This window comes from Dendrobates tinctorius, unplaced genomic scaffold (assembly GCF_039654945.1).
Source record: "Dendrobates tinctorius isolate UK_male_01 unplaced genomic scaffold, ASM3965494v1 ptg000120l, whole genome shotgun sequence".
NCBI classification, from domain to species: Eukaryota; Metazoa; Chordata; class Amphibia; order Anura; family Dendrobatidae; genus Dendrobates; species Dendrobates tinctorius.
In genome coordinates this window covers 9450599-9594777 of record NW_027361788.1, presented here as the reverse complement: position 1 = coordinate 9594777, position 144179 = coordinate 9450599, and the positions used below count along the sequence as shown (strand labels likewise).

General features: G+C 46.3%; 2 protein-coding genes across 2 annotated transcripts; both read right to left on the bottom strand.

Annotated features, from left to right (window-relative positions):
- Positions 1-15628: 15628 nt before the first annotated feature.
- Positions 15629-20245, bottom strand: RPL35 (ribosomal protein L35). The gene is made up of 4 exons (XM_073590721.1): positions 20097-20245; positions 18187-18323; positions 17665-17746; positions 15629-15814 (listed from the first exon to the last, which is right to left on the bottom strand). The coding sequence occupies exons 1-4, from the start codon at positions 20097-20099 to the stop codon at positions 15665-15667; spliced, it is 372 nt and encodes a 123-aa protein (XP_073446822.1). The 5' UTR covers positions 20100-20245; the 3' UTR covers positions 15629-15664.
- A 12373-nt stretch (positions 20246-32618) lies between these two features.
- WDR38 (WD repeat domain 38) lies at positions 32619-88577 on the bottom strand. The gene is made up of 9 exons (XM_073590720.1): positions 88452-88577; positions 73473-73593; positions 61399-61515; positions 59641-59738; positions 58988-59068; positions 50896-51018; positions 43245-43394; positions 33306-33353; positions 32619-32847 (listed from the first exon to the last, which is right to left on the bottom strand). Exons 1-9 carry the CDS (start codon positions 88518-88520, stop codon positions 32758-32760), a joined length of 897 nt encoding a protein of 298 aa, XP_073446821.1. The 5' UTR covers positions 88521-88577; the 3' UTR covers positions 32619-32757.
- Between the last annotated feature and the right edge of the window lie 55602 nt (positions 88578-144179).

Genomic DNA, 144179 nt, shown 5'->3' with positions numbered 1-144179 from the left:
CAAGCTTTGCAAGAACTTCTCGCTGACACCATAGCTGCCACTCCACCAAGCTATGTAAGAACTCCTCGCTGACACCATAGTTGCCACTCCACCATGCTTTACAAGAACTCCTCGCTGACACCATAGCTGCCACTCCTCCAAGCTCTGCCAGAACTCCTCGCTGACACTATAGCTGCCACTCCAGGATTCTGACTGAGCTGCCAGGAACTCTAGCTCCTTCCTTCACCAAGGATGGTTGGAAAACACCAATATCACCAACAGCGAGTGAGAACACCTGACACACCTTTATAGTTAGGAGCCGGAGTCTCACACCTGTTAGAGATTCCCGTGCAATAACGCTCACCACCACCGGGGGCAAACTAGAACAAAAGACACCACTGTGTAATAACTCTAATGGCCACCGGGGGCAAAACCAACTCTAAGCAACCAGCTCAAAGGAAAAAAGGTTACTTATTGAAAACCTGTCATATCCAACCTGGATCATGACATTATCCTCTCTTGCTGACAACTTTATCTTCCAAAAGGTAGGGGAGAAAACAAAGGAAACTGCTACCTTGGATCTAATCCTTATAAACAGGGAGGAAATGGTTGAGGAGGTAAAAGTGGCTGGAACCCTAGGAGGTAGCGATCATGCTATTTTAGAATTTTGGATAACTAGAGGAGGAAGACCTGTGAAGACTCAGACGTCAAGGTTAGATTTCAGAAAGGCAGATTTCAAGGGATTCAGAAAGAAAATTGGAGGCATCCAATGGCTGGATATCCTTATGGACAAGTATGTCCAGGAAGTATGGGAAATCTTGAAAAATGAAATTCTCAAAGCACAATTGTTAACAATTCTGAAAAGAGGGAAGAATAGGAAGCATTTAAGGAAACCAGGATGGATGAACACAGAATTTAAGCACATGCTAAAAAGGAAGAAATAAATGTTTATAAAATGGAAAGAGGGAGGCATAGCTAAAGAAGAATATAATGCTGTCTGCAGAACCTGCAGGGCACAAATCAGATTACTAAAGCTGACAATGAATTGAGGCTTGCAAGAGATGTCAAAAGCAATAATAAAGGATTTGGGGGATATGTCAAAAGTAAAAGAAAAGTCAAAGATGCTATAGGATTTTTGCAGGATGAAAATGATGAAATGGTAAGACAGAATGTTGAGAAGGCCGAACTTTTAAATTCCTATTTTGCATCTGTTTTCTCTCAGAAAGGAAATGTAACATCAACTGTTCTTCACTGCCCTATTAAGGGAATAGAAGAATCCAGGATATCTATAAACAGAAAGATAGTGAGGAAACACTTAGCTAGCCTAAATGAATTCAAGTCACCAGGTCCAGATGAATTACACCCCAGAGTACTGAAGGAGATAGCAGAAAAAATTTTTGAACCCCTCTCCATAATCTTTGAAAATTCTTGGAGAAAATGAGAAGTCCCAGAAGACTGGAGAAGAGCAAATGTTGTTCCTATCTTTAAAAAGGGAAAGAAGGTGGACCCAGGCAACTATAGGCCAGCGAGTCTGACTTCTATACCAGGAAAGATCTTTGAACAAATTATTAAACAACATGTATGTAAGTACCTGGATAAGAATGAAGTGATTAAACAGAGTCAGCATGGGTTTGTAACTAATAAGTCATGTCAGACTAACTTAATTTCCTTCTATGACAGAATCACTGATTGGGTGGAACAGGGAAATGTTGTAGATATAGTATATCTTGACTTCAGCAAAGCATTTGACAAAGTATCTCACACAATCCTTATTGAAAAAATGGCTAAGTATGGAATGGACAAGGCAACTGTTAGGTGGATTCATAACTGGCTTAGTGATCAGACCCAAAGAGTGGTCGTAAATGGCTTCACATCCAGTTGGAAGAATGCCTCAAGTGGGGTACCACAGGGCTCTGTCCTGGGCCCAGTATTGTTCAACATCTTTATCAATGATTTAGATGAAGGAATTGAGGGTAAACTGATTAAATTTGCTGATGACGCAAAGCTAGGAGGGATACTAAAGAGAGAGAGAGGATTCAAAAAGATATAAATAAACTGGAGCAGTGGGCAGCAACTAACATAATGGTTTTTAACAGGGAAAAATGCAAAGTACTACATCTGGGCAATAAAAATGAAAAAAGCATATACAGAATGGGAGGAATAGGGCTAAGCAACAGCACATGTGAAAAAGACTTGGGTATACTAATAGATCACAGACTGAATATGAGTCAACAGTGTGATGCAGCAGCAAAAAAGGCAAATGAAATTCTAGGATGTATTAACAGAAGCATACAGTCTAGATCACGTGAAGTCATTATTGCCCTCTACTCCTCTTTGGTCAGACCTAATCTGTGTCCAGTTTTGGGCACCACATTTTAAAAAAGACATCAACAAACTGGAGCAAGTTCAGAAAAGAGCGACCAGAATGGTGACCGGTCTGCAAACCCTGTCTTATGAGGAAAGGTTGCAGGATTTGGGAATGTTTAGCTTGCAGAAGAGAAGACATAGAGGAGACTTAATAGATGTCTACAAATATCTCAAAGGCTGTCACATTGTAGAAGGATCATCTTTATCCTCATTTACACAAGGAAAGACTAGAAGCAATGGGATGAAACTGAATGGGAGGAGACACAGATTAGATATTAGAAAAAACTTTTTGACAGTTAGAGTGATCAATGAGTGGAACAGGCTGCCACAAGAGGTGGTGAGTTCTCCTTCAATAGAAGTCTTTAAACAGAGGCTGGACAGACATCTGTCTGGGATGATTTAGCCAATCCTGCTTTGAGCAGGGGGTTGGACCAGATGGACCAGGAGGTCCCTTCCAACTCTACGATTTTATGATTCTACCAGTGCAGTTGTGAGGTTTCCAGGTCCCCGTGTGGCCAGAGTCCTGAACCTGTTTCCCTGGCCCCGGTGTGGCTAGGCTATGAACCCAAAACCCTGGTCCCATTGCAGTCAGTGCCTAAACGTTGTCCCCTGGTCCTGGGGCGGCCATCCTTTTCCTGAAGTCTTCTTGTCCCAATGTAGCCAGTTCCTGAACGCTGTTGCCTGGTCCTGGTATGGCCAGTGTCTGAACGTTGTCCCCTGGTCCCAGTGTGACTAGTCCTGTTCCGGATGTTCCCTGGTCCTAGTTAGGCCAGTATCTGGATATTGGCCATATCCTCCTTCTCCTCTCGCTTCCTCAAGCTCAATGTGGACAAATCTGAACTCATCATCTTTCCTCCATCTCACAGATCTTCCTTACCCAACCTAGCTATAACAATTAATGACATCACGCTTTCCCCAGTACCGGAAGTCCCCTGCCTCGGAGTAACCTTTGACTCTGCCCTGTCCTTCAAACCGCACATCCAAGCTCTTTCTACCTCCTGTCGCCTCCAGCTCAAAAATATTTCCAGAATCCATCCTTTCCTCAACCCTCAATCTACTAAAATGCTTGTGCATGCCCTCATCATCTCTTGCCTCGACTACTGCAACATCCTTTTCTGTGGTCTCCCTGCTAACACCCTCGCACCTCTCCAGACCATCCTTAACTCTGCTGCCCGACTAATTCATCTCTCTCCTCGCTACTCCTCCGCTTCTCCCCTCTGCAAATCTCTTCACTGGCTCCCATTCCCTCAGCGAATCCATTTGAAACTACTAATACTGACCTACAAGGCCATCTATAACCTGTCTCCCCCATATGTCTCTGAACTAATCTACCAATACCTTCCCTCACGTAATCAGACGGAACCTGAAAACCCACCTCTTCAAGAAAGCCTACAGCCTGCAGTGACCCCGCTACCTCCTTCTCTCTCACCACTACCGGTGATATCACCTCAACCAACACCGAAACTGCTGCAACCCCTCAACCTACTGTCTCCTTCCCCACCATCCTGTAGCATGTAAGCCCGAAAGGGCAGGGTCCTCTCTCCCCTCTGTATGTCTGTCATTGTTAGTTTGTTTACTGTTTAGTGATATCTGTAATTTGTATGTATGTATCCCCTTCTCATGTACAGCACCATGGAATCAATGGTGCTATATAAATAAATAATAATTCTAGGAATTTATGCAGTCTCATATACTTAAGTGGGATTCTTTCTGTGTTCAGGACATATGGCACAGTTATGGAAATGTGTTAGATTTAGCTTCTGTACAAACAGGATTATTCCCCTGGCTTTTAGCCTAGCTATTCACCCATGTAGTTCAGATGCGGCCATAGGTGTCCCAGAAAGGTTGTAAAGCGCTCCTGTATGTGCTGTATGTGTGCGCCCCCTTGTGTTCTTTATTCCCACTGAATGTTTTTTGGCGGGACAAGTTGTACCTTTGAAAGCCACCGTATAATGTACTGGAAAGCAGAAAAAAAAATTGAAAGTGCGGTGAAATTGTGAAAAAAGTGCAGTTCCACAATTATTATTTTTTTTTTTACCATGTTCACTAAATGCTAAAACTGATTGCAATTATGATTTTTCATGTCATTACGAGGTCGTAGATACCAAAAATGTCTAGTCTCTTTTTCATTTGAATGGTGAAAAAAAATCTAAAGTTTGTAAAAAAAAAAAAAAAAAAGTCTCCATATTCCGAGACCCGTGGCGTCTCCATTTTTTGTGATCTCAGGTTGGGAGGTTGGGTGAGGGCTTATTTTTTTGTCATGCTAGGCTTTTTTTTTGTTACCATTTTGGTGTTTTGATCGACTGTTATTGCATTTTAATGCAATGCTGCAGCGACCATAATTTTGACGTTTTGATTTTTTTCTTCTTATGCCGTTTACCGATCAGATTAATCATTTGTATATTTTGATAGATCGGGCAATTCTGAACACGGTGATACCAAATACAGTGGGGAAAAAAAGTATTTAGTCAGCCACCAATTGTGCAAGTTCTCCCACTTAAAAAGATGAGAGAGGCCTGTAATTGACATCATAGGTAGAGCACAACTATGAGAGTCAAAATGAGAAAACAAATCCAGGAAATCACCTTGTCTGATTTGGCAACATTTATTTTGCAAATTATGGTGGAAAAGTATTAAGTTACGTACCGGTAACGGTATTTTTCGGAAGCCCATGACAGCACCACGAGAGAGGGGATCCACCCTTTAGGAACAGGAAACCTACAGATACAAAAAGGGCGGCACCTCTCCCACGCATCAGTTGGTTTACAGAGCTTGAGAGGCTACCATGGTTAGTACACAACATATAATATATACAACCTATCTACCCTATACAGCAGAAATATATATATATATTTTTTTTTTACACCATCTCCCACATACCGTAAATTGTGGACAATCTTCTAAAGGAGTGCACCCCTATATGTGAACAAGGGAGGGAACTAAGGGTGCTGTCATGGGCTTCCGAAAAATACCGTTACCGGTACGTAACTTAATACTTTATTCGGACTCCCATGACAGCACCACGAGAGAATTACAGAGATGTAAACTAATTTAGGGCGGGACTACAGCCTGCAGCACCCTTAGCCCGAAGGTGAGATCTGAAGAGGCACCCATATCTAATCGATAGTGGTTAAAAAAGGTGGAAGGAGATGACCAGGTGGCCGCCTTACATATCTGATCAATTGACACTCCAGATCTTTCTGCCCAAGATGATGCCATGGCACGAGTGGAATGCGCCCTCAGGTTCTGCGGAGCCGGACCTCCACCTGCTGTGTAGGCAAGAGAGATAGCCTCCCTAATCCACCTCGCTAATGTGCGTTTTGATACCCTACAACCTTTCCTGGGACCTTGGAAGGATAGGAATAATGCATTCTCCTTCTTCCAAGGATCCGTGGCTGCTAAATATTTAAGTAAGCATCTCCTAATATCTAATGCCTGAAGTTTTTGCTCCTTAGGGTTGGTCGGATTAGGGAGGAAGGAAGGCAGAACTATCTCTTGTGTCCTGTGAAATTGTGATGCTACCTTGGGAAGGTATGCTGGATCTGGCCTTAGGATTACTCTATCCTGTAAGAACTCTGTGTAAGGGGGCAATCTGGAAAGTGCCTGTATGTCGCTCACTCTACGTGCGGATGTTATCGCCACTAGAAAAGCTGCCTTAAGAGATATAATCTTTAATGAGGCCGAATCCAGAGGTTCAAATGGTCTTTCTGTCAAGGCCGTAAGGACTAAATTTAAGTCCCAAGGTACACATCTGTCTTTGTGTATGGGTCTCGATCTAGCCGCTGCTTTGATGAACCTTGCTACCCAATAGTTATTGGCAATATCACATGCAAACAAGGCCCCTAAGGCTGAAACTTGTACTTTTAATGTACTTGTGGAGAGACCCAATTCGAGACCCTTCTGGAGAAATTCCAGAATATGTTTCGTGGGAATTCCGTCTCTGGCGTCAAACTGAAAGGTGGACAGGAATCGCTTCCAGGTCCTAGCATAAATGTTAGTGGTAGTCAATTTCCTGCTTTTTAGGAGGGTATCAATTAACTTCTTGGAGAACCCTCTATCCTCTAACAGTGACCTTTCAAAGACCACGCCGTCAAATGGAGTCTCGCTACTTGTGGGTGGCTGACTGGCCCCTGGTAGAGGAGATCCGGAAGGTTCGGCAGCACCCAGGGATCGCATACAGACATGGTCCTCAACCATGCAAACCAGTTCCTCCTGGGCCAAAAGGGGGCAATTAATATGACTCTTGCCCGATCTTCCCTGATCTTCCTTACTACCAGAGGTAGAAGATTTAATGGCGGGAAGGCGTATGCCAGAGAAAAGTTCCACCTTATCAGGAGGGCGTCCACTGCTAGTGGATTTTCCCTGGGATTCAGAGAGCAGAACGATTTTTCTTTTCTGTTTTCTCTGGTGGCAAAGAGGTCTACCTCTGGCCGACCCCATCTGCGGACAATCTGGTGGTAAATATCCCTGTTCAAAGCCCATTCTCCTTGCTTTAGAGCCTTGCGGCTTAGAAAGTCTGCCTTTACGTTGTCCTTTCCTCTGATGTGGAGCGCCGTCAAAGATAGAAAACTTCCCTCTGCTATTTGAAGGAGACGTTCTGTTGTCCGCATCAGGGCGTCGGAGCGGGTTCCACCTTGGTGGTTGATATATGCTACCGCTACCTGGTTGTCCGAGAGTATCCTCACGTGATGGCCCTGTAGGTACATAATGAGTTTTTTGACTGCCTGCTCTATCGCCAATAGCTCTCTTTGGTTGGATGAGATCTCCGTATCCGAATCCCACTGTCCCTGTACCACTATGTCCCCCATATGGGCCCCCCAACCGAAGGGACTAGCGTCTGTCGTTATAACACGGGTTATCTGCGTTATCCAGGGCACCCCTGAGGCTAGGTTCTCATCATCGAGCCACAATCTAAGCGATGTGACAGTCGAGGGGCTTAGCAACAGTTGACCTTGTAAGGAGTGTCTTAAGGCCCTACTATTAAATAGGACATCCTTCTGAAGGGCTCTAGTATGGAATTGTGCCCACCTAACTGCTGGGATGCATGAGGTTAGAGATCCCAACAGGGACATGGCCTGTCTGAGGGTCATAGAAGGATTATCAACCGCCCGAAGAACCTGCTGCTGTATCTTTTGCATTTTATCCAATGGCAACAGACACTGCTGAGTTCCTGAATTTAATAGTAAGCCTAGAAACTTTTGTATTTTTGAGGGCTGGAGTCGGGATTTCTCGTAGTTTAATATCCATCCGAGGTTTTCTAACCTGGACTTAGCTCTTTCTATCTGGGATGTACAATGGCCCCCTGATTTTCCCACAATTAAAAAATCATCCAAATATGGAACAATCAGGATGTCCACCTCCCGTAAATGCGCCATCACTTCGGCCACTATCTTTGTAAATACCCGGGGCGCTGCAGAGAGACCAAAGGGAAGGGCTCTATATTGATAATGACGGACTGTGCCGTCTATTGAAACCGCCACCCTCAGGAACTGCTGGAAGTCTGCATGGATAGGTACATGATAGTACGCATCTTTCAAATCTATGACTGCCATAAAACACCCTTTAAACAATATTTTTATTGTCGTATTGATGGACTCCATCTTAAAAGTACGGTTCACCAAAAACTTATTAAGGAAACGTAAGTTAATGATCGTTCTAAATGTCTTATCAGGTTTTTGGATCAGGAATAAGGGAGAGTAGAACCCTCTTCCTCTCTCAGCTTCCGGAACCTCTATCAGGACGTTTTTCTGGCATAGGCTCAAGACCTCCGCTTCTAAAGCTGCTTGTTCAAGGGGTGAAGATCTTAAAGGATTGGATTTAAAGGTATCCCGCGGGACCTGGGTAAACTCCAATCTAAGCCCGGTGGATATTACATTGCGCACCCAGTCACTATTTGTAATCTGTGACCATGCCGGAAGGAAGGATGATAGTCTACCTCCCACGGGAATTGCTAGTCATTGATTCTGTCTCTTTTGATCTCTAGACGAGCGTCTAAACATGTAGCCCGTACCTCTTCTCCTTCTATCTTCCCATCTGGGACGGTCTCTAGTAGGCGAAGAATTGGGCCTTCTCCCCAGACGGAATCTCCTTCTACCAAATGGGCGTCGGTAGGATGTAGGCCAGAGATTTGGGAATTTTTTCTTGTCGTCCCCAGCCTTCTCAAGCAGTTCGTCCAGGACTGCGCCGAACAAATATTCCCCCTCACATGGAATAGTACAAAGCTTCGCCCTGGTCTGAATGTCTCCCTGCCAGCACTTTAGCCACAGGGCTCTACGAGCCGCATTAGAGAGACCTGCTGCTCTGGCTGCCATTCTTACTGCATCCGCCGAGGCATCTGCTAGGAAGGCTGCTCCCTCTTGGATTGTTGGTAGGGCCCCAAGAATTGTTTGTCTTGACGTACCCTGTTTTAATTGTGACTCCAACTGGTCCAACCAGACCATCATGGACCTGGCTGTGCATGTTGACGCCACTGCTGGTCTTAAGGAACCGGCTGCCATCTCCCAAGTATTCTTAAGGAAGGTGTCTGCCTTCCTGTCTAGGGGATCTTTAAGGGATCCCATGTCCTCAAAGGGCAGCGAGGATCTTTTCGATGCCTTTGCAATGGCCGCATCTAATTTGGGGGCCTTGTCCCAAGTATTTACCGCCGGATCGTCGAAGGGATATCTGCGTTTGAGGGCTGGTGGTAGCGACCCTCTTTTATCCGTTTTTTTCCACTCTCTGTGGATTAGATCCTGGATCTTCTGATTTAACGGGAAGACTCTATGCTTCCTCTGCTCCAGCCCCCTGAACATGACATCCTGCATGGATAATTGGGGCTTAGGCTCCTCTACTTCCATTGTCCCTCTGACTGCTTTGACCAGCTTGTCTACCCGGTCAAGAGGCAGACAAAACCGCCCAGAGTCCTCTTCTCCTGAGGAGGACGAGGGAGATGAAGCCTGGGAGTCTCTACTTCTCCTCCATTCTGCCGAGGAATCGGACTCCACCGGGGCCCCGCCCTTTATAGTTTCCGGCTGGGACAGTGACTTTAGGGTTTCCTTCATTTCTGCCCTAACAATGTCTCTCAAACTCGCTGCTACCGCGGGTGACTCTTCCGCCACTGTCTGCTGAATACAGGGGGGGCACAATCTTTTGGGGCATGAGTCCGGTAATGGGCATGCACAGAGTGCGCATTCCCTGTGTTTAGTTTTACTTGAAGCCTTCTTCCCCTAGAATAAAGCACAGAAGGGGGGCCCCGTCACTGAGTGAACTTTCACGAAGATCACTTACCAGTGCCACTCTCAAGTACCGGAGGATGAGGGGGATTCTTCTCAGACGATGCTCCTGTCTGCTTAGAGGAGCTTTTATGGCTGGACTGGTCATTTCGTCCCGCACGTTCACTGTCACGTGACTCTTTCTTTTTCTGCTTGACCCGCCGAAGGTCATCCAGGGGCGGCAGAGATGTTTGTCGCCGCTGCCGTCGTTGCTGCTGCTGCTGCTGCTCCTGCTCGCTCTCCATTACTGCTCGCAATAATGTGGCCAAGGCAAGGCACCCTGCCCGGGTCCTGCCTATATACCCCTCCTCCGGACAGCAGTATGCGTGCCGCGCCCCTCCCCCCCTAATAGGGCTCCCTTCCCCAGCTGGCGCCGCACCCGGCCGGAGAGCCGACGCTCATCGGCGTTTGCGATGGGCGCCGCCATCTTGTTTTTTTCGCGCATGCGCAGTGGCGCCGCCGACCCGGAAGCACCTCCTCCGGCCGCCCCCTGACGTCACCGCGACCCCGCCCGACCGGAAGTCACGCGGGACGCCCGCGAGCTTCGGGATACCGCGCTCCCCGGTCGCAGCGTCCCCCGCAGCGCGCCGGCCACCGCACCAGCGCCGCCGGATCCGGGGGCCCCCGGGGGGAAACATACTCACCGGCGGCGGCCTTTATTCTGGAGTCGGACATCCTCCGGACGCCGCTCCCTGCTGACTACGCCACCGCCGTGCTACCCATCCTGGGCCACCGTGGCGTCTTCCAGGGATCCGCACCAGGCCGAGGTAGGAGACCCCCTCGCTACCTGTATCGGCCGGCCGGCCTGGGATCCTGGTCTTCTGTAGGATCCCGTCCCTTCAGGAACAGGAAACCAACTGATGCGTGGGAGAGGTGCCGCCCTTTTTGTATCTGTAGGTTTCCTGTTCCTAAAGGGCGGATCCCCTCTCTCGTGGTGCTGTCATGGGAGTCCGAATAAATAAGTATTTGGTCGCCTAAAAACATGCAAGATTATCGGCTCTCACAGACCTGTAGCTTCATCTTTAAGGGTATGTGTCCACGCTGCGTACTGGCAGTGCTTTAGATGGAGCGGAAACCCCAAAGCGCCGCTCCCTGTTGTATGCGGGGTGATTCCGGATGTGTTCATTGAACAAATGCGGAATCACTGCATCGTATCCAGAGACTGGGTTATTTATCTTGCGGAGACGGAGCGTCTCCGCAAGATAAATACATGCTGCGGTCTGGAAAGACGCACCGCATGTCCGGATACGCAGGGCCGCTGGATGCGGCCCTGCACGCATAGTGGAGACAGGATTTCATAAAATCCCCTCGACTATGCTGTAACATCTGGACACTGCGGCTCTACGCAGCATCCAATCCGCAGGAAATCCTGATGTAATCCGGACAGTGGAAACATACCCTAAGAGGCTCCTCTGTCCTCCACTCATTACCTGTAGTGAACTTGTTATCAGTATAAGAGACACCTGTCCACAACCTCAAAACAGTCACACTCCAAACTCCACTATGGTGAAGACCAAAGAACTGTCCAAGGACACCAGAAACAAAATTGTAGCCCTGCACCAGGCTGGGAAGACAGAATCTGCAATAAGCAATAGGCAAGCGGCTTGGTGTGCTGAAATCAACTGTGGGAGCAATAATAAGAACATGGAAGACATACAAGACCACTGATAATCTCCCTCAATCTGGGGCTCTATGCGAGATCTCACCCAGTGGGGGTCATAAGAACAGTGAGCTAAAATCCCAGAACCACACGGGGGGACCTAGTGAATGACCTGCATAGAGCTGGGACCACTGTATCAAAGGCTACCATCAGTAACAATACGCCACCAGGTACTCAGATCCTGCAGTGCCAGAGGTGTCCGGGCCCGTCTGAAGTTTGCTAGTGAGCATTTCGATTATCCAGAAGAGTATTGGGAGAATGTCATATGGTCTGATGAAACCAAAGTAGAACGGTTTTGTAGAAACAAAACTCGTTGTGTATGGAGGAGACCGAATGCTGAGTTGTATCCAAAGAACACCATACCTACTGTGAAGCATGGGGGTGGCAATATCATGCTTTGGAGCTGTTTCTCTGCAAAGGGACCAGGACGACTGCTCCGTACACATGAAAGAAATAATGGGGCCATGTATCGTGAGTGCAAACATCCTTTGATCAGCAAGGGCACTGAAGATGAAACGTGGATGGGTCTTGCAGCATGATAATGATCCCAAGCACACCGCCAGGGCAACGAAGGAGTGGCTTTGTAAGAAGCATATGAAGGTCCTGGAGTGGCCTAGCCAGACTCCAGATCTCAACCCCATACAAAACCTTTGGAGGGATTTGAAAGTCCGTATTGCCCAGCGACAGGCCCAAAACACAGTGATGTTTTTGCTCTAGAGATCTACATGGAGGAATGGGCCAACCTTGTGAAGACTTACAGAAAACATTTGACCTATGTCATTGCCAACAAAGGATATATAACAAAATATTGAGATGAACTTTCGTAAATGACCACACTTATTTTCCACCATAAATCTTGCCAAATCAGACAAGGTGATTTTCTGGATTTGTTTTCTCATTTTGACTCTCATAGTTGTGGCCTACCTATGATGTCAATTACAGGCCTCATCTTTTTCAGTGGGAGAACTTGCACAATTGGTGGCTGACAAAATCCTTTTTCTTCCCCACTCTATGTGTATTGTTTTATTTTGAATGGGCCAAATCTGGAGAAATTTAAACTTTTATATATATATTTTTTTTTTTTACTTGCTTTGATTGCCTCCATGGGAGATTACAGCCTACTTTCTTCTGATCGCTTGTGTTACAAATAGCAGGATTTCAGCCGTGCTATGTGTCGCTACGGTGATCACCTGCTATGAACGCTGGCCACTAGGCACCACTCATAGCTATTCGGCAATGACAACCACAGGGGTCTCCTGCAGACCCCAGATTGTCATACCAACCCGTCAGTGAACCGCAATCATGGAAACAGGCGCCGATGGGAGGGGTTTGTGACGCGCTTCTGGCGCGATCATATTAAATGCCACTGTCAGAGATTGACAGCGTCATTTAACATGTTAACAGCCACGGGAGAATTGATTCCACCCGCAGCTGTTAGGGGCACATGTCAGCTAATGAAATCAGCTGACATGTGCCAGAAAGTTGCAGTCTCAGCACCAGAGCCTGCAACAAACAGGGGGAGGCAACCTTGGACATGCCTATACATCCAAGGTCATAAAGGGGTTTTCCCATGAACAAAGTTAATTTTAAGCAACATTTTAATCAATAGATCTTGGAATATTAATTTCCACAATTGGATGTTTAAATTTTTTTTCCTGTGCTGAGAACCTTATAAACGTGCCCCTGCTGTGTACCGCACAGGGTCATGGTCTGCACATACCACAGCTCCTAGGCTGTATACTGTTCTCCCCCTTCCTGCCCAGGACATGTGGTATGCTCAGACAAGGTCAGACACCGCCATTACACAGAAGGGGCTCATTTATAAGATTATCTCAGCTCAGGAACATTTTTTTATCACATTCAATTGTGGAAGTTATTATTCCAAGATCTAGTGATTAAAATGTATTTTGTAGGAAAACCTCTTAAAAAAGGAGAAATCCCATCCCGAAGATCCTATCCAAATATGCATTATGTGTAATAGAAACTTAGCAAATCAGAAGAACTATACATTTCTAACTAGAGGTATTTGCTAGATACTTCATTGATGCCTCTACCCTGTGTGTCACTGCCCTGGTTACGTATTCACTAGAGTCCAATATAAACTCATATCTCTCACCCACAAAGCGCGCCACAGTTCTGCACCACCTTTTATCTCTTCCTTCATCTCTGTCTATCCCCATCCTGTGCCCTCTGTTCTGCAACTAAGACTGGCAACCTGCCTAGTGCGAACCTCACACCTCCGCCTTTAAGACTTCTCTCATGCTGCACCATAGTTCTGGAATGCACTACCCAAGAAAATCTGACTAATATCTAGCCCCCATGTTTTTACATGTGCTTTGAAACCACGTTTAGACAAACCTATCAGCTCAATTCACTAACCAAACCCTCCTTTGTCCTCCTAAATGTTGATTATAATCTGCTCCCTCCCATTCATCAGCCTCCACATCCTCCATGCCACCAATAGCACTTGGATCATAGGCGGATGACGAATCCTGCAGCTTTAGATGAGAACCCTTACTTAATAGTAATGGCCGGGCCGTACAAGACTGCATTTTCTACCTATTGTGTACCCCCTATCTCCTTATAGATTGTAGCTTGCAAGCAGCCAGACCCTCACTCCTCCTGAAACTGTTGAATGTGTTAATTGTTTTGCCTGTACAGGTTGCCACTTACTTGTAAAGTGCTGCAGAATATGTTGGCGCTATATAAACTATTATTACACCTACAACATATTGTGATAGAATCTTGGAGATGGCAATACCCCTTTCAGTTCGCCAGTATAAATAATGGCATAATTTCATGAAACGGGCGATACAAATTTTGGATAGTTCTTTATATTAATGCATTTTTTAAAATAATGCAGGTTTTTTTTTCCATTTTTGAAGCAGTAAGGGCTCATTCAGACCTCCATAAAACTCGGTCCCAGCACAGGCACAATCCACTGAATGGCTGCAGATCTACTGACCTGAATTATGCAGTCTCATATGCTGATGTGTAAGCTACCAACCTCGCAGGTATCAATGGGAACAGATTTTTAGTAGCTGATATTTCCTAATAAAATGCAGAAACCACCTAGAGGATGCACAAAGAAATTGAAGTTCCTTACAGTGTTCGTGCGCATTATTAGTGTCAAAAAACTTTAGGAAAAATAGAAAATCTGGAATTGTTTCCAAGTGATAATTTATTCATAAGAGTGTGGTTAGTCTCTGGGGTTGTGCGTCTGGAGACTCTGCAACCGTCCACGGAGGAACAGCATCGTTTGCCCCTATCCCTAATATTTTTATAGTAGCATCTCTGTACATACATAATCCAAGAGTATGCCACAAGTTATTTTTTTCAGTCAGATTAGCTCAGAATTAATCTTAACTCGCATGCTATATTTACTTAAGGTTGAAGGTAGGCCATTCTATACCCTAGCATGTACTTTCATACAATTTACAAATCATATATAGCTAGTTATACTATACCCAGGTGCTAACCGCTTACAGCTGCGGTCCCACAATGACTTTGTCAAGTTTTTAATGTTGCACATTTTTTTTTTTTTTTATTATAAATATATATATATAAAAACGTCTAATGACTGGTAGAAGTCCCCATCATAAAGCAGCACTCTCCAAGCAAAAATGGTCTACGAGAGGCCATGTTCACAATAGCGTATTTTTCAGTCCGTAAAAGAAACCTGGAATCAAACACGGCACTATGACCAATATTATTCAATTAACTCCCCACACCCCACCATGGATCGAATCTGCAAATGAAGAAATAAAACAAAAATTATTTGCTACTTGAGCGAGTTGGATAACACTCACTCATTCAAGTCTATGGGTGCCAAAAGAAATAAACACAATTGGATCCCAGTTGAATCAACCATACGGCATCTGACTTTTACCAATACACTGCAATCCTTTAGCATAGGAAGCTATTTGTCTTGTAAATTTAAATAACTGCTGCATAAAAAAAAAATGTCATGGATAATTTAAATGAAAATCAGATGTCTTTTCTAGATTAAAATATTTTACACACTTGTGTGAACTTAGCCAGAAAAAAAAAAAAAAAAAAAAAAAAAAGTATAGGCCCAAGATGTACAAAGAAAAAAAAAAAAAAAAATTCTTAAATGGTAAGTGGACAGCTGATAAATGCCCAATCCCCAAGCAGCATGCATCAGACACTGGTACCATCATTCCAGCGAGGCATATCTGACTCAAATGCTGGCCGGGGACTGCACAGAATAGTCGGACAGGTGGATCACAAGCAGCTTCTCCCCACCCGCTGCCCTGGAGTGACAAGTCTCCCCGTGCATGCGTGTATAGAGCATGTATCAGCTGTCGCATTCCCTTCCCCTTTATATAGTAGGTCAATGAAAAACACCAGATAATTTACCCAAAAGAGTTTATTCAGTACATGAGACTTAAGCCTTAACAGCAAACTTGCGTACGGCGTACAAACGGTCTTTTCTTTGCCGTTTCTTGGTCCTCAGAGACTCTTCGTGCTTGTTCAGTCTGCGCCTCAGGGCCCTGGTCTTCTTTGGCCTCAGATCCAAAGGCTTGTACTTCTTGCCCTGGAGAGAGAAGGTACACTTGTTATAGTCCTGGCTATTACATCTGGAAGAGGCAACCAGCAGCCAGTAACTGGCTAGCCATTACACACAAGACTGCAATACTCGTGGTATAAGAACATCTCACATTGCTTTCCCGGCTTCTTTCTGACTAGGCATCTCACCCCGTAGGATTACACTGCCTCCTGTATCATGTATAGAGATTTATATGTATCCACCAGGAAGCTAAGCCAACTATTCATAGCTGGACATGAGCTACCCGGGGGGAAAATTACTATAGCAAGAACATATTCACACTGCAGCCATGGCAGGGCCCAGTGCTGGGTGATAGTCTTGCAGGATGCAGACCTTAAGCAGCACTTCAGTGAAATCCTCACTACCAAACCAGCTAAAATGTAGATGCATCATTTCTGTTAGAGGTTCTTATAAGTTCAAATCCTGCTGCATTTTTGCAACAGGAGAAGTGTCATTATATAAAACATTTCCTGCAAATTATTTCATGTTATACAACCATCAGGTGGTCTATAAAAAAAGGTTGTGTAGCGGTGATAACTTCCAAAAAAAAATTGATTTGATAGCACATGACATGGGCCGGCCAATTGTGTATGTGTCCCAGCAGGCATGTGTAGATGCAATGTAATCGGCACCTCTTAATGAAGATCCACTGCCACTCTTTGAATAATTACAGATGTGCAGGACCCGGCCGCTGACAGGATAGCTGACCTACAGCTGTGCAGCCCCACAACTGATCCCATCCGGCCGCAGAGAACAGATGGCCAGTGGGAATGACAGCTGTCTCAAACCCCAATCTGATATTGATGACCTATCCCAAGAATAGAAAAATAAATACACTAAAACAGACCCTCCTACGATTTACAATTGTTGTTAATAGAAGGGTCTTTTTAGTGTTTATTACCCTAAGGATAGGCCATCAATATAACATTAGCATAAATGGCAGCTATGTTAAGCTCCCGGGCGCCCATCCACACTGAGATGCCTTTACATAGCCTGCATTATTCTGATTTGCACTTTTGGCCAAAATAGTGCACAATGCTATTTTTTCCCCACACAATCGAGCTTATAATGGGTCTGTGCGCTCTCCGCTGTATACAGCACACACACTTATGTGAACGAGATGTTAGCACTCCTGAAGCGCCAGTCCTCACAGCCCCCAACTGATCATGTATTCAGTATTTCCTTAGTGTTACCCATGTGAGAAAGTTGTAACAGAAGCATCAGAAATTGGCAAAAAAATAGTCATTCACCTAAATAGGGTTGTTTTGGCAGCATGTGGACAGATTATCAGCAAGATAGAGATATATATATATATATCTGGCACAAATTTTTGCCACGTATGAACTTTCCCTTGGTTCTCATCGAACAGGGAAACAGGTTGCATACGTCATATCTAGTGATGAGTGAGTATACTCGTTGCTCGCATTTTCGCGAGCATGCTCAGGTGACCGAGTATTTTGGCGTGCTCGGAGATTTAGTTTTCATTGCCTCAGCTGCTGGACAGCCTGAATGCATGTGGGAATTCCCTAACAAACAGGCAATCCCCACATGTATTCAGCCTGTCCAGCAGTAGCAAATCATGCTGCCTCGGCGGCAGAAACTACATCTCCGAGCACGCCAAAATACCCGGAGGACACCCAAGCATGCTCGGAAAAACCAGAGCAACGAGTATACTCACTCATCACTAGTCATATCCAGTAATGGCTGCTCACACTTGGGCTTCCTACAAACATTATTCGTCAAATATATATATTTCTGGATAGGAAACAATTGGGAGAAAAGTTAAAGTTGGGTCTGCGTACAGGACACCTTCTCGAAGAGCAGCTCCGATTACTTACTTTGTAGAACTTCCTCAAGTTTTCTTTTTGTGTCTGATTGATCACGGTCAGGACTCTGGCGATGGACTTCCGGACAACGCGGCTGAGGGGAACAAGAACAGGCGATGAAGACAGAATAAGGAACAAATTGCTCAAGATACCGTTCACCACCTTGTCTATGAGAAAACAATTCTGACTTGTAGCTCAGTTGCTGGTGGGATGTGGGATGGTGGGTTGTGGTGGGATGGGGATACCCCTATGAAGGTTTATATGGATGCCAAAAGTGTCCGATAGGAGCAGCACTTATGGATAACGGGGAAGGGTGACTCAGGATGACCACGTGACCCACTCTTTCCCATCACTTAAAAGATTACACAACTCCCATAAAGCCACAGACTTGTGCTTCCACCCAACGAAGCAAGAAGAGGATAGAGGGGGGACTCGCACCACTGTAGTATCTGCACCTATCAAGACATTTATAGCATATAGTGTCACATTGCGCCCCTTCTGGTGGCCATTAATGTCTTGGCTGAATATACTCACATCTTGGACAGCTTGGACGCGGCGCCGCCTGTCACCTTGGCTACTCTCAGCTGGGACAGCTCCACTTTCAGATCATCCAGCTGTTTCAGCAGCTCTTCCTTCTTCTTGCCGCGCAGGTCTCGGGCCTTGATTTTTGCCTATTTACAATGAGATAAGTAGATTACCTTCCCGCTGTGTGTATCAGCCACATATCAGATTCTATACAAGGTTCAGGTCCGCCTCATATGTTCTCACTTTTAGGGCTCATCCACAAGCATTTTTCTACTTTCCATATGGATTCCAGTATCCCCTACATGGAGATCTAAAATCTAATCTGCGATAAGTCAAAGTGCATCAATTCCTGTTGTCATTTTTTACCTCTTCTAATATAGCCCACGAGAATTTGAAACAGATTATTCCCATCACTGGTGAACAATACCCTTGTGGCTGCCAGTCATGGTGCAAAACAATTCGCAAGACCCAGACTATCGGCAATCCATAGTCACTGGATGGGAACCCTTAGGACCACCTTTTACCTCCTGACAACTGTAGCTCCCATTCCCATCTCCAGGACTTTTCACGTGCTGCACCAATTTTTTGGAATGCACTACCCAGGTTAATACGATTAATCCCCAATCACAGTTTTAAGCATGCCCAAAAAACGCATTTGTTCAGACTGGCCTACCGCCTCAAAGCATTAACCTAACTATCCTTGTGTGGCCCATTCAAGAGTTTTACCATAACCAGGTTCCTCGCATCATGTTCTCACTTGCTTTATGCATTTAATAGCCCTCTGTGTCTGTACTGTTACATAGTTAGGCTGTTAACTGGTTCATGCAGCATCACAGGAACACCCGATTCTTACACTATGGCTGGTCTGAACAATAAAAGCAATTGTTACCACCCACCTTCCGTGTCTACCTCTTTCCTCAGACTGTAAGCTTGCGAGCAGGGCCCTCATTCCTCTTGGTATCGGTTATGATCTATGTGTTTATTGTTATGCTGTAATGTCTATCGTCTGTACAAGTCCCCTCTAATGTAAAGTGCTGCGGAATATGTCGGCGCTATAGAAATAATAAATCATCTAGGAAAATAAACCAGCATGTGAGTGATATATCTGAAATATCAGACTTTGCTGGCACTGTAAAACAGCTTAAAATTTGCACACAAAAAAAAGAGCTACAAAAAAAAGAGCTACAAAAAACAAAGTGTGAACATAGCCTAAATCGGCAATAGATCAAATGGGAATTTCCTGATATTTCGGGTATGTGGAGCCTGGCAGGGACCTGCAGCAGGGAAAGGGGGATCAGTGAGGGTAAGTAATGCTCAGCTTTTATCAGCTGGACAACCTCTTTAAGACGCACATCTCTAAGCAATCATGGCTGCCAAGATCTCTGCTCATCTGTCCTCTCAGGGCCTTAGTTCTGTAACACTCCAGTAGTTATGAAACTACAGCTCCCATGCTGCAGCAGCATGCTAGGACTTGTAGTTTTTGCCCTGCTGGAGGGACACTGCTCTGGCCTGTAAAGGATCTTAGTAAAACTTTAGAGCAGCAGCACCTGCAGTCCAGATCACGGTACGTTTTATCAGCCATTAGGCTGGGATGTGAAAGAGGAGGCAGAAATGTCTCCCCAACATGTATGATAACGTGCACTGTGCCTTTAAGGAAGCTCACTCAGATAAACAACGAGTCAGGACGAGACCATTCCACAGCCGGAGTAACAGCCCGGCCGGCCATACCACTACACAAGCAGGAGAGGGGACGATTACAAACACATTTATTCGCCCTGTCCCTTCCCGCACTGACACAATACCGCCCCGCACACAGGCTCCACACTCTCCGGTACACGATAACCAAACATAAACCGTGACCAGAAAGCTGAAACCGCAGGATGTCACCGGATTACACCGCACAAGCGCTCACTACTCACCATCGTCGCCGCTGGCCGCCAGAGGAAAGGGAGGGGTCACCAGGCAGAGGAGTACTTCCGGGTAACGGGCGGCTCCACTGTGCTGATTCCAAGGGGGGGGGGACGGTGTGTGTCTAATGGAACAGTCCATTCAGTGCCGTCTGTGGCTGGGATCATTGTGTATTACTGTCTGCTTGTTATGCTTATTTTTTTTATTCCCAAATATCCAAACCCGACTACTAAAATAAAAATGTTCCTTCCACTAAAGATATATATATATATATATACATACATATATATATATATATATTACAGGGACGAACTGGCACTGAAATTCAGCCCTGGCTTTGTAAATCACACAGGCCCATGGTGTTCCCACCCCCAAGCACCAGATGGGTATATATTAGGCTGGTTTCGCACTGCGCACCTATACTTAACATGACGTGCGCATGGTCTTGCGCATACTTGCGTTTTCGTGCGCATGCGTTTTTTTGTCTTTTGCGCCAGGCGCGCCAGACGCAACATGTTGCATTTTTGGTTCCGCCCTGTCTCGTCAAAAAAGCGCATGCGCACGGAATGCGCAAAAACACCACATTGGAGCCTATGGGAACGCATGCGTGCGCATGGTCTTGCGCACGCTTGCGTTTTTTTGCGCATGCGTTTTTGAGTTAAACAAGTCTAGAATGTTCTCTAGACAATGGAAAAAACGTCACACTTAAAAACGCATGCGCATAAAAAACGCCAACGCATGCAAAAAACGCATGTAAAACGCAAACAACGCTGCGTTTTTTTTACACATCAGCGTGCGCATGACGTTAAAAAAACGCGCGTTTGTTTTGCGTTTTTCTTTGCGTTTTTTATGCGCCCGATGCGCTGCGCAAAAAAACGCTAATGTGAAACTAGCCTAACTTAGGCTGGTTTCACACTTGCGTTTTTTTTCGCGGTAATTTAGCGCTAAATAGCGCATGCGTTTTTTTTCCCTATACTTTGCATGGGATGCGCTTATGTGCGCATACACATGCGTTTGTACGCGTTTTACCGCACATGCGTTTTTTTGCGGTATGCGCTCGGGCGCACAAAATGCAACCTGTTGCATTTTTTGAGCGTCCGACTTGCCTCAAAAAAACGCATGCGCGCGCAATGCGTTTTTTTACAGCAAGACACCCATTATAAGTCTATGGTGAGCATATGTGCGCATTGGCATGCTTATGTATGCGTTTTTTTGCACATGCGGTTTTTTTTTTACCATTAGTTTAGACAATGGAATTTAGGGGTTTGGGTTAGAGTTAGGGTTAGTTAAGGGGGTTTAGGGTTAGGGTTAGGGTCAGGGTCAGGGTTAGGGTTAGGATCAGGGTATGGTTTGGTTAAGGGTTAGGGTTAGGGTCAGGGTCAGGGTTAGGGTCAGGGTTAGGGTCAGGGTTAGGGTTAGGGTCAGGGTTAGGGTCAGGGTCAGGGTTAGGGTTAGGATCAGGGTATGGTTTGGTTAAGGGTTAGGGTTAGGGTCAGGGTCAGGGTCAGGGTTAGGGTTAGGGTTAGGGTCAGGGTTAGGGTTAGGGTCAGGGTTAGGGTCAGGGTTAGGGTTAGGATCAGGGTATGGTTTGGTTAAGGGTTAGGGTTAGGATCAGGGTATGGTTTGGTTAAGGGTCAGGGTCAGGGTTAGGGTCAGGGTTAGGGTTAGGGTCAGGGTTAGGGTTAGGGTTAGTAAAGTCATGGTTTGGGTTAGTGTGAGGGGCCACCTAATGTTGGAAAAAAACGCAAACGCGGTAAAAACGCACTAAAAACGCATACAAACGCATAAAAACGCTGCGTTTTTTTCATGCATGCTCATAAAAATGCTTGAAAAAAACGCAGCATCTGTATGCGTTTGTATGCGTTTTTTCAATGCGTTTTTTTGCGGGAAAAACGCGCTGCAAAAAAAAGCAAGTGTGAAACTAGCCTTATACTACCCTGGACTAGAGAAAGCAAGATTTACTACAAGACCAATATTTCTAATACTAACAATAATATTGCTATATAGGTTTAAATAATTATAATATAAATATAATAATGTTGCAAACACCAACAAACCATAACCAAATATTACCAGCATTTACAGTATTGATAATACCACCATACTGATAATTAAAGGGGTTGAGGTTAAAGTCTATGTAACTTCAGACTTCTGACTCCTCATAGCGTAGACTGTGAGGATTCTCCGTTGCCTGCATTGGGAGCGGACTGTCATGACTTTGCTAATTTCAATTGTATTGAGCGAGGCCGCACACATCTAGTCAGCACGTGACCGCATGCAAATCGCATACTTACAGGGGCAAAACTACAGTAGGTGTGAAGGTTGCAATCACACCCGGGCCCTGGAGCCTAGGGGGCCTTAAAAATACCTTTGGCCTATAGAAAAAGACTAATGCTATTAAAGACTTGCAGTAATTATGGGCCCCATTAGAGATTTTGCTTTTATGTCTCGCTGCATCTCGTTCGTTCTGGCGCCAGCAGCATTTCTGACAGAGTAATCACAGGGCCCCGCTCATTAAGGTAATGAATATGCACGCCTCTCCACTCCCATAGGTGTGGAGTGAATATTCATTACCTTAATGAGCGGGGCCACGTGATCACTCAGCAGCAGGAGCTGCAGGCGCTGGAACGAGATGCTGCAAGGGAGTGCAGGAAGGTGAGTAGGATGTTTTTTTTAATAGGAACCATGCATACAAGGATAGGGGATAAGGAGCCATGCATACAAGGACGGGAGGGGGGAGCCATGCATACCAGGACAGCGATGGGGGAGCCATGCATACCAGGAGAGTGACGGGGGAGCCATGCATACCAGGATAGGGATGAGGAAGCCATGCATACCATGATAGGGATGAGGGGACAATGTATACCCGGCTTTTACTCGAGTCAATAAGTTTACCATGTATTTCGTGGCAAAATTTGGTGCCTCGGCTTATACTTGGGTCAGCTTACACTCCAGTATATACGGTAGCTGTCACGGTCCATTTTTGTATTTTTGACAGATCTTGTTCTCAGATTAAAACTTTTTTCCTTTCAGGCCATCAGGGGTTAATGTCAGTCCCCCCACCCACCCCGCTGGCCTGCTGGTGTAATTGCATTGCTGCTGGGTCAGCTGATGTGGGTGGTGACCACTTCCACATCCTTTAAAAGGTTACCTGATGCATCAGCTGACTGTCGGTGTTCGAGCAATCTGCAGTGACCAAGCAGGAGTAAGGTGCTCTCTGGGTGCAGTGGTGCTTCAGCTGAATTTGTTGATCTGGTGTCTTGATCCTGCTGTGCGGTGCTTTGCAGTAGAAAGCTAAGTGTTATATTTGTGTTTATCTCGTCCCTTCGGTGTCTGTCTCTTCCCTGTGTTTCTTACCTGCAGTGGTGCGGCTAATGCCCGTCACCTGCCAATGCACTAGCTAGGGTAGTTTTAGGTGACATTTTAGGGACGAGGTAACCTGACATCGGCAGGGGGAAGGACCTGCATAGGGTGTTAGATTAGAACAGGGACAGGCTCAGGTTGGAGCTCAGAAGGTGACCATCCCTGGTTCCCTATTATCAGGGCCTTCCTCTCCCCTATTCAATCGGTGTTGATTAGTTGTGCCATTTGGTGACCGACCAACCGTAGGGTCGTGTCACACTGGGTCAATCACTCCGTGACAGTAGCACTTTTTGTTTTTCAATTTTTGCCCATTTTCTATGTCAGTAATGCAGTTTAAAAAATCTAGAGTAATCATTCTTGCGAATTCATGGTGCAACCTTTACAGTTTTTCATGTTGCCCTGTTGGTGCTGGCCTCGGTGTGAGGCTGGAAGGACTCCAAGGGTGAACCCACAGGACCGCGACGACGAACCTACCCCCGGGCGAGCGGGCCAGGTGTACCACCCCCTATACAGGGAGCGTTTGGGGCAGGCCCGGAGGAGACTATCGCCGCGGAAGCTGATACCTTGAGGACAACTGGAGGAGTAGACCGTCAGACACTGGGATGGAATGCAGACAGGACCGTCCGGAGGACACAGGAAGGACCGCTGCAGGACTAAATGGAGAGGAGGACCGGGGCACAGGAGCAGACAGGGTCAGACAGGAGAGGCACACAAGAGAGGAGGCAGGAACGGACTGGACTGGTGGGCTCTGGAAGACAATACAAAGGCGGTGAGAGTTCAGCTAGAGAAGCAAGGCGGTATGCTAAAGCAAGGCTGGGTGCTAGGCAGGATTAGGTGGACCCGAGAGTCTGTCATGGAATACCATAGACGATCAGGCAGCGATCAGGAGGAGAGGCTGCCTTTTATAGGGACATGAGTTCCGGGTCAGATCAGCAGGGTCATGGAGGCGGAGAGAAGGACTGGCTAGCCTGTGCTGAGACCTGGGGTGTGAGTTGCGCATGCGCCCCGGGCAGAGCAGTCAGGCTGACCGCGGGGCAGGAGGCTGGAGTGCCGGCGGGCGCGCGCCCGCCGTTCCAGCGCGCCCCTGCAGCCAGAGAAGGAGGACGCGGCAGGAGCCGAGAGCGCGGTGGAGGCGGCGAGAGTGGGACCAGCGGGAGCGGTAAGTGTGACACTCGGCAGGTCGCAGACAAAAAGGATGCCATGGCCTGCTGTGGTATGTGATGAAGCCAGCGACTCTGTGCTCTGTCACAACTGCTAACAGTGTGGGCGTCTTGAGGATGCAGATCCTGATAACAATGTAGCAGCCAGAATTGCCATATGGCCAATTTGGCCCTGTATATATACAGTATTTTAGTTGAAAACCACAATAACATTAATTTTTGTAATTAGCATTAATAAATTAATACCTCCTGTGCACGACTGGCACATCGGATCTTGACAAAAAATTGTTATTGTTTTTATTGGGGGACAATCATCAGTAAATCCATACTATATATACAGTGGGGAAAAAAAGTATTTAGTCAGTCAGCAATAGTGCAAGTTCCACCACTTAAAAAGATGAGAGGCGTCTGTAATTTACATCATAGGTAGACCTCAACTATGGGAGACAAACTGAGAAAAAAAAATCCAGAAAATCACATTGTCTGTTTTTTTTTCATTTTATTTGCATATTATGGTGGAAAATAAGTATTTGGTCAGAAACAAGCAATCAAGATTTCTGGCTCTCACAGACCTGTAACTTCTTCTTTAAGAGTCTCCTCTTTCCTCCACTCATTACCTGTAGTAATGGCACCTGTTTAAACTTGTTATCAGTATAAAAAGACACCTGTGCACACCCTCAAACAGTCTGACTCCAAACTCCACTATGGTGAAGACCAAAGAGCTGTCAAAGGACACCAGAAACAAAATTGTAGCCCTGCACCAGGCTGGGAAGACTGAATCTGCAATAGCCAACCAGCTTGGAGTGAAGAAATCAACTGTGGGAGCAATAATTAGAAAATGGAAGACATACAAGACCACTGATAATCTCCCTCGATCTGGTGCTCCACGCAAAATCCCACCCCGTGGGGTCAGAATGATCACAAGAACGGTGTGCAAAAATCCCAGAACCACGCGGGGGGACCTAGTGAATGAACTGCAGAGAGCTGGGACCAATGTAACAAGGCCTACCATAAGTAACACACTACGCCACCATGGACTCAGATCCTGCAGTGCCAGACGTGTCCCACTGCTTAAGCCTGTACATGTCCGGGCCCGTCTAAAGTTTGCTAGAGAGCATTTGGATGATCCAGAGGAGTTTTGGGAGAATGTCCTATGGTCTGATGAAACCAAACTGGAACTGTTTGGTAGAAACACAACTTGTCGTGTTTGGAGGAAAAAGAATACTGAGTTGCATCCATCAAACACCATACCTACTGTAAAGCATGGTGGTGGAAACATCATGCTTTGGGGCTGTTTCTCTGCAAAGGGGCCAGGACGACTGATCCGGGTACATGAAAGAATGAATGGGGCCATGTATCGTGAGATTTTGAGTGCAAACCTCCTTCCATCTGCAAGGGTATTGAAGATGAAACGTGGCTGGGTCTTTCAACATGACAATGATCCAAAGCACACCGCCAGGGCAACGAAGGAGTGGCTTCGTAAGAAGCATTTCAAGGTCGTGGAGTGGCCTAGCCAGTCTCCAGATCTCAACCCTATAGAAAACCTTTGGAGGGAGTTGAAAGTCCGTGTTGCCAAGCGAAAAACCAAAAACATCACTGCTCTAGAGGAGATCTGCATGGAGGAATGGGCCAACATACCAACAACAGTGTGTGGCAACCTTGTGAAGACTTACAGAAAACGTTTGACCTCTGTCATTGCCAACAAAGGATATATCACAAAGTATTGAGATGAAATTTTGTTTCTGACCAAATACTTATTTTCCACCATAATATGCAAATAAAATGAAAAAAAAAACAGACAATGTGATTTTCTGGATTTTTTTTTCTCAGTTTGTCTCCCATAGTTGAGGTCTACCTATGATGTAAATTACAGACGCCTCTCATCTTTTTAAGTGGTGGAACTTGCACTATTGCAGACTGACTAAATACTTTTTTTCCCCACTGTATATATATAGAGGGCGGGACCGGGCCCATGCAGGACGGGGTCCCGCCGACGCTAGCACCAATTTCAGCTGGCTTTTTGTCCTTGGACACACATTGAGTTGAAATCTACTGTACTTTAGCGCAGAAACTCGATGGCTCCCTGCATCACGATACACACCGTCGGCCAATCAGAATCTGGCAGCTGACACCAGCGGGCTGTGATTGACACGTCATTATCACCCTGCATCGGTTATGGAAGAGGACAATGCACTTTGTGGAACAGGAGGAAGGTAAGAAGAATCAATTTGTCATACGTGAATCATGGACCCATTGTGCCACAAGCCGGGCTTAGCCAGGAGGGGCTTTTCAAGAGCTCTTGATGGTGGAGTTAGGCCGGTTTCACATTTGTGTTTAGGGCCGCAGCGTCGGCCTGCGCACGGGCGCCGCTAAGCCCCACCCCCTGCCGCGCCTCCTCCGGTAGCTCCGTCTTCGGGCGCATGACGCTGCATGCGTCATGCGTCCCCTATCTTTATCACTGAGGGCGCAGGCCGTGCGCAGTATGCGGTTTGGCGGCGACTGCGTCCTTTTGACGGTGCGCTGACCAGCACCAAACGCAACCTGTTGCAATTTGGTTGCGCTCGGCGCACCGTCAAAAGGACGCAGGCGCCACCAAACGCATACTGCGCACGGCCTGCGTCCTCAGTGATAAAAGTAGGGGACGCATGACGCATGCAGCGTCATGCGCCCGGAGGCGGAGATACCGGAGGAGGCGCGACAGGGGGCGGGGCTTAGCAGCGGCCGTGCGCAGGTCGACGCTGCGGCCCTAAACGCAAATGTGAAACCGGCCTTAGGCTTGCGCTGCAGGTAGCCGCCGGGTACTACTCTTGAGCAGTCCCCGATACTGCAACTGCTGACCCCAAGGGTCAGGATCACAGTCATGGACTCAGAGTCATTGGCAGGACAGGATTCGGTTACTGGTATAATGGATTTTGAAGCCGATACTGACAAATCCTGGAACACTTGACAAGGACGGACACTGGCCCTAGTTCAGACAACATGGGATAGAGGAACAGGCTTCAGGTTCAAGTACCGCAGGAGCAGCTTCAGGTGTCAGGACCCCATGACCGAAATTCCAAGGGGTGGACATGGGTCCTGCGCAAAGCAGAGCGGGTTGGGTAGGCGGTATCACGGGCACAGCAACCAACTCACCCGGGTCCGTGCATGTCCTGTGTCGAGCGGGGGACAGCGGCATAGTGGTGCATGGGGAAGCAAGAGCAGCCCGACCACTGACTAACAGGACCTGAGGCACGTGACTGCAGGAGGCGGGACCAAACACAGAGACCTTGCTAGTTGGGGGAAAAGAGCACTAGAGGACAGGTTTGGAGGGGACCCAAACGAGAAATGCCGACAAGCACAAGAGAGAAGAGTAGTCAGGTGAAGGCGTGGGTCAGAGAACGGGCGAGCCAATATCAAAACCAAAGGTGCAGACAGGAGGATAATCAGAGAACAAGCCAGAGTCAATACCGAGAGAGCCACAGACAGTACCAAAACACAGGACAAGCGCAGCGCGAGGGATAGGCCTGGTCAAAAACGGGTAACACACTCAGAAACGCAGGCACAAGGCACAGGCACACAAACGCACAGGGGTCACTTAACTCAGCCGAGGGCAAAAGTATAACTGACAAGGATGCAAGCCTTGAACGGCCATAAAAGGCCCTACCCAGTTCAAAGAGAGGCCACATGCACTAACCCCTGAGGTTCCTGCTCAGATCCTTCCCATAGAATCATGACACAGGTTCAGAGAACGCCAGATCAGGTTCAGGTTCAGGCACCGCTTGGAGCAGCTTTATGTTCAGGTACCACTGAAGCGGCTTCAGGTTTAGGCACTGCCAAAGCAGCTTCACATTTAGGATCAGGCACTGCCAGAGCAGCTTCAGATTCAGGTACCGCCAGACCAGCTTCAGGTTCAGGCACCGCCAGAGCAGCTTCAGGCTCAGGTACAGGCACCGCAAGAGCAGCTTCAGGTTCAGGTACAGGCACCGCCAGAGCAACCTCAGGTTCAGGTACAGGTACCACCAGAGCAGCTTCAGGTTTAGGTTTAGGCACCGCCAGAGCAGCCTCAGGTTTAGGTTTAGGCACCGCCAGAGCAGCTTCAGGTTCAGGTACAGGCACTGCCAGAGCGGCCTCAGGTTCAGGTTAAAGCACCGCCAGAGCGGCCTCAGGTTCAGGTACAGGCACCACCAGAGTGGCCTCAGGTTCAGGTACCGCCAGAGCAGTTTCAGGTTAAGGTTTTTAGGCACCGCCAGAGCAGCTTCAGGTTTAGGTTTAGGCACCGCCAGAGCAGCTTCAGGTTCAGGTACAGGCACTGCCAGAGCGGCCTCAGGTTCAGGTACAGGTACCGCCAGAGCAGTTTCAAGGTTAAGGTTTTTAGGCACCGCCAGAGCAGCCTCAGGTTTAGGTTTAGGCACCGCCAGAGCAGCTTCAGGTTCAGGTACAGGCACTGCTAGAGCGGCCTTAGGTTCAGGTTAAAGCACCGCCAGAGCGGCCTCAGGTTCAGGTACAGGCACCGCCAGAGTGGCCTCAGGTTCAGGTACAGGTACCGCCAGAGCAGTCTCAGGTTAAGGTTTTTAGGCACCGCCAGAGCAGCTTCAGGTTCAGGATCAGGCACCGCCAGAGCAGCTTCAGGATCAGGCACCGCCAGAGCGGCTTCAGGTTCAGGCACTGTTAGAGTGGCTTCAGGTTCAGGTACAGGTACTACCAGAGCGGCTTCAGGTTCAGCCATTGCCAGAGTAGCTTCAGGTACCGCTAGGAGCAGCTTCATGTTCAGGTACCACTGGAGTGGCTTCAGGTTTAGGGACTGCCGGAGCAGCTTCATGTTCAACAACCGCCAGAGCGGCCTCAGGTTCAGGTACAGGCACCGCCAGAGCAGCCTCAGGTTTAGGTTTAGGCACCGCCAGAGCAGCTTCAGGTTCAGGTACAGGCACTGCCAGAGCGGCCTCAGGTTCAGGTTAAAGCACCGCCAGAGCGACCTCAGGTTCAGGTACAGGCACCGCCAGAGTGGCCTCAGGTTCAGGTACAGGTACCGCCAGAGCAGTTTCAGGTTAAGGTTTTTAGGCACCGCCAGAGCAGCTTCAGGTTTAGGTTTAGGCACCGCCAGAGCAGCTTCAGGTTCAGGCACTGCCAGAGCGGCCTCAGGTTCAGGTACAGGTACCGCCAGAGCAGTTTCAGGTTAAGGTTTTTAGGCACCGCCAGAGCAGCCTCAGGTTTAGGTTTAGGCACCGCCAGAGCAGCTTCAGGTTCAGGTACAGGCACTGCCAGAGCGGCCTTAGGTTCAGGTTAAAGCACCGCCAGAGCGGCCTCAGGTTCAGGTACAGGCACCGCCAGAGCAGCTTCAGGTTCAGGATCAGGCACCGCCAGAGCAGCTTCAGGATCAGGCACCGCCAGAGCGGCTTCAGGTTCAGGCACTGTTAGAGTGGCTTCAGGTTCAGGTACAGGTACTACCAGAGCGGCTTCAGGTTCAGCCATTGCCAGAGTAGCTTCAGGTACCGCTAGGAGCAGCTTCATGTTCAGGTACCACTGGAGTGGCTTCAGGTTTAGGGACTGCCGGAGCAGCTTCATGTTCAAGAACTGCCAGAGCGGCCTCAGGTTCAGGTACAGGCACTGCGAGGGCAGCCTCAGGTTTAGATTTAGGCACCGCCAGAGCAGCTTCAGGTTCAGGCTCAGGCACCACCAGAGCAGCTTCAGACTACAAGGAATGTAGAAACAAGTACTAATTCAGACAACACAGGAGACCTGTCAACTGACTAGTTGCACAACACTAATCAGTTAGAGGGAACCTGTCGGCAGTTTTGGCCAATATAAGATACGGCCACTGCCTTTCAGGGCTTATTCACAGCATTCTATAATGCTGTAGAAAAGTCCCCTATCCAACCTGAAAGATAAGAAAAATAACTTTTATTATACTCACCTGCAGGGTGGTCTGGTCCGATGGGTGCTGCAGGTCCGGTTCCGGGGCCTCCCATCTTCTTATGATCACCGCCCTCCTGTTTGCTTCATGGCTGCTTGGCATCGTGCTCCTGTGCAGGCGTACTTATCTGCCCTGGTGAGAGCAGAGCAAAGTACTGCAGTGCGCAGGTGCTCAGAAAGGTCAGAGAGGCCCAGCGCCTGCGCACTGCAGTACTTTGCTCTGCCTTCAACAGGGTAGATAAGTATGCCTGCGCAGGAGCGCAATGCCAGGGAGCCGTGAGGCATGCAGGAGGGCGGCATCGCAAGCTGATGGGAGGCGCCAGACCTGGACCTGCGACACCCATCGGACCGTACAGCCCCCCGGGTGAGTATAATAAAACCTATTTTTCTTATCTTTCAGGTCGGATCGGTGGCTTATTATCTTTCAGGTCGTGGCTATTATCTTTCAGGTCGGATAGGTATCTATCAGGTCGGATTGGTGGCTTATTATTATTGGCATTATAGAATGCTGTAGATAAGCCCTGAAACCTGGTGGTCGTTTCTTATATCGGCCAAACCTGGTGACAGGTTCGCTTTAATACCTGATGACTCCCAACTACTGGCTTGGGGTACTTCCAATGTACGAGCGCTTTCTCTTTAAGAATCGAGGAGCGCTCGCACTAGGCGGGGGCAAGTGAGTATGTTGGCATCCCTGCTAGGAGGAGGGAGAAAGGCCATGCAGGTATGCCGGCATTGTCGTTACACATTTATCGTTTTTTTTTTTTTTGTGTTGGAGATGGGCAACAAAAAGGGGGACATCATTACCGGATGGGGGCCAGGACAGGGGCATTATTCAGGAAGGGCCGGAATATGAGACAATACTCAGGAAGGGGCCAGAATGGAGACATTATTCAGGAAGGGAGACACAATTTCAGGAATGGGCCAGGATTTGAGACATTATTACTATGGGGGGGGTGAACATATATGTTTTTATAGGATCTAGAACGTATCAATAGCCCATTTATCTGACTAACATGCAGGTGGTAACCCACTCAGGTCTAAATTTTGCACATTGGACTCTAGTTGCACCAGTGCTGACAGGTTCCCTTTATGGTGACCAGTTATTATTAAAAAATGCTAAAAAAAAAGGCTGCAAATGATTTTTCACTTAGAATGAAAGAAAACTACTTCTCTAGAGGCACCAGTAGAGGTCAATCACTGGTTTTTAGAAGCTGTTGAGTAATAAAAATACAGTAGACCATTAGGCTGGAGTCACACTAACCTGCGCAAAATACGGTCAGTATTTTACATGCGTAATACGGATGACAGACCCCTAAACAGTGCTCCGTATGTCATCCGTAATCAAGGTGTGGTCGTGTATTTTGCGCATGTCAGCATCCGTATGGCATCCGTATGGCGAGATTTTCTCACAGGCTTGCAAAATGGACATATAATGGACCCCTATGACAGGGTTTCTAAAGACACCTTGTGCGTATTTCTCGCAAGTCACATGTGTGGTCCGTGTGTAATCCGTATTTTTTGCGCACCCATAGACTTGCATTGGCGTACTACGGGCGTAGTACGCTGACAATCGCAGCATGCTGCGAGTGGCACGGAGCGTAGAATACGCCCGAGAAATATACGGCTGGTGCGAGGGACCCCATAGAGAATCATTGGTCCGTGTCTAATGTGTGCTTTTTGCGCCTCTCACTCTCCCGTATTCCTCGCCAGTGTGACTCCGGCCTTAATGTTTCCCAAATGTTGCCCAGTACGTGAGATATCCCTAATATTTCCTTACCAGGTTCTGAGAATGCTCAGAGACCTTCCTTATTTAATGAAATGAAGCGTCTCTCCACTTTGGCAAATAGGGTGGCGCTCGTGAGCCGGGGACTCCCTTTATGTCATATGTAGGCCATAATGTTTTAATCCTTCTAAAAATGAAATAACTTGGCACAGAGAAGTTATCTTCAGAAAATGACCTATTGTTTAAAGTTTTTGCATTTGATATATTTTTTTTTAGAAATGCTTTTTTTTCCATATAACAATCTTTATTAAAGGCAGAGATATACAATTCCTCCCTTGTGTTATATCCCTGTATATATCACTGTAGGTTAGCTCATGTTATTGCAGCAATGGAGGTGATGCGTGGTAATAAGAGTTTATTTTGCAACTTGTTTGCCAATACATTGTTTTTCATTATGTCAATACTAGAAGTTTCTTTTTGTTCCTGGAAAGTTCGTATTCCCCAAGCCGTTGGTGGAGCAATATAAAACACATGTTACTACTGTGATTGGTAGAAGCCCATAGCACCTGCCAGCATTAGGGTGCCTTCCGGTGTAAAAATGCAGACGTGTGTCATCTCTAGCATGCCCTGCAATAGAGAGAGGCGAGATACTCAGAATATATTATTACATATTATAATATTATATATATTATATTATACATCTGGGGATTTATTCTGACGGAATATAGGCTGAACTGGATGGACAAATGTCTTTTTTCGGCCATGCTATCTGTGTTACTATGTTACTATACATACTAAATGGCAAAAATGATATCTCCAATACCATGGAAACCAGTGGAGAACCAGAAAAATGTCAGCATTGAAAATGGAATTGGAATAGGTAAAGCACGCATTATCCCATTTTTTTGTTTTTACATTTTTTTATACCATTGTAAGCAGTACTTAAAAATATGTTGGAAAAAAACTGCCAAAAATTGTAAAAAAAAAGTTTGAGAAAAAAATGCTTTTTTTTTTTTAAAGAAGAACAATAGAATCTGTGTTACTTCATGTTCCTAAAAGTAAGTGAACACTAATTTATCTCTTACCTTGACAACTTTTATACATTTTCCTTTTTCGCAGTCCCAGAGTCTTACCTGCAAGCGGAATTGAGCAGAAGTAATTAGTACATAATAAAATCTCAATTTCTGCTGTTTTGTTGCTTCACAGCCATTCAGTTGTTAATGGGTCATCATAAACAAGACTGCTTTCAGAAGACTCCCATACATATATATAATTGTCTAAGTCTGTCTGTTTGTCTGTATCGGAAATCCTGCCTCACTGTTTGGTCGCGGCCTATCAGCGACAGTTGCTTATTCGTCGCGGCAACCTGGCCGCATTGCTTATTGTACAGGCACATTACAGCCGTTAAAGGCATCACTGCTGCGTCGCTCATTACACAGGCACAGTCCTGTACATATTCTAGAATACCCGATGCATTAGAATCGGGCCACCATCTAGTACTTTATATAACAATAATCAGGGGTTACAAAGGCCATATCCAGGGTTTTTTTTTTTAAAATCAACCCCATAGGTTTTAAAAGGACATACCCAGGGGTTGCATGGGCAATACCCAGGGGTTGCATGGGCAATGCCCAGGGGTTTCAAAAAGCCATATCCAGGGGTTACAAAAACACATATCCGGGGGTTGCAAAGGCCATACCCAGGGTCATCAGTTGATCATTGAGGCAGCTGATGCTAGACAGGGAACTCTGATGCACAAACTCTGTATTTATAAAAAAAAAATCATATGACAGATGCTTGAGACGTTTTTATTTTTTTTTTTCTGGAAAGGGTTCGAGGCCATCTAAAAAAAAATCAATTCAGCTGCCAAAGAGTGGTATTCCCAGCTTGCTCTGGTTGGGCTGGTGCACGGACGGAACACCAGTGAACCAGCAACAAGGTCATTGATATATGGGGGAAGGCCAGACCTGAAAGATTCCACTGAAGTGCCCCTGAAGCCCAAAATGGTGCTAGTTATGATAAGAAGGTGCCATACCGCACTGTGCATTGTAGATTGCTGCCGACTGGTCAGAGTGCCCATGCTAACCCCTGTCCATCACCATTTACAATGGAGCATCGGAACTGAACCCTGGAGCAATAGGTCTGTTGTATCACTTTTTCTTGTGGACGGCTAGGAAATATGGCACCAGGATGTACTACAGGAAGATGAGAAGCCAGTTGAGGCGGTGTGATGTTCTGGGCAATGTTCATCAGGGAAGTCTTGGGTCCTACTATTCTTGGGGTCGTGACCGGTATTATTTATCTACACATACTACATATTACGTACACCTCTCTATGGCACAGTATTACCTAATGACAGTGGCCTCCTTTGGCAGGATAATGCCCGTGCAATACTGCAAACATTGCTGAGGAATGATTCATAAAGTTCAAGGAGTTGACTTGGCCTCTAAATTTCTCTGATCTCAATCCCATCAAGTATCTATGGGACGTCCAATCCATGGTGGCCGCACCTTGCAGCTTACAGGTCTTATAGGGAACCTGTCATGTTGAAAATGGTATGTGATCTGCAGTAAGGATACTATAGAGCAGGAGGAGCTGATGAGATTGATATATATTTTTGTGGGAGAAGTTTCAGCAAAACATTCATTTTATTCATTGAAACCCTGGTGTTCTTATGTATGAGTCCAGTGGACGGTCCCTGTATGACTGTGCATGCAGAGATAGCTGTCAGTCACTGTCATGTCCCACGACTTGGGAAATCATTTAATATTTGCATTGATGGTGTTGTATCGTTGTTGCTAGGCAGAAGTTTGCCTTTCTCTGTATTTTGTCCCAACTCTCTCCCTGTAGTCCTGTGATGTATGTTTGTTCCCTCCCTTATTCTCCATTTTGTGATCGTCCCTCCATCTGTATGCATCTTCTTACATGTCCTCTGAAGAATATTCATTTTTACCTGCTGCTTTCATCATAATACAAGAATTTCAGTTAAAGCATCCCTCTTTTCCTGGAGTCTTCTTACATGAGATCGTGGCTGAGTTAAGCTGTCTGATTAATCGGTATGAACGTGAGTACAGGTCGATACAGAAAGGGCCCAGAAAGAGAGGTCTATCCAGGCACCATATGTTCTACATATCCATGAGTCAGAACAGTAAAAAGGAATAACCTGCCTTCAGAGACAGTAACTCAAGGTCTGTGCTGAATCTCAGTAGAAAAGGACATTTTCCAGATAGACTGTAACCCAGTTCCAGCCAGACCCCAGCGTGCATAGAAGCCACACTGCAGCTGAACAGAGAGGAATATAACTCCCATCATTACACTGGACCCTGCAGCTGCTCCAGCATTAGATACAAAGTATCAACTCTGTGCAGAGTCTGTGTATTTCCTGTTGCTGAACAGTGAGAAGTATAACCCTCATCATCCACTCTTCCTGCCTGCAATCTAATCATGTCTGAAGCAAGGAATACAATGTCCCTACCAGACTTACAAGCACAGGAAAGAGACCCAGACCCCCATCCACCATCTAGCGAAAGGGGAAAACGTACAGTCAAACCCACATGGAAAGTCATGGAGAATTTAGAGACTGCAAAATGTGAATTATATAGTGATGTGTCTTCAGTATGGAAGAAAGTGCTGAGTCATATAGACACTGCATCAAGGCCTGCTTCTCATGAGTTACCACCAGAGGGAGTTCTAGAACAATTATGCACAGCATACCAAATGTATATGGAGAAGAGTGACCAATATATTATTCTCCTGAAGAAACTGAATCTCCCAGAGACTTTAAACGAATTGCAAGGTTTCCAGCAGCTTAATTCTGAAAGAGACTGCACTGTACGTGACATTAAAGCCAAGATAGAGGCTAGAATCGCACGGACACCAGATGCATCAACTCGCTCTTCCAAATCGTGTAAGCACTCAAAACGTTCATCTAGGTCAAGTTCATCAAAATATTCTACTCTTACTGAGCAGCTTATAAGAGCACGTGCTAAGGCTGAAACTACTAAGGTACAAGCTGCCTTTGCACAAAAGAGAGCAGAAATGGATGCAGCTGCTGCACAAAAGAGAGCAGAAATGGATGCAGCTGCTGCACAAAAGATGGATGCAGCTGCTGCACAAAAGAGAGCAGAAATGGATGCTGAAGCGGCACGCATGGAAGCTCTAGAGAAGGAATGTGAGCATGCAACAGCCATGGCAGAATTAAAGGTACTCGAGCAGGCTATCAGTGGGAGTCAAAGAGACAGCGTCAGTTTGTGTGAAATGGAGGCAGAAGACCCTATTGAACGCACAAGAGACTACGTGCTAAGCCAAGATGGCGAACCGCAGATCATCACTAACACTCCTGATGGTGTTGACGCTTCTCCAGAGTACCAGGATGCCGATCCACTTACAGAATCCTGCATTCAAGGTCAGTACAATGCTCCCAAACTTGAACTTCCTTCATATTCCAGTATGCGCCAAAACCCTGCATCTCACCAAAATCCACAGGCTAATACCTACATGCAACCCAATATGCCGGCAGGTCATTATACCCTCGACAACCGCACAGTGCCACCTCCGCAGGTAGCAGAAACTATACCCACCAAACCAGTTGCTGGACTAAATGCATATGCCACTCCATACTTCCCCATGTTTCAAGGCCAAGACGTCTCCACCCCTATGTACAACACCGCTCAGCCTACAATTGTGCATCCTAAGTCAGAAAGAACAGACATGTCCGACTTCGCAAGGTACATGATTCGCCGTGAACTTACTAAAACCGGTCTCACAAGGTTCGACGACCAACCTGAAAATTACAGAGGTTGGAAAAGTGCCTTTAGAACCGTAACTAGTGACCTCGGCATCACTGCTGCGGAAGAGCTGGACCTGCTGATCAGATGGTTAGGACCACAATCCACAGAGCGTGTCAAGAGACTCAGGTCTGTACATATCAGTAATCCAACGGCTGGTCTCATGGCTGCATGGGAAAGACTAGAGAGAAACTTTGGCAGTCCAGAAGCCATAGAGGATGCACTGTTCAAGCGACTACAGAGTTTTCCAAAGATATCAAGCAAGGACAGTTCAAAGTTCCTAGAGCTCAGTGACCTGCTGTTAGAGCTCCAGCTGGCCAAGGCAGACACCCACCTACCTGGCCTCAGCTACCTGGACACTGCTCGTGGAGTAAACCCCATTATCTCCAAGCTACCATACAATGTACAAGAGAAGTGGACTGCAATAGGGTCAAAATACAAGAAAGACCATCAAGTGTCATTTCCTCCATTCTCCTACTTCTGTGAGTTTATAAAAGACATTACAGAGCGTAAGAACGACCCAAGCTTTTCCTACGGAGAATCCAGTGGCCCAGCTTCACCTAATTCTAAATACGTGAGCACACGCTCGAATGACAGAAACCGCAGGGGTCCAGTGTCAGTGAAGAAGACGGATATTCTTCCCTTACCAACATCAGCCCCAGGCAAGAAGAACAAGGGTGAAAAGATAGAGAACCCAAATCGTGAGTGTCCCATCCACAAGAAGCCACATCCCTTAAAAAAGTGCATCGGCTTCAGGAAGAAACCGCTCCAAGAACGCAAGGAACTTCTAAAGAAGTTTGGGGTATGCTACAGATGTTGTGCTTCTACTGAACACCTTGCTAAAGACTGTAAAACTACAATTAAGTGTATGGAGTGTGACAGTGAGGATCACGTACAAGCACTCCACCCATACCGTCCTGACTCTACACGTACTCCTTCCCCCACCACGAGCCATGGCGGGGAGGACGCAGCTCAAACTGCAAGTCATACCACAATATCTTCTTCATGCACAGAAGTCTGCGGAGAAGGTCTCTGGGACAAGTCCTGTGCGAAGATTTGTCTGGTGAACGTATATCCCAACGGTCACCCAGAGAAAGCCGTGAAGGTGTACGTCCTCTTGGATGATCAGAGCAACCGATCACTTGCAAGGTCAGAACTCTTTGATATGTTTAACTTAAAGGGAAATGCTTACCCTTACACCTTAAGTACCTGCAGCGGTGTTACAGAGGTCTCTGGGAGAAGGGCCAGTGGTCTTATAGCGACATCCCTCGAAAACACCGTAGAGATACCCTTACCTACACTTGTCGAGTGCAACCAGATTCCATCCAATCGAGAAGAGATCCCAACGCCAGAGGCTGCTCTTCATCACCCACATCTCAAGGGGATAGCAAACAAGATACCAGCCCTCAACAACAGCGCAGATATCCTGATTCTGCTTGGCAGAGACATTCTCCGGCTGCACAAGGTACGTCAGCAAATTAACGGACCACACGACGCACCATATGCCCAACGCTTTGATCTAGGCTGGGTAATTATAGGTGATGTTTGCATACACAAGATGAAGAGACCTAATAACATCTCCTCTTACAAAACACACATCTTGCCAAATGGTCGCAGCACTCATTTTCAGCCATGCCCACATCATTACTGGGTGAAAGAGAAAGTGAGCAACACCAAGAGGCAACAGGAATCCTTCAACAACATGAACATTCTACAACCCTGGGACGAAAACCTCGGGTCAACAGTGTTCGATTCCACAAATGAAGACAACAAGTTAGCACCCACAAGGGAAGATAAAGAATTCATAAAGGTTATGGACAAAGAATTTGTTCAAGATGACTCCAACAGTTGGGTAGCTCCTTTACCCTTTCGTTTCCCAAGAGCGAGGTTGCCGAACAACCTGCAGCAAGCAACTGCAAGGTTCTCATCCTTAAAGCGTACCCTAAAGAGGAAACCAGAGATGGAGAAGCATTTCATTGACTTTATGCAGAACATCTTTGACAGAGATCATGCTGAACCTGCGCCACCACTGAAGGAAGGAGAAGAATGTTGGTACCTTCCATCCTTTGGTGTCTATCACCCTCACAAGCCTAACCAGATCAGAGTCTCTCTCAACAACCTGCTACTAACTGGACCCAACCTGAACAACAGCCTCCTTGGAGTATTGATCCGCTTCAGACAAGAACCTGTTGCTATAATGGCCGACATTCAGCAGATATTTCATTGCTTCATCATGAAGGAAGACAGCAGAAACTATCTTAGGTTCCTATGGCACAAAGACAACAATGTCAACAATCAAGTCATAGACTACCGGATGAAGGTCCATGTCTTCGGCAACAGTCCTTCACCTGCTGTGGCGATCTACGGACTGAGACGGACAGCCCAGGAAGGTGAGAGAGAGTACGGATCCGATGCTCGTCAATTCGTAGAGAAGAACTTCTACGTAGACGACGGGCTCAAGTCCTTGCCCACAAGTGAAGAGGCAATTGACCTACTCTCCAGGACACAGGAAATGCTATCCACATCAAACCTCAGACTCCACAAGATCATCTCTAACAGTCAAGAGGTAATGAGCGCGTTTCCATCTGAGGACCATGCCACGAACCTAAAGGACCTCAACCTAGGTTCTGATGTTCCTCCCACACAGCGCAGCCTTGGTCTACTGTGGGATATCAAACAGGACACCTTCACCTTCCAAGTGTCGCCCTGTGACAAACCCTTTACCAAACAAGGAGTCCTATCTGTCATAAACAGCATCTACGATCCTCTCGGGTTTGTAGCACCCATCACTATTCAAGGCAAGATACTGTTAAGACAGCTCACTGCCGAGAACACTGATTGGGACACCCCGCTGCCGACTCAGAAACAGCAAAGGTGGGAGACATGGAAGAAGTCCTTGAAGTTCTTAGAGCAATTCCAAGTCCCACGTTGTTATTCTCCAAGATCATCTTTGGCTGCAATCAGAAGAGAAGTCCATATTTTCTGTGATGCATCTACAGAAGCCATAGCCGCAGTAGCTTATCTGAAGACCTTAGAAGCTAATAAGGTGCATTGTGGTTTCATCCTGGGTAAGGCCAAATTAACTCCAAAGCCTGCACACTCTGTACCCAGACTCGAACTTTGCGCTGCAGTACTGGCAGTAGAAATTGCTGAAGTTGTAAGAGACGAAATGGACATTGCAATTGATTCCTTTACCTTTTACACAGACAGCAGAGTGGTACTCGGGTACATACACAACCAAACAAAGCAGTTCTATGTATATGTGAGCAACAGAGTAGAACACATCAGAAGTTTTTCTACCCCCGAGCAGTGGCATCACATCTCCACCGATCTAAACCCAGCTGACCGAGGTACAAGACTTACATCTGCTTCTAAGTTTGGTGACAACATGTGGTTTACGCCTCCCAGTCTCCTGTACGAAGATTTCTGTGCGAGCAACACCAACAATGCTTATGAGCTGGTGGAACCAGAATCTGATAAGGAAATCAGACAAACTATCTCTGTTCACTATACTTCAATGACACCTAGGCAAGGGTTGAAGTTTCACCGCTTCGAACGCTTCTCTAGCTGGTCCTCCGCTGTACGAACTATAGCTCGTCTCATCCACATTGCTCGCTGTTTTACAAAAGACAAGCCCTCAGGGTGCCATGGTTGGCATGTGTGTAAGAGTCGTCTCACTGCCGACCACATAGACCATGCTGAACAAGTCATCATCAGGTGTGTGCAACAAGAAGAATATTCACACGAGATTGACAGTATTACCAAGGGAGTCAGTATGTCCAGAAACAGCACTCTGCTTGACTTGAACCCAGTAGTCGATCATCGCCAGTTACTAAGAGTGGGTGGACGTTTAAATAAATCTGATGTATACGATAAGGAGCAGAACCCTATCATCATTCCAGGTCGACATCACGTCACTACTCTGTTGATTCGGCACTATCACGAACAAGTGCAGCACCAAGGCAGACATCTTACTGAAGGTGCCATCAGGTCTGCTGGCTTGTGGATCATGGGGATGAAGAGGTGCGTCTCCTCAGTTCTCCATAGATGTGTCAAGTGTCGAAGGTTACGAGGAAGACACCAACAACAACAAATGGCGAACCTTCCAGCAGATCGACTGAGCACAGACCAACCATTCTCATACGTTGGTGTAGACGTCTTCGGCCCATGGTCGGTTGTTGCCAGAAGAACCCGTGGAGGAGCCGCAAACAGTAAGCGGTGGGCTGTCCTATTCACCTGTCTCAGTATCCGTGCAGTTCACATCGAGGTAATTGAATCCATGGATACCTCTAGCTTCATCAATGCCCTAAGAAGATTCTTTTCCATCCGGGGACCTGCCAAGCAACTCCGGTCCGACTGCGGCACCAACTTTGTAGGAGCCTGCAAGGAATTGCAGTTTGACAATTTCTTGTCCGACAATGGATGCACTTGGGTATTCAACCCTCCACACTCTTCACACATGGGTGGATCCTGGGAACGCATGATTGGAGTTGCACGAAGGATCCTTGACTCCATGTTGCTGGACCATAAACTTCCCCTTACTCATGAAGTTCTGGTCACTTTCCTCGCAGAAGTGTCAGCCATAATAAATGCTAGACCTTTGGTCCCAGTATCATCTGACCCTGATGCTCCAATAATCCTTACCCCAGCTACACTTCTTACACAGAAGATCGGAGCTGCTACAGTTCCTCCCGGGAATTTCGATAACAAGGACATTTACAAACGTCAGTGGAAGCAAGTACAACACATAGCCAACGTGTTTTGGCACCATTGGAAGACCGAATACTTGCACCTGCTTAAAAACCGTCACAAATGGCAGACACCCAGTCCCAATCTCCAAGAAGGAGACCTTGTCCTCTTAAAAGACAAAGAGGCACATCGTAACGACTGGCCAATGGGTCTTATCACCAAGGTCATGCCCAGCGAGGACGGAAAGACTCGTAAGACAGAAGTTAAGGTGACATAAGGGGGCTCTACCCGAACCTTCCTCCGTCCGGTCACCGATCTCGTGCTGCTACTGCCAAAGGAGGACGTCACATGAACTGAACATTGCTCCTGGACGTTGCTCACGGCGGGGAGCATTCCTACTCATTCCCCAGTTTTATTGAACATTGACATTTTCCATTGGATTGAACTTTGAACATTGCCATTGGATTGCTGGGTTGGTGGAAGAGTTGGCATGTTTGCGGCTTCCCCAATCCGAAGATGGGTTTAATAGACTTGGACTTATCTTCCGGTGTGATCTACGGGTCAACAACAACGAGTTGGACTTTAAAAATGTTTGATGTTTATTATTGCATGCATGTTTTTCTTTTCTCTTGTTTTTCAGGTTCGAACGACTTCGAAGAGTTACGGACATCGTGAAATCCAAGGATTTCAGACGGGGAGTGTCATGTCCCACGACTTGGGAAATCATTTAATATTTGCATTGTTTGTGTTGTATCCTTGTTGCTAGGCAGAAGTTTGCCTTTCTCTGTATTTTGTCCCAACTCTCTCCCTGTAGTCCTGTGATGTATGTTTGTTCCCTCCCTTATTCTCCATTTTGTGATCGTCCCTCCATCTGTATGCATCTTCTTACATGTCCTCTGAAGAATATTCCTTTTTACCTGCTGCTTTCATCATAATACATGAATTTCAGTTAAAGCATCCCTCTTTTCCTGGAGTCTTCTTACATGAGATCGTGGCTGAGTTAAGCTGTCTGATTAATCGGTATGAACGTGAGTACAGGTCGATACGGAAAGGGCCCAGAAAGAGAGGTCTATCCAGGCACCATACGTTCTACATATCCATGAGTCAGAACAGTCACCGAGTAGGACTGCCCACTGGACTCCGTTACATACAAACACCAGGGATTTCAAGAAATAAAATACAAGTTTTACTGAATGTTTTCAAACAAACCTACTATATATATATCATTTTGCTCAGCTTCTCTATTCCATGGTGTCCACAGATTGGACTGTATGTACAACGTAACTGGTGCTATTGTCTTTGTGCCAGATATCAGAGGATTTTGTGGACGCCACACTTAGATATGGACCTACACAATATGTCGACGGTTCCTTGTAGGAGTCTAGGACAGTCATAGTTAACATAGAGAGAACATTTTGGTTACAAAGGATTAGCTGTCTATGAAGGCAGAGTAATATAATAAAATTGTATTTCAGCTTATTGACAATCATTTAACTTTACAACTGCAATTTACAATATGTATCATTACTCAGACGTCATAGCTCTTACCGTCTTGTCATGTCCTGTAGAAGCCAGAAGTATACCATCACGGGAGAAAGACAAGGTTCTTAACCAGTCCACGTGTCCTTTCAGGAGAAAGATCAAGGCTCCTCTACGAGGGTTCCAAACTCTTATTGTTTTGTCCCATGATCCAGAAGCCTGACCAAAAAATTAAAATACCTAATTAATAATGTATTCCAAGGTTCAGTGCTGTGTTTGTGATTTTTAACTTATTTATTTATTGTATAAAAGACGGCATTAATCATGTTTCTTTTTGCAGATGACTACAAGCCATCGTGCAGTCTATGGAAGACGTTCATACGTTACAGGCCAATTTGGATAAACTGAGGTTTTGCGCATCCACTTGACACATGAGATTCAATGTGGAGAAATGTAAAGTTGTGAACATGATAACTAATAATATGCGGTATCATAAAACTAGGAGAGTCACTTGTAGAGGAGGATCTGGATGTATGTGTAGATCACAGACTAACATCTGGCAATGTCAATCAGCAGCTTCTAAGGCCAACAGGATATTGTCGTATATTAAAAGAGGCATGGATTCGCGGGACAGGGACGTAATACTACATTACAAAGCGTTGGTGTGACCTCATCTGGAATAGGTAGTTCATTTATGGGCACCAGAAGAGCCACAAAATTGATAAGGGGCATAGAGGATCTTAATTATGAGAAAAGACTAAAAGAATTACATTTATTTAGTCTTGAGAAGTGACATCCAATGGAGGACACGATTAACTTGTACAAGCACATAAATGGCCCATAAAAGAAGTATAGTCAAAAACGGTTTCATATTAAACCCCCTAAAAAGACAAGAGGGCATTCTCTGCCTCGAGAAAAAAAAAGGTTCAATCTCCAGAGGAAACAAGGCTTCTTTACCAGAAGAATTATTATTACACTGGTCTACAAAAAAAAAAAAAAAAAAAAAATTTTCTGGCATGGACTTTAAGAACAGTTTTAGACTAATTTGAGGGTGCTGAATTCAAATCTGATCTTATAATTTCTCTATCACATCACATTTTTGTGCTATAGGTATATAGCCCATTTTCATGAATTCCATGAAAAATATAAGTAGTGTATGAAAAGTGCCGGTTTATACGGTTCACTAAGGTAAATTTAGTTTTCATTTAGTCTCCCAATAAATGTGAGAATATCTTTGTTTTCTTTGAACATGCATAATTCCCATTTGTTATGATAAGAAAGTAAACAAACAGTTTTTAACGTACACAACAGTCGTGCGCAGGTATTGATTTCCTGGTCTTAGTGAAGAGAAGAAAAAGGCTGGAATATTTGATGGACCTCAAATAAGAACACTTATGAGAGACCCACATTTTGTCACATCAACAAATGAGACAGAAGAAAGAGCTTGGAATGCATTTTGTAATGTGGTGCAGAATTTTCTAGGGAATAAGAAAGCAGACAACTATGAAGAAATTGTGGAAGAGCTACTAATGAGTCTGCGAAGTCTTGGATGTAGAATGAGTTTCAAGATTCACGATTTACACAGCCATTTGGACTTTTTGCCAGAGAAACTTGGGGATGTGAGCGAGGAACAAGGGGAGCATTTTCATCAGGACATTAACCCCTTTCTGTCATGTGACGTACTTCCCATCCATGTGCCCTGGGACTTAATTCCCAGGGACGGGATAGTATGTCACAGCGATCAGCGGCGCCCATGTGTTGAGTGCCGCTGATCGCGGCCGGGTGTCAGCTGATTATCACAGCTGACACCCGGCACAATGTATCAGGGGCAGTCACGGACCGCCCCTGACACGTTAACCCCTTGCACACCGCGATCAAACATGATCGCGGTGTACCGGGGGTTAAAGGGAAGCATCGGCAGGGAGGGGGCTCCCTCCGCGCTTCCCTGAGACCCCCACAGCAGCGCAATGTGCAGCGCTGCTGCGGGGGGCTCCATCCCTGCAGGTCCCCGAATCCAAGATGGCGACGGGGACCTTCGGGGGCCTGCAGGGAGCTGGCTTCCTCAGTGCCTGCAAAGCGCAGGCAAGGAGGAAGCCTTGTGCAGTGCCTGTGACAGATTGCTGATCTGTCACAGTGATCTGTGATGTGACAGATCAGCGATCTGTCACGGGACAGTGATGTCCCCCCTGGGACAATGTAATAAAGTTAAAAAAAAAAAAAAGTGGAAAAAATAATTTAAAAAAAAATCGCTAAAAGAAAAAAATCCCTAATAAATTCATTTTTTGGAAATAAAAAAAAAACAATAAAAGTACACATATTTGGTATCGCCACGTCCGTAACGACCCGCCCTATAAAACTGTCCCATTAGTTAACCCCTTTAGCGAACCCCTTAAAATATAAAAATAAAAAACGAAGCAAAAAATAATGATCTATTATCATACCGCCGAATAAAAAGTGCAATAATGCGCGATCAAAAAGACGCATATAAATATGCATGGTACTGCTGAAAACATCATCTTGTTCCGCAAAAAACGAGCCACCATACAGCGTCATCAGTGAAAAAATAAAAAAGTTATAGCTCGCAGAATAAAGTGATGCAAAAATAATTATTATTTATATAAAATTGTTTTCATTGCATAAAAGCGCCAAAACATAAAATGACCTAAATGAGGTATCGCTGTAACCGTACTGACCCGAAGAATAAAAGGGCTTTATCAATTTTACCGCACGTGGAACGGTGTAAACGCACCCCCCAAAAGAAATTCATGAAACGCTGGTTTTTATTCATTCTGCGTCCCAAAAATCGGAATAAAAAGCGATCAAAAGATGTCACGTGCCCGAACATGATACCAATAAAAGCGTCAACTCATCCTGCAAAAAATAAGACCTCACATGACTCAGTGGGTCAAAATATGGAAAAATTATAGCTCTCTATATGTGGTGATGCAAAAACTATTTTTACAATAAAAAGCGTCTTTTAGCGTGTGACAGCTGCCAAACATAAAAACCCGCCATAAATAGTAAATCAAACCCCCTGTTATCACCCCCTTAGTTAGGGAAAAATAATAAAATTAAAAAAATTTATTTATTTCCATTTTCCCGCTAGGGTTAGGGCTAGGGTTAGGGGTGTGTTGGGGTTAGGGTTGGCGTTAGAATTGGGGCATTCCACTGTTTAGGCACATCAGGTGCTCTCCAAATGCAACATGGCATCTGATCTCAATTCCAGCCAATTCTGCGTTGAAAAAGTCAAATGGTGCTCCTTTCCTTGCAAGCTCTGCCATGCGCCCAAACAGTGTTTTACCCCCACATATAGGGTATCAGCGTACTCAGGACAAATTGCAAAACAACTTTTGAGGTCCAATTTCTCCTGGTACCCTTGGGAAAATAAAAAAAATGGGGACTAAAAGATCATGTTTGTTGAAAAAATACGATTTTTTTATTTTCACGCCCGGGTGTTATAAACTTCTGTGAAGCACTGGGGGTTCAAAGTGCTCACCACACATCTAGATAAGTTCCATGGGGGGTCTAGTTTCCAAAATGGGGTCACTTGTCGGGAGTTTCAATAGTTTAGGTACATCAGGGGCTCTCCAAACGCACATGACACCCGCAGACCATTCCATCAAAGTCTGCATTCCAAAACGTCACTACTTCCCTTCCGAGTCCCGACGTGTGCCCATACAGTAGTTTTCTCCCACATATGAGGTATCAGCGTACTCAGGACAAATTGGACAACAACTTTTGGGGTCCAATTTCTCCTGGTACCCTTGGGAAAATAAAAAAATTGGTGACTAAAAGATCATGTTTGTGGAAAAAATACGATTTTTTTATTTTAACGCCAGGGCGTTATAAACTTCTGTGAAGCACTGGGGAGTTCAAAGTGCTCACCACACATCTAGATAAGTTCCTTGGGGGGTCTAGTTTCCAAAATGGTGTAATTTGTGGGGGGTTTTCACTGTTTTGGTACATCAGGGGCTTTCCAAACGCGACATGGTGTCCGATCTCAATTCCAGCCAAAAACATCAAATGGCGCTGCTTCCCTTCTGAGCTCTGCCATGCGCCCAAATAGTGGTTTACCCCCACATGTGAGGTATCAGCATACTCAGGACAAATTGCACAATAACTTTTAGGGTCCTGTTACCCTTGGAAAAATAAGAATTGAGGGTGAAAAGATAATTTTTTTGGAAAAAATATGATTTTTTAATTGTACAGCTGTATGTTATAAACTTCTGTGAAGCCCTTGGGGGTTCAAAGTTCTCACCACACATCTAGATAAGTTCCTTGGGGGGTCTAGTTTCCAAAATGGTGTCATTTGTGGGGGTTTCCACTGTTTTGGTACATCAGGGGTTTACCAATCGCGACATGATGTCCGATCTCAATTCCAGCCAAAAAAGTCAAATGGCGCTGCTTCCCTTCTGAGCTCTGCCATGCGCCCAAACAGTGGTTTACCCCCAAATATGGGGTATCAGCATACTCAGGACAAATTGCACAATAACTTTTAGGCTCTTGTTACCCTTGGTAAAATAAAAATTGGGGGTGAAAAGATCATTTTTGTGGAAAAAATATGATTTTTTAATTGTACCGCTGTATTTTATAAACTTCTGTGAAGCCCTTGTTGGTTCAAAGTTCTCACCACATATCTAGATAAGTTCCTTAGGGGGTCTAGTTTCCAAAATGGGGTCACTTGTGGGGGGTTTCCACTGTTTAGGTACATCAGGGACTCTCCAAACGTGACATGGCGTCCGATCTGAATTCTAGCCAATTTTGCATTGAAAAAGTCACGGCGCTCCTTCCCTTCTGAGCTCTGCCATGCGCCGAAACAGTGGTTTCCCCCCCACATATCAGGTATCAGCGTACTCAGGACAAACTGCACAATAACTTTTGCAGTCCAACTTTTCCTGCTACCCTTGGTAAAATAAAAAAATTGAACCTGAAGTATTTTTTTTGTGAAAAAAAGTTAAATGTTCATTTTTTTTAAATATTCAAAAAATTCCGGTGAAGCACCTGAAGGGTTAATAAACTTCTTGAATGTGGTTTTGAGCACCTTAAGGGGTGCAGTTTTTAGAATGGTGTCACTTTTGGATATTTTCTATCATATACACCCCTAAGGCTATGTGCACACGTAGCGATTTTTAAGCGTTTTTGCCGCGATTTTCGGCGCGAAAACGCTTAAAAATCGTGTACAGAACGCCCCCCATGCATTCCTATGGTATTCCGCATATGCTGTGCTAATGCTGCGCTTTTTTCCGCGGCGGAATCGCATCGCGGAAAAAATCGCAGCATGCTCATTCTTTTGTGCGGAATCGCAAAGAATTGCAGCGATTCCGCACCCATAGGAATGCATGAGAATCGCTGACTTCCCGCATGTGGCTATGCCCACCATGCGGGAAGTTAAGCGTCTCATGTGCGGTTGGTACCCACGGTGTGGAGGAGAGGAGACTGTCCTCCAGGCCCTGGGTACCATACCCCTGTAAAAAAAAGAATAAAAAATAAAAAATCGGGGTATATTTACCTTCCGGTGTCCCACGCTGCATTCCCGGCCTAGCGTTCCCAGTAATGCCTTGCGGCAAGGTCCTGTGATGACGTAGTCTCGCGTGACTTTAGCGGTCTCGCGAGATCGCTATAGCAACGCGAGACTATGTCATCACAGGTCTCGCAAGGCATTACTGGGTACGCTGTGGCCCGGGAATGCAGCGCGGGACGCCGGAAGGTAAATATACACCGATTTTTTATTTTTTTTTTAGCATTTTAACATCCTATCTTTTACTATTGATGCTGCATAGGCGGCCTCAATAGTAAAAACCTGGTCACACTTGTCAAACACTATGTTTGACGAGTGTGACCAACCTGTCAATCACTTTCCAAGCGATGCTTCAAATCGCTTGGAAAGTGCTTGAATAATGCACGCGAAAATCGCTGCAAAATCGCGATCATAATCGCGGTAAAATCGCGGTGAAATCGCGCGAAAAAAACCGCGCGATTTCTGGGAAGGAGTCCGGTTTTTAGTGAGCGTTTTAAAACGCTACGTGTGCACATAGCCTCAAAGTGGCTTCAAATGTGATGTGGTCCGTAAAAATAAAATTGTGTTGCAAAAATGAGAAATCGCTGGTCAACTTTTAACCCTTATAACTTCCTAAGAAAAAAAAATTTGGGTTCCAAAATTGTGCTGATGTAAAGTAAACATGTGGGAAATGTTACTTAAGTTTTTTGTGTGCCGTATCACTGTGATTTAAGGGCATAAAAATTAAAAGTTGGAAAATTGCGAAATTTTCAAAAGTTTCGCCAAATTTCCATTTTTTTCACAAATAAATGCAAGTTATATGAGTGAAATTTTACCACTAGCATGAAGTACAATATGTCACGAGAAAACAGTGTCAGAATCACCAGGATCCATGGAAGCGTTCCAGAGTTATTACCTCATAAAGGGACAGTGGTCAGAATTGTAAAAATTGGCCCGGTCATGAACGTGCAAACCACCCTTGGGGGTTAAATGGTTAAAACAATGGAAGAACGGTATCAAGGCCGGTGGGACTCACATATGATGGCTGACTATTGCTGGAGCTTGATGAGAGACAACCCAGAAAAGAAAGTTCAAATAACTGCCATTTGCCATTCATCTGTGTGCCATATATATTTGTGTTTGTATATTGTGTAGTTTAATTCTGTTAGTATATTTGATTTGCTGTACATAGACTTTGTAATCTTTGCTATTCCTTGATTAAAAATATACAAAATGTAGTACCGAAAATCATGTGTTTTTATCATAAAAAAACATTCGATAGGAGTAATTTTCATCAACAATTGAAAATATCTCGAAATCTTGATGTGATAGCCAAAAACGGAGTTCATGTTCGTAATTAGCAGCCAAAATTGACTTAAAATATGTTTTAAAGACCTTTTGCCAGAAAAATTGCGTTGACCAGTGTTATTAATCTGTGGAGTAGTATACCCCAGAAGCTGGTCACAGTGGGAACCATCAATGGATTAAAAACCAGCATAGCTTTTTTATAAGAAGGAAAACACATAATAAATACTAATGTAAAAATATAAAATTATTTTTCTGAATGTTGATTCAGTCAAATGACATTCAGAATCAGGAGGAAAACAAATACACCTTCCCTTATTCCTTCCCATCTCTTAGTTGAACTTGATGGACATGTGTCTTTTTGAGCCTCTGTTATTGGGATTGATGGAGATCCCAGCTGGCTGTCCTTCAGCAATTAAACACTTATAACCCAACCCTTAGATAGGTGATAAATGTTCTAAGTGGGAAATCCAGATAAAGAACGGAGAATTCATTAAGGCCCCCATACACATTAGACTACCACTAGCCAAACGCGCTGATATCGATGTATTCGGACAACAGTTGAACGTGTATGGTGGCGCCAGTTGACTGATTGTCAGGAGAGATGTTGATTGTGCATGTCCGATTTCAGACTGCCGATTGCATTGTTTTCCCTGAGATAAACCGCTGGCCAACTGGTCAGTTGGCCACTATCTCATAAAAAACACAGGAGGCCAAACAAGTCCTCCTGTGTATGGGAGAGTAGGCCGAGATTGCTGTTGGCTGAACGGTTGGCCAAGCATTCTTCTGCCATCTAATGTGTACGGCCGGCTAGAGAGCTCAAGACTAGCTCACACCAAACGTGTTCATAACACTATTTGTTCACTGCCCGATAAATGAGGGCCAGAGTTTAGAAATACGCAAGCCATATTCTCTTACCAACATCCCAGAAACAGAGAAGCTCACACAGCTGATATTTCCTGTATGTCCTTTCAGAGTTCTGTCTGATGCATCATTATGGAGACTCCACACTCTGACGGTATAATCCCAGGAGCCTGTGGCCTGCAATTATCATTAAAGAAATGAGAGCACCGCATTGTAATATGACATAGATTTTTAGAACTTTAGCCTTAAAAAGTAGCTAAAAGCTTAGTGTGAGACAGACTAAGACTGGGAAAAAAACTGTTGCACTCTAGAAATAGCATGGGGCTGTATCTGTTGTTACATGAGAGACCTGAGCAGAGCATGTATGGGAGAGCAAAACATAGCGTGATTATGGATGGGAGAACTGAGCTGAGCATGTGTATGGGAGAAACGAGATGAACATGCATTTACGGTATTTATTTTATTATGCTTTTGCTTATATAACGCCATTAATTCCACAGTTATACATACCTCATCATCACTGTCTCACAACCTACATTCCCCTACCAGAATGTCTTTGAAATGTGGGAGGAAACCCATGCAAATCCTTTGTTGGATTTGAATCTAGGACCCCAGCGCTGCAAATCAACAGTTCTAACCACTGAGCCATCGTGCCACCCTGTATATGAATATATATGACAGAGCCAAGCGGAGTGTGCATGTGAATGGAAGAGTTGAAACGAGTTGCATGCACACTGGGGAGCCCAGCCAAGCATGTATTGTATATGGTGGAGCCGAGCTGAATATGCATGTGTAAAGAACTCAGTATGCATGTGTATGGTGGAGCCAAGTCGAGCATGCATGTGTGCTGGGTAGTTGAGCTGAGTAAACATGTGAATGGGAGTTCAGAACAGGGTATGCATGTGTATAGCGGAGCTGAGTCAAGAGTGAATGTGTATGACAGAAGCCAAGTTGTGCATGCATGTGTATGAAAGAGAATGGGGCAGAGTATGTATGCGATTGGAGGCTATGAGACAAGCATGCCTGTATATGTGTGAGCTAGCATGCATGTGTAACAAGGTGGCACGGTGTGGTAGCCATGGGCGAGCCCACTAGATCAGTGGTCCCCAACCTTTTTTGCACCAGGGACCGGTTTCAAGCAAGACCATTCTTCCATGGCCCTGCAGGGCGGGGATGGAGGTGTGGCAGGGGCGGGGCTTTGGTCATAAGGGGGTGGGGCTATGGATGCGGTTGTAGTTTAGCAGTGCATACTTATTTAATTATAACATTTATAATGTGACTCAACTCACCATAGGTTTTGAATGAGTGGGAGCACCTGGCTTGTTTCTTTGTTTCGGTGGTCAGGTGGACCACTGTCCCTTGTCTATGGTACATTTCACTATATATGTGTTGTACCTTTCATATTGTATTAATTCACTAGATGTAATATTATTAGTATTTCTATCTGTGATTTTTTTAATATTGATGAGAGTTGGGGAATTTCGGGACATTATATTTGGACGCCTTTGTAGGGGGTGGGGTTTATTTTTTTTCTGCCCCTTTGTGAGCACACGCTATTGACAATAGGATGCGCCACCCTTTTTTATTGTGATCGGGGTGTCACTTGTCAGCGGTTGTTTTGCTGACAGCATTAGGGCGGTACCGTTACTGAATTGTCACTGGACTCGGGGCATTATTTGAATAAGTCCCCGCTCCGCTCATTGTAAGTGCGGCATAACTTCTGGAGGCGGGCCGATTGATGGATACTTGTCAGCGCTCTTTTCCTAATAGGTCGGCACCGCCGTATGATCGTCCCCGGAAGTGGGGCATTAATTTGCTCCGCAAACCGGAAAGTGTGGCATTCATGCTGGAGGCGGGTTGACTCACAAATGTCACAGTAAGTGGGGCATCCGCCAAGATTTTACCAGAAGTGGGGCATTCCCCTCCATTGGGATACGCTCTATACCCATGATGCTTTGTGTTTGTGACGTTTGTGGGGGCGTGGTTAGTGCCAATCTTGCCAAGCGTCACAGGGAAGTTATACTATCTAATGGTGGACGATCGGCATACTAGACATGAGTGAGTACACATATGTGATACATGATTTAATCAATTGATTGTGACAATGGGTGTGTGAACCATATAAATATGCCCTCTTTCCTCCGCTCTCTGCAGACAGCAGATAGCATTGAGAGCAGGATGTATGTCTCTTAGCTTTAGCACCATGGCACTTTTAAACAAGTTAGTCCCCTGAAGAGTTACTTGGATGAAACGCGTTGGTACGCTCCTTTAAGGGAAAGTGCAGGGCATGTGCAATATAGGGTTAGCTGTAGACTGCCCTTGTAAGGGCAGGAGTCTGGGGGTCAGATGATGATTAGTTTGTGAGGGAATTGACAGGGTATTGTCTTCCCATCGCTGCCTTCCTGTATGTATACAGAGTACCCTTGGAGACTCCTGACCGTCTGCATAAATTGGTGAGATTGTTCCTTTTTTTTTATATCTCATCAATTTGTACCATCGTGGCCTTTAACCTCTTTGGTCTATTTATATATATATGTGCAATTGGCTATGGCATTGTGTGCTAATTGTTAATCTATGCTGTATCCTTGATATAGATTGTTGCTTAAATTGCTACATTAGAAGCATCTATATTCCTGTATCATGTGGTTGGGTATTTTCAATTATCCTTTAGGGATTACCCATTAAACTGGCATTTTTTAACCACTATTGGGTGACACCATTGTTTTGGTACTTTTAAGTTACATATTAAAAGTTATATTTTATTTCACTCATTGCTGTATATATATTGTTTTTTTGGTGAGAAACAATTGTCATTTTTCTGACTGATATTGGCATTTTTTTGCTGTTTTTTCTCTGTTTCGGTGGCAGCACTGGGCTACTTGTACTGATGACCGTCACTGCTAATGATGATTGAAACCTACAAGGAAATAGAGCATTGAGCACTTAGAAAAAATTGTACTGGAGTACTGTACATGCTGATTATTTTCTAATCATCAGAAAATGCATGTGTGGTTCCCCCTGTCCTGTCCAGCTCTGTGTGGCTTCCCCTGTTGTATGCATGGCTCCCCTGTCCCATCCTTGTATACATGGCTCTGCTCACATGCTCCCATCCTTGTATACATGGCTCCGCTCCCACTCTCCCATCCTGTATACATGGCTCTTTTCCCACTCTCCCATCCTGTATACATGGCTCTGCTCTCACTCTCCCATCCTGTATGCATGGCTCCGCTCCCACTCTCCCATCCTGTATACATGGCTCCGCTCCCACTCTCCCATCCTGTATACATGGCTCCGCTCCTACCCTCCCATCCTGTATACATGGCTCTTTTCTCACTCTCCCATCCTGTATACATGGCTCTGCTCCCACTCTCCCATCCCGTATACATGGCTCTGCTCTCACTCTCCCATCCTGTATACATGGCTCTGCTCCCACTCTCCCATCCTGTATACATGGCTCTGTTCCCACTCTCCCATCCTGTATACATGGCTCTGTTCCCACTCTCCCCTCCTGTATGCATGGCTCCGCTCCCACTCTCCCATCCTGTATGCATGGCTCCGCTCCCACTCTCCCATCCTGTATGCATGGCTCCGCTCCCACTCTCCCATCCTGTATGCATGGCTCCGCTCCCACCCTCCCTCCCTTGTATATATGGCCCCGCCCCCACCCTCCCTCGCTTGTATATATGGCTCCGCTCCCACCCTCCCTCCCTTGTATATATGACTCCGCTCCCACCCTCCCTCCCTTGTATATATGGCTCCGCTTTCACCCTCTCACCCTTGTATATATGGCTCCGCTCCCACTCTCCCTCCCTTGTATATCTGGCTCCGCACCCACTCTCCCTCCCTTGTATATCTGGCTCCGCACCCACTCTCTCTCCCTTGTATTTATGGCTCCGCTCCCACTCTCCCTCCCTTGTATTTATGGCTCCGCTCCCACTCTCCCTCCCTTGTATTTATGGCTCTGCTCCCACTCTCCCTCCCTTGTATTTATGGCTCCACTCCCACTCTCCCTCCCTTGTATATATGGCTCCGCTTCCACCCTCCCTCCCTTGTATATATGGTTCCACTCCCACTCTCCCTCCCTCGTATATATGGCTGCGCTCCCACTCTCCCTCCCTTGTATATATGACTCCGCTCCCACCCTTGTATGTATGGCTGGGTTCCCTCATCCTCCCCCATCATACTCACCCTCCCGTCGCTGAACTTCCCTCCCTGCATCTCGCGGCGCTTCAGCTTCTTCCTGTGCGGAGTGGTCACGTGCTACCTCTCATTAAGGTCCATGAATATGGACGCCACGCCTATGGGATATGAGTGGCGTCCATATTCATGACCTTAAATGAGCGGTACACTTGACCGCTCAGCGCTGGATGAAGCCGCCGGGCCGACAGGGACTGCTATGCAGGGTATCAGCTGCTACTCAGCCGCCGGCTCCCCTTGTGTCCACGGACCAGCTAGAGCACTGCAACGGCCCGGTGCTGGGCCGCGGACCGGTGGTTGGGAACCCCTGCACTAGATAATAATAATCTTTATTTTTATATAGCGCTAACATATTCCGCAGCGCTTTACATTTTGCACACATCATCATCACTGTCCCCGATGGGGCTCACAATCTAAATTCCCTATTAGTATGTCTTTAGAATGTGGGAGGAAACCGGAGTGCCCGGAGGAAACCCACGCAAACACGGGGAGAACATACAAACTCCTTGCAGATGTTGTCCTTGGTGGGATCATAGTCAATGAGCACCCCGACCCTTTCACATGAAAAGGCAGTTCAAGTCCCATCCCTATGGCACAGTTGGTTACCTCTGGCAAACGGTTGCTCTCCATACTGGAACGGAATCCTCCGGATGCACCACAAGTCACACTTCTGTTTCTGAGCGGAGACCTCAGCATCCCAGCTTACCGTGGCTCTCAGACCTCGGGCTCCCTCGAAGCGGTGAGTGAGTTACCCTGTTCAGCCATGGCAAGTTGCCGACACTGACAGGGTTGTGATATCCACCCATTCGTGGGTGGGGTCACTTTCTGCTGCTCCACCCATTTCTTCTGATCAGGCTGAAAAGGCGGCAGCTTCTTCTTTGCCCGCACCCATTTCTGGCGGGCACTATTCACAGGGGGACGTGGCCCCCTTCCTTTTGGCGCCAAGTCTCTTCCATGATGCCCACGAAAGGTGGCACCATCCTCAGCTTTTGCGCCAACGGCCACCATCTTCTCGGCAGCAGTCAGCGCCATCTTTAAATCAACAGCCACCATCTTTGACTCTTTCACGACGGTCGCCAATTCACAAATCCTCTCTACCAGTCTTGCAGTTGTAGGCTGCTGGGGTCCATCATGCCAACTATGCCAAATGTAACAAGGTGGCATGGGGTGGTAGTCATGGGCGAGTTCACTAGATCACAGTGGGCACCCCAGCCCCTTGCACATGAAAAGACAGTTCAAGTCCCAGCCCTATGGCACAGTTGGTTACCTCTGGCATACGGTTGCTCTCCATACTGGAACGGCGTCCTCCGGATGCACCACACGTCACATTTTGGTTCCAACACTGGCAAAACTTTTAATAACAAGGAAATAATAGTTCCTGTGCTGTCCCTATCCAGCTATGCTGTTTCATCATTTCCTGTCCGGTTCCTAGGAGCAAACAGTCCTTGGGTAGGCACTTGCACAATCCTAGTGCCCGTTCCCACTGCCTGACAGTCCTCTGGCAGCACCTTTTCCCCTCCAGGGGTGTATTCCCCTCCCAGCAGTGGAGCACATCCTGCCTCAACCAAACCTGCCCAGGCTCTGCTTATAAAGCTGAAGTTTCCTGCTTCTTCCAGGCTGCTAATCCAGCCCCCTTTTGTTATTCTGTTCTAACCCTGAACTAATTATATACATGTTGTATAATACAGTACACTCACAATAGTACAATATCAGACATACAGACACATCAATAAAACAGTGATACACAATGTTAATACATTAACTTATAGCCAAACCGTCAGGGCAACGCATGGGGCACACACGCCGGGCATATAGGAGAGAGGAGGCATCTGAGAGTCCCCGCCACCTCCTTACACATGTGTAGCGTGATTAGAGGATAGTTGTGCACTGGGGAGCCAAGCAACAATATGTATGGGGGAGAGAAGTTGAGCATGCTTGTGTATCAGGGAGCTAAGAGCATGTATGTTTAGGGGAGATATCGGTCGGCTGAATAAGCATTTGGCTCTCTGCCTTCTAAGATGAATGGACACCCTCAGAATAAACTCAACTTTTTATAGAAACTATTACCCTGAAAGTCCTTGGCAGCCAAACCAAAGCCCTATGAACCTCCTCCTAACTACCAGCATCCTGATTAATAGTATATGTACATAATAGCACATAAACCAAATGCAATCACCGACGCCTCTTCTCCCTGAACCATATATACACTGCGTGCAGAATTATTAGGCAAGTTGTATTTGAGAGGATTCATTTTATTATTGAACAACAACTATGTTCTCAATCAACCCAAAAGACTCATAAATTTCAAAGCTTAATATTTTTGGAAGTTGGAGTGGGTTTTTTTTAGATTTGGCTATCTTAGGAGGATATCTGTTTGTGCAAGTAACTATTACTGTGCAGATTTATTAGGCAACTTAATAAAAACCAAATATATACCCATCTCATTTGTTTATTTTCACCAGGTAAACCAATATAACAACACAAAATTTAGAAATAAACATTTCTGACATTCAAAAACAAAACAAAAATATTAGTGACTAATATAGCCACCTTTCTTTACGATGACACTCAAAAGCCTTCCATCCATAGATTCTGTCAGTTGCTTGATCTGTTTACGATCAACATTGCATGCAGCAGCGACCACAGCCTCCCAGACACTGTTCGGAGAGGTGTACTGTTTTCCCTCCCTGTAGATCTCACATTTCATGAGGGACCACAGGTTCTCTATGGGGTTCAGATCAGGTGAACAAGGGGGCCATGTCATTATTTTTTCTTCTTTTAAATATTTACTGGCCAACCACGCTATGGAGTATTTGGATGCATGTGATGGAGCATTGTCCTGCATGAAAATCATGTTTTTCTTGAACGATATCAACTTCTTCCTGTACCACTGCTTGAAGAAGGTGTCTTCCAGAAACTGGCAGTAGGTCTGGGAGTTGAGCTTCACTCCATCCTCAACCCGAAAAGGTCCCACAAGTTCATCTTTGATTATACCAGCCCATAACAGTACCCCACCTCCACCTTGCTGGCGTCTGAGTCGGAGTGGAGCTCTCTGCCCTTTACTGATACAGCCTCGGGCCCATCCATCTGGCCAATCAAGAGTCACTCTCATTTCATCAGTCCATAAAACCTTAGAAAAATCAGTCTTAAGATATTTCTTGGCCCAGTCTTGACGTTTTATCTTATGTTTCTTGTTCAAAGGTGGTCGTTTTTCAACCATCCTTACCTTGGCCATGTCCCTGAGTATGGCACACCTTGTGCTTTTTGATACTCCAGTAACGTTGCAGCTCTGAAATATGGCAAAACTGGTGGCAAATGGCATCTTGGCAGCTTGACGCTTGGTTTTCCTCAATTCATGGGCAGTTATTTTGCGCCTTTTTTTTATCAACACGCTTCTTGCGACCCTGTTGGATATTTGCCATGAAATGCTTGATTGTTCAGTGATCACGCTTCAAAAGTTTAGCAATTACAAGACTGCTGCATCCCTCTGCAAGACATCTCACAATTTTTGACTTTTCAGAGTTCGTCAAATCTCTCTTCTGACCCATTTTGCCAAAGGAAAGGAAGTTGCCTAATAATTAAGCACACCTTATATAGGGTGTTGATGTCATTAGACCACACCTCTCCTCATTACAGAGATGCAAATCACCTGATTTACATAATTGGCAGTTGGCTTTCAAGCCTATACAGCTTGGAGTAGGACAACATGTATGAAAAGGATGATGTGATCAAAATACTCATTTGACTAATAATTCTGCACCCAGTGTAGACAATGCGATGAAGTTTTCCGATGCATCGCAGATTATTTTTTTTTAAACCAGTTATTTTTATTTAGGTTTCAAAAGATTTTAAACAATAAACAGTGGATATCAATATACATGTAACAATTCACATATCTTGTAGTAAAGCATCGCAGATTATACTATTGTCACTATAGGGCCGTACTTACGAAGCGAGAACCATCTGTGGAGAAAGCACCGCACTGAATGGCATCTTGATGTCCAACGTAAGTCTTACATCTCTGTCCGGTCTGATAAATAAATTATATAAATGGTAAATTTAGAAAAATGTACATTACCTGAGAGTGGTAGGTAGAGCAATAGTAGAACCCACTGTTAGGACCTATGTTGGGCCAATGTTTCCCTCATAGTGACTCTGCTGGATTAAGCAAAGTCGAGTGTGCTGCTGGTGAGTGACCAGCCAAAATGTGAGCTGTAGCTGAGGGAGAGATGTATTGGTTTTCTCTCTGAATGAACACTGTATGGGTCAGCTAGGAAAGCTGAGCAGTCTGTGTGTGCAGAGAACAGTGTGGAAGCTGCAGCCAGTGTGAACTGTGACTGTAGTTGAATACTTCTGATTGGCGCTGGATGCTACTGTATCTCAGGCTGAAGGGGATAACAAGACTGATGGGATTGTACCTCTTCAGTGTATGAAGTTTGCTCTGGGAGAGGTTTTGAATTCTTCTGAGTTTTATGGAAGCAATAAAACTGCACCTGTTTGTACCAAACCGCATTGCCTATGTGAACGGTACCTAATGCCTACCCAAGAGCGTGGAACCCTACAATATTTTCTTGCATGAGAATATAAATTTGGGGATCATACCTGCACTTCCCACAAGATGACAAGACGATCCCATCCGGCAGACAATAAATGTGTGCAATCTGGGCTGAAACTAACAGTTTCTACACTTTTTGAATGATCTGAAATAAAAAAGAGCTGATTAAAAAAAATGTTCGAATCAGAAATGATAGAAAACAATGGGAGCTGATAACGATGTTTTCATCCTGAAAACTCACTTGTCATCCGTATACAATCTGTTCTTTTCTGAAGCAAATATTAATAATATACACAACCATTTACAGTTTCCTATGTTACAAAATTGCAATGTATCAGTAAAAATCAGATGCTGTACTGAATTTCCGTATGGCATCTGATTTTTTTCTGCGCACTCAGACTTCAGTGGGTGAGTGTCATCCGATTTACAGAAGAAATTAGTGCATACTGTAAAAATTAAAAGTTGCAATGAATCCTTAAAAATCATGCAATACGGATGATCCATATGGCATGCGATTTATTTTTTTTGCTAGCCCATAAAACTTCTATGGGCAAGTCTCATCCGAAATACAGAAAACAGGTACATGCTGCAATTGTTTTCACGCAGACACTTATTCCATGTGAAAAAGCAGTCATCTGAACAGCCAAATTAAAAAACATTGGTTTCAGTGGTTGGACCGAACTTACGGATGAATCCTCAGAGTATTTTTCAATGTGCTGTTTTTATTGTTCAATGCAAATTCTGGAAATCCGCATTGGTTAAGGTACAGTTTTGCATCAGAAAAAGTAGAACCTGCAATTCCATGCACAAAAATTGGATATGCTGCATTTTATAATTCGCAACGCTGGTCAATTTCCACTTGGCTGAGTGTGCTTGTCCTAGCACATTGGTTACAGTTTGCCCATGTGTGGCCTGTCACGTGATCCAAAACACTCTCTTTTGAATGATCTCTAATTTAAATCCTGTTCCACCACGACCACAACTAGTGGCAGATAAGGGCAGATAAGTACGCCTGTGCGATGCCGGGGAGCCATGAAGCAAGAGGAGGGTAGCATCACAAGAAGATGGGAGGCGCCGGACCCGGACCTGTGACACCCCTTGGACCGGACCGTCCCCCCAAGTGAGTACAATGAAACTTATTTTTCTTATCTTTCAGGTCAGACCAGGGGCTTATCTACAGCATTATAGAATGCTGCAGATAAGCCCTGAAAGGCAGTGGCCGTATCTTATATCTGCCAAAACTGCTGACAGGTTCAATTTAATAAGGATATAGAGCAGACCTGGGCAAGGGGCGGCCCCCGGGCCGCATCCGGCCCGCCCACTGCCTGTGACTGGCCCGCAGAGGGGTCTGGGACTTCTCCACTTCCTGCTTTCCTCATGAATCATTCATGAGGAAAGCAGAAAGCAAAGGAGTCCCGGCAGACATGGCGGTGAGCGGAGGGAACCAGCCTCCTGAGAGCGCCACAGAAACATTGCCTCCAGCGCACCGCCCACACACCAGACCTGCGGCGCTGACTAGTCGAGGCTGGAGGGGGGCGTTGTCTGAGAGAGGGCAGCGTAGATGCCGTTGGTGGCATCTGCTTGCAGCAGTATAGATCACACCACACCTCCAACTCTGTGCTAAAACGTGCGGGCGTGGAGGCGTGGTGTGATCTATACTGCTGCAAGCAGACCAGTGACACTGTGGTGCAACGTAAGGCTAGCATCAATTAATTTAGACTGGGTCTGGACTGGGTGTTTACGAATTTTGAATTGTGAGACTCTTATCCTACACCTTATATTGCGGTGGACTTCTTCTAACATACCTTTTAACACATGAAGACAGTCCACAGTATCCAACCTCCATATTCGCACTGTACAGTCATGTGATGAGCTTGCAAACAAGGAGCCATCAGGGGAAAAGCAGCATGACTTCACTGGACCTACAGAGATACGCAGGGGGTCAGGGAGATTAGATTTCGTTAAATGAAATGAAAATTAAAAATATATATGAGCTTTATTTTACAACAAAATTTCACAACACTGCAAAAAACACTTAAAATTGCAAACAAGCAATGATAGAAACTAGACTCATAAGAAGGTCAAGCCCTTGCTGCTCCACAATAAGTGCTCGCTCTAAACCAGAGGGACACTGTAAGTAGATGGTAAATACTGAACATGCAGTATATAAGGCCTGTGATGTTACAGGTATTTAAGACGCTCTTTTTGCACACTGCACTAGCTTCCCCTGAGGAAGCCAGTTTCTCTGGCGACACGCATTGGGCTCACTCCTGCCCTTGCTTTCTCCACTGCACTCCACTTCCACCATTATGCCCTTGGGCTTATTTCAGGCACTTTAACCAGCCAATCTTCAATATACAGGTTGTATACCATCCCATCTCATTTGAGAGGGACAGAGATGCTTTAGACTGCTAATAGTATCTTGAGGTCCTAGGAAGTGGCCCCTTTCTTTGATTCATGAATCATAAATCGCTTTGATTCAGTGTGAATGCTAGGATTTTTCTGCTATATAAGCTTATTTTCTGGGCTCATTATCCAAGGTCCTCTTTAGTGGGCAATGTCAAGGGAGCTTTTTCGGATTAGTTAATATGTGCAGTTCTCAAGGAGGGTTCCAATACCAACATTAATTTGTGCATTGTATACTTAGCAAATCATTATTTTGGGGTTTCACTTCGTGCCTGTGACTTGCATTAGTTTGAAATCCTCTGCCTTATAGGCTGTGTGCACACGCTGCGGATTTTTCTGCGGTTCCGCAGCGGTTTTGGCCGCTGCGGACCCGCAGCAGTTTCTGCTGCGGTGTACAGTACCATGATTCCCTATGGGAATCAAAAACCGCAGTGCAGACGGTGCAGAATTTTCCGCGCGGATTATCTGCGGTTTTCAATCCGCAGAAAGAATTGACATGTCAATTCTTTCTGCGGATTCTCCTGCGGTTTGCCATCTCCTCTATTGAGGAGATGAAAACCCGCAGGGCAAAACCGCAGAGCAATCCGCAGGTAAAACCGCAGGTCTTTTGACCTGCGGTTTCACCTGCGGATTTTACAAAATCCGCGCGGATGAATCCGCACCTAATCCGCAGCGTGTGCACACAGCCTTATACTGCATGTTCAATATTTACCATCTACTTACAGTGTCCCTCTGATTGAGAGCGAGCACTTATTGTGGAGCAGCAAGGGCTTGACCTTATTATGGGTCTAGTTTCTATCATTGCTTGTTTGCAATTTTAAATGTTTTTAAAGTGTTTTTTGCAGTGTTGTGAAATTTTGTTGTATAATAAAGCTCATATATATTTTTATGAGACTATTGGGTGATCCCTGTTTTGTGCATGTTCTTTTCTTTATGGTGTTTAGCTGGTTGCTTAGCATGCATTAGGTGATCCCTAACAGTGGTGCCCTCCTACATCCTTACATTTACATAACACAAAAATTAACCAATAACCTTTCTGAATTACCGTATCTGGTGATGACATCCACAGCTCAAAATTAGGCCTCTCTGGCAATCAACTTGGAAGGCAACGTGTGATACATAGTTATTTGCAAAGTTTTTAGTTTTTACAAATATACCCATGTAAGAACAAGAGACTTATCCTTTAAGGAAGATCTGTCACCATAGCAAAAGTGTCCAGTTTTTGCTCATATTTTATTACCACAACTCCCCTGAGTATTCCATTTTTTGTATTTTTTTAAATCCACCATTTGGTTCTAGAGATGTGAGCCTTTTTATGTAGTGCTACTTTTTAATGGTCTTTACAAGAGGGTGTGGCTCACCGGGTAATTATGCAGAGCAGCCTAAAGATATGCCCTCAAGGAATCCTGTGAGTAACACCCCTAATCTAAATACGATAAATACCATAAAAATTGTTTGTTGTTCTGTACTGTAGAGAGATGGACCAGAGAGATCGAGTAACTGTCAGTGAACACTGCCATCTGCTGGACCAAACTGACAGTGAAAGTAAAAAAAAAGAAAGAATTGTGTTAGCAGGAACCAAGAAGGAAGTACATGGTCCCCAGGGGAAGTTATAAAAGAACGACACCAGGTCAGGTGACACCTGTGTTGCAGTGACTAGAGATGAAAGGCCTGGCCAGGCTGAGAAGAGGGAGTTGGCGCCACCATCGCCACAGAAGAGTCCAAGAGTGGTTATATGCTGGAGAAGACCTGAGTTGTGCCCCGCTCCAGTGGAAGGCTAAACAAGGCCCGTGGGACGCTGCCGCCGAGTTACTGGGATGTGCTTGGAGAGTGAGACTGTCACGGTTCCACCCTTCAGGGTTTCTGGAATGCAATTACTGACAGCTCAGCCGTCCAACCCGGTACAGGGGCGTGCTGAAGCTGTCAGTACTTTGATTGACAGCATGGCCATCCTATCTGGTTCAAGGGCGTGCTGAGCTGTCAGTTGTTGATGAGAGCTCGACTAGCCAATCTGTGACTGGGAGGCCTCGCCTGTCTCAGTTGTTCTCTGTCCCTGGTAATTGCAGTGCCTACTTAACTGAGCAACTTCCCAGACCACTGCCAGGTGTACATTCAACAAGCGAGGTTTGTGCTTCCCTGTGCCTTGAATTCTGTTAATCCCTGCCACTATGAGCATTATTTAAATTGTGCTAATGTGATTAACGCAGTGGAATACTTTTACCGCATTCATGTTGTTACATTTACAAAGCGGTTTCACTCTTGCTCTCTTGATAACTGGCTATGTTTCTGCTTTTATATTAATGGGTTAACCCTTGCCAAATCCTTTCATTAGGTGCACTTTGCTAAAATACGTTAATTTGATTAATGAGTAAGATACATCCTTATGCACTTTTTGCGACAGATTTCCCCTACTTATTTAAGTGTTGTGGAATAAACCTATTATCGGTTACTATAAAATATACAACAAGGGGATTTTTTATTAGTGAATTGAGATTCTAATTTAAGTACAATTCTGTGTTATTTATGCCTGTCTATGCCTACATTAGCAATGATACTCTGTTTATAATTTTTTGTTTAATAAAATTTTTCATGTTTTGCTAAAACTCTTTTGATCCCTTATTCTTGCATAATTGTCTTGATAAAGGGAAATTTTGGTGATATATGCTTGATCTGCTGCCTGACCTTGGACTTCGTTCTGACCATCCGCCTGTTTAACCCCTTCTGCTCCAATCTGTTATCCTCCCGGTACTCTGACCTCGGAACGTTAAATGACTATGCTTTTGCCTCTTCCTTCTGTTTATGAAGTACCCTCCTGGCTTCTGACCTTGGACTCCTTGACCACTCTGATTCGTGGCTTGAACGTGAGAAGTGACTAGCATCACAGAGGCATGTGGGACGTCATGAGCCAGTGAGCGAGATCCGAATGACTCCAGTCGAGGCCTGAGATCAAGTACCAAAGACCCAAGCAACGACTGTCAAGACCCGGAACTCAGACGATGCCAGTCAAGAATCAAGGAACAGGCCCCCACTTTACCAGATCGAGTAGACGTCCGTCAGCGGTCAAGCACCAAAGATACTAGGAGAATACGACCAAAGACTCTCACCTAGGCTGGTGATAGGAGGACCCTAGTGAGCAGGGCCGTTGCTTCCAGCACAGACTCATTGTACCAGGTGTCGGCAGGGGAAGGCTGCAGATGAGAAGGGGTCTGGCTGATGCTAAAGCGACACAGAAATCATTATTAGACTTTATCAGGGCCTGGAAATCTGCAAGAGTGCCCTATAGACTGTCCATGCCAAATGCTCCGTTTGTCCCAATCCCGGTTAGACCAAGGTTGGATTGTAGACCCTGAACTGATCGCAAGGTCTGTCTCATATCTGATCGCAAGGTCTATCTGATCTCAAGGCATATACTGTAATTGCCTGTAAATGATACTGTGAATATTTTTCTTGTGTGATTTATCTGTGATAATGATCTTGCACGCTTTTAAACCTGTTAAGTGGATAAAGTAGAAGTAAATTGTTGATCCTGCCTGTTGTCTCCGCTGTTGCTTTCTGATCGCCTGCATTACAGCTCCTCTTATGGAACCAGTGGGGAGGCCACAACACAAGTCCAACAAAGATAGAAGAAAGTGTGAAGGGAGACATCGGAACCCAGGGTGATAAACTATAACACGTTCACAAAGGGTAGACAGGGATAAATAAGGAGAGCAAAAAAAACCAAATAGAATAATTGAGTGAAACATCTCAGACCCCCAAACGTGGAGAAGGAGGGAAAGGTGCTGGGGAGGAAAACTCACAGATTTGGAGCAGGAAAAATAGTTGGGGCTTACAGGACAAGGTAAACCCCTAGCTGAGTAGCTGGAACCCCAAACACCAATCTATATGGAAGTACAGCCAGCAAGTGAAACAAGTGAAAGGTGAACATATAAAACCTATCCATAGGACAGAGCCAAAAGGTAAAATGGAAAACACCTGGAGAGAAGCCAACAAACAAAGAAAAACCAAGACAAAATAAACCATCAGCATTTGGACAGAGACAAAAAGGACTGTAACCCAGCAGTAAGGGAAACCAACCACGCAGCAAAAAGGTTATCGGATCGAATCCTGTAACAGAGTCATGACACCTCTTTGCCTTTGACATACTCTGGTCTTTGTTGCATGACTTTGGACTTTGCCATTTGATTATTTGTCTAGTCCCTTTGCATTTGATGTACACTACTGGTATTGAACACCGGACTCCTTTACTTCTCTGTCTCACGGCTTGTCCATGAGAAGTGACTATCCAGCGTCACAAAATGGTTTCATTAAAGGGGTACTCCAATCTCTCAGACTACTAGCAATTTTCAGAACCATATCTAGAGTCCCGTTGGCATTTCATCAGCACAAAAGAATAGGACTGTGCTGCATTTCTATGCATAGCAAGTTACAGGGGGTGCCAAAATGTGGCAAAACTTTCTCAGCACGCCTCAACATCTGGCACAAGCATCTGATACGGTCCGTATTAGCAGGATGCCTCGTTAGAACATGATGGAAGAGTATGTGTCCAAACGTCTCCATGTACTAACTGATGGGTCTGCCCCATTTAACAGCTGGGTCTCCAAATTGGACACATGGCCTGAGCTTGCCCTTTATGCCTTGGAGGTTCTGGTCTGCCCTGTGGCAAGTGTACTGTTGGAATGTGTGTTTAGCACGACAGGGATTGTGATCACAGAAAGGCGCATCTGCCTGTCCAGAGCAAATGTGGAGAAGCTAACATTCATTAAAATGAACCAGGCGTGGATCCCATAGAGCTTGTCTGTCACAAGGGACTGAGGACACCTACCCGGACCCTCAAAATAGGGGTACCCTAATCAATTCCTGTCACCGGATTACCCTGGATGGTGGGTGGAGACCCCGGGATCTCGTATCTTGCTATCCTCCTATCTCATGCACCCACCCAGTGAGGTCAAAGTGTATAGGAAAACAGTAACCAGACAGACAGATGTAAACAGGGATAAATGAAAACTACTATCACACAAATACACTCATCATGTAACAAAGTGGGAAACAGGGGACATGCATTGTGAGCTGTGAGGTCTTATATAGACAGATGTGTGCGCCTTTACAAGTCAAGTCCTATCAGTTTAATGAAACACAGCTGGACTCCAATGAAGGAATGGAACCATCTCAAGGAGGATCACAAGGAAATGGACAGCATGTGACTTAAATATGAGTGTCTGAGCAAAGGGTCTGAATACTTATGGCCATGTGATATTTCAGCTTTTCTTTTTTAATAAATTTGCAAAAATATCTACATTTCTGGGTTTTTTTCAGTCAAGATGGAGTGCAGAGTGTACATTAATGAGAAAAAAATGAACTTTTTTGAATTTACCAAATTGCTGCAATGAAACAAAGAGTGAAAGGGGTCTGAATACTTTCTGCACCCACTGTAGGAGGCCCAAACCAAATGGGAGAGGATAAGGATAAACACGCAAACCAACTCCTCGCAGAAATCTCCCGAAAAATTCTCCAACCGCCTACTCCAAACACTGAATTTCCCTTCAACTGCAAACCACGAAATGGAAAAACTATCATTGGCAACGCCCAAGTGCCAGTGAGCATATATACCAGAAGGGGGGTGGCCAACACAAAACAAGTGAGACAATTCAAGATGGAGAGCTCCAGGAGATCAACTGAACTGATTAACCCTTGCAATGACAGAGCAAGGAAAACCTGTTTAATAGGATGATGAAGCTGTTCTAATCAGTGCAGGAGTTCGTGTAAGCAGATGGCGTGATCCTCTGGCTCTCTCTGTTGTGGTATCCCTGTGACAATACCCCCTGTTAGGAAGGACCTCCCGAACCTCAGAATCAGGTTCATCTGGATGTGAAGAGTGAAAAGACTGGACCTACCTGATCACAGAACAGATCACAAAACAGAAAAGCAAAAAAAAAACACAAAAATGGTGTTGGATTACTACTCTACCCACACTTGGACCTAAGCCTCCTGGTTCTAGATTGCTATATTTTGTTTTGTTAATTTTAGGTTGTTTTAAGTCAGTTCCATTTAAAAGAAACACAGAAAAAAAAGAAAAACCCAGAAAAAACACAAAAAGAGTTTTGGATTACTCCTTCCTTGCCTTTATTACGTCCACCACCACAGCCACTTTCTCCTCCACTTGGACCTACGTCTTCTAGATTGTTATATTTTGTTTTGTTAATTGTAGGTTGTTTCAAGTCAGTTCCATAAAAGAAATAGATAAAACCCCAAACACCCCTCCAAAACACAAAAACAGTGTTTCAGTTCCATAAGAAAAAACCCACAAACTCCCCATCCCAGCAAAATACAAAAACTCCTCCTTTGCCTATTCCACAAACACCACCACGACCACTTTCACCTCCTCCACTTGGACCTACACCTCCTGGTTCTAGATTATAGAATGTTATGTTATATTTTTGTTCTAGATTGTTATATTTTCTTTAGCTAATTCTAGGTTTTTTTAAGTTACTTCCACAAAAACACAACCTCCCAAAAAATAGTGTTGGATTACTCCTCTCTTCTATTCCACCAAAACTACCGTGTCCACCTCTTCCTCCACTTTGATTTAACATGTCCCTTTTGTCACATTATTTTCAGGGGTACCATCATTTCTGCCAGGCCTATTTCATGAGTTTTATTTTTTTCTAAATTCTGTGGAAGCATGGTTGAAAAGCAATGTCTGACTTTCATTTGTTCATTTTCATAGATTTTTGATTTATTATTACTTTTGTCAGATTCAAGCTATTTCTGTCACTATTGTGGGTTTTTCTGTCATTACACGAGGGGTACCAACAATTTTGACCACATGTGTACCTCTGAAATGCTTCAACAGATCCCACTGATTCTAAGGCTGGTTTCAGATTAGCGCATTTTACATGCAGCGCACGGCGCCGCTAAGCCCCCCCCCGCCCACCCCATCCGGTCATTTCCTCCTACTATCGCACACGGCTGTATGCGATCTGTGCACCCTATCTTTAGCATAGGGTGCGCAGACCGTGCGCTGGCCATGCGCTAGTAGGATTTTTGTGCGCGCTGCGCAATTTTGAAGGTGCACCGATGTGCGCCGAACGCACCATGTTGCATTTTGGTGCGCTCAGCGCACCTTCAAAAGTGCGCAGCGCACGCAAAAATCCTACTAGCGCACGGCCAGCGCACGGTCTGCGCACCCTATGCTAAAGATAGGGTGCACAGATCGCATGCAGCCGTGTGCGATAGTAGGAGGAAATGACCGGATGGAGCAGGCAGGGGGCAGGGCTTAGCAGCGCCGTGCGCTGCATGTAAAATGCGCTAATCTGAAACCAGCCTAAGACTGTTTTTTTGTAACACTTCATGCTAATGGAAAAAATTCTTTGATATGACTTGCGTTTATGAAAAAAATGGAAATTTGGCAAAAATGTTGAAAACTTTGCAATTTTCAAACTTTTAATTTGTGTGCCCTTAAATCAGAGAGACATGTCACACTAAATAGTTAATAAATGACATTTCCCACATAAGGGTAAAATTTTACCAGCGATATCTCATTTTTCCAACAAAGTTTACAAAACCATTTTTTTAGGGACCACATTGCATTTGAAGTGACTTTGGGGGGCCTATAAGACAGAAAATACCCAAAAGTGACATCATTCTAAAAACTGCATCCCTCGAGGTGCTCAAAACCACATTTAATAAGTTTATTAACTCTTCAGGTGCTTCACGAGAACTAAAGCAATGTGGAAGGAAAAAGATAACATTTAACTTTTTTCAAAAAAATTACTTTGGACCCAAACTTTTTTATTTTCACAAGGGTATCAGGAGAAAATGGACCACAAAATTTGTTGTGCAATTTCTCCTGAGTACAGCGATATCCCATATGTGTGGGAAATCCACTGTTTGGGCGCATGGCAGGACTCAGAAGGGAGGGAGCACAGTATGACTTTTTGCACGCAAAATTGGCTGGATTCGATGGCGGGCACCATGTCGAGTTTGGAGACCCCCTGATGTGCCTAAACAGTGGAAACACCCCACAAGTGACCCCATTTTGGAAACTAACACTCCTCAAGGATTTAATCCAGGGAAATAGTGAGCATTTTTAACCCACAGGTACTTCACAGAATTTGATAACATTAGGTAATCATATTGAATATGTCGTCATTAGTGCTGAACGCAAGTGCTCGCTACTCTGGTTTGCATCTGGTGCTCAGGTATGCATCGAATATCACGGGTGCCCGAGTGACATGCTTGAGTCTCTGCCCTACATGTTTTGTGGCTGTTACCCACCCCAAAAAACATGCGGGGATCTGCGATAATCGGTGCATATCTGAACAACCAATGCAAACTCGTGTAGCAAGCACTTGCGCTCAACACTAGCCATCATACCATCATTTTTTTTAAACTTTTGAAACCCCCCAATTCTAACTCCAACCCTAACACAGCCCTAACCCCAACCCTAACCCAAACACACCCCTAAACTTAACCCCAATCCTAACCACAACCATAACCCCAACACAACCCTAACCCCAAATCTAACCCTAATACATTCCCAACCCTAACACAACCCCAACCCTAACACAGCCCTAACCCCAATCCTAACACAACCCTAACTACTGCCCTAACCCCAGCCCTAACCTCAAAAGGACAAAGGGAGGTTTGATTTACTTTTTTTTAAATTTTCATCACTGTGATAGGGTCTATCACAGTGATCAAATGAACCAATAGGAAAAATTTCCTATTGTTGCTGGGTACTGGCTGGCAGATCTCGTGCGCATTGTGCATGTGCCCACCATTTTCTTCCAGGAAGATGACATTGAGGACCAGGGGACAGAGTAGGAAGGTCCGGGGATGGCAAAGGTACTGGGGGACTTGGGGGACCCCATTTCTCTTTCCTCTGATATGCTAGCTCATTGATTGAAAATATGACTTTTTTTATGATCGCCCTTATTCGGTGAATAACGGCAATCACATGACAGGGAACAGTAAAAACCAGTCCTGATCATGTTCTTCAGGGTCTCAGCTGCCCCCAGTAGCCGATACCCCAGAGATTTTCAAGCTTTAAAAAGCATCAAGGAGAAATAGGTACCGTTAACAGTCGTGGATCGGCAGTTGTTAAGGGATTAAGTCAGTTCCATAAAAAAATGAAAAAAATATACACAGAAAAGCAACAACCCCTCCCAACCCCCAACCCCAAAATCAGTGTTGGATTACTCTTGCCTCTTCCACATACACCGCCACTTCCACCTCCTCCTCCACTTGGACCTTCGCCTCCTGGTTATAGATTATTAACTTTTTTTTGTGTTATTTTAAGTAATTTCCCTATCCACATTTGTTTGCAGGGCAATTGTCCTGCCCTTACCCCCATTTAGCTTCGTTTTGCAGCCCACTAGCCCTTAGGTCTCTTTCACATGTCTGTTTTTTGTATCTGCATGTGATCCGTTTTTTAAGGGCCGCAAATACGGACACGCGCACACTCATTATATTCAGTGGTGCGCACATGTCAGTTTTTTTCACACGGACCATGTGTCCATGTGAAAAACCTACAGAAATGTCAGTTTTTTATCAGCAGGGTGGACAAAATTTGTGCCGCACACGTGCACACTGATGACACAGGGATGACATCCTCATGTCATCAGCATGACACGCACCACTGCCTGGGAAGAAACGGTGCAGTTCGCGCTGCTCCCAGGCGCCAGCTGGCTGCAGGAATTTGTATTCAGCAGCAGGTGTGTACATTCTGTCTAAAATAAAGATTTAAATTATAAAAATGTTGTGGGCTATCCCCGTAATTTTCCTAACCAGCAGAGTGAAATCCCATGGCTATGGACTGATGTTAATAATCTGGGAAAAGGGACAATATCCCAAAAGGTTCCCAGGCTATGAATAAGAGCTCACAGCTGTTTGCTAAGCCTTTGCAGGTAAAATTACGGGGGACCCCATTACTAGCCCCATAAGAAGTTTGGAAATAAACACACAGCAAGAATAAAATCCTTTATTTGAAATAACACAAAACACCCTGCTTTACACATTTATTTAATACCTCTTCATTACTAACCCCTGGGTTTCGTGTCACCTGACAATAAAAAGGTGACATCAACCCCAACCCTATTACCCCACTTGACACCACTACAGGGCAAGTGGGAAGAGTGAGGCTTAGCGCCAGATTTGGCGCATCTTATAGATGCGCCATTTATGGGGTGGCTGAGGGCTGATGTTGGTAGCCTGGGGAGGGTTGCAATAACTCTGGCACCTTCCCAGGCTATTAATATTAACCCACTACTCACTGTTTACCATTTGCTGGTTTTAATTTGTAGGGGAACTCTGTCATTTCTTTTTCTGTGGTTCCCCATAAATTCACCAGTAAAGACTAAGCAAAACGACCCAGGAATCTCACAGAACTGGAAGAATTTTCCAAGGAAGAATGGGTGAAAATCCCTTAAACAAGAGTTGGAAAGTTCTTTTCTGGCAACAAAAAGCGTTTACAAGCTGTGATACTTTCAAAAGGGGGTGGTACTAGGTAGTAACCATGCAGGGTACCAAACCTTTTGCATCGGCCCACTTTCCTTTTTGTAATTTTTAAGCTGTAAAAGGTGGAAATAATTTTTCTCCCCCTAAAATACAATGGAATTGTGTCATCTTTAACTTTAGGCCTTCTAGAGATCATTTCATCTTCAACTTGCTTAACTGTTCACAATAACAGGAATTTTGACCAGGGGTACCCACGCTTTTACATGCCACTGTATATAATATGATGACTGCAATATGTTAAGAGGATTAAAATGTTGATGAGAGGAGGATTGATTCTTTAATTTCTGAATTACTTATTTTTTTCCAAGGAGATAGAAAAATGTCTAAGGGTGGTTTCACATTTGCATTTCCAGCAGCGTCGGCCTGCGCACGGCCGCCGTTAAGCCCCGCCCCCTGCCACGCCTCCTCCGGTAGCTCCGCCTAGGGGCGCATGACGCTGCATGCGACCTGCGTCCCCTATCTTTAGCACTGGGGACGCAGACCATGCGCAGGTATGCGTTTGGCGGTGCATGCGTCCTTTTAACGGTGCGCCGACCAGCGCCAAACACAACCTGTTGCAATTTGGTGCACTCGGCGCACCGTCAAAAGGACGCATGCACCGCCAAACGCATACCTGCGCACGGCCTGCGTCCCCAGTGCTAAAGATAGGGGACGCAGGTCGCATGCAGCGTCATGCGCCCCTAGGCGGAGCTACCGGAGGAGGCGCGGCTGGGGGCGGGGCTTAATGGCGGCCGTGCACAAGCCGACGCTGCTGCTGGAAGCGCAAATGTGAAACCACCCTAACTCTGTCTGATCTGCGTTCCTTTTTCTGCTGTGAAGTTAATATTACTATAAGAGATTTCTAAATCATTGCATACAACTTTTTTTGGAAATGGGGTTGAATAATTTGCAACCTATTGAGTAAACTATAATACCTCTTTATCTATACACATGAGCCTACTACCTGTAACGCACCTACCTGTGTGTCCCGTTACTTTATGCTTCAATAACCCGCTCCTGGCTTCCCAAACGTGGATTCGACTGTCATCAGAACATGTGAGGACAAGCTGAAAGTCTGGAGAAATAGCGCAGCAATTCACCTGTAAAAGGCACACTGAATGAAGAGTCAGCTCTTTAGACAATAAATTACCACCATCCACCTTCATATGTTTGCTAAATATATATAAAATTAAGTATTAGTTATTCCTTATGACTATTGCCAATTAGGACAGTCTGTATTCATCCTATGGAGTGACGGCCTACTGAAGCAGCGGAGAATTAGGGTCCTCATAAACAATAAATAGCTAGCAGTTGAACGATGGGTTGGCCATGTGTTCAGCCATCAGATATCCACGCCGGCTTTCCCCGTACACAGGAGTGTTCATTCTGTTGAGCGCGCCTCTTTTCTCTACGAGAGAGCCTCTACTAGACTCTTCTATTGGTGGCTTAGGCCTGTTTCACATATCAGTTTTTTTCGTCAGTTAAAATCCGCTAAAATGACGGACAACGGATCCGTTCCTGTACTGACCACAACGTCTGGCACCGGACCGTTGTATTAACGGATCCGTCGAAGGAAGAATTTTAAAGGAACCGCTGCCTGGGGTGGGGAGGAGAGAGAGAGAGAATTTTTTTCAGCCGCCAGAACAGGGTTTAGGGTTAAATTTGTGGCCGAGGCAAATCCTCCGGGCATGCGCAATGTAAACTGCGGATCCAGCCGCCCGAAAAAACGTTGCATTGTCCGTCTAGGCATGTCGGCGGACGCCAAAATTTTGGCGGATCCGCAAAAAAACGGATCCAACGGATGGCCATCCGTCAAGATCTGCCGGTAATGCAACTCAAAGGGAAAAAAAACGGATCCGCCAAGCAAAATGGCGGATCCGTTTTTTTTTGCAAAACGGCGGATTTTGACTGATGGTAAAATACGGATGTGTGAAACAGGCCTTATCTGATGGTGAACAAAAAGGACATGCCAGTTTCTAATGGACAACCCTTATCTACCCCAACATCCACTGCAGAGTCTTCTACTCTGCATACAGTTGCACAATCTGCAAGCACAGCTGGGCTTAGAGAAGTTAGGGGGCTCACCTGGATCTTCGGAGTGACAGAGTTTTCAACTGTATCTAAGTCAACAGGGCACCCATATAATAGAAAATAGTGGGAGAGCAGAGAGCGATTGGCTACTTGCCCCGCCACTAAATGGGGAAGCCATAGGCAGCGTTAAGCCTTTGGTCTGTGAGATGTTGGAAGTGTTCAGAGGACATCAGGCTGCATGATGATATCACGGGCTGTAGGGAGACATAGCAAAACCTTGCTATTTGTGGAGTCAACAAGGGGGCACTACTACTTTATGAAGGACGAAAGAGAGCATTTTTACTTTATGGAGGCATAAAGGGTGCAGAAACACTTTATTTGAGACTCGTGGTGTCGTTGATGGAAGCCCTGGTCCAAAAGTCGCCCTAGGGTCCAATGGCATAACTTGTGGTCCACAAAACAAGAGCTCCAACGGAGTCCCCACTTATTATAAGTCTTTAATAGTAATGTTAGTTTTTATGGGCCAAAGGGACCTTTTGGGCCTCCTACGCTCCAGACCCTTGATGCAGTTGCCACCCCTGCACCTTTTGTAGTTACGACCCTGCTACGATACATAAGACTCTAGCACGTTGTAATCTTCCTTACAGTTCACCACTGCAAATAATAATGCAGTATACAATTTTTTAATGGAAAAATGTGACTGTAATGAATATTATAGAATAGGTCTGAACTTTATGTTAGGCAGTAGATTTCTACGACATTTATATCAAATACAGTTGAAGTTACTCATAGTAACTTGCAGTAGAGCTTTCCACTATTCCAAGTGTCATGACCGCTCATTGCTAGGAAGTTGTTGCAGGAAAGCTTTTAATAAGAAATTGAAAACCCAATTCCACTTGCACAATTTTCATGGCAATGTTAAAAATTGTATTATTACCTATAGGGAGCAGCACTTCCCTTCCCACAACACAGAAATTAATGGGGAACACAAAACTCCTAAGCTTGGCTATCCCAAGTCTAAACATTAAAATTCCACTGAAGGTTTTCCTTATTTACTTTGTACATGGATGCTGATTGCAAATACCTTTTAGATGGAAATATCTGTTCAGTTAATTTGGTTTGCTGTTTGATTACGCATGTACCGTGAAGGTAATTTGCACCATAATGGTCAAGCATGCAATTTTTGGCTGGCTGATGACTTCAGGAGCTTCACTTTGTCTAATGATGACAAAACAACCCCCAGGGTGAACTCTCCATTAATATCTTCTGACATGGGTGTACACACTTCCTACTATGAAGATTATGTCACAACTTGGCAGTATTCCAAACTCTTAAAATCAATTTATAGCTTACGTCACAGGTCTCAAGCTCAGTCTAATGAGCAGGTGACGGTGATGCATTTTTAGGTAATGCACAACTGACGTTCGCTGACAAATATTAGCAAATTAAATATGGACTTGACCATATCGGTGACTTCTATATTCTGCGTAGTTTCAGGAAACCATTGTGTTACTTTTTGTAGAACATTCCTCAATGTGGTGGATAGGTTTAGATTTAGGTTCGTAGAGGCCACTGGTTCTTCTCATTTTTAAAGGAATCTGTCAGCAGGATTTCACATCCTAAACTACTTACAGTATATGCACATGTAGTTATTTCAAAGGCAAATCCAGCAATGCCTTTTGTTAGGGCTCACCAGGTAAGGCAGTTTCTCTAAGCCCTAGTTCCTGCTGGTCAAACAGACCCCAGGTGTCCATGTAGCTAGCAGAAAGGCACATGGGCAGCAAGGACTATAAAGAACAGGCCGGAGCAAGCCGCCCCTCCCTCCCACGGTGTAGGCAAAGGCTGGCATGACAGTGGGTTGGAGAGGGTAGGGACAGGTTCAGTGGGGTGGGGGTATGTGGGTCGCTCTCCCAGGGCTGTGGGGTACTCGGTACCAGGCCGTCATCAGCGGGATGTGTCACGGCAGCAGTGACCCGATCCGTGGCCCTGGGCACCCAATTAATAGGGGAGATTGAATGGTGCAATGTAGTGGATTAAATGAATAGTTCGTGACGCCACCTGTGGTGTTCGGCAATTGAGATGTTAAGCCGACACTGCATGCAGATCCTCTGGGACTAGTGGTGTGGTGCAGCAAAGATGTTGAAGCTCCCCACAGGTGGAGCTGTAGTCCCAGGGCAGTGTAAAGGAGATGATAGTTGGGAGACGTGAATGGTGCAGCAATGTAGCAGTGTTGGGGGTGTTGGTGCCGGAATGAGTAGAGGACACAAGGGCTTGTAGTTCCAAAGCTTTACTCACAGTCTGTTGTACAAACAGGTGCCTGCCTCCGTGCTGTGTCCTCCGGGTCAGGGGCTCAGTCAACCTCCAAGCAAGACGGAATGCTCCCTTCCAACACTCCGCCAACATGTGCCTTTCTGAATGTCTCCTCTATAGCGCCTTTGAGTGAAGTACTCCCAGTACTGAGTTACACTGAAGTTCCTCCTGTCAGATGTTCCCAAGAACTATACTTGTACGGCAGACAGCTGTAGCCTGCTTCGGGGACTCCTTACTCCTAAGTCCCGGCTCACTATCCAAGTTGCTGTTGTGCCCTCAAGTCTTAGATGGGAGTAGTGCATTTACAGCCCACTACTCCACCGGTGTCTGCTGTAGAACCCTTAGTATCCATACAACCTTGGGGATCGGGCCCCGGCCATGCGCTTAGAACTTCTAGGCAGGGTTCTCTTCTAACCCACGTCCTCTGTTCCCTTTTACTCCTACGTTCCGTACTAGTCTTTTCCTCCTTATGGAAAATCAGGGTTCTTTTCAATGTCTGTCTCCTTCTTTCCTTTCCCGTGCCAGCAGACCCAGGTCACTGTGATCTGCTGCAGCACTTCTTTTTTCCATCCCTCTACCGGGATCTCCTCTCCTCCACTCCGAACTCAACTCAACTCCCAACTGAACTGAACTGAACTCCTAAACCTTCCCACTCTTTTATGTATTCTAACTCCACCCGCCTCCCAGCACGTTTCGTGTTCCAAGCAGGGAGCCACCAAAGGTGCTCTGCTACACTCCAAGCAGGGAGCCGCAATGTGGCTTTGCTACACTACTTTGTGATGATGACTGCAGGTGTTAGAGCGTGATCAGGAGTCTCCAACATACCTGGATGGTGGGGTACCACACCTCAGGAGGAGGTGCAGTACCTCTGTGGCAACTGAACCCTCAGGGGTGCCACATATGCAAAAGGGTTTTTTTTATAGGGTCAGTTTGGAGAGGGGTTACTTAGTTCCCGCTCAGGAGAGTTCGGGAGCAGTCCCCTCATTGCCTTGCTGCGCTTACCTTAGGGTCGGTAGCGCAGGTCCTGGAGAGGCTACGTCTAGCAGTGGAGTTGCAGCCATCTGACTGGCTGGAGATGCAGGTGGCAGGGATCATCAGCAGTGGAAATGGGACGTGGCGGCCGCACCTCCTCGTGAGCGGCGTCCCTGTCAGGTGCTGCCCCCTGAGCGTTTGTCCACCGACGCGGCTCCTCGGACCCAACGCCAATGCAGGAGCCCCTCCAGGGGCCCTTCAGGCTGGGTGCCGGGCTGTCAGCGTTCTAGCAGGCCCCGGTCTGGAAGGAATCCAAGAGCCAGGCTGGGTCCAGCGGCGGATAGCAGGCCTCAGCCTCAGTCTCAGTTGGGGAGGAGCCTGCGCATGCCGAGAATACAATTTCCGGTGACGTCACGGCGGGTCATCATGGCGATGACCCTGTTGGGCGACCCGCCTCTTCCTCTTCTCATGGCTGTGGGATTATCCTGGATGCTTCGCCGGCGGGCGGTAGCCCTATGGAAGCAGGGCTGCTGGCCCTGTCCTTGGACACAGGAGTTTCTGCGATGTCGCCAGGTATTGGGTTGGACACCCAGCAGTTGATGTTCCCAGTGGGTGGATTGGGCAGCGGGCTAGTGCCTGGGGGGTCACTCTCTCGGGTGCAGCCTGCTGGTCCAAGAGTTTGCCATGGAGGTTCGGGTCAGGGTGTTGGGATTCAGGCAGATTCCGGGGGCGATGGGGTTAGAGAGATTCTGAGTAATGTGCGGGATTTACTGATGCGTCTGGAAGGGGGAAGGTCAACAATGGTGCATTTAGCTGCGTGGGTGGGATCGCAATCTCTTGGGCATAGATTTTTCGTTTATGGGATCGGTGGCGACCAGAGTTTCTGATCCAGTGTCAGTGTCTGTGCAGACAGAAAAAGAGAAGGAGTGTAGGATTAATTTAGATGATAGGGCGCATGGGGAGGTTTATGTGTGTTTTGAAGGTCTGCTTGGTGCGCACCTTAAAAAGGAGGTGCATGAAAAAATCTGAAAAGATGAATATGTCAAGATTTTTTGGCTGTTTCCTTTAGAGAAGTCTAATTTTGATAAAGGGAAGAAGGTTGAGAGTAAGAAGGAGGAGGAAGAAAAACGTAGGTGGCGCCTGATCCCTCAGACATTTGTCAATTGGCTTCAAGCGTTTGCTATTTTGGCAAGTGTTATAGGGGAAAACGCACTGGAGAAATGCTCTCCTCTGTTTTGTTATATGAACTCCATATGAGGGTTATGGCGCCAACTAGCTTTGGACATTCCGTTCAAGGGGGGACTGAGGTTGCCAGCCAGTCCACCATTCATGAGCGTACACAAGGGGCTGGGGGGCAGTCAGGGCTGCAGGGAGTTCAGAAGCCAGGATTATGCTGGCAGTTTAATGAAGGCCAGTGTAAATTTGGAACCAGCTGCAAGTTCAAGCATCTCTGCTCGCATTGCAGTGGTTCCTCACATGGAGCCGCCAAATGTTTTAGGAAAAACAAGGGAAAGGCAGAACATACTAATACCAAAGGGAGAGATGCCAGTGAAGCTGGACGCAATGGTCCCCTATCTAAGTAGGTTTCTGGATAAGGTTAAGGCGGAGCTTTTGTTGTCTGGTTTTAGGGATGGTTTCAAAATACCTGCTCCTCCTTTTGAGAAACATTGGGTTCTTAAAAATCTTAGGTCGGTCAAGCAATATGCGGAGGTGGTTGCAGAGAAATTGGGCAAGGAGGTTGCTTTGGGCTGGATGTCTGGACCTTTTAGTGTTCCTCCGTTTGTTGATTTGGTTGTTTCACACTTGGGTGTTGTTTCCAAAAAGGAGCCAAATAAATTCCGGCATACCCATCATCTGTCTTATCCTCATGGGAGGTCGGTGAATGATGGGATTGATCCGGAACTTTGCTCCATTGTTTATACGTCATTAGATGAGGCGGCGCACTGAGTTTGGAGTTGTGGGAGGGGGGCACTTTTGGTGAAGACGTATATTGAATCTCGATTGTTACTGGTTCATCCTGAGACCGTTAGACTTTTAGGTTGTTATTGGGGAGTGGAGTTTTTTGTTGACAGATGTTTACCAATGGGTTGCTCTCTGTCTTGTGCATTTCTTGAGGCATTCAGTTCCTTTATTGAATGGGTCTTTCGTGATGTGTCAGGTTTTGACTCCCTGATACATTATTTGGAAGATTTTTTGTGTATCGGTCCTGGTCAGTCCAGGTGTTGCGAGGTGATTTTGAGGGCAGTTGAATGGGTGGCGGAGGGTTTCGGGGTACTACTTGCTCCTGGAAAAACAGAAGGGCCCTGTACGAGCCTTTTGATTTTTGGGAATCGTGATTGACTCGGTCAATTGGGAGTTCTGGTTGCCGGAGTAGAAGGTGGTAGCATTGCGGGAGGAGGTGGCAGGGGCCAGTCATTTGAAAAAGTTGCCGTTGCGGGAAGTTCAGTCACTTCTTGGTAAGCTGAATTTTGCTTGCCGCATTATCCCAATGGCGAGAGTATTTCTCGTTGCCTGGTCAGCGCCACGGCTGGAGTTTCGAGCTCCGCATCTTTTATTCGGCTATCTAGGGAGCAAAAGGCTGATTTGGAGGTTTGGGATAGGTTTTTACAGCAATACAACGGCTGTTCATTGCTCAGGGAAGAGGCGGTGGGAAATGGAGATTTGGATTTGTTCACAGATGCCTCAGGTGGGGTTAGTTTTGGGGCATATTTTAGAGGTCAATGGTGAGCTGCTAGTTGGCCGGTGGATTGTTTTTTGTCGGGCCTAGTAAGAATATAGCATTGTTGGAGATATTTCCCATTCTGGTACATGTGACAACATGGGGGTAGTGTGCGCGATTAACAGTTTGACGGCATCTTCACCTCCGGTGATTAGTGTTCTTCGGCAGTTATTTTTGACTTGCTTGTCCATAAATGCATATGTTATGGCCTCTCATGTACCGGGCGTAAGAAACTCCACTGCTGACTCGCTATCTCGTTTGCCGTGGCAGCGGTTCTGGTCACTGGCCCTGGTTGCAGATGAACAGGGTTTGGAGTGCCCGGCGGAGCTTTGGGGTGTGGTCTCCGTTCTACAGAACCTTTGATTCGGTTGTCTCTGGCTCACAGCACGTGGGCCGCTTATCAATCGGTATGGTGTCCTTGTGAAGGCTGGTTGGTGTCGTGTGCGGGTAGCAGTTCTGTTGCAGATCAGGTGGGAGCTTTATTGTTGTGGTTGAGTTGGGGGGCTGTGGATGGTTGGTCAGCAGCGAAGGTTTCTTGGATTAGTGCAGGTTTGGCTTTTGGTTTCAAGCTTCGGGGTCAGAGGGATTTGATGAAAATGTTCTTGGTAAAGCAGGCATTAAAAGGGTTTAGACTAAGTGGTAGTCGGGGGGATTGTAGGCACCCGGTTTCTTTTAATGTACTAGAACAGTTAGTATGGACAAGATTTGTTGTTTCTTTTTAGAGGCTTGCCTTTTTCGTTTGGCCTTTTCGCTTGCCTTTTTTGGGGCTTTAAGGGTGGGGGAAATTGTGTCTCCCAGTAAAAGTAGAGGGGGAGGTCTATTAGCCAAGGACATGGTAATCACATGGGAAGGGTTGGAGTTTTCGCTCAGGTAGTCGAAAATGGATCAGGAGGGGAATGGTAAGCGGGTGGTGCTAAGTGCGGTGCCAGAATCTTTGATGTGTCCGGTGCGCTGTAGGTTTTTAATGGTTTTCGGCCTGGGAAAAAGGGGCCTTTATTGTGTCATGCTGATGGTTCCTTTTTGTCAAGGTTCCAGTTTGTTTCAGTTTTTAGGAAGGGTTTAGCTTTGTTGGGTTTGGATGCTTCAAGGTTTGCATCTCATTCTTTTCGGAATGGGGCAGCGACGGAGGCAGAGGTTGGCGGTTTGGGCCCTAAAGTAGTGCAGCGGATTGGGAGATGGGATTCCAGGTGTTATAGGTGTTATATTAGGCCTCAGGAAGTTGTGGCAGATCTGCATAATTGAGGAATTGTGATTGTCTTGTTTATGGGCAGGGTTTGTGGTCTAAGTTGTTTGTGTTTTATTGTAGGTTCCAATCCATTGTTGGTCCGGATCTTGAGCCTTTTGTATGTCCGTTGGGGAGCTTGGCGTGCGGATGTGCGGCGGAGGGAAGGCAGCTCGGTTTTTCCAGGGATGTGGCGGTGATCAGGTGAATTGACTTCAGGGGGATGGGGTGGAACAAGGTCCTTCAGGAGGTATATAGCAGTGGCAGGCTTGATAGGCCACCTGATATCTTGGTTCTTCATGTTGGGGGTAATGACCTGGGGGTTCGCCCGTTTCGGGAGTTAGCGAAGGTCATTAAAAGCATGATTTGCTTAGGTTATGGTTAGCTTTTAGAAGTCTGACTGTGGTGTGGTCAGAAATTGTTCTGCGGAAATGTTGGCGTTACGCGAGATCTGTTGAGAAGATTAACAAGGCCAGAATAAAAGTTAATCAGGCTGTGTCCAATTTTTTGGTTAGGAACGGAGATGTTGCGGTTCATCACTTTGAGTTGGAAAAAGGGGATGAAGAATTTTTGCTGGCGGATGGGGTACATTTGAATGCTGTAGGCATCGATCTATGGGCACTTGGTTTACAGGACAGTATTGAAAGGGCCACAACATTTCGGTGTGGGGGGTCTCATGCATTTGAGGGGGTTGTTGTGGTGGTTGGGGGAGTCCATGAAATTGGTGCTAAATTGGTCTGGGGGATCCGTGGCTATATGGATTCCTCAATTGGTATTATATTATGGTTTGTCGGCAGTGGTTTGTCGGATCCCCAGGGTTTAAGTGGACAATGGAACCCCTCGGGGTATTGGTGCTCCCGAGCCAGTGGGGTAACGGCTGGGAGTAATTTATGGTCTGTTATTTGTCTACAGTTTTGTATGGTTAATCACCAGATTATGGAAGCTTCAAGGACCCTTCCCGTGTTATTTTATTGTTAAATATTTGTATGCTTTATAAATAAAGGCTGCTGTGGCCAATATTATCCAATGTATGGTGTCATTGTCTTAATTTTGGGCCCATGGGTCGGGGGGAGATGTTGGGTTATTTAATCGGGGTAGGTCTAAGTAAAGGAGAGGTGCCCACCGGAATATCGACAATACCAATGTCAAGGATCCACAGGAATTTCAGACTCAGCAGGGCAGTTGTAGTGGAACCCAGCAGGAATGAATGCAAGCATGAACACAAAGCAAAGCACAAATGATGGGGCACACCTAACATAAGACTAGGAGTCTAAGGGCAGAGACAGACTGCCGTATTTCTCGTGCAAGAATTGCATCGTAATCCTCGTACTGGATGTCAGCTCCTGAACTGAGATTGACAGCTGCATAGAAATACATCACACTGTTTTGCTCAGGTCAGGGGAGGTGCCAGGCCAGTCCGTGCAGTGCAAGATACTGCAGTCTGTCTCTGTCCTAAGAGACTAAATCCCAAGACATAGGGGTGTGTGAGTCAATGGGCTTTAAATAGGTTTAGGGAGATGATGTCATTGATCCACGCCGGGTAACTTGCAAAATCCAACGTGGACAACAACATCAGACCCAGGGGAAGGAAGAAAGGACCAAGATTACTTGGACAGGTGTGTAACACTTTTACATGGCTAGTCCTTTCTTCCATTACTAAGAAATCAGTGTCTGAATTAATATGCAAATGAGGCACAAGAGGTACAGTAGATCTGAAGCCTCTGTCACTCCAGCTCTATTGCTCAGCCTGCTCCACCTCCTCCTGCTTGGCTGATGATTCTTTTGCCTGGCATCACACAGCATAAAGGCTGTCAGTTAAGCAGTAAGAGGTGGTGCTGGGCGGTGAATAGAGCTGGAATACCAGTGGCTTTAGATCTACAAATAGCCCTTCAGCCTTATTTGCATATCAATTAAAATGTTAATTTCTCAGTAATAAAGGAACAGACAGGTCAAGTGAAGGTATAGATAGGTGTAATTAATCTATGTGTTTTCTTGAAAGCATTTTGTGTTAAGTCCATCATTTTATTTTGAGCTCTTCAAAACAAGTGGGTTTATGGCATTTTCCCTATGGTAGAAATATTTAAGACTTGCAACTTTTTTAAAACATTGCAAACTCACATCAGTAAGGCTATGTGCACACGGTGCAGATTCTGTGCAGTTCTGCAGCAGATTTGGCCCTGCAGAACTGCAGCAGGACTGCATGTGATGCACAGTACCATTTAAGGCTATGTAAAACAAAAAACGCTGTGCACATGCTGCAAATTTTTCCACGCAGATTTGGTGCAGATTTAAAACTGCAGCATGTCACTTCTTTTGTGCAGTTCTGCAGCAGTTTTTCATCTGCTCCATTATAGAAATCTGCAGGTGAAAACTGCAGGGGAAATCCGCACAAAAACTGCACTTAGGCTACGTGCACACGCTGCGGAATGGGGTGCGGATTTGGTAGCGCGGATTTTGTAAAATCCGCAGGTAAATCTGCAGGTCAAAAGACCTGCGGTTTTACCTGCGGATTGCTCTGCGGTTTTGCATCTCCACAATGGAGGAGATGGCAAACCGCTGCGGATTCCGCAGAAAGAATTGACATGTCAATTCTTTCTGCGGTTTCAAAACCGCAGGAAAACCGCGCGGAAAAATCCACACAGCGTTTTTTTATTCCCATAGGGAATAATGGTACTGTACACCGCAGCAAAAACTGCTGCGGACCCGCAGCGGCCAAATCCGCTGCGGAACCGCAGCAGAATCCGCAGCTTGTGCACACACTCTCTGCACTAAAACTGCAGGTAAAACGAAAGTCATTTTACCTGCAGATTTAGCAAAATCTGCGCGGAAAATTCCACAGCAGAATCCGCACCGCGTGCACATAGCCTCAGGGTGTGTGCACATGCTGCGGTTCTGCAGCGGATTTTGCCGCTGCGGGTCCGCAGCAGTTTTTGCTGCGGTGTACAGTACCATTATTCCCTATGGGAATAAAAAACCGCTGTGCAGACGGTGCGGATTTTTCCGCGTGGTTTTCCTGCGGTTTTAAAACCGCAGAAAGAACTGACATGTGAATTCTTTGTGTGGATTCCGCTGTGGTTTGCCATATCCTCCAATGTGGAGATGAAAAACCGCAGGGCAAAGCCGCAGAGCAATCCGCAGATTGCTTTTGACCTGCAGATTTACCTGCGGATTTTACAAAATCCGCGCGGCCAAATCCGCACCCCATTCTGCAGCGTGTGCACGTAGCCGTTGTAATGTCTTTGCTGAACCTTAAGGCTATGTGCACACGATGCGGTTTTTGCTGCGGATCCGCTGCGGTTTTGCCATCTCCTCCATTGTAGAGGTGATAAACCGCAGGCCAATTCGCAGGTAAAACTGCAGGTCATTTTACCTGTGGTTCCGCAGATACAAATCCGCAGACTAATCCGCAGCGTGTGCACATAGCCTTAAGATTCAGCAAATTTATCAATGTACGACACTGATAAATCTTGGTGCAAATATTGGTAAGCAAAGCTGGTTTAAAAAAATTGTCCTTTTGATAAAGTCTCCCCTTTTACTGATTCATAAGAAACCTTTTTTAGGCTATGTGCACACGCTGCGGTTTTTGCTGCGGATCCGCTGTGGTTTTGGACGCTGCGGATCTGCAGCAGTTCTGCAGACAGTGTACAGTACAATGTAAGTCTATGGGATTTACATTCTGCTGTGCACAAGCTGCGGATTTTCAACTGCGGAAAAGCTGCGGTTTTGAATCCGCAGAAAGAATTGACATGCTGCTGCGGTTTGCCACCTAATCCATTGTCCAGGTGTCAAACCGCAGGCCAATCCGCAGGTAAAACCGCAGGTCATTTTACCTGCAGTTTTACCTGCGGATCCGCAGATACAAATCCGCGGGTGAATCTGCAGCGTGTGCACATAGCCTTACTTGGATTTTGATGCAGATCTATGGGAGCTTTTTTAAGAGTTTTGGAAGAGTTTTTTTTTTGCAACCTTTTGAGAGTATGTTCACACTGAAGTTATTTTCAGTTGTCAAAAACCACAAGTTTTTCAGGGGAAACTGCTTAAGGAAACTCCTCCTTTGGAGGGGATTTTGATTTATGGAAGCCTTTCCTGCAGAGTCTTTGCAGAGATTTTTAGAGCCCCATGATTGCACAATGTCTAGTTTGCAATGTTTTCAATTAGGATCTGCTTTAACCCCCTTAATGACCAGGGGTATTTCGTTTATGAATTTCTGTTTTTTTTCTCTCCTTCTTCCCAGAGCCATAACTTTTTTATTTTTCCGTCAATATGGCCATGAAAGAGCTTGCTTTTTTGCTGGACAAGTTGTACTTTTGAACGACACCTTTGGTTTTAACATATCGAGTACTGGAAAATGGGAGAAAAATTGCAAGTGCGGTGAAATTGCAAAAAAAGTGCAATTCCCAGTTGTTGTTTTGGGAGACTAGAAGCTGCAGTACTTTAATCGCTTCTGCTACACACACGCGATGATCAGATCGCCTGTGTGTAGCAGAAATGCACACTTGCTATGAGCGCCGACCACGATGGCGCTCATAGCAATCTGGCTATGTTAACCTTAGAAGTCTGCTGCAGACCTCTGGTTGTAATTCTGACTCATCGGTGACCCGTGATCATGTGACGGGGTCACCGATGAGCGAGATTATCAATGCGCTTCCAGTAAGCGCAAGTTAAATGCTGCTGTCAGAGATGGGGGTGGGTGGGGGAGAAGGCAATGTTGGTGGTGGTGGAAAGGATGATGGGGTTGGTGGGGAAGGAAGCAGTGATGAAGCACGCCCACCTCTCCACAAGTTCCCCACAGCACATCCCGGCGTCCTGCTTCCTGCCCAGCACTTTCTGTCTGAGACAGCGCAGCTGGATGATGTTAATAAATCAGCGTGCGGCTGTTTCAGACAGAAAGCTGCCAGTGACGAAGAGGCTGCCGGGATGTGCTGCGGGGAACTTGCAGAGAGGTGAGTGATGCTGTGTGTCTGTCTGCCTGTGTGCAGGTGTGTGTGTATGCGGTGCGGTGCTTTGTGTGTGAGTGTGAGAGAGTGGTGTGGTGCTGTGTGTGTATGTGGTGCTTTGTGTGTGAGTGAGAGAGAGTGGTGCTGTGTGTGTGTGTACTGGAGATGTATGTATTGGAGATTGGCAATGATGGGGTGGTGGGAAAGGATGATGGGGGTGGTGGGGAAGGAGGCAATGATGGAGGTGTTGAAATATGCAATCAATGATGGGGTGGTGGGAGAGAAAGCAATGATGGTTGTGGTGGAAAGGACAATGGTGGTGTGGGGAGGAGGCAATGATGGAGGTTGTGGAATGGGCAATGATGGAGGTGGTGGAAAGGGCAATGATAGGGGTGGTGGGTGAGAAAGCAGTGATGGAGGTGGTAATGAGGACAATGATGGGGGTGGAGGGGGGAGAACAATGATGGAGGAAGTTGATATCACCAACCATTCCCATTTTATTTAGGTGTATCCATATACATGGCCCACCCAGGTGTATCCATATAAATGGCCCACCCTGTAGTCTGGAGCAAATTTCATTCCATTAGAGATCTAAGGGTAACATTTCTCCTCGCGGAGACTTATAGGCCATGCATGCTTCTCTGGGAAATTAAATATGCAAATTGCCTCTTCAGTGAGGAAGAGGACTTGAACTCTCATGCCACCTATTGTAAGTAGTAATTCTAAAAGTCACTATTGACCCTTTAATGAGCCTTGGCATATGACTTAGGATAAAAGCCAAACCAGAATACCATGTCTGCAAATTGAGATTCTGCATTGGCTTTTATCCTAAGTCGCATGGCAAAGCTCGTTAAAGGGAATCTGTCAGCAGGTTTTTGCTATGCAATCGGAGGACAGCATAAGGTAGGGGCGGAGACACTGATTTCAGAAATGAGTAGCATATTAGTTGTGATTAGGCTGGGTGCTGTTGTTTCCATATAATGAAGGTTTTATCTGCAGGAGATTATCACTGCCCGGACTACATAGCATGTGAACACTGTTCGAACTACACCCCTTACCATGATAAGCAGCTCAATGTCTATAGACCAGGGTTCCCCAACTCCTGTCCTCGAGGCCCACCAACAGGTCATGTTTTCAGGATTTCCTTTGTATTGCACAGGTGAAGCAATTATCACCTGAGCAATAATAAGGAAATCCTGAAAACATGACCTGTTGGTGGGTTTTGAGGACTGGAGTTGGGGAACCCTGCTATAGACAATGTACACAGAGAGCCTGGTGTGGGCGGGGTTACCTGTGGTGTGGGTGGGGTTAGCTTTCTCAGCTCTGCTGCATTGCTAAATCTAAAAACCCTGATTGTTCAGGATTGCTACTGCAAATACGTGGCACTAGGAAGTATTTTGGATGCATTTTTGAAGCAGTTTTTAATAAGGATTTAGGACAAAGTGCAATTCCAAAATTTTTTCCAAAAATTCTGTGTGAACATAGCCAAATTATTGCACAGGACTAGTACATCTGCCCCTACATATGTAGACATTTTAATAATTTACCATAGCTTTATAGCTTTTTAACCATTTTTGGAGGCTTAAAAATTGCTGTTAAAACCACTAAGAAAAATGCTGCTAAATGCAGTGTGTGATTTCATCCCAAAGAGATTTCCGTGGGTCGGGACTATCTGATACTTATAAGTTCTTAATTATAAATCATCAAGGGATGAGAATTTAGAGATGGCTTTTTGATCGGTTTAGATCCGGTGATGTCGTCACTAACCTCGCCTTTATGCCTCTCAAAATATTTCACTGTAGTTGTGGTAAAGTATTCTGAGGGATTCCTCCACATCTTCGCTGCATGTTCTTACGTGGCCGGATTATGTCAGGTTATGGGACTTATCTAGGCCTTGTTGTATGGAGAACGTTGTCCTGTTGCCGTAGTAACAAACAGTTGAATGGTAGGCCGGACCTGGCTGTTTACATTCCATTGCGGCCTCTGAGCTTTCCTCACACAATCTGTGAACTCTTCTCCTAACAAAATCCTCTGCGTTTCCCAACTGTTTGGCACAGGAAAGTCATATTATAGATGTACTGAAAAACAGATGAAATGGTGAAAAAAAATGCCTTTCCGCCATTGTTTTTTGGGTTTAGTTCTCAAGATGGTCATTCTGCAGTAAAAAAAAAAAAAAAAAAAAAATCACCTGGAAATATGATTATCCAGGGCAGTCCCATACCGAAATTGCATCTATATTTTCCAAAAATTCAGAATTTTATAAAAAAAAAAAAAATTTTTGTACTTTTTATTGACCTTTTTATTTTTCTCTTGATGAAGCTGAGCGAGGGGTAATTCATTTGCAGGGCGAGCTGATGTTTTTTATTGATACCAATTTGGCGGTAATACGACATTTTGAACGCTTTTTATTGCATTGACAAGATGAGAGAGCAAAATTCTAGCAATCCAATTTTTACGGACACAGCGATATGAAATATGTTTATATATTTTTTTTACCTTTATTTTTAAAAGGGGGGTGATTTCGGATTTTTATAACAGTTTTTTTTAACTTCTTTTTATGTGACTCGAACCTACTACAATACCGTAATATTGCAGTTTATAGTGAAAATTACCGTCTCATATGAAGCTGAGGCAGTGGTTGAGCTTCAAAAGAGTTCACCAAGATGGTACTGTACCTACAGAAACCGTCAACCTGCTCTTGGCTGCCATTATAGCCCATTGGTCCCCCGTGATCGCGTTGGGATCTAACACGGCCATGCTTTCAGTTTAGATGACGCTGTCAGAGACTGACAGCAGCATCTAAATGGTTAACAGCTGTGGTCATGGCTGTTCGAGACAGCTGCTGGTTGTGTAATATAGTCAGCATCAACTGTGTGTGGAGTGACCTTAGCTCCTAAGCCCCCTACACACATGCGGACCCCTTCCCAGGACGTTATTTCATGTCCTAAGGTGGGAAGTGGCTAAACAAATAAATATAACATTTTTGGTATAAGTAAAAAAATATACGGTAAATTACTAAAAAAATAAATTAAAAAAAATTACAGGTCTCAGAAAATGGTGACACAAATCATAGAATCATAGAATCATAGAATCATAGAATCGTAGAGTTGGAAGGGACCTCCTGGGCCATCTGGTCCAACCCCCTGCTCAAAGCAGGATTCGCTAAATCATCCCAGTCAGATGTCTGTCCAGCCTCTGTTTGAAGACTTCCATTGAAGGAGAACTCACAACTTCTCGTGGCAGCCTGTTCCACTCATTGATCACTCTAACTGTCAAAAAGTTTTTTCTAATATCTAATCTGTGTCTCCTCCCATTCAGTTTCATCCCATTGCTTCTAGTCTTTCCTTGTGCAAATGAGAATAAAGTTGATCCTTCTACAATGTGACAGCCCTTTAGATATTTGTAGACAGCTATTAAGTCTCCTCTCAGTCTTCTCTTTTGCAAACTAAACATTCCCAAATCCTGCAACCTTTCCTCATAAGACAGGGTTTGCAGACCGGTCACCATTCTGGTCGCTCTTTTCTGAACTTGCTCCAGTTTGTTGATGTCTTTTTTAAAATGTGGTGCCCAAAACTGGACACAATATTCCAGATGAGGTCTGACCAAAGAGGAGTAGAGGGAAATAATGACTTCACGTGATCTAGACTGTATGCTTCTGTTAATACATCCTAGAATTGCATTTGCCTTTTTTGCTGCTGCATCACACTGTTGACTCATATTCAGTCTGTGATCTATTAGTATACCCAAGTCTTTTTCACAAGTGCTGTCACTTAGCCCTATTCCTCCCATTCTATATATGCTTTTTTCATTTTTATTGCCCAGATGTAGTACTTTGCATTTCTCCCTGTTAAAAACCATTCTGTTAGTTGCTGCCCACTTCTCCAGTTTATTTAAATCTTTTTGAATCCTCTCTCTCTCTTCTCTAGTATTAGCTATCCCTCCTAGCTTTGTGTCATCAGCAAATTTAATCAGTTTACCCTCAATTCCTTCATCCAAATCGTTGATAAATATGTTGAACAATACAGGGCCCAGGACAGAGCCCTGTGGTACCCCACTTGAGACATTCTTCCAACTGGATGTGCAGCCATTTACGACCACTCTTTGGGTCCGATCACTAAGCCAGTTATGAATCCAAAAAAAATTTTTTTTTTTTTGCAAAGTTTAGATTTTTTCTTTTTTTACTACTAAAATAATAATAAAACTTTACAGATTTGGTATCGCCATAATCGTACTGACCTGATGAATCATATTGCTAGGTAATTTTTACCACACATTGAATTTCTAAAAAACAATGGTATTTTCTTCACCTTCACCATGTAAAGGTGGAGAAGTCGTCCAAACATCCTCTCTTTTTACGACGGACTCTGACTCTACTGAATTGTTGCACAATTATAAGGTCCCCATTCCATCATCCCACTTGTGGCCCGAAAAGGGGTAAGCAACCTATCCTCACAATGCACACACACACATTCAGGGGTACCATAGTAGGGTGTTTTGGGAGATGGAAAGTGATGTCGGCCAAATCCCTCCCTTACGATTCCACCCACTTCAAATTTTTTTTCTTGTTTTTCAATATATTATATGGTAAAATGAATGGAGTCATTCAAAACTGTAACTCGTGCTGCAAAAAATAAGCCTATACACAGCTCTGTTGATAAAAAAGAAGTCAAAAAGTTATGGCCCTTGGAAGATGGGGAGGAATATTTGAAAGTGTCAAAATGGAAAATTGTTAACTCTTTTCTTTATTTTTTTTACACCTATGGCCAAATTTAGATTCCTGCTTATTGCATCTGTGTGCTGTTCTACAGGTTCTTATGGGTACAAAGCTCAAGCTTGAGAGAGTGCAATAATATTTAAATTTGCAAATGTCTTCCACAGAGAGGAAGACAGGAAGTTCAGTGCCACCTATTGGGGGGAGCAAACCTAATAATCAATATCAACCCTTTAACGAACTTTGCCACTTTACTTAGAATAAGAAGTCAAACCAAACACTCCATTTGCCGACACATGTTTCAGAGTGTTTGCCCTTCATCAGTGCAAAGCAGTAAACCTGCATGAGAGTCTTCTGACAGGTAGTTTAAAGAGGAAATTTTTCAAGAAATTCAACAGACAAAACCTACAAATGTAGATTACAATTGTAAATTACATGTTCTGGGAACTTGAATAGGAGCCTTATTTCAGCATTTCAGCTCTGTACTAAACCTAAAGGCAACGTTATTATGAAAACAGCAATACCAAATAAGTGAGCTGGACTATAAGCTGGTTGTATATGTGCAAAGTAAGTGACACTGCTCTGTCTTCCTCCTCCTAGACCTGTCCTCTGCCTTCGACAAAGTGGACCACTCCCTATTACTACAGACCCTCTCATGTCTTGGCATCACAGACTTGGCCCTATCCTGTATCTCATCATACCTAACAGACTGGACATTAAGCGTCTCCCACTCGCACATCACGTCCTCATCTCGTGTCCTATCTGTCGGTGTCCCCCAAGGTTCAGTCCTAGTGCCCCTGCTCTCCTCCATTTTCATCCCACAATGTCTGTCTGCTATTTCATCTTTCTTTTCTGCTAAATTTCTAAGACGTAACATGGATAAAACAGAATTCATTATCTTTCCCCCATCTCACTTAACTCCCCCAATAGACCTATCCATTAAAGTAACTGGCTGCTCACTCTCCCCAGTTCCGCAAGCTCGCTGCCTCGGGGTAATCCTTGACTCTGATCTCTCCTTCAAACCACATATCCAAGCCCTTTCCACCTCCTGCCGACTCCAACTCACAAATATCTCCCAGAGCCGTACATTCCTCAACCTAGAGTCTGCAAAAACACTAGTCCATGCCCTCATCATCACCCGCCTTGACTACTGCAACCTCCTGCTTTGTGGCCTCCCTTCTAACACTCTCGCACCCCTCCAATCTATCCTAAACTGCTGCCCTAGGCACCTTTAGTGCTGCCTCCCCCATTGGTGAGTACGACTAATGCAGACACTTTGGCAAAAATCGCTGATGTGAAAGTAGCCTTTTTCTCTAGTGCAGTCGTTTCCCCAGTGCAGCCATCTCCCCAGTGTACCCATCTCCTCAGTGCACCCATCTCCCCAGTGCACCCATCTCCCCAGTGCACCCATCTCCCCAGTGCAGCCATCTCCCCAGTGCAGCCATCTCCCCAGTGCACCCATCTCCCCAGTGCACCCATCTCCTCAGTGCACCCATCTCCTCAGTGCACCCATCTCCTCAGTGCACCCATCTCCTCAGTGCACCCATCTCCTCAGTGCACCCATCTCCCCAGTGTAGCCATCTTCTCAGTGCACCCATCTCCCTAGTGCACCCATCTCCCTAGTGCACCCATCTCCTCAGTGCACCCATCTTCCCAGTGTAGCCATCTCCTCAGTGCACCCATCTCCCTAGTGCAGCCATCTCCTCAGTGCACCCATCTCCCTAGTGCAGCCATCTCCTCAGTGCACCCATCTCCCCAGTGTAGCCATCTCCTCAGTGGACCCATCTCCTCAGTGCAGCCATCTCCTCAGTGCACCCATCTCCCTAGTGCAGCCATCTCCTCAGTGCACCCATCTCCCCAGTGTAGCCATCTCCTCAGTGCACCCATCTCCCCAGTGCAGCCGTCTCCCCAGTGCAGCCGTCTCCCCAGTGCAGCCATCTCCCCAGTGCAGCCGTCTCCCCAGTGCAGCCGTCTCCCCAGTGCAGCCGTCTCCCCAGTGCAGCCATCTCCTCAGTGCAGCCATCTCCCTAGTGCAGCCATCTCCCTAGTGCACACTTCAGCCCAGTGCAGCCATCTCCCCAGTGCAGCCATCTCCTCAGTGCACCCATCACCCTAGTGCAGCCATCTCCACAGTGCAGCCGTCTCCACAGTGCAGCCATCTCCTCAGTGCACCCATCTCCCCAGTGCACCCATCTCCTCAGTGCACCCATCTCCTCAGTGCACCCGTCTCCCTAGTGCAGCCATCTCCTCAGTGCACCCATCTCCTCATTGCACCCATCTCCCCAATGCACCCGTCTCCCTCCGCTCATTCTCCACCCGGTTCACTCTTCCCCCCAGCCGCTCACTCTTCCCACCCAGTCACTCACTTTCCCCCGCAGCCACTTACTCTTCCCCCACGCCGCTCACTCTTCTCTCCCCAGCCGCTCACTCTTCCCCCCAGCCGCTCACTCTTCCCCCCAGCCGCTCACTCTTCCCCCCAGCCGCTCACTCTTCCCCCCAGTTGCTCACTCTTCCCCCCGCCGTTCACTCTTCCCCCCCAGCCGCTCACTCTTCCCCCCAGCCACTCACTCTTCCCCCCCAGCCACTCACTCTTCCCCCCCAGCCACTCACTCTTCCCCCCCAGCCACTCACTCTTCCCCCCCAGTCACTCACTCTTCCCCCCCAGTCACTCACTCTTCCCCCCCAGTCACTCACTCTTCCCCCCCAGTCACTCACTCTTCCCCCCCAGTCACTCACTCTTCCCCCCCAGTCACTCACTCTTCCCCCCCAGTCGCTCACTCTTCCCCCCAGTCGCTCACTCTCCCCCCCCTTCAGCCGCTCACTCTTCCCCCCCCCCACGCCGCTCACTCTCCATCCGGCTCACCTGGCTGCTGCTGCTGCATGTCTCCTCTAGCCAAGCGCCGGTATCTGTTCTTCCTGTTTGTGTGAGTGCGCGGTCACGTGGTACCGCTCATTAAGCTCATGAATATGGGCACCACGCCTATGAGAGTGGACTGGCGTCCATATTCATTACTGTAATGAGCGGTACCACGTGACCGCGCACACAGTCAGGAAGCATAGCCTGAGATCATCGGAGCTGCAGGCACTGCTGGAGGAGCCAGGAGGTGAGTATGTCATCAAGGGGGGAGTAGGGGGGAAGGAGGGGGGAGGAGGGAGGAGGGGGGGAGGAGGGATGGACCTACCGGAGGGGAAAAAAAAAACATTGCTGAGGTACCGCCCCTCCGCAGAGTCCCGCCCCAGGCACAGTCCCATAAGTTCCTAATGGGAAATACGGCCCTGTGCCTGACTAATCCACCTATCTCCTCACTATTCCCCAGCCTCTCCCCTCTGTCAATCCCTTCACTGGCTCCCCATTACCCAGAGACTCCAGTTCAAAATCCTAACCTTGTGTGCCAGAGAGGGCACGCTGCCTCGCCTCACTGATCCAGAGCTGCACTTCCTGCTTCTCACACGGTGCGCGGAGAGGTGAGTGTGGCCGCTGGTGTGTGTGTGTGGCCGCTGTGGTGTGTGTGTTTGGCGAGTGTGGCCTCTGGTGTGTGTGTGTGGCCGCTGTGGTGTGTGTGTTTGGCGAGTGTGGCTGCTGTGGTGTGTGTGAGTGTGGCGGTGAGTGTGGCCACTGTGGTGTGTGTGTGTTTGTTTGTCAGTGATGTGGAGAGGGCCAATGATGGGAGTGATGGGGAGATGGCCTTTCGGGAGGGGGCCATTGATGAGGAGAGGGCCAGTGATGGGGAGAGGGACAATGATGGGGTGATGGGGAGGAGGAAATGATGGAGGTGGTGGAATGGGCAATTTCTGCATGAAGGGGATCATGATGGAGCATATTTCTACATGAAGGGGACAATGATGGGGCATATTTCTACATGAAGGGGATCATGATGGGGCATTTGACACCTGTGGGCACTTTGTAATAAATAATTGGGTTTTAGGTTGCAGTTTGAGCACTCGGTTTCAGAAAGGTTCACCATCACTGCTCTATACTGTCTGCTCACACATACCCCTGACTCCCCATACTGTGTCTGCACATATCCCATCACCCTCACTCCCCATACATTTTTCCCATCGCTACTCACTGTGTCCACATACATTTACCCGCTCGCTCCCCATACTGTCTGCATCCATCCCCCATACTGTTTCCTCATACATGCCCTCATACATACATACTCTTCATTATGTCCTCAAATCTCCCCACACATTAAATCCCCCATCCCCACTCCAAATCCCCCCACACATAAAGTACCCCCTCATCTCCACTCCAAATCCCCCCACACATAAAGTACCCCATCATCTCCACTCCAAATCCCCCCACACAAAAAGTACCCCTAATCCCCACTCCAAATCCCTCCACACATAAAGTATCCCCTCATCCCCACTCCAAATCCCCCCACACCTAAAGTACCCCCTCATCTCCACTCCAAATCCCCCCACACATAAAGTACCCCCTCATCTCCACTCCAAATCCCCCCCACACAAAAAGTACCCCCCATCCCCACTCCAAATCCCCCCACATATAAAGTATCCCCCCTATAATGTCCTCAGATTTCTTTCCCCTTCCCCCATATGTTTCTACACCACATGCATCTGTCTGCACCCATCCACCCATGCACTCCATATAGCGTCCCCGACCCCAACCATCCCTTCCTAGCCCCCAGAGCATGTCCTTACATTTCCACCATTGATCTTCAGTGTCTTCAGCTCCATTACCCCGTCTGGAGCTGGAGCACTTACCACCAACCGCAACGCTGCCTGTGCCCTGTGTCTTCGCCTCTGAAGAGCCGGTGTGTGACATCAGCAGCGTGATCATTTGACCTGATCACGCTGCTGGCGCTTCTTTCATGCAGAAGTGCCGGCACCCGGCGGCGGTCAGAGATTACAGCAACAAGTGAATCACGTGTACTAACGTCTGACACCTGAAGACGCTTGTACACTGAGTCACCGACCGACGCGCAGCCGGCTCAGAGAATGGGAGAATCTGTGTGGGGGCGGCAGAATGCCGCCGACTGGGAGCCTCCTCCTTGGACCGCCACATCAGGAGGCTCCATGGCGCCTCTCTGTCGGCTGCACCCCGGGGCAAATGCCCTGGCTGCCCCCCCTGGATACGCCTCTGTCTTGGCATACAAAGCTATCCACAACATGACTCTTCCATACATCTGTGACCTGATCTTCCAGTACTTACCTGCACCAACCTCTGTTCCTCACAAAATCTCCTTCTCTACTCCCCTCTTATCTCCTACTCTCACAATCGCATACTAGATTTCTCCTGTGCATCCTCCCTACTCTTGAACTCTCTACCCCAGAATATCAGAATCACGCCTACCGTGGAAACCTTCAAAAGAAACCTGAAGACCCACCTCTTCCGACAAGCCTACAACCTGCAGTAACCACCGATCCACCAAACCACTGCATGACCAGCTCTACCCTCACCTAGTGTATCCTCACCCATCCCTTGTAGACTGTGAGCCCTCGTGGGCAGGGTCCTCCCTCCTCCTGTACCAGTCGTGACTTGTATTGTTTAAGATTACTGTAGTTGTTTTTTATTATGTATACCCCTCCTCACATGCAAAGTGCCGTGGAATAAATGGCGCTATCATCAAGGAAGATTGTGGACTATATCCATTCTCCCAGACAATTTAGGATGCAAAATAAGGTTAAAAGATAATGGTGGTTTATTCAACGCGTTTTGAAGTCATATATGACTTCTTCTTCAAGAAATACCACAAAGACACTGTCCACAATCTTCCTTGATGATAGCTCCTATTAGGTCGCTAGCCGACCTGTGGATCTGTGGCAGCTGACATATAAGCCTTGTCTCCACACCACCAGGTGAGCAGTTTTTGATCAAAATAGTATAACATGGGATAAGACCCTATTTGCGATTGTTTTCCTACAGTTTGCACTACTAGTGGAATAAATGGTGCTATAATAATTGTTTGGACCAATAATGTTCCAAACAATCAGGGCAATTGTTACCACCCACCTTTCGTGTCTACCTCTTCCCTCATAGACTGTAAGATTGTGAGCAGGGCCCTCATTCCTCTTGGTATCTGTTATGATCTATGTGATTATTGTTATGCTGTAATGTCTATCGTCTGTACAAATCCCCTCTGAAATGTAAAGTGCTGCGGAATATGTCGGCGCTATAGAAATAAAATTTATTATTATTATTATTATATAATAAACTGTAAGAGCACGTTAACACAATAGGCATTTCACAGACAAAACAAAAAAACAAACAAAAACAAACAAAAATGAGCATATACCCTACATTGAGTAAATAAATAAATAGTAATAGTACATGTAGATAACATAGGGTACTTAATTAACACTATATTTATCAAAAAAGCATAAAAAGCATCCCACCGCGACAAGGTGTACCCATCAGGATGTCTCTAGTATTAAAACCTTGCCTTAAGTCAAATATATTTTAAGCTATGTGCACACGTAGCGTTTTAAAACGCTTACTAAAAACCGGACTCCTTCCCAGAAATCGTGCGTTTTTTTCCCGCGCGATTTCACCGCGATGTTACCGCGATTATGATCGCGATTTTGCTGCGATTTTCGTGTGCGATATTCAAGTACTTTCCAAGTGATTTGAAGCATCGCTTGGAAAGTGATTGACAGGTTGGTCACACTCGTCAAACATAGTGTTTGACAAGTGTGACCTGGTTTTTACTATTGAGGCCGCCTATGCGGCATCAATAGTTAAAGATAGAATGTTAAAATGCTAAAAAAAAAAAAAAAAAAATCGGTGTATATTTACCTTCCGGCGTCCCGCGCTGCATTCCCGGGCCTCAGCGTTCCCAGTAATGCCTTGCGAGACCTGTGATGAGGTAGTCTCGCGTTGCTATAGCGATCTCGCGAGACCGCTAGAGTCACGCGAGACTACGTCATCACAGGACCTTGCCGCAAGGCATTACTGGGAACGCTGAGGCCCGGGATGGCAGTGCGGGACACCGGAAGGTAAATATACACCGATTTTTTTTTTTTTTTTTTTTTACAGGGGTATGGTACCCAGGACCTGGAGGACAGTCTCCTCTCCTCCACACCGTGGGTACCAACCGCACATGAGACGCTTAACTTCCCGCATGGTGGGCATAGCCACATGCGGGAAGTAAGCGATTCTCATGCATTCCTATGGGTGCGGAATCGCGGCAATTCTTTGCGATTCCGCACAAAGAATGAGCATGCTGCGATTTTTTCCGCGATGCGATTCCGCCGCGGAAAAAAGCGCAGCATTAGCACAGCATGTGCGGAATGCCATAGGAATGCATGGGGGGTGTTCTGTACACGATTTTTAAGCGTTTTCGCGCCGAAAATCGCGGCAAAAACGCTTAAAAATCGCTACGTGTGCACACAGCCTCAATATCTTGTGTCATTTGACACAATGTAAGGTTTTAATACTGCAGGCAATCTAGGACCATCCCGATGGGTCACCTTGTCGCAATGTGATGACTTTTATGCCTTTTTGATCAAAATAGCGTTTGCTAAGTGCCCCATGCTATTTACATCTACTTTTACTATTTACTTGCTGTAGGGTATATGCTCATTTTAGTTTTTTTTTTTTTTGGGGGGGGGGGGGTTGATAGTTATTGTGAAGTATTCTAAAAAACATTTTTAGATTAAAAAAATAAAATAAAAACCTTGCAAATTACATAAATTCCAGCAGATGGCAGTGTAGGTCTGGCTTTGAAATCCATTTGTTGCTATTGAGATAAGCAGCAGATTAAGCATTGCCTGTGAGATCTGCTATTACTCCGTATAACATTGTCTCAGTTCCAGGCTCACATGATAATTGCCCTTCCTTTAATGTTCATACACTTATTGAGGAAATCTATTAAGGTTATTACAAATGGAAAGTATAGTAATTGCCCATTATACCCAATCACTTTTTTATTCTCCAAAGGGTCTTTATGAAATGAGAGCTCCAACTGTTGGGACCTCCATTCATTCTTAATTGGACCACCGTAGATAGCCAAAAGTAGCGTTTGGCTAGTCTTCGACACTCCCATAAGAATAAATAAAGCACCATTGCGCATGATCGACCTCCTCTCCATTCACATGGGGCTTTTCAGAGCCTCGATTTTTAGGATCAGTGGAGATCTCATCTGTCAGACCCCCCATCATATGGAATGTTATACTCTAACTATGGGATATGAGATTGCTTACAAACTTGAGAATACCCCTTTAAGTTGCATAGCTTAGAGATGCAGGTGACACAATGGCACCCATGCTTCTATGCTACTTACCTGCCTGTTGTGCATGGCGCCATTCTTCCCCAGCACAGAGCAGTCACAGACCGCTCCTGCCAGGGATTCAGCTGCATCAGCTGACGTCACATCGACAGAGCGGCGGATTCTTTTCCACTCTGCTCTGCTGACAGGTCGGGACTTCTGACGTAATTGTGATTGACAGCCGAATTCCAGCTGCTAATCTGGGGGAGTCGGCTGCCAATCAGAATGACTTCAAAAGTCCTGCCCTGTCAACAGAGCGGAGCGGGAAAGAAGTCTCCGATCTGTCGATGATACAGCAGAGGCTTCTGAATCTCCGGCAGGAGCGGTCCACTCTGTGCCGTGAAAGAACGGCACCAAGCACAACAGGCAGGTAATACAAACACATGGGCCATGCACCTACAGTGAACAAGTCGGTAAGACAGTGTTCACACCACCAAGAGACTGGAACACAGAGAAACACAATACAACAAACGTGAAAAAATACTCTGCTGTAAAAAATTTTTCAACAATAAACAGCAAGTGCTAGTAAAAAGATGATAGCAAAACAGGGTATTTAGTTGATTCATTTTTTGCAAAAAATGTTTGCTAAGCTGCTCGACCAACGCCAAGGTATACCCATCAGAGCAGTCCTAGCCAATGTATTTAAAACCTGACCATCTGAACAATACCCATATGAGCAGGGTTCAGAGAGGCAATGTCTGATGTGGACATGCTGTGTGAGACGGCTTTACATGTGCATGGCCCACAAGAGAGGGGTGGGAACCTCCCAAAAACTTGCAGAAGCAAGAAACCAATAGAATACAAACACATGGTCCATGCATATACAGTGAACAAGTAAGTTGGTAAGACAGTGTTCACACCACAAAGAGACTGGAACACAGAGAAACACAATACAACAAACGTGAAAAAATACTCTGCTGCAAAAAAAAATTTCAACAATAAACAGCAAGTGCTAGTAAAAAGATGATAGTAAAACAGGGTATTTAGTTGCATCAGCTGACGGCGGATTCTTTTCCACTCTGCTCTGTTGACAGGTCGAGACTTCTGACGTAATTGTGATTGACAGCCGGATTCCAGCTGCCAATCTGGGGGAGTTGGCTGCCAATCAGAATGACTTCAAAAGTCCTGCCCTGTCAACAGAGTGGAGCGGGAAAGAAGTCTTCGATCTGTTGACAATACGTCAGCAGAGGCTTCTGAATCTCCGGCAGGAGTGGTCCACTCTGTGCCGTGAAAGAACGACACCAAGCACAACAGGCAGGTAAGTAGCAACAACCAACCTGTTAGTGCTTGGGCACATTTTTTGCTTTTCAGAAAGTCCTGGATATATCATTTAATATGGAGATGGTCCCTAATTTGCAGTTATAACAGCCCTCACTCTTCTGGCTTTCTACAAGATTTTGGAAGTGTCTACAGCAATTTTTCATACATTCATACAAAAGAGCATTTATGAGGTCAGACACTGATGTTGAGGAGAGGCTCACAATCTCTGTTCATCTTCATCCCAAAGGTATTAAATAATAATAATAATAATAATCTTTATTTATATAGCGCATTTACATATTCCGCAGCGCTTTACAGTTTAATAATTTCAAAACACAAGTCATAAGTAGCAACGTTAACAATATAATCATTAAAGCAAAATAAGACGACCCTGCTCGTGAGAGCTTACAATCTACAATGAGGTGGGGAAGATACAAAGTACAGGAGTGTATTTACAATGGTGTATTTACAATGATGGTCCAACCATCTTGAGGAAGTGAATGGGCTACACACGCACACTTACACATAAAATGACTTTGATTAGTGAATGTGATAGGCCGCTCTCAACAAATGCCTTTTGAGGGAACGTCTAAAACTGTGCAAATTGTGGATAGTCCTAATTTCTTGGGGTAGAACATTCCAGAGGATTGGCACAGCGCGTGCAAAGTGTTGGAGTCGGGAGTGGGAGGTGCAGATTAGTGCAGAGGTTAGTCGAAAGTCGTTTGCAGAGCGCAGCGGTCAGTTAGGCCGATGGACAGAAATGAGGGAGGAGATGTAAGGGGGTGCCGCACTGTGGAGAGCTTTGTGGGTGAGAACAAGTACTTTGAATTGGATCCTATAATGAATGGGCAGCCAGTGTAACAACTAGCAAAGAGTGGACGAGTCTGATTACCGATTAGCCAGATAGATGAACCTGGCTGCTGCATTAAGTATAGACTGGAGAGGGGAAAATCGAGTAACAGGGAGGCCAATTAATAGAGCATTACAGTAGTCCAGGTGGGAGTGGATCAATGTGACAGTGAGGGTTTTTGTTGTTTCCATGGTGAGAAAAGGGCGGATTCTAGAGATGTTCTTTAGGTGTAAGCGGCAAGAGCGGACAAGAGATTGTATATGGGATGTGAAGGAGAGATTGGTGTCAAACATAACACACAGACAGCCTGCCTGCTGCCGGGGTGTTATTATGGTGCCACCCACGGAGAGGCAAATGTCAGATTTAGGGAGGTTAATAGACGGTGGGAGCAGAAAAAGTTCAGTTTTGGAGAGGTTGAGCTTCAGATAAAGGGCGGACATGATGTTGGAGACTGCGGACAGACAGTCACTGGTGTTCTGTAGTACAGCGGGGGTAAGGTCGGGGAATGACGTGTACAGTCGTGTGTCATCAGCATAAAGATGGTACTGAAAGCCAAATCTGCTGATGGTCTGTCCAATTGGGGCCGTGTAGAGAGAGAAGAGAAGGGGGCCAAGGACTGAGCCCTGAGGTTCCCCGACAGCAAGAGGAAGAGGAGATGACGTGGAGCCAGAGAACAAAAGACTGAAGGAGCGGTCAGAAAGATAGGAAGAGAACCAGGAGAGAGCAGTGTCCTTAATGCCTAGTGACTGGAGCCTAAAGAGTAGGAGACAATGGTCAACAGTGTTGAAATGGGGTTGAGGGTCCAGGCTCAGTGCAGCCAGTGATGTTGGAGTTTGTACATTGGGCACAGTTGCGGAGAATAGAAAAGGTCTTGGGCGTAATACGGTGCAAATCGCAACATGCTGCAATTTCCTCCGCACGTATAATACGGGCGAGAAAAAAACCTGATTGGAGCTGCCCCATAGATCGACATTCGTCCGAGTGCTATGCGACTTTTTCTCGCATAGCACTCGTCCGTATTTCTCGCTAGTGTGACTCTGGCCTTACAGAGGTATTCACACTAGACACATAGGATCCAGCAGATCTGAGACCACCTTGTCATTGGCTGCTGGACATGCATGAATTGGCCAAATTATGTTTTAAGCGTCTCAGTCTTTTTCTATTATCCAGAAGCAGTATTGCTATTCATATTTCATATATTTCAAATTGATATGCTTTAGCACTACAGAGCGCAACTTTTTTTGTTTATAGTACATGGAGATGGCTGCTCCTAGTATGCACCTGTTCACACTACCTTGGAAGTGCCAATCGGTTTTTTGTCTCATGTATGACCCTTAGGTAGGGTTCAGACAAATGTATGAAAAATTGCCCGATTCTCATTCATAACCATACGATTTTCATCCATATTGTCATCCGTGTGTCCGTATTTTATGCCCGTGTAGCGTTCAAATTATTTCTCCAACAATTTAGTATGTACATGATCAAATACAGTTTCCTATGTTAATAATGGCAACCTATCCATAATAAATGGATACAGTATCTGTATGGGGTCTGATTTATTTATTTTTTGCTACTTTGTGTTGCCTGGCATCCTTTTTTTAGATGGGTCCCTTAACAGAATAATTTCTCTTTGTGCCTAAGTCTCCAATGAACTGGGAAAGAATAGGAACCAGTTATACTTTATTCTTGTTAAAAATAGTTTTGGACAGATAGGTGAATATGGTGGAAAACCTGGAAATAGCCACAGATGGTCTTACACACGTTGATCAAAATATGTGGCAAATGTGTAGCATTCATATATTGAATTATTACAGCGTGCTAATTCCTTGCATTTGTAGTTCACAAATTGAGCTGCTAAGTCAGTAGAAAGGAGTCATAGTTGGTCAGATCAAGTGTCAAAGCTAGTGAAATTCAGTAGTAGCAGAAATCAAGCAGAGATCAGACAAGTAGCAGTGAGGTCAGGAAAACCACAAGACGTGAAACCCACCAAACCAGATTTGAAGGAAAAGGAGGGAAAAACAAATCAATAAAGCCTATGACATTATGGCATTGGCTGAAGTCAGGTGCACTTAGCATACACTGGAACAATAGTCAGGAACGGAGTGACAAGCCGCTTAATGGTGGCTAAAAAAGGAGTATGCCATCAGGTTTTGCTATGTAACCTGACAAAAGCATGATGTAGGGGAGACCTTGATTCCTGGGATGTATCACTTACAGGGCTGTGTGTTGCTGTTTCAATAAAAAGTGTTTTATCAGCAGCAGATTATCATTACAGGACTAGGTGTCTTATGGCCCCTAGTCCAACAACGTCTCTGTAAGGAGGTGGCAGGTCCCCTCAGTTACGCCATCTGCTTCTCCGTGTGGTCCCCCGTGCACCTTATATTAATATGTTTCATACCTTAAAGTTAAGGTCTGTATATTGTAATGTGTAATGCTATGTACCACTTAATGTTACCCCCTTGTGTTTAACATTGTTAATGTGGGGTGTCTGCCATGAATAATTGTTGTGCTTTCCTTGTAATGCACATACTAGAGGCAGGGACAGAACTAATTAATATTGGGGGCTGGGCCAGCAGCAGAAGAAAGACGGGAGGTAGCTGCTGTCTGTAGGCAGAAGCTAGGGCATGTTAACCCTGAGCAGATGTATAGGATCAGCAGAGGCATTCCCAGACTCCCAGGTGGGGAGAGATCTTTTGCCCCAGACTCAAAAGCACTCAAATGACTCAGAAGAGCTCAGAAAGACTGAGAAGAACTCAAAGGACTAAAAAGAGCTAAGGACCACAAACGGACCCCAGGACTCTGGAAGGGCCCCCACTAAAGGGGCTTTAAGCACCCAGATCCCAAAGAGTGGACTACTGCGAACTTCAGCTACTGCGGCCATTGTGGGTACAGCCGTAGCAAGTGTCAGGGAAAGAGCAGAAAGCCCGTATTGAACTTGTCTTTTTTCTTTCCTCTTCATCATCGTTTAATAAAAAGGTATTCCCTGTTGGACTACAGCTGGGTTCGTGGACTTCTATTGCCTGGATTGCTGTGGCCAAAGGAAGGAAAGGTAACCCGTGGGAAGAAGGAGTGTCAGTTCTGTCTGTTTATGTACAAGGGATTGAGGGTGCTCGCTGACCATTTGCTAAGTGGACTCTGTCCGTGGACTGTGCCTTTAAGTAACTCGGCCATAACAATTCCCCCCAGTCGCCCTTGTTACACTTGGCGTAGTGCGGCAGGATGGACCTGAGCAGCCTTGGAACTCTGGGACTGCTTGAGATGGCGGCTAACCATGACAATGAGCTTGGAATTTGTGATGTGCTGCCAGAAATAGAAGAAATGGAACTGTCGGCTGACAGCGACTATGAAGCTTGTGACTTTGAATTTGGGATTTGTGTTTTGTTGCCTGCCGTGACAGAATTGCAGATGGCGGATGATGTTGATGTAAAAATGGCGCCGACCATTACCAAAAAGATGGCGCTTGTCGGCGTGAAAGCTGAAGATGGCGCCGCCTTTCGTGGGTGTCCTATAGGACATTTGGTGCCAGAAGAGAGAAGGCCGCACCCTGTTGTGAAGTATGTCCACTCTAAATGGGTGTGGGTGAAGAAGGAGCTGCTGCCCTTGCTGCCTGATCAGGAGAAATGCGTGGAGCAACAAGGAATGATCACACCTGTGGTAGGGGCCAGAATTGGGGGGGTGGTCCACTGCTTACCACGACCGGACGCGGCAAAGACGAGACGGAGGCAGAATTCAGTTGTAACAGATCCGGGTTTATTGGCCGTCCTCCTAACGACCTTAGCCATGCACCGCAGTTCCTTTACAGCTCTGTTTCCAGGCCCGGGTACCTTTCACCTCTCCTTTAGTCGTGATGACGTCCCTCACGGATCTTTCGCTGGGGCTGTCCTAGACCAATCTACCGCCAGCGCTTCACCTGCCCAAGGTCGTCGTCCAGTCGGTACTCCCGGGGCCTTGTCTGTCCTGTGGTACGTCGTGTCAGGGCCACCCCCCTAACTGTCTTCTCTTGTCAGTCCCCTGGTCGAGCTCTTAATCGTTCTCCGTCTTCTTGGATATTTTGTGTTGTCATTATGATTTAAAAAAGAGAAAACACAGTAGTTTGACAATAAATGGCTTCACCCAACCACTAACCATGAGTGGAGAGAAAGTTTGGGTGTTATCATTCATATTCTCTGAAAAAAAGGCCAAGAAAGCACCAATTCTGCCAGGGGTATATAAACTTTTGAGCACAACTGTAGTTGCATACATCTAGTGCATAGTTTTGAATGTGCACAGCAAATGTAAGAGGAGTCCCATTATAAATAGTGATGTCCTTACGTAGTTGGGTAAGGGGTTATTCGATCATGCTCATGTACTAACCGAGTGTTGAAAAATATTTTCGAGTCCCCACAGCTGCATGTCTTGCGTTTTGTTAGGGAATCCCTGCATTTGTTTCAGCTGTCGAATAGCGGCGAGACATGCAGCAGCGGGGACTGGAACATATTTTTCGAGCATGCCAAAGTCACTCAGTTAGTCCCTGAGCATGATAACATCTTATCTGAGTACGTTCGCTCATCACTAATCGATCATTATGGCCAATATATCCCAATAATCCCCAATGCTTTGTGCATTTTTATACTGTGGCATAATTATTATATTTTTTTTGCAGTATTTGTATGGGATTGTCATGGTTGCCTCTCTCGCAGGACGTTGGGAGCTGTACTTTTTTTTAAATGTAGATGCTTTAAGTCCCTTAAGTAATTTTTCTAATGAGATTTTCTAGAGCCAGTTTATTACCGGAGTCCTGATATCAATGAATGTAGATCTTAATCCAGGCTTCAAAGAGGGTCTGGAATGCATCAAGAAATCTGCTTGTTGCACCCAGGGAGCATCCTCTGCTAAATGTCACTCGTTGCTGCGAGCAGTTTGACCGCATTCACCGCAGGTCTGCGGAGGGCAGCTGCCCTGGACGCGCCAACTAGAAAGGCCATTTTCTTACTTGGCTTGTTAAAGAGAGATTTGTCCTGTGCATAGATCCATCCTGCTGAGGACATGAATGAAATTAGTGTTCCCAGTTACTATTCAGTCTTTTTGCAGCTCTGGGTCTCACTTCCCACCACACTACATACCCAGGATACTAAAGCAAGGGCATATGTCCTGGCACTGCCAATCTCCTGTCAATAGCAGCTGACATTCATTCTGCCCTAGGCACAAGTTCACATGGAAAAAGCATCCACAAGCCCTATAAAGATTTATATTGACAGGATTTGCTGCTCCGCATCAGGCTCTTATTGTACTCAGGTTTCTTTAAATCGTGGTTTATCTTTGAGCCGTCGTCATCGATCTCATGGACGTCATTTTCCCATCCACCCTTCTTCTGTGCTGGATTTAATGTCGTCCCAACGTCTGACATTACAATAACTTAAAGATGAAGTAAATTAAAATGTCCTGGAAAGGGATATTAAAAAATAACAAAAGTATCTATTGCACATAAGGTATTGTTCAATGCTTTAAGAGGTGAGGCATGTTGTGTCACACAAGAAATCAGATCATTAAGGTGAGATCACCCTGCATGATGCGGTGAAATGTCATAATCCAGTCATCCAGGGAGTAGTGATAAAGAAATGTACTCGTAGTGTAAGGGATCGGCTCTGCGATAGGTACGTGTTCACACACGATTCAAATCGATGCAAAAACAAGCAAGCAGTTTATTAAAAGTTAATAAACCGTCAGGTTAACAACATTAAGCAACACATAAAACCTCCTCAGCTTGCAAACACACAGACCAAGTGAGACAGCCCTAGCTGCCATAAACCAGACAATCCAAGACCTGGACTGGAGGTAAGTGAGCAGCTGATCCCGCCCTCCTCTTTCAGCTGCTCGTAAAACCTGGACCTATAATACTGGCTCATAAAAACACCTCTCAGCACTATGTGTGCTGGAGCCTACTTCGCCAAGTCCTACATCACCAAGGCTTGGCACCTCGGGGACATACAGTGCCTTACGAAAGTATTCGGCCCTCTGGAACTTTTCAACCTTTTCCCACATATCATGCTTCAAACATGAAGATACCAAATGCAAATTTTTGGTGAAGAATTAACAAGTGGGACACAATTGTGAAGTTGAACGAAATTTATTTATTTTAAATTTTTGTCGAAATTCTTAAACTGAAAAGTGGGGCGAGCAATATTATTCGGCCCCTTTAACTTAATACTTTGCTGCGCCACCTTTTGCTGTGATTACAGCTGCAAGTCGCTTGGGGTATGTGTAGCAGAGTGTATCTTTTGAGAATCCACCGGTACACAGGAGAACTTCACTGAGCAAGTTATCTTCAGTAAACAGCATTTACTTCTTATGGGTAAATGTGAGATAAGAATTCAGAAGCACACAGCCCATGCTGCTGGCATAATACAGTCAAAAGCGAAAGTAAAATGAACATCAACAATAGAGAACTTCCCTCTCCACAATACAGCAAACATTTAACTTCACACTATCGCCATCTGCTGTCAGGCTAGTGTAAAGTCCTCCTTTACATAAACAATAACTCCATTTCTGTTGCATATGCCAACAGTATGTCTCTATCAGTTTTGTACATCGAGAGACTGAAATTCTTGCCCATTGTTCCTTGGCAAACTGCTCGAGCTCAGTGAGGTTGGATGGAGATCGTTTGTGAACAGCAGTTTTCAGCTCTTTCCACAGAGTCTCGATTGGATTCAGGTCTGGACTTTGACTTGGCCATTCTAACACCTGGATATATTTATTTGTGAACCATTCCATTGTAGATTTTGCTTTATGTTTGGGATCATTGTCTTGTTGGAAAACAAATCTCCGTCCCAGTCTCAGGTCTTTTGCAGACTCCAACAGGTTTTCTTCAAGAATGGTCCTGTATTTGGCTCCATCCATCGTCTCATCAATTTTAACCATCTTCCCTGTCCCTGCTGAAGAAAAGCAGGCCCAAACCATGATGCTGTCACCACCATGTTTGACAGTGGGGATGGTGTGTTCAGGGTGATGAGCTGTGTTGCCTTTACGCCAAACATATCGTTTGGCATTGATGCCAAAAAGCTCGATTTTGGTTTCATCTGACCAGAGCACCTCTTTCCACATGTTTTGTGTGTCTCCCAGGTGGCTTGTTGCAAACTTTAAACAACACTTTTTATGGATATCTTTGAGAAATGGCTTTCTTCTTGCCACTCTTCCGTAAAGGCCAGATTTGTGCAGTGTACGACTGATTATTGTCCGATGGACAGACTGTCCCACCTCAGCTGTAGATCTCTGCAGTTCATCCAGAGTAATCATGGGCCTCTTGGCTTCATCTCTGATCAGTCTTCTCCTTGTTTGAGATGAAAGTTTAGAGGGACGGCCGGTCTTGGTAGATTTGCAGTGGTATGATACTCCTTCCATTTCAATAAGATCGCTTGCACAGTGCTCCTTGGGATGTTTAAAGTTTTGGAAATCATTTTGTATCCAAATCCAGCTTTAAACTTCTCCAAAACAGTATCACGGACCTGCCTGTTTTCCTTGGTCTTCATGATGCTCTCTGTGCTTCAAACAGAACCCTGAGGCTATCACAGAGCAGGTGCATTTATACGGAGGACTGGCAAGAGTAAGGAACTTTGACGCAGTTTGCCAGCTTCCGTATTATGGCCATAATATCAACCAATACCTTACATATATTGATATGTTTTTGTGCACTGTATATTTTTTTCAGGGTGCAGTTGGGCCCAAATGGTTCTGTAAACTTGTGGCCTCTGTTCACACGGGATGCATTTTAGTTGGCACTGGGCAGCCCCCCTCTATGGTGTTACTAAGAGGCTGTGAACCAGAAGCTCTGCATTCCCTGTGTGAACACTGCCCCATGCGGATTATTTTTTTGCACTGGTGTACCACATGGCCAATCCCTGATTGTAGGCTGGCTATTTCATTTGGTATTATTGCACCTGTGCAATTGCTATTTTACTTGGGTCCGCTGCACCCTGGTTAGTGCAGATGTATTTAGGCCTGTCTGGTTTTCTCTTGATTTCTTTTCTGGAGGATTTTTTCCTCTTTCTGAGGTTTTAATGTTAGAGTAGGACTGGCAAGAGTAAAGAACTTTGATGCAGTTTGCCAGCTTCCGTATTATGGCCATAATATCAACTAATACCTTACATATATTGATATGTTTTTGTGCACTGTATATTTTTTTTCAGGGTGCAGTTGGGCCCAAATGGTTCTGCAAACTGTGGCCTCTGTTCACACGGGATGCATTTTAGTAGGCACTGGGCAGCCCCCCTCTATGGTGTTACTAAGAGGCTGTGAACCAGAAGCTCTGCATTCCCTGTGTGAACTGTCAGCATCCTGTCAGCGCCGGCGTGCAGCCTCTGCTGAGCAGGGACTCACCTGCACTGTAGGGGGGCCCGGGGTCAGGTACAGCTGGAAAGTACAGATACACAGGACCTGTGGACGCTGAAATTTAGCAAGCAGTCACAGGACATACGGTCATGTGACTGCAAGGGGGCGGGGCTTAGCATCCTGCTTTCAGAGATGGCAGGACACTATACAGAAATGCTAAGAGTCAGGCAAAACGGAGGTCATACACAGAGATATCAGTAAAGTACCAGGGATGAGACAGAACGGATAGTCAGGGCCAAGCAGAAGTCAAAACCAAACAGACATAGAAGGTACCAAGCAGAATCCAAAGCAATATCCAGAGAACAGACCGAGTCATACACAGAGAATCAAGCAACCAGAACGCAGCGCAAACACACTCAGGGGTCACCACACTTTGCCAAGGGCAAAAGTATAACTGATGGGGGATGGGAGCTTCCTGAGGCTATAAGAAGCTTTCCCAGAACCAATGAGAGGCCACCATAATAGGTCCCAGGTGTGCAGGTAAGAGTCTGCACTGAGATCAAAACATTAACTCCAGAAGTGCCGGTCACCCAGCACTGGTAGCGTGATGTTATGGAAATATATATGTATATGTATTTCATATAGATCTCACTTGCCTGCTATAGGCTATATACTCATGTACTCTTATATAGGCTATATACTGCTATATACTCATATATACTGCACACAGATACATATTCACAGTTTGAACCTTATAACTAGTTGGTGGAAATAACCTGCTACCCAGTCATCTCATTGTCTTGTGATTTGAGAAATATCTAGCAGACATAGGGAATGAGGAACTTAGGCCAGGTGGTCCAGCCGATATTGGAGACTTGCTGACAAGTGCAAGACTCCGGACAGTAAATCACGTGGTGTCTAAATATCCCCAGGTCGGACACCCATATATGTTCATGCATTTAAACTGACCAATTAGCTAAGAAGTAAAGCCTTTATGTTAATGAGTAACCACTCCTTTATACGAACTGATAAAAGACCATATATGAATAAAGTTTCCAGAGTTCTGCTGGAATGAGTTGTTGCTAACTACGTGTAGCTTCCTCTTTTCCTTTGAGTGCTCAATAAGACTCTGTCTAATTAGGACAGGCCACAGTATGCACAGGGGTAAATCTACCCAAATCAAAAGTAAATCCATCCACAACAAGTGGCGCCCAACGAGGCAGTGGACGAAAACGCACGGGGATCCTGCTGACCGGAGAAGACAGAGGTGCCGGCCAAGGTCTTGGCTCATGGGAACGGAGAGTTGCGCAACTCCATAAGTAAGGTAAGAAAATCTAGTTATCTTACCTGAATGTTCCCTGTGCCCAGTCCGGGTCAGCAACTCTAGCCGGTCAGTGTGGTCACCAAACCCAGGTAGTGTTGAAAAGTCCACAAGGAAATCCAAACCCTGGGATAAGCTAAGTGTCTACTGTGATCCTGTGTGTCTGAGATTCGGGTGAGAGAGTTGGTGGAGACTGTGACTTGATTTGTAGCTGCTGAGACACCGATAACAAGACTGAGTCTCTCTGACTAAGTCAGATCACGTCCCCGCACCATGCGGAGGTTTTGACTTAGACGGGATATCACAGGTGGTTTCCTCTGAAAAAGCTGTCATGGTCCCCGCACACACACACGGAGGTGTCAGCTTCAAGGAGGTATCACAGGTGAATCCCACCCCACGGCTGTCACGGTCCCCGCACACATACACGGAGGTGTCAGCTTAAGGGAGGCATCACAGGTGAATCCCTCGGCTGCCACAGTCCCCGCACACACGCGGATGCGGCAGACTGGGGGGATATCACAGACTGATCACTGGAGAGATTATCACGGTTCTCGGGTACACACGGAGGGGTGATAATCTAATGGGATATCACGGCTCCTGTCTCCCAGCAGACGGAGGGTGATACATCCTGGTGCTAACCAAAGCGCCATGGGTGATTGGCAGTTACCGGTTGTCAGCAGCTGTTTGATGTGTCGCAGAAGGGCTTTCGATCTCTCTCCCCGGACGTCTATATGTGAATTTATTGCAGGTTTCCGCAAAGATCTGAAGCAGATTATATTTTGGACTCTGTTCTTCCCTATTTTATCTTTTATTTTGCATTTTTGGTAGAGGCTTTTGTTACTGCAGTATGAGAATTTTCGGGAAAGCTGGGTCATTTTGAGTCTGTTTTTTTTGGTTTCCCATTGTTCTCAGATTTCACTGAGAGACTCAGGCAAGGAAAAAAAAAAAAAGAGGAAGTTGGGTGCCTGCATTCTACATTCTACATTAACCCTTTTATTGTTGGTTTAAAGTTTTATATACTATATACTTTTTGATTTTATCAATTTTTTGGGGGGTTTCATCCTTTAAAAATCTTTTTAAGGAAAAAAAAAAGAAAAATTTTTCCTTTTTTTTATCTCTTTTAATTTTTCTTCCGAGTTTTTCTTCCACGTTTTTGTGACATATTTTATCAGTTTTTTTAAGTTTTAGTTTTCACTTCTTTCTTCCAGTTTTTTGTTAAAAAAAAAAGAAAAAAAGAATTTTGAATTTTTACCTGCTTTGGTGATTCCTGTGTTATCTTGCCAATTTTTGATTTTCCATATTCTTGTTTTCTTTTTGTTCCCTTTTAAGCAGGTTAAAAGGGGTTGCAAGATGTTAAAAGGTTTAATCACTTACCTTTTTTTTTGAAGTTTTTGGAACAGACAAAGTAGGTGTTATTCAGAAAGTTAAGCATGTCGGTTTCTACGGGCAGCTCCATATGCTGTACAATGGCATAATGTATTGAAAGGTAAAAAGGGAAGTAGCTAGTTGAGCTCTATTGCAGTCTGCATTTCTTAAAGTGACAGAGCATTTATCGCCGCAGTAGGTGCTAGCAGATAGTGTGAACAAGACAGGATTGTTTTTTTTGTTTTACGTGTAGGAAAAAGTGTTTTCATAGTAATCTGTGCCGTCTGAGGAGGACCACAGGTCGAAGAATGCCTTCCGTGACGGCAGGGGGGGGAAGCAGTCCGCCCCCCATCTCCTCTCTCCTCACTCTTCCCTCCTCCCATCTCCCTCCTCCCTCTATCTCCGCTATTTTCACAACCTCCTCCCCTCTCTCATATATTTCTCCTCATATACCTCGTCCTCCCTCACCATCTCTCCCTCCTCTATCTTCTTCACCTCCGCCTATCTCTCCTCCTATCCCTTCTCCTCCTCCTCCTTTTCTCTCTCCTACCTCTCCTCCCTTTCCATCTTCATCACCAACGCCCACCTCTCATCCCTCTCATCCACTGCACCCGTCTCCTCTTCCCTCCGCCTTGTCTTCACCATCTCCTCCACCCTTTCTTCTTCTTCTTCTTCTTCTTTTTTCTCACCCACCTCTCAGTTCATCGTCACCCGCTGGCCCAGTGCCAGATCCAGACAATGGAGTGTCCCTAGTTCCACAGGGGACTCTCTCTAAAGAGACAGTTATGTCACCGGGAGAAGAAAGTGAATCACTCCCCACACATGACAACACAGGTGCCCTCCCGATACAACAGATAGCAGAAGGGAGGTGTGGGCCATCAGACACTGCACCTGCTAACTCTGAGACTGAAGATCCTATGTGCCACACGGAGCTCCAGTCTCAAGGGGGGGGAAGTACACACACACACAGAAAGACAATCACACAGTGGCTCAGTTCCTCCTCTGATGAACATGAAGAGGAGATTATGCTGCATAGTAGGCGGGGCAGATAGAGCCAGAACTCTTACACTATGTGCCCTTCACCCCTAGTGAGGTGTTCAGTATTCTAAAATCATGAAGGAACACCTCAAGCTTCCATCAGAATTAGATGTGCATTCCTGGAAACCAGGATCAAAGCTAATTGAACAGCTTAGGGAGTGGGCCAACACCAGACAAGTACTCTGCCTGCATAACATGAGACAAGCCGAGACAGAGTCTCTAGACAGGTTTCATGGCAGAGTGAGGCAAGTATTCCAAATTTTAGGCTTCACTATTCATGATCAGGTACACGGACAAATGTTGGCACAGGCCTTTGTGCATGAACGAAGAGAACCAATCAAGAAACTACTGATAATGGCCAGGCCTGAGTACAGGACAATAGCAGTAGATGTCCTGCTTACAGTAGCCAGAAGAATTGAGTCCCTCCCAGGAGTACGGAGGACAGGCCCTCCCGTGATGGCCACTGACGTGGAGGAGCATCCACCCTGCAGAGACAGAAGACCTGTCAGGTGTTTCAACTGTGGCAACCTTGGCCATTTCCGGAACCAGTGCACAGCACCCCGGCAACCCAGGTCATCACGCAGAGGAGTAGGCCAAGAAAGAAACACAGAAGACAATGAAGAACCCTGTCCATAGGACAGAGGCAAACCAGGTCCGCCAGACGTCACGCCCCTGACATGTGAAACCCCATCAGCGAACCCAATACCTCAAATCACTGGGGGCTGTCATATCTTTCCTTGTGGACACTGGTGCAGTCAGAAGTGAAAATCCCCGATACCACCAGTCTATCAGAACACTCTGTGTCTTGTATGGGGATTTAAGGTCCAGACAGACGTTCCCCAGCTTGCAAGCCCCTAAGCATGAGGACACTGCCAGGTCACTCCATCCTGTTCCAGTTTACGGTGGAGACCTGCCCACCCCACCTGATGAGCGCAGACCTACTGCAGAAACTGAGGGTGACCAAAGTGTCCCATGAAGATGTGACCTTGACCTCTTCTCCACCCCAGGCCCAGGAAGAATCAATCATGCTGGTGGCCCTACAAGATGTCATGGTTTGAACAGGGTTCTTGCCCTGCACTCACAGGGTTAAGTGTTCGTGGCCTCTTTCTGCATCTGGGAGGGGTATTTATACTCACTCTTTACCAGGGTTCTCTGTCAGCTATACTGTTGTTCTGGTGTGTCTGACCCCTGGTGTGCGTGTATTCTGCGTTGCTTGTTTGATTCCCGTGTATGACCCGGCCTGTTCCCTCACTCTGTACTCCGTCTCTCGCTTTGGTACTACTGTCTTCTCCGGTTCTGACCTCCTGGCTTGGCTATCGTTACTCCGTGACAGTTTGTCCCTATTGTACCGTCTATTGCCCGTTCTGGTTTTCTGACCTATTGCTACGTCCTGACTATCCTTTCTGTCTAAACCCCGTGGTACTGTATTGCTATCTGGTGCTTTGACCCTGGCTTCGTCTGGTTTCTGTCTCTGTCTATGCCCCTTGGTAACATTGCCCCGTAGTTACCTTTCTAGGAGTTTCCCTGCAGCTCCTAGATCTGTGGAGCTTAGGCCATGCCCCCAGCAGTCATGTGCTTCAGGTCCTGATACTCTGAAGCACGCATCGTCACCACTGCTGCCCTGCTCCACAGGTATCTGTGAGTACTGTCTTTGTACTCAAGACACCCGCACTGGCACAGTGAGCAAGTGCAGTGCGGTGTTCCTGACATTATAGCTGACCATTTCAGTTTTTTTTTTCCCCCTCTGAGAAAAAAAAAAAAGTGTGTTATCCTCATGGATCCCATACAAGCCTTGGCTGATCAGGTCAAGCACCTGACCCAAATGTTCCACAAACTTAATGTGGAACAGCGCATGATGGCCCAGACCCAGCAACAGTTGGTGGATACGGTACAGGGGGCTGCCTCTACAGGGGATTCTTGTGCTGGGGATAGAGATGTGTCATTGGCATTCCCAGAATCTCCGGTCAAATTGCCAGACCTTTTCTCAGGGGATAAAAAGGAGTTCAGGTCTTTCAGAGAAGGATGCAAGCTTTTTTTTTCTCTGAGGCCCCGCTCTTCCGGGGATGAGTTCCAGAGGGTGGGGGTCGTCATTTCCCTACTTCGGGGGGCTCCACAGGCATGGGTTTTCTCTCTCTCTTCCTCTGCTCCTGAACGCATGTCTGTGAATTTGTTCTTTGAGGCTCTGGGGCACATTTATGATGAGCCTGATAGAGTGCGTCTGGCAGAGGATATGGTGATGAGTGTGACACAGGTAAGGAACTCTGCTGAATGGTTCTGCTCTGAGTTCAGACGCTGGGCAGCGGATGTCTCCTGGGATGACGCTGCCCTCCGGGGTTTGTTCTGTAGAGGCCTGTCCGAACGTTTGAAAGATGCCCTAGCCCTTCATCCTCCACCGGATTCTTTGGAGGACGCTATGATCCAGGCTGTCCGCATGGATCGTAGGCTGCGGGCAAGAGGGGTCATGCTGCAGGAGACCCCTTTATTCTCCAATCTGAGAGACTCTGCATCTAGTCCTGAGCCCATGGAGGTTGGTGCCACGTCATTGGAGGAAAAAGAGAGGAGACACCGAAGAAACAACCAATTGTGCTTTTACTGTGGATCCGCTGGACATTGGAGAAGGAACTGTCCTTCTTGCCCTTCTTCAGTGAAGCCGTCAGGAAAACGACTGAGTCTGGGTAACAATCGAGGAGGTTGCCCAGACTCCCAGGTACCCTTTTACTCGCTTACTAAAATTCTGCTTCCGGTGGAACTGGAACTTACAGGCGGTCCGGTTGGAACTACCGCCTTTGTTGACTGTGGTTCTTCTATTAATCTGATCGATGCCAAAGTTGTGACTTTTCATAAGATAGGGACAGTCAGGTTAAAAGATCCTGTTAAAATCGTGGCAATTGATTCTTCTCCTATCACCCAGGAGGGAATTTGTTTCATGACTGATACCTTTTCTCTGAAAGTGGGTTCCACTCACGTGGAAAAATTAAGATGTTTTGTCATAAATAATCTGCCGGCTGGACTGATACTGGGTATGCCTTGGCTTCAACGTCACAATCCTACTATTGACTGGGTCACAGGGGAGATCATTCAGTGGGGTTGTATGGCTAATGGTCTATGTTGTAACTTGACAACCCTTGTCACCCCAGTAAAATCTGTGTCAGTGTCGTCTGTCGATCTGGAAGGTATTCCGGAGTGCCTGAAAGATTTTCAAGACGTATTTTCTGAAAGTGAGGCTGAGGCGCTACCACCACATACTGTAGACCCTTTGATTGTGCCATTAATCTAGTCCCTGGAGCCAAGTTACCCAAGGCTCGCCTGTTCAATTTGTCCGGGCCCGAACGTCTAGCCATGAAGGAGTACATTACTGAGAGTCTCCGCAAAGGGCATATTAGGCCTTCTGTTTCACCTGTGGCAGCGGGCTTCTTTTTTGTTAAGAAAAAAGATGGTGGTTTGCGGCCGTGCCTCGACTTTCGGGAATTAAACAAAATTACTGTGAAAAATACATACCCTCTCCCCCTAATTCCTGATCTATGTAACCAACTCACCGGGGCCAAGTGGTTCTCTAAATTGGATTTACGTGGGGCATATAACCTTATAAGAGTCCGTGAAGGGGACGAATGGAAAACAGCATTCCTGACGACTGAAGGGCTGTTCGAAAACTTGGTTATGCCCTTTGGTCTCACCAACGCTCCTGCTGTTTTTCAGAATTTTATTAATGTAATTTTCTCTGATTTAATCGGTCGTTTTGTGGCTATCTATTTGGATGACATTCTGGTGTACTCGGTGGACAGTCAATCTCACTTGCACCATTTGCGGATGGTTCTCATGAGAATGAGGGAGAATCATTTGTATGCCAAGCTGGAAAAATGCTCATTTTTCATGCAAGAAGTATCCTTTCTGGGGTTGATTGTGTCAGGAGAGGGGTTCCGCATGGATCCTAAGAAAGTCCAGGCTATTACGGAGTGGGTGCAACCTCATGACTTGAAAGGGTTGCAACGATTTTTGGGCTTTGCCAACTTTTATAGGAAATTTATTAAGGGCTTTTCGCAGGTGGTAAACCCTCTAACGGACCTCACTCTCAAGGGAGCTGATGTAAAAAATTAGTCTGTAGCTGCAAAAAACTCTTTCATGACATTAAAAAAGTGCTTTTCTTCAGCCCCTGTATTGGTACAACCCGACCTGTCAAGACCTTTTGTCGTGGAGGTTGACGCCTCGGAAGTGGGGGTGGGGGCAGTTTTGTCTCAGGGCCCTCCTACCCTTACTAACCTGAGGCCTTGCGCCTTCTTCTCTAAAAAATTTTCCTCTGCTGAGAGAAATTACGATGTCGGCAATAGAGAGTTGTTGGCGGTAAAGTTGGCTTTTGAAGAATGGAGGCATTTCCTGGAGGGGTCTGTTCATCCCATTACAGTCATCACTGATCACAAAAATTTGGCCTATATCGAGTCTGCCAAGAGATTGACCCCCAGACAGGCTCGGTGGGCACTTTTTTTTTCTCGTTTTCAGTTTACCATCACATTCCGCCCGGGATCTAAAAACATCAAGGCTGATGCCTTATCCCGAAGCTTTGATTCGGTGTCCCCTCCAGAACCTCCCTCCTCCATTCTTCAGCCAGGAGTAGTGGTGGCCGAAATCTCATCTGAGTTACAGAGAGGGATTTTGGAGGCCCAGGCTCGGGCTCCTGGTGGTAAACCCCCGGGTAAATTGTTTGTACCGGAACGTTTCCGTCTCGGACTTATGCAGGAATTTCATAATTCTGTGTTGAATGCTCATCCTGGGATTGCAGCTACCCGGGGGGGGCAATTGCGAGGGATTTCTGGTGGCCCTCTATGGTAACAGATATTAAAAAGTTTGTGACTGCATGTGGGGTGTGCGCTCGTTCTAAAAGGTCTCAGGTCCGGCCGGCCGGGGAATTGGTGCCTTTGCCAATTCCGGATAGACCATGGACACATTTGTCCATGGATTTTATCACAAATCTTCCTCCTTCCAGGGGCAACTCGGTGATATGGGTGGTGGTGGATAGGTTTTCAAAACAAGCTCACTTTGTACCTCTACCCGCGTTACCATCTGCTGAAACCCTGGCCCGCTTATTTATGCAGCATATAATTAGGTTACATGGAGTGCCTATGAATGTGGTGTCAGACCGAGGGGTACAGTTTGTAGCCAGGTTCTGGAGGGCTTTTTGCAAAAAGCTGGGGATTTCGTTGTCCTTCTCCTCTGCCTACCACCCAGAGTCTAATGGACAGACGGAGCGCACGAACCAATCGTTGGAGCAGATTCTGAGATGCTTGGCCTCTTCCAGGCAGGAGGACTGGTGTGAGGTATTGCCCATGGCAGAGTTTGCATTCAACGGTCGTGTGAGTCAGTCTACTGGGAAGTCTTCTTTTCAGGTCAACTATGGCTTTAACCCACATTTTGGAGAGTTTTCCCGTATGGATTCAGGTTGTCCTGGTGCTGAGGACGTCTTAGAATTCTTTGGAGGGAGGTTCAGAGGAATATTTCCAAGGCCCAGGAAAACTATAAGCGGTTTGCTGACAGGAGGAGGTGGCCAGGTCCAGCATTTGCAGTAGGGGAGAAGGTGTGGCTATCCACCCGCAATATCAAGCTTAAGATACCTTCTATAAAGCTGGGCCCCAAGTTTATTGGCCCATATAAAGTTGTGGAGGTTGTTAACCCAGTAGCCTACCGACTGCAGCTGCCCACCTCCTTTAAAATTTCTAATGTCTTCCACATGTCCCTGTTAAAGCCTGTGGGGACGGTGAGAGAGGATCCCTCATCAAATGCTCCGCCAGTGCTGGTAGAGGGGCAGCTGGAGTATGAAGTAGGGCGCATTGTTGACTCCCGGTGGGTGCGCCGGAGACTCCAGTATCTGATACACTGGAAGGGGTACTCTCTGGAGGATCGGTCATGGGTTCCGGCCAGTTCGGTGCATGCCGATCGTCTGGTGCGGGCTTTCCACGCCAGATACCCAGACAAGCCTGGGGGTCCAGTGGCCCCCCATTAAGAGGGGGGTACTGTCATGGTTTGAACAGGGTTCTTGCCCTGCACTCACAGGGTTAAGTGTTCGTGGCCTTTTTCTGGATCTGGGAGGGGTATTTATACTCACTCTTTACCAGGGTTCTCTGTCAGCTATACTGTTGTTCTGGTGTGTCTGACCCCTGGTGTGCGTGTATTCTGCGCTGCTTGTTTGATTCCCGTGTATGACCCGGCCTGTTCCCTCACTCTGTACTCCGTCTCTCGCTTTGGTACTACTGTCTTCTCCGGTTCTGACCTCCTGGCTTGGCTATCGTTACTCCGTTACAGTTTGTCCCTATTGTACCGTCTATTGCCCGTTCTGGTTTTCTGACCTATTGCTACGTCCTGACTATCCTTTCTGTCTAAACCCCGTGGTACTGTATTGCTATCTGGTGCTTTGACCCTGGCTTCGTCTGGTTTCTGTCTCTGTCTATGCCCCTTGGTAACATTGCCCCGTAGTTACCTTTCTAGGAGTTTCCCTGCAGCTCCTAGATCTGTGGAGCTTAGGCCATGCCCCCAGAAGTCATGTGCTTCAGGTCCTGATACTCTGAAGCACGCATCGTCACCGCTGCTGCCCTGCTCCACAGGTATCTGTGAGTACTGTCTTTGTACTCAGGACACCCGCACTGGCACAGTGAGCAAGTGCAGTGCGGTGTTCCTGACACAAGAGCTTCACTCTAACAACCAGTGCAAGCCTACCCAAGGAGGTGCTGGACATAGCACCCAGAAGCCTATGGCCCAAGGGAGACTTCAAGTTGCGCCAGTGCGGGTGTCACTCAAGTCTACAACCCCGGATGCTCCGAAGGCCCAGCATCCGCAGCTCATCACCCAGAGCTAAACTGACTCTGACCAGCTGGAGGTCTAAGTGGAAGTACTGTTCAAGAAATGGCCTAAGAACTTTGGCATGGGCCAGGAAAACTCTCAACCCAGAGGGACCACACCCGCTTCGTGGAATGGCTGCACTGCTTCCGGCTCCAGCGCCAGAGGATCATCTTGGACAAGATTCTGAAGGTGCTCCCTGAAGTTAATCCAGGCCCTGGACCAGAAGACAGCCATTCAGCTCCTCAAATTGTCAAATTGATTAACAAGATGCTGACCAGAAATCAAGCTGGGTGAAAGGAGCTGCTGCTGGCTGGTAAAGAAGATGCCCCAGCAAAAAGACCCCCTGTGAGAGCAAGAAAGCTCAGCTGAACGTCACCTCTGACAAAAAATAAGGACCCCAGCAAACGGTTTGGTTTCCTGCCAGCCCTGTGCCAGAAGATGGGAGTCGCTCACGGCACTGTGAAGAGCAAGGCCAGATTGAGCCGCCTCACCCACGGGAATCATCATGCCGTCCCAGCTTCTTTTGATCAAGAGGAAGACTGTGAAAGGAGAACCAGACCAGATTGAATGGTGCATAACCTGAGGACTGTGAGCGAAGCAACCGTGTTTGAAACCCCAGTTGTGCCAGATCTGCACACTCTGCTGACAAACGTGCCAGCCACAGCAACGGTGCTCACGGCAATGGATCTGCCCGAAGCTTACCTCAATGTTCCCCCTCACCTGGACGACCAGTTCCTGAAAACGCACAAGGGGGGTGCAGAACAAATGGACAGTGAGGCCCAAGAGGGCCCGGAACAGCCTTTCACAGCTCGCCAGAGCATTGCCCTCCGTCCTCACCAACTGGATTGCGGAGCATGCAGAAGTCAACACCGCTACCCGCACAGCATTATCCATGCCTCCTCTACACTGCCTGACGGAGCAGCAACGTAAGTTCTGCAAAAACAGAGTCCAGTGGTGTCAAAAGCAAGTTCCTGAAGACACTGTATCGCCCACTAGACGAAACACTTGACAGATGACCGGAGGGCCACGGAGGAGAAGGTGGCTCCCTCAACAACTCCGAAGATGCAGTCCTTCCTTAGTCTAGTCTCGTACTGCAGAACTTGGATCCCTGGTGCTCCAGGCTTAATGCAGCCTCTGTACAATTGCATCAACGCATTGCAACCTTCATCTCGTACAGGAAACTGAAAGACTTCATAGTCTCTGCGCCAACTCTAGGCCTCACTGAGTACGAGAAGCCATCCCGTCCTGACCAAAACGGAAAAAGAAGGAACAAGATGGAAAAGGTCATGCTACTGGCCAGGCTTAAAACAGACTAACGGAGGGAAACCAGAGGCCTCTAGACTACCTCTCAGCTGGCCTGGATCCAGTTGCAAGGGGGGGGCCTCCTGCATGAAAGCAATACCCGCAGCACACGCCGTCCTGACAAGGCTGCTCTCCACCACTCTTCAGTGCTCTCAGCCGTTACCTGTCTCTACTCCCACTCCCAAGGGGGGATGCGGATACGGACCCTCAGATGAAAAATCTGCAAGATACCGTACATGGCTCCAGCCTTGCAAATGATGAAGGAAAGTTCCACACGGGATGTGCAGCGACCAGCAATCAAGACATTCTATGGTCCAGAAGGTTGTCAGCCCAAGAGCCCAAGAAACGGAGCTGATAGAGCTGACGAAAGACCTGCCAGATTGCGAAGAACGAAAACTTCCAGGTACTCGCATGACATGGCACCTGACTTGGGACCCATCTGGGCTGCAAGAAACTTCATCACAGCAAGCGGATCGACCGTGAAGCACCATGGAGCCATCAGAGACCTGCTGGACGCTCTTCAACTACTAAAAGTGGTGGCAGTGCTGAAGGCCAAGGCACACGGAAAACTGAACACAGTAGAGACACGGGGCATCAACAGCAGACATGGCAGCCAAAGAAGCAGCCAGAGGAAGACAATATGGAAGATGGGAGAGGTCGTAGAGCCGGACGGCTACTACATGACGACTGAAGACGAGAAAACCTGGCAAACAGAAGTCAATGGGAAAACCATTGAAGATGCCATCTCTGAATTGGACAGAAGTGCTGCCTACTCCTCCACCAGTCAACAAGCTGAATCACTTCCAGGACGAAGACTCTGACGTGGATATGAATTCTGAGGCAGAAGAATGGTGCCCACCTTTACCAGAAAGGACGTATTTGATGGAGAACATTCCAGAAGATTGTCCTCCACCACCCTCTCGTGGGGAAGCTTCTTCTCCAGCACAGTCCTACGGTCAGCAGTCCACGGCAACACTTACCCTGTCCCCCCGAGACGAGCTGCATGAGTCCGAAGGCATCCCAAGGCTACAACAGCTTGACCTTCCCCCTCATCCCCGGAGAATACCGGCTGGACCTGTACCAATGCAAAGAGTCCCAAGTCCTCCTCTGACACAGTCTAACCAGAGTCTTCATACAGAGGGAGGCGCGGACAGAGACGAAACCTCAGCTAAAATCCCACCATCAGCTCAGAGAATGTCAGTTTTCACAACCCAGTCACTAAACCTGACAAGATGACATCCTGAAACCTGTACAAGAAGTAACAGGATCAGACTCGGAAGGAGGAGAAGGAGAGCTGGATGCTGAAGGCCAAAAGCACTGGGCTCCAAGAAACCGTCTACATGAAAACGTCTACCTCAAGACAGGCCTAGTCTACCTCATACCGTCTACCTCATACCGTCTACCTCATACCGTCTACCTCAAACCATCTACCTCAAGACAGACCCAGTCTATCTCAAAGTGTGTACCCTACGGTGGTTCAATGGGCACCTGACCCCCACACAGAATTGAAGACACAGATGAATGACCTGATTGGACTCAACTCACACCTCAACAGTGAAGATTCCCAGCAGCTGTTCGGCCACCGACAAATTTAACATCGGACAAGCGGGAAAAGTTCCCCCACATCATCTGGCCTGAAGACTTCCCAGTAAAGAACCAGTTGGCGAAGACTACTGCAAAGAAGCTACTCTCAAAAATAGTGTGCAGATATGGGGTTTCCAGAAGCAATAGCAAGTGATCAGGGACCAGCATACACAGCAAACCTAACACAAGAGACCTGATCAGGAGTAGCGTCAGACTTAGGCCTACACACTACTCACCATCCCACACTATAGACTAGGTGGGACACTTAAGAGCAGCATGCTAAAAGATCTGCCCAAGAGACAGACAAACCCTGGCATTAGACACTCCAGGTAGGCTCAGAGAAAGCTGTCACCAATATAAGACTTTATTTGGGTAAAAAACCCAGTTTAGGGGTATTCTTTACTTAGCAGTTGACTATTCAATATGATACTTTGTCTGCATGTGTAATTGACTTTATCAAGAATTTTGCTAATGTCCATTCTTGAGTTTTTCTCCCTCATTGCCAGGTCCAGATTCGGTGCCTGGTATGCACGTCCTGAAGTCAGGAGACTGCTGAGTGTTGGTGAAAAAAACGTCTGTAAAGAGAAGCACTCGATCCCAGATCCGATGGCCCTTCTCCAAGGGCTGACGCAGCCGACCTGGAGAGAAAACCCCACCTGGATCCACGCATTGCATTACAGGAAAAGGCCTTCATACCAGAAGATACACCTGAGATGGAATGATGCTGTGGATGACCTCCCTGACTGAATAAATTACCTACCTGACGGAGAATACACATGCACTGACTGCATAGACTGCTAACTAAGAGACTTTGATTACATTGCACCACACCCCCTTTAGGGACAGATCTCCTGACTGCCCATTTGCAAAAGTCTGTACAGAGGAGGATGTATGCACTAGGCATATGTCAGTCCATTGGCAGCATAAAAGAGTTGCAGCGCTTTGGGCCAGGAGCAGGGTTTTTGGGCAAGTGATATCTAAGGGGGGATTGTTATGGAAATATATATGTATATGTATTTAATATAGATGTCACTTGCCTGCTATAGGCTATATACTCATGTACTCTTATATAGGCTATATACTGCTATATACTCATATATACTGCACACAGATACATATTCACAGTTTGAACCTTATAACTAGTTGGTGGAAATAACCTGCTACCCAGTCATCTCATTGTCTTGTGATTTGAGAAATATCTAGCAGACATAGGGAATGAGGAACTTAGGCCAGGTGGTCCGGCCGATATTGGAGACTTGCTGACAAGTGCAAGACTCCGGACAGTAAATCACGTGGTGTCTAAATAACCCCAGGTCGGACACCCATATATGTTCATGCATTTAAACTGACCAATTAGCTAAGAAGTAAAGCCTTTATGTTAATGAGTAACCACTCCTTTATGCGAACTGATAAAAGACCATATATGAATAAAGTTTCCAGAGTTCTGCTGGAATGAGTTGTTGCTAACTACGTGTAGCTTCCTCTTTTCCTTTGAGCGCTCAATAAGACTGTCTAATTAGGACAGGCCACAGTATGCACAGGGGTAAATCTACCCAAATCAAAAGTAAATCCATCCACAACAGTGAGAGTACCCCCCTCTCATCGGGGGGCCTCTGGACCCCCAGGCTTGCCCGGGTACCTAGCATGGAAAGCCCGAACCAGGCGATCTGCATGCATCAACCGGGCCGGCACCCAGGACCTATCCTCCGGCCCATACCCCTTCCAATGAAATAGGTACTGTACTGACCGCCGTACCAACCTAGAATCTACGATGTGACCAATCTCATATCCCACATGTCCCTCAACCGAAACTGTAGGAGCGGCGGACTCGGATTCTCTCCAGACTGCTTCAAAAGGCTTCAGTAGAAATCTATGGAAGACGTTAGGGATCTTGAAAGAGGGTGGAAGGCAGAGCCTGTACGCTACTGGGTTGATTTTTTCCACAATCTTGTACGGGCCAATGAATTTGGGGCCCAACTTGGCTGACGGAATCTTTTTAACTTAATGTTTCGCGTGGAGAGCCAAACTTTCTCTCCAACCTGAAACATGGGACCAGGTGTTCGTTTCCTGTCAGCGAAAAAGTTATACCTGCCTGGAGACCTAGATATACGCCGCTGGACTTCTGCCCATGTATCTTTTAGCAGAGTCCTCAGCCACGGGACACCCCGAATCCAGAGGAGAAAACTCACCAAAATGAGGACTGAACCCATAGTTGATCAAGAAAGGGGACATACCAGTGGATTGACTCATCCGACTATTGAAGGCAAATTCAGCCAACGGCAGTATATCACACCAGTCATTCTGTCTAGCAGAAGTCAGACATCTGAGGATCTGTTCCAGAGACTGATTAGTGCGTTCCGTCTCACCATTACTCTCAGGATGGCATGCAGACGAAAAGGACAGAGATATCCCTAATTTTTTGCAGAAAGCACGCCAAAACTTAGCCACAAACTGCACACCATGATCAGACACCACATTCAGGGGTACCCCATGCAAGCGGACCACATGCTGCACAAACAATCTGGATAAGGTCTCAGCAGAAGGTAATGTGGACAGGGGTACAAAATGAGCCTGCTTTGAAAATCTGTCCACCACTACCCATACCACCGTATTACCCCTGGAAGAGGAAAGATTGGTAATAAAATCCATGGACAGGTGGGTCCATGGTCTTTCGGGAACTTCCAAGGGCATCAGCTCCCCCGCCGGCCGGCTATGGGAGCTTTTAGAACGAGCGCAGACCCCACAACCAGAAATGAATTTCTTTATATCAGAACCAAGGGTAGGCCACCAGAAGATCCTAGCCACTTCCAGTCGCGTGGCTGATATACCAGGGTGGGCACACAACTTGGATTCGTGGAACTCTTGCAAGAGTTTAAGGCGAAGTTGCTCTGGGACAAACAACTTGCCCCCTGGCTTGGCCGCAGGAGCCAGCGACTGGGCCCCCTCAATTTCCCGTTCCAATTCAGACGAGATCCCTGCTAACACCACCCCAGGGTGCAGAATGGAGGACGGTGGCTCAGGGGCAGACACAGGGTGAAAACTACGAGATAAGGCGTCAGCCTTGACATTCTTTGACCCTGGACGGAATGTAATAGTAAACTGGAAACGAGAAAAAATAAGTGACCAACGGGCCTGTCTGGGCGTTAGTCTTTTAGCAGACTCAATATATGACAAATTTTTGTGATCAGTGATCACAGTAACCGGGTGACTGGCCCCCTCCAAAAAGTGCCTCCACTCCTCAAACGCCAACTTGACTGCAAGAAGCTCTCTATTGCCTAAATCATAATTTCTTTCAGCAGCAGAGAACTTCCTGGAGAAGAAACCACATGGCCTGAGGTTGGTTAGAGTGGCAGGCCCTTGGGACAACACTGCCCCCACCCCCACCTCGGAAGCATCCACCTCCACCACAAATGGTTTGGACGGATCTGGCTGTACCAACACAGGAGCAGACATAAAACATTTTTTCAGCGTCGCAAAAGCCTCTTTTGCGAGCGAGGACCAATTTCTCACATCTGCACCTTTGCATGTTAGATCCGTGAGAGGTTTGACCACCTGCGAAAACCCCCGGATAAATTTGTGGTAATAATTGGCGAACCCCAAGAAGAGCTGAAGACCCTTAAGATCTTAGGGTTGCACCCAATCCGCAATGGCCTGCACCTTCTTGGGGTCCATGCGAAAACCCTCACAGGATACAATTAATCCCAAAAAAGACAATTCTTGAACACAAAATACACATTTCTCCAATTTGGCATACAGATGATTTTCTCTCAGACTTTGGAGAACAGTTCGTACATGTTCCAGATGAGAATGCCTGTCGGAGGAGTATTTCAAAATATCATCTAAGTAGATAATAACAAAACGACCAATGAGATCCGAGAATACCACGTTGATGAAATTCTGAAATATTGCGGGGGCATTGGTAAGACCAAATGGCATGACTAAATTTTCAAACAGTCCCTCGGACGTGAGGAACGCAGTTTTCCATTTATCCCCCTCTCGGACCCTTATCAAATTATATGCCCCCTGAAGATCCAGTTTAGAAAACCACTTTGCCCCTGATAGTTGGTTACACAATTCGGGAATCAACGGAAGGGGGTACGTATTCCGTACAGTAATCTGATTAAGCTCCCGAAAATCGAGACAGTGACGTAACCTGCCATCTTTTTTCTTTACAAAAAAGAAACCTGCCGCCACAGGTGAGACTGAAGGACGTATGTGTCCCTTGCGCAGACTTTCAGCAATGTACTCCTTCATAGCCAAGTGCTCAGGGCCGGATAAATTAAACAGACGGGCTTTAAGTAATTTAGCCCCCGGGACCAGCTCGATGGCGTAGTCAAAGGGTCTATGTGGCAGTAACATCTCGGCCTCGCTTTCAGAGAACACATCTTTGAAGTCCTTCAGGCATTCCGGAATACCTTCCAGCTCGACAGATGATACAGACACAGATTTAACAGGTTCAACCAGCAGTGCAGATTTATCACATAACTTAAAATCATTAAACCCCCATTGAACAATCTCCCCCGTTTTCCAGTTAATAACTGGGTTATGGCGTTGTAACCAGGGCATGCCCAACACCAACCCTGCAGGTAGATTGTCCAGAACAAAACAACTTAGGTTTTCCACATGAGTAGCGCCCACTCTGAGCGAAAACAAGTCAGACATAAAGAGAATTCCCTCCTTAGTGAGGGGAGAGGAGTTAATGGCCACCACCTTGATCGGAACCTTGAGCCTAACTGTCCCTATCTTGCAGTGTGTGACCAATTGGGAGTCAATGAGATTAATCGATGATCCGCAGTCCACGAAGGCTGTAGAGGGAAAAGAACTACCGTCCACAAACAGTTCCACATGAAGTAACACTTTAGAAAATGAGGAAAAGAGTACCTGAGGGTCTGAGTAGTCTCCCCGTTGACTACCCATTCCTAGTCGTTTCCCGCCGACCGGGTCGAGGACGGGAAATCAGGACACTCCCTTTTCCAATATTCCGTTTTACCGCTGTAAAAGCATAACTGCTTGTCCTTCTGGCGTTTTCTCTCCGTATCCTTCAGGGAGAGGGCGCCTACATCCATGAGCTCAGGGGGAGTCTCTTTTCCACTGGGGAACAATGGAGTCTCCACCTGCATCACCCCTCTGGCCCGCAGCCTGCGGTCCATCCGGACGGCCTGGGTCATGGCGTCCTCGAGAAAGTTAGGTGGGGGATGTAACGCCAAGGCTTCCTGCAGCTGCTCGGACAAGCCTCTGCGAAAGAGTCCTCGGAGTGTGTCGTCGTCTCAAGAGACCTCTGCGGCCCAGCAGCAGAATTCAGTACAAAACCACTCAACCGAGTGTTTCCCCTGACAGACACTCATCACCATGTCCTCTGCCAATCGCACTCGGTCAGGCTCATCATAAATGTGCCCGAGGGCCTCAAAGAATGCATTCACAGACACTCTCTCAGGGACAGTGGGAGGAAGGGAGAAAGCCCAAGCTTGTGGGGACCCTCTTAATAACGACATAATGACCCCTACCTTCTGGTTTTCATCCCCAGAGGAACGTGGTCTCAAACTAAAAAAAAGTTTGCACCCCTCCATGAAGACCCTGAACTCCTTTTTGTTCCCAGAAAAAAAGTCAGGCAGTTTAACAGGTGGTTCCAGGGACACCAGAACAACATCCCTCGCCCCAGCCCCCGGAGACCCAGCAGATAAAGCCCCTCGCACTGTCTCAGAAACCTGCTGCTGAGAACGAGCCAGAGCTCGCTGCTCCAGACATAAACCCTGAAACATCTGACTCAGACTTTTCATCTGGTCAGCCAGAGACTGTATGGGATCCATAACTCTCTGCACAAAAAACCCCCAAAAACTTAATGGTCAGTTATAATGTCAGGATCCTGGCAGCACCGGCGTACAGCCTCCGCTGAGCAGGGACTCACCTGCAGTGTAGGGGGCCCCGGGGTCAGGTACAGCCAGAAAGTACAGATACACAGGACCTGTGGACGCTGAAGTTTAGCAAGCAGTCACAGGACCTACGGTCATGTGACTGCAAGGGGGCAGGGCTTAGCGTCCTGCTTTCAAAGATGGCAGGACACTATACAGAAATACTCAGAGTCAGGCAAAACGGAGGTCATACACAGAGATATTAGTAAAGTACCAGGGATGAGACAGAACGGATAGTCAGGGCCAAGCAGAAGTCAAAACCAAACAGACATAGAAGGTACCAAGCAGAATCCAAAGCAATATCCAGAGAACAGACCGAGTCGTACACAGAGAATCAAGCAACCAGAACACAGCACAAACACACTCAGGGGTCACCACACTATGCCAAGGGTGAAAGTATAACTGACGGGGATGGGAGCGTCCTGAGGCTATAAGAAGCTTTCCCAGAACCAATGAGAGGCCACAATCATAGCCCCAGGTGTGCAGGTAAGAGTCTGCACTGAGATCAAAACATTAACCCCAGAAGCGCCGGTCACCCAGCACTGGTATCGTGACATGAACACTGCCACATGCGGATTATTTTTTTGCAGTGGTGTACCACATGGCCAATCCCTGATTGTAGGCTGGCTATTTTATTTGGTATTATTGCACCTGTGCAGTAGCCATTTTACTTGGGTCCGCTACACCCTGGTTAGTGCAGATGTATTTAGGCCTGTCTGGTTTTCTCTTGATTTTTTTTTCTGGAGGATTTTTTCCTCTTTCTGAGGTTTTAATGTTAGAGTAGGACTGGCAAGAGTAATTAACTTTGACGCAGTTTGCCAGCTTCCGTATTATGGCCATAATATCAACTAATACCTTACATATATTGATATGTTTTTGTGCGCTGTATTTTTTTCAGGGTGCAGTTGGGCCCAAATGGTTCTGCTAACTGTGGCCTCTGTTCACATGGGATGCATTTTAGTTGGCACTGGGCAGCCCCCCTCTATGGTGTTACTAAGAGGCTGTGAACCAGAAGCTCTGCATTCCCTGTGTGAACACTGCCACATGCAGATTATTTTTCTGCACTGGTGTACCACATGGCCAATCCCTGATTGTAGGCTGGCTGTTTCATTTGGTATTATTGCACCTGTGCAGTTGCCATTTTACTTGGGTCTGCTGCACACTGGTTAGTGCAGATGTATTTAGGCCTGTCTGGTTTTCTCATCATTCAGAGATCCACAGTGAACTTCTGGAGTGAGTTTGCTGCACTGAAAGGAAAAGGGCTGAATAATATTGCACGCCCCACTTTTCAGTTTTTGAACTTCCACAAAAACAAATAACCAACAAATTTTGTTCAACTTCACAATTGTGTTTCACTTGTTGTTGATTCTTCACCAAAAATTTACATTTGGTATGTTTATGTTTGAAGCATGATATGTGGGAAAAGGTTGAAACGTTCCAGGGGGCCGAATACGTTCGTAAGGCACTGTATATCTCCCATCCATGTCCTATCCAGCTACCACCTTACAGCAGTAATGTTCCACTTATTTCAGCCAAAGCCAGAATAAGAGCATAGTCCTGCAGCCTTCATTCCCTAAAAAATAGAACTGCTTTTGGTGCTCATATCAGTTTAATTTCTCCTGATTCTCATGCTCTTTAACCCCTTTACCCCCAAGGGTGGTTTGCATGTTAATGACCAGGCCAATTTTTACAATTCTGACCACTGTCCCTTTATGAGGTAACAATTCTGGAATGCTTCCATGGATCCTGGTGATTTGACATTGTTTTCTCGTGACATATTGTACTTGATATTAGTGGTAAAATTTATTTGATATGTCTTGCCTTTATTTGTGAATAAAACGGAAATTTGGTGAAAATTTTGAAAATTTCGCAATTTTCCAACTTAGAATTTTCATGCCCTTAAATCACGGAGATATGTCATACAAAATACTTAATAAGTAACATTTCCTACATGTCTACTTTACATCAGCACAATTTTGGAACCAAAGTTTTTTTGTTAGGAACTTATAAGGGTTAAATTTGACCAGCGATTTCTCATTTTTACAACACGATTTTTTTTAGGGACCACATCACATTTGTAATCACTTTGAGGGGTCTATATGATAGAAAATACCCAAAAGTGACATCATTCTAAAAACTGCACCCCTCAAGGTGCTCAAAACCACATTCAAGAAGTTTATTAACCCTTCAGGTTCTTCACAGGAATTTTTGGAATGTTTAAAAAAATGAATATTTTTATTTTTTCACAAATTTTTTTACTTCAGATCCAATTTTTTTATTTTACCAAGGGTAAAAGGAGAAATTGGCCCCAAAACTTGTTGTACAACTGAGTACGCTGATACCTGATATGTGGTGGTAAACCACTGTTTGGGCGCATGGCAGAGCTCAGAAGGGAAGGAGCATCATTTGACTTTTTCAATGCAAAATTGGCTGGAATTAAGATCGGCCGCCATGTCGTGTTTGGAGAGCCCCTGATGTGCCTAAACAGTGGAAACCTCCACAAGTGACACCATTTTGGAAACTAGACCCCCTAAGAAACTTATCTAGATGTGTGGTGAGCACTTTGAACCCCCAAGTGCTTCACAGACGTTTGTAATGTAGAGCCGTAAAAATAAAAAATCATAAAAATGATCTTTTTGCCCCCAATTTTTTATTTTCCCAAGGGTAATAGGAGAAATTGGACCACAAGAGTTATTGTGCAATTTGTCCTGAGTACCCTGATACCTCATATGTGGGGGTAAACCACTGTTTGGGTGCACGGCAGAGCTCAGAAGGGAAGGAGCACCGTTTGACATTTTCAATGCAAAATTAGCTGGAATTAAGATCAGCCGCCATGTCGCGTTTGGAGAGCCCCCGATGTGCCAAAATAGTGGAAACTCCCACAATTGACAATATTTTGGAAGCTAGACCCCTAAGAAACTTATCTAGATGTGTGGTGAGCACTTTGAACCCTCAAGTGCTTCACAGACGTTTATAACGTAGAGCCGTAAAAATAAAAAATCATATTTTTTTCCACAAAAATGATCTTTTTGCACCCAATTTTTTATTTTCCCAAGGGTAACAGAAGAAATTGGACCCCAAGATTTTTGTCCTGTGTACGCTGATACCCCATATGTGGGGGTAAACCACTGTTTGGGCACATGGCAGAGCTCAGAAGGGAAGGAGTGCCAGATTTTACTGTTATGGTTTACAGGTGCCATGACCCATTGGGAGAGCCCAATGAGGAGCCAAAACAGCAGAACCCCCCCCATAAGTGACCCCATTTTACGAACTACACCTCTCAGTGAATTCATCTAGAGGTGTAGTGATCATATTGACACCATGGGTGTGTCACAGAATTTTATACCATTGGAAAGCCATGTGGAGAGACTCGGGAGGAACGGAGCGCTATTTGCCTATTCAAGTGAATGGGTCTGTGCACATGTCAGTGTGTTTCCAAGGACCGTGTGTCCCTGGGCAAAATATGATGACGTGTCCGTTTTTTATTGTCAGCATGGGCCACAAAGCATCCAGCACACATGCATACGCATAACACACATGGATGTCATCCATGTGACACACATCGGCACCAGGGAAGAAGCGTTACAGTAAGCGCTGTTCCTCGGTGCCAGGTGCTGAACACGGCTCTCATCTTTCTCCCCTGCTTGTGTTGATCGCCGTCAGAGCAGGGGAGACTGATGAGAGCCATGTACAGCACCCGGCGCCAGGGAACAGAACTTACTGTAATGCCACAAGTATGCCCAAGTATTAAACACACGGACACTGACATCTCCGGTACCGGAAATATCAGGACGTGGTTTGGGAAGCCATGTCATCTGCTAGTGTAGGTCCACTGTATTTTATCAAGACCAAAGTCAGCGCAGCCGTCTACCAGGAAATTTAAGAGCACTACATGCTTCCCTCTGCCGACAAGCTTTTTGGAGATGGAAATGTCATTCTCCAGCAGGACTTAGCACCTGTCCACACTGACAAAAGTACCAACACCTGGTTTACAAACAACAGTATCACTGTGCTTGATTGGCCTGCAAACTCACCTGACCTTAATCCCATAACCGCCACGACCAAGTATTGATTGCATTTGCTGAACATACATTTCAGTAGACCAACATTTCGGGTTTTAAAATAATTTTTTCAAGCTGGTGTTATAAAGTATTCTAATTTACTGAGATAATGACTTTTGGGTTTTCATTGGCTGTAAGCCATAATCATCAACATTAACAGAAATAAACATGTGAAATAGATCACTCTGTTTGTAATGACTCTATATAATATACTGCTCAAAAAATAAAGGGAACACTTAAACAACAAAATGTAACTCCAAGTCAGTCACATTTCTGTAAAATCAACACTGATTGTGATTCAATTTCTCCTGCTGTTGTGCCACTGGAATAAACACGTAGAAATGATAGGAAGGTCACTAAAATCCATGTGTCTGCTCAGTAAGAGTGTCTAGTGATCCCTTAATTTTTTTGAGCAGTATATATGAGTTTCATTTTTTGAACTGAAATAAATTAACTTTTTGATGATTTTCTAATTTTATGAGATACACCTATATATGCAGTGTGACAGAGAGAAGAGTAGGAGCAGGGCCAGTTCTAGGCAAAGTGGTGCCCTAGGCAAAGTTTAAGATGGGGCCCCAAATGCTAACATATTGCACATCACACAGAAGCATTTCGGTTGTATCTACATGCGCTGAGTTCAGGACGGTAAATGAGTGTGATCGACAATATTGAAGTCGTTCAACACTTGTTTCCTGGCCTCTTTCCACCGTCTGAGAAAGAATGATGGGGACAGAACAATCACTAATGGATCAATCTGTGCCCATACAGTATCATGTTAGCAGCAACACATCTACAGTTTACACCCCATAGTCCTCCATATAATATAATGTCCCCCATAGTCCATATTGTGTAATAGTCCTCCATATAATATAACGTGCCCAATAGTCCTCCATATAGTATAATACACTCCGCATAGTCCTCCATATAGTATAATACACTCCTCATAGTGCTCCATATAGTATAATGCACCGCCATAGTCATCCATGTAGTACAATTCACTTCCCATAGTATAATGCACCCCATAGTTCTTCATATAATGTATTCCCCATAGCCCTCAATACAGTATAATGCAGCTCACATATAGCATAGTGCAGCCACCCCATAGAGCATAATGCAGCCACCCCACACAATATAATGTAACCCCCAGAGAATATAATGCAGCCCCCCTCTTATAGTATAATTCAGCCACCCCTTAGAGCATAATGCAGCTACCCTACAGAGTATAATGCAGCCACTCTACAGAATATAATGTAACCCCCCCATAGAATATAATGCAGCCCCTCCATAGAATATATGGCAACCCCCTCATATAGTATAATGCAGCCCCTCCATAGAATACAATGTAGCCCTCCTAATATAGTATAATGCAGACTGCATAGAATATAATGTAGCCTCCTCATATAATATAATGTAGCCCCCTCATAGAGTATGGTGCAATCACCCCCCATAGAATATAATAGATATAATACAGCCCCCCATTAAATATAATGTAGCACCAAATAGAATATAATACAGCCCACCTCCCCATAGAATATAATGTAACCCCCCATATTATATAACAGTCTCCCCCTTAGAATATAAAGTAAAATGTACCCCCCTTGGTATATAGCACAGCCCCACATAGTATATAGCACAGCCCCACATAGTATATAGCCCAGCCTCACATGGTATATAGCCCAGCCCACCATGGTATATAACACAGCCCCACACGGTATATAGCACAGCCCCACATGGTATATAGCACAGCCCCACACGGTATATAGCACAGCCCCACACGGTATATAGCAAAGCACCACCATGGTATATAGCACAGTACCACCATGGTCTATAGCACAGTACCACATGGTATATAGCACAGCCCACCATTGTATATAGCACATCCCACCATGGTATATAGCACAGCACAACATGGTATATAACCCAGCACCACATATTATATAGCCCAGCATGGTATATAGCCCAGCACACCACATGGTATATAGCCCAGCATGGTATATAGCCCAGCACCACATGGTATATAGCCCAGCACACCACATGGTATATAGCCCAGCATGGTATATAGCCCAGCACACCACATGGTATATAGCTCAGCATGGTATATAGCCCAGCATTACATGGTATATAGCGCAGCATGGCATATAGCCAGGCACACCACATGGTATATAGCCCAGCATGGTATATAGCCCAGCACACCATATGGTATATAGCCCAGCATGGTATATAGCCCAGCACCACATGGTATATAGCCCAGCACACCACATGGTATATAGCCCAGCATGGTATATAGCCCAGCACCACATGGTATATAGCCCAGCATGGTATATAGCCCAGCACACCACATGGTATATAGCTCAGAACACCACATTTTATATAGCCCAGCACATCACATGGTATATAGCCCAGCATGGTATATAGCCCAGCACACCACATGGTATATAGCCCAGGATGGTATATAGCCCAGCACACCACATAGTATATAGCCCAGCATGGTATATAGCCCAGCACACCACATGGTATATTGCCCAGCACACATAATATATAGCCCAGCATAGTATATAGCCCAGCACACCACATGGTATATAGCCCAGCATAGTATATAGCCCAGCACACCACATGATATACAGCTCAGCACATGGTATATAGCCCAGCACACCACATGGTATACAGCCCAGCCACACATGGTATATAGCCCAGCATAGTATATAGCCCAGCACACCACATGGTATATAGCCCAGCACCACATGGTATATAGCTCAGCACACCACATGGCATATAGCCCAGCACCACATGGTATATAGCCGCCCCCCCACCCAGAATGGCCCCACAGTCTAGTCCTCACACTGATATATTTAAAAAAAAAAACACACTCCTCACCTTCTTCTCGCGTCCGTGCTGCTCTCGGCTCCTGTGTCTCATGCACTGCCTGGCACACAGTGAGTGCGCGATGACGTCATCGCGCACCAGCTGTGTCAGAGGCAGAGCAGGGAATGAAGGGAGAGGTAGCATCAGCTAACGCTCTCTCCTCCATCATTGCTGTGAACTATACCGGCGTCTATGACGCTGGTATAGTTCAATGCGGCGGCGGGGGGACTCTGCGCTGGGGGCAGGTGGGCCCCCCTACCTCACAGGGGTCCATAGCGGCGGCATGATGTGCCCCTAGCTGGGGGCCCCTGGGAGAGCGGGGGCCCTAGGCAGCTGCCTGGTCTGCCTGCCCCTAATGCCGGCCCTGAGTAGGTGTTAGGCGTCTGGTTTCTACATCTGCTCTGCAGGAATCCAGAGCCTCACATCCTGCGGTCTCCTGCTGTCTATCTACTGCAGAGAAGATTACTTTGCAGCGGACCGCTCCAGAGACTAACTTCCTCTGTGCTCCTACTGGGCATGCTCATGAGGCGATCTCCCATTGGAGATCGGGAGTCATGTGCCCAGGTCCTGCTCCAGATCTCATTGGTCCATCTCGGAGATCTGGAAGGTCCGGCACTGCTATAAAAAGCGCACATGACCGTTCGGCCATGCGCTAGCATAGACTTTTCAAGCTAAATGTGTGAATGGTGACGGATGTATGACTCTGGTGACTGACTCATTTGAAACCCATTCCCTCTGATATTACATATGTGGATAGGGAATTAGTGCAGCAGTCAGCCTTACGCCACTGTGCACACCGCACCTCTACTGTAGCGTCCGACATTGCGCCTGCCTCCTAGCTTTGTCGACTAGCGGCAGTGCCCTACGCCGCGCTGCAGTTGCAGTCCTCCTTGGCGTCCGCAGTAGCGATGCTGCACACACGGTAGGTCTAGACGGACGCAGCTCCTCTGCCATAGGTCCTGCTCCTGTGACCAGATACCGTGTGTGCATTTCCCTGTGGTCTGTGACACTAACAGGCTCAGCGTTTTTGTATGTTTATGTTGCGGCGCCTCTGTGTGTGAACAGAGGCCACTTTGCGCACTTCGGGTGAAGTCTAACCCGTGTGCATTATACCGCCATATTGCTCGTCTGTCGTTACCTAGCAGCGGTGTAACATCTACTGCACGGTGGACCCTGAGCGGCGAACGCACTTTATTATTTATTTTTATTTAGTGCGTTCCGCCGTTCCTAACAGTAGGAGCAGAAAAACAAAAAGACTCACTGTCCTGTCATCTTTTCTGCAGCAGATGGATTACACTTGATAAACATGCTTGTAGGCAGTTTGACAGACATGAGAGCAGGAGCAGAGAAATAAAGAGATCACTCCCACTTCCTGTAATCTGTCCCAGCATCTCTTTTGCTACACACAGATTACACTTGACGGCAGGCAGTTAGGTTTGCCAGATGTAGACATAGAGTAGATAGCACTTTGAAGACATTTTTAGGTTTGAAAATATCACGATGGGTATATAGAAAAGAAAAAATTAGTGAAATTTTGTCAATCATTGCATTCACTATCTCATCTCACCTGGAACTGGAGGATATAGCTGACTCCTTTCTAAGGCCGGTTTCACATGTCCTGATATTTCCAGTACCGGAAAAAACGGTACCGGAGATATCAGTGTCCGTGTGTCTGTACTATGTGCGGCAAACATGTTGCAACCCTGTGCCACTCGTGTGGCGCATCAGCACCACATGGACAGCAACCGGGGAAGTAGCGCTACTGTAAGCCGCTGTCCCCCGATGGCTGGTGCTGAAGCAGGCTGTCATCCATTCTCCCCTGCTCTGCCGCGATCTTGAGGTCACAGCAGATCGTTTGTCATTCATTCATTCTCCCCTGCTCGCCGGCAGAGCAGTTGAGAATAACAGGCATAGAAAAAGATTGATTCTGCTCACCCTTTGAATGTCTCTAAATCTTCAAGCACGGATCACGTTCCTGTCAAACGATGTGCAACATGGCTTCTTGTGAAGAAAGATCCAGCTCAGAAGAAATGATAAATGTACGCGTTTCGAACAACTAGTGGTGTTCTTAGACTCAGTATGTGCTGAGTCTTAGAACACCTCTAGTTGTTCGAAACGCGTCCAGTCTTCCATTAGCAACCTTTCCTCCGGGTCTCCCGGTCGGATATGTTCGATTTTACTTGGTTCTGGAATAAAGCTTTGCATTTTTATAATTTCTTCTAAGCTGGATCTTTCTTCACAAGAAGCCAGAATAATGACATCCCCGTTCAGCACCTGCCACCGGGGAACAGCGGCTTACAGTAGCGCTACTTCCCCGGCGACCGTCCGTGTACACGGAGGACAGTGTGCACTGTTCCCCATGTGCACATGTGCGGCAGGTTTTGCAGCCCGGGTGAAAATGGACATTTCTGCATGTTTTCACACGGACACACAGTCCGTGAAAGCACGCTGACATATGCATAGATCCATTCATTTGAATAGGTCTGCGTGTGTCAGTGTCTCCGATATGTGAGAAAACTGTCACTACACGTACCGGAGACACTGACGTGTGAAACCGGCCTTAGTGTGGGAGAAATGTGTAATGGAGTTACAAGCTATAATATAGAAATCATACTTTAAATACTACAACATGACAATACCTACCTTTGTTAAAAAAAATCTAACATTGATCTGATATGTGATTTTTCTTTTATGGCCTGAGTGTTTCTTTGAGTAGCCGTCAAATACCTTTTAATAAAAAGATCGAAAAAGCACGGCAATGACTCTTCTGTTGGAATAGGAAAATCTGCAAACTCTTAGATGAGCTGCCAGTGATTAGAGGGTGTACCTGGTAATTATTTAACGTAATTAGAAGTAGTCATCTTTCTACGTGTTCTTTGAAGGGTTACACTTCCTGCTCGTAGATGATTAGTGTTGAGCATTCCGATACCGCAAGTATCGGGTATCGGCCGATATCAGCGGTATCGGAATTCCGATACTTAATTCCGATACTTTTTTCATATCGGATTCCGGGATCGGAATCGGAATAGGAAGTTCCCATCATGCTATGAGCCTGCTTGCTTTGATTAAGCCAATGGGAATCCTCCGAAGTGTGGGCACATCCTGTTAGGCATGTAGGCATGTTAACTATTGGCATGGCTGTGATTGGCTGCCGAAATGATGTCATGATGCACTATAAAAGCCACCGCAGCCGCCATTTCTGGTCACTCTGCTGTGAATTCAGTTAGGGACAGGCTGCTGTAGAAGACTGTGAGGGACAGTTAGAAATAGCGATTCTAAAAACAATATTGTGCTTTATCCAGGCTACATAAACCACCACTGTAGCTTGCTTTTCCCTAGCAGCGCTGTTTTCACAGCTGTCTGCAAGGGCTGTGTGAGTGCAGCTCACGCTGTGGAGTGGGTCCTGCAGCCACGTCAGGCTGTAGGCCACCCAGTGTGATCACTGCTGCCTCATACATCTTTTATTTTTTGAGCTGCATTTTTTAAATAATTTCAATCTAGTGTGCTTCCATCCGTATCCATATACGTTGGTTGCAAACACTAGTAGTAGACAGCGGAGCCTTTCTGCAGCCTTTCAGTGCTAGTGTCCACTTTGCTGCACTGTTCACGGCTGTCTGAGAGGTCTCTGACTGTGTGTGAGTGCAGCTCACGCTGAGTAGTGTGTCCTGCAGCTACGTCTGGCTGTAGGACGCTCAGCGTGCGTCACTGCCTCACACATATTTTTATTTGAGTGCAGCTCATTTTTTCTTCTATTAGTGTGCATCCATCCGTCTCCATCTACGGTGGTTGCAAACACTATATAGGAGTACACAGCGGAGCCTTTCTGCAGCCTGTCAGTGCCAGTGCCCACTTAGCTGCACTGTTGACGGCTGTCTGAGAGGTCTCTGACTGTGTGTGAGTGCAGCTCACGCTGAGTAGAGTGTCCTGCAGCTACGTCTGGTTGTAGGACGCTCAACGTGCGTCACTGCCTCACACATATTTGTCTCTGAGTGCAGCTCATTTTTTCTTCTCCTATTAGTGTGCATCCATCCGTATCCATCAACATTGGTTGGTTGCAAACACTATATAGGAGTAGATAGAGGAGCCTTTTTTTCTGGCTTGTGCCCTGCCGGCGCAGCCAGATTAGTATTACCCAATTTTTTTGGAGCCTCATCTTTTGCATTGTAGGTTACCTGCCTGCATTGTAATAGCTCCAAAAAGTTGGTGATACTATCAGTTTCAATTCTTTGTTCTCATACTTTGAGTTTGTTTCAAACAAAGAAACCACATAAAAAGTTCACCAAACACTACATTTTGAACTTGTGTAGGCCACATCAGCTCCTATTAAAGTCTAGTCCACACACACACACTTCATAAAATTAGTGTTTCTTGTACCTGTAACCAGCTGTTCAGGAATAAGCACACTAAGGCCCCCCTTTGTCCTTTTTTGCCTATCTTAAGCAGTCTTGCAAGATGAAGAAGGCAGGGAGTAAGGCGCGGGGGCGTGGGCGTGGGCGTGGAGTTTCAGCAGGGAGAGGACGTGGGGATTCTGCAGGGAGAGGACGTGGGGATTCTACAGGTAGAGGACGTGGGGATTCTGGGCCTGCTGCGGGCACCAGTGGATCAGCATCCCCCAGTTTTAGCAGGCAACAGTCCTTTATGCGCAGCTTTGTAGGACCTCAACGTACCCCACTGCTGCGGGAGGAACAAATTGAAGCCGTTGTCGGATGGATGGCAGCTAACGCATCGACTTCAATTACTTCCGCATCCTCTCAGGGTCAGAGCACCGAAGAGCAACCATCTGTCTCTTCACCACCTGCCAAAGTGCCCAGGCAGTCAGAGAGACATGGACAGGAGCCATCACAATCTCTACTTCTGTTCTCGGAATCTGTTGGCTTGGAAAGAGGGGGCCAGCCAAGCAGCATTCCTGAATGTGAAGAAGAGGGAGTATGCAGTGATGCGCAACTTCTTTGTCCCTCTGAATCTGAAGAGGCGAGTGGGCCAGTGCCTATGGTCAGCACACCTCAGTACGCATCAGATGATGACGAGACTCAGTTGCCACTTTCTGGTGCGTACGGTGCTGGCGAGACAACCCCGGAGAAGCAGCTGTTTGAAGAGGGGAGGGAAGATGATGAGGTCCTTGACCCATCATGGCGTGAGCAACAGGAAGGTGGTGGGAGCAGCTCGGAGGAAGAGATTCCCCTACCGGCCAAAACAGGAGGCAGAGGGAGGGGGAAGACTTGGTTGCCTGTACCCTCCACTTCGGCACCCGTTAGGAGCATTCCTCCTTCCAAAGGCAAACCGGGCGCTCACAAGAGTTGCAGTGCGTGGTCCTTTTTTGACACAGTTGCAGATGACATTTGCTTTGTCAAATGCAAGCTGTGTCATCAGAGAGTCAAAAGAGGGAGAAATGTCAGCAACCTCAATACCACAAATATGTGGAAACATGTGCGCACCAAGCACGAGTTGGAGTTGCATAGACACCCTCAAGACGTAGGCCAACGTACAGCACCACCTACCACCTCTTCAGTTCGTGTTGGGCCCTCTTCCTCCAGCTCACACACTGCTGGTTCGGCTTCCTCACAGGATCGCCAAGGAAGAACCTCTGCCACTGTTGTCCGGAGACCCTGTCAGATTCCACCCATAACAGCACGTTCCCATCCATCACAGCCATCGGTAGCACAGGCATGGGATAAAAGGCGCCCTTACTCGGCAAACCATCCCCGAGCACAGTCTCTGAATGCTGGCATTGCCAAACTTCTGGCAGTTGAAATGCTGTCATTCAGGCTGGTGGACACTGACACCTTCCGGGACTTAATGGCATTGGCAGTCCCCCAATACAACGTGCCCAGCCGCTTTTATTTCAGCAGGCGAGCCGTCCCTGCCCTGCAGAAACATGTTGAGGGCAAAATAAAACATGCGCTACTAAACGCCGTTAGTAGCAAGGTCCACCTGACCACCGATGCGTGGACCAGTAACCATGGACAGGGACGATACCTTTCCCTCACTGCCCACTGGGTCAATGTTGTGGAGCCGGGTACGGATCTGGAGAGTGGCGCTGTACGTGTTCTTCCAACGCCACGGATTGCAGGACTCCAGTCTGTACACATAGACTCCTCCTCCTACTCAAGTTCCTCAGAAACAGCAGAGCAGGAGCCTGTTACGACCGATATGAGCACAGCCGTGGCCAAACGTCAACAGGCTGTACTCAAATTAATTTCTTTGGGGAATCGAAGCCACACAGCGCAGGAGCTCTGGAATGCTATCAAGCTGGAGAGCGATGTGTGGTTTGGGCCAGCGAATCTCCAGCCGGGCTTGGTAGTGTGTGACAATGGCCGAAATCTGGTGGCAGCTCTTGGCCTAGGCAACCTCACACACATCCCATGTCTGGCACATGTTCTTAACTTGGTCGTGCAGAGCTTTCTGAGGGACTATCCGGATCTTGATGCACTGTTGCACAAGGTCCGCATAGAGTGCGCTCACTTGCGACGTTCCAGCACGGCAAGATCGCGCCTCGCTGCTCTGCAGCGACGATTTGGCCTTCCAGAACATCGCATCATATGTGACCTACCCACCCGGTGGAATTCAACGTTACATATGTTGGAGCGGTTGTGTGAGCAGCAGGCAGCAGTCATGGAGTACCAGCTGCATCAGGCGCAAACAAGTCGCACTGTGCGCCGTTCACACTTCAGCACCATTGAGTGGGCCTCTATGAAGGACATCTGCCTCGTTTTGCGTGCCTTCGATGAATCCACGCGGATGGCGAGTGCAGATGATGCACTAGTCAGCATGACTGTCCCCCTTATCTGCCTGCTTCAACAAACACTGCAAGCACTAAGGGATGAGGTTTCAGAAGAGGTGGAGGATGAGGAGTCCCAAATGCCATCTGCTTCTGGACAGTCTGCGCTACGTGTTTCCTCACAAAGGCCTAGGCAGGGGACACTTTGTGAGGAGGATGAGGAGGAGTCGATGGAGGAGGAAGACATCTCTCCAGAGGAGGGAGGTACACAAACCTCTACTCAGTATGTACAGCGAGGGTGGGGTGATGCAGAGCAGGTCGAGGTCACGCCTCAAACAGGGGACAGCGGTTCTTTGGCAGTTGGGAGTCTGCAGCACATGGTTGATTTCATGCTGCAGTGCCTGAGAAACGACCGCCGCATCGCCCACATTCTCGTCTCGGCTGATTATTGGGTGTACACCCTCCTAGATCCTCGCTACCGGGACAGCGTACAAAGGCTCATACCAACGTTGAACCGGGAGCGTAAAATGCGGGAGTACGAAGAGTCACTGGTGCAGTCCATAATGTTTTCCATTCCACCCGACAGCATTGTTGCAAGTGCTTTACAAAGCAGCTCTGTGCGTCGAGGCAGTGGAGGAAACTCTGCACAAAGAGGGAGCAGAGGCAGTGCCGCAGCACAAGGCAAGACCACTATGGCCCAAATGTGGCAAAGTTTTGTGTGTCCACCACAATTGTCTACACCATCAGCGACGCCTCGAGTCAGCAGGAGGCAACGCTTCCGTCAGATGGTGTCAGACTACATGTCTTGCCCTGTCGCTGTACTCCCAGATGGCTCTTCCCCCTTCAAGTTTTGGGTCTCTAAGCTGGATACATGGCCAGAGCTTAGCCAGTATGCATTGGAGGTGCTGGCTTGCCCTGCTGCCAGTGTATTATCGGAACGTGTCTTTAGTGCCGCAGGTAGTGTACTAACAGACCGTCGCACGCGACTATCTTCCGATAATGTTGACCGGCTGACTTTTCTGAAAATGAACAAGGCCTGGATCTCCAAAGACTTTGCCATTCCTCTTACAGACTAAATTAGTGGTTGGCAACTGTATCCAGGTCTGCTGGTGTGTTCATTTTTCTACCACCTGAACTATAATCCCTGTGCTTCAACA

Excerpts from the sequence above, each read along its gene's own strand:
- WDR38 (XM_073590720.1), bottom strand. The coding sequence starts at position 88,520 with ATGTGGAGGAATCCCTCAGAATACTTTACCACAACTACAGTGAAATAT. Across the intron at positions 61,516-73,472 it reads TAAAGTAACGGGACACACAG|GTCCAGTGAAGTCATGCTGC; the intron begins GTAGGTGCGTTA and ends GTATCTCTGTAG. Across the intron at positions 43,395-50,895 it reads TCTCTGTTTCTGGGATGTTG|GCTTCTGGATCATGGGACAA; the intron begins GTAAGAGAATAT and ends TTTTTTGGTCAG.
- RPL35 (XM_073590721.1), bottom strand. Across the intron at positions 17,747-18,186 it reads GCGTCCAAGCTGTCCAAGAT|CCGCGTTGTCCGGAAGTCCA; the intron begins GTGAGTATATTC and ends TGTTCCCCTCAG. Across the intron at positions 15,815-17,664 it reads ACTTGAGGAAGTTCTACAAA|GGCAAGAAGTACAAGCCTTT; the intron begins GTAAGTAATCGG and ends TTCTCTCTCCAG.